This window comes from Melopsittacus undulatus, chromosome 4 (assembly GCF_012275295.1).
Source record: "Melopsittacus undulatus isolate bMelUnd1 chromosome 4, bMelUnd1.mat.Z, whole genome shotgun sequence".
NCBI classification, from domain to species: Eukaryota; Metazoa; Chordata; class Aves; order Psittaciformes; family Psittaculidae; genus Melopsittacus; species Melopsittacus undulatus.
This window is the reverse complement of record NC_047530.1, coordinates 101,532,603-101,655,550: the sequence shown is the minus strand read 5'-3', so window position 1 is coordinate 101,655,550 and position 122,948 is coordinate 101,532,603. Positions and strand designations below refer to the sequence as shown.

At 42.1% G+C, this 122,948-nt stretch overlaps 1 protein-coding gene across 1 annotated transcript; it reads right to left on the bottom strand.

The window, feature by feature from the left end:
* Nucleotides 1-4,155: 4,155 nt before the first annotated feature.
* On the bottom strand, nt 4,156-105,814 carry RBM20 (RNA binding motif protein 20). The gene is made up of 14 exons (XM_034062359.1): nt 105,672-105,814; nt 27,695-28,871; nt 26,026-26,087; nt 25,778-25,869; nt 25,339-25,436; nt 20,835-20,978; nt 19,327-19,458; nt 17,456-17,535; nt 15,981-16,668; nt 14,016-14,114; nt 11,454-12,120; nt 8,975-9,094; nt 8,084-8,205; nt 4,156-4,266 (listed from the first exon to the last, which is right to left on the bottom strand). The coding sequence occupies exons 1-14, from the start codon at nt 105,812-105,814 to the stop codon at nt 4,156-4,158; spliced, it is 3,735 nt and encodes a 1,244-aa protein (XP_033918250.1).
* Nucleotides 105,815-122,948: the final 17,134 nt, after the last annotated feature.

Sequence of the window (122,948 nt, the reverse complement as noted above, 5' to 3'; positions counted from 1 at the left end):
TGAACCGCTGAGATGTGTTCAGCATCAGCACCAGGTGATGGCAACCGCTTGCAGTCTGTACAGGAGGAGCTACTTGGTCAGAATCACAACTTCTACAAGTCACATTTAAAAGCAAACATTCTGTCTTCCTCCCTCCTTTTTACCCTTCATCTTTCATTAATTTTGGTTTTTAATAGGTCTGCTGGGATGCTGGAAGCATATTGCTGCTGGGATGACTGCCCACCAATGAATATGCTTTATAATTCTCTTTATTAAAATCTTTCTTTTTAAGAAACACAAATTGAAACACTTTGCAATCAGTTACACAGATCAGTTAATATTGGTGACAGTTCCTACATCATTAAACAAGTACTAACAAATTCCAACTGTTTACAAGCCAAAACTTAAATTAACAAGATTATATAAGCTCAATAAATAGTACATCTGGTCCAGTTCAAGTATAATTCGACAAATCACAGCCTTAATCCTTAGAGAATAGAAAAACCCTGAATGCAACCAGCCCAACACTAATTTAGTGTTAAAGCCAATATAAAACTTTGTCTAATCTTATGGGGCAAATGTTTAATTCTTTCATTTTTTACTTCAAAGAAAGTAAGTTGCAGATTGACATTAAAGACTCTTTGAGATCAATACAGGTTTCACAACGATGAAAAACATAGTACCTATTAAAAAAGTGCAATCTTTGGTTGAGATGTGTTGAAATGGTTTGTGTATATTAAGGAAGCTCCTTGTTAAATGTCAGTATCTTTTTGGCTAGACCTGAGCCTGCTTTGTGCTATATATATATATATATGTATTAATAAACAGCGTGGATTATAGTGATGATGAATTATGCCAACTAGAAAAAAAAGTCAATATTTTAAATATAATAAACCAAAAGAAACAACACATTTTTACACAAGCTGAGAAAGGTAACTGCTGCCTACAGTGGCCTTCCTCAGCAGAACAGGTAGTAGAGAAGTTGAGGAGCTGAGTGCCTGTCAGCATTGCATGATGGGCCTGTCGGAGAGGGAAGGAGATTACTCTGAGTCCTCAAAGTGCATCAGGCTGAAAACCAGAGGGGTCATTAGGACCTGGCTGAGACTTGGTATTGCTTTTAACTGCTTTTAAAGGTTGAGTTTTAGGGGGAGAAAGGAACTTTTCAGAAGGGAAACTGCCTGTTTGGCCATACCCAGGATTTTGCAGATTGCTGTTGTGTCAGGACAGAGCCCAAAGAATGGGGTGTCCAAACCACCTCTACCAACATCTGGGTCTGATCACGTCTGTGGGGCAGGGCACTGCACCTGCATCACTCACCTGAGTCATCTACCTACAGAAGAGGAAACTATATAGGGCAGAGATGCCATCTGGAGCCTCCTCCTTCCTTAGTGGCAAGCAAGGGCCTGTACCCATGACCCAAACAAGGTATCTGGAGCCAGGACAGCTCCTGCTTCAGCTTTTGGAGCCCTGGATGAAGACCAAAACTTAAGCAATTGGAGACTGAGGGATACCAAAGCCCTCTCTCTCAGGAAGGGATTTTGTGTGTCTAATGCAACTGATTGGGCAAAAAAAACACAAACCAAGGAGGTTAAACGTGCAAGCTGTGAATAATGGGAGCAAACCCTGTTCAGAACCAGAAGAGGGGGAAAGGAGCTTGAATCATCTCCTGCACATCCAAAAATAAGCCCCTGGGTAAACACTCATATTAATTATTCTTCTGCTGCCAGTCAAGATCTCATGGTTACCTACTGCTTTCCCTGCATGCCTGTATCCACCTGTTGTCTGTTTTCAGAAAGTCTGATTTAAAGCTCTCTGGCCTGGGAAAGTCTTTATTGTGGATTTGTGCCATGCCTATAATAAAGGCAGTGGACCTGTAGCTTCTCCTGCAATACAAATAAAGAATAATAACAGTGATACTTTTCTCATTTGAGGTTACCTGGGGATAAAGTTGCTGGAGGCATATGACTTTGATATACAGTCAGCTATGTCTCACATCCAATTAAGCTTAACCACATGGTCTAACAAGCTCCCATTAGGCCGGTGAGAGCCCCAGTTTGATAGCAGGGTTAGCTTCAAAGATGTAATGCTTGCATTTGTAGTGATTTCCTCCCCTTGTGCTCAGTTTGTGCTGAAGGGCATGAAGGGAACTCCATATTCAGGCGATACATGACCAGCTTGAGAGCTGTGCTTTAGAGGACAGTTGCACAATCTTTACTGCCATTTTCGTAATCTTACAGCTTGCAATACAAGCTCCTGCCCTAACAGCCCTGTGCTCAAATTTCACTGCAATGTGAAAAACAAACAGTCAAGGAAAACCCAACCCATGAAGTCAGAAATACCTGGTTTGCAATATTACTATTTTTTCTTCCCCTCAGAGAAAAACACATACAAAATAAGGCTGTTTTAAATGACAGATGGACCCAAGTCTTGACATACTTCAAGTCTGGACAAAGGAGGATTTAGGCTGTAATGTTTTTCATTTCCCCTTGTCTTTTGGATAGGCCATATCTGAATCTGGGATGCAAAGAATCCCTGAACTTGCAAGAAGCAGGAATTCCAAATATGAAATCTGAACCCACCCCTGGCAAAAAGGAGTGGAAGGCACAGGCCATGAAATGGAACAGGGCTTCAGGCAACACCACCAGGCACCTCTGAGACACACTACAGGGTACTTCAGAGAACGAGCATGGCTGCTGGCACAAGACATAATGGAAGGAATACTTTGGTGGAAGCAGTTTTGGCACTTTAGCCACTCTGCAGTATTTTGCAACATCCATGTCATGCTTAGGGATGGCTTCCCCTTCTGGGAAACTAGCTCCTCTGCACAGCATCTACACAGGACATCCAGCACCAGCAGTTTTTACAGAACATACTGTGATAGATACCAGGGTCAGGCAAAGAGTGGAAATACGTCTGCAAATCCCCATCTGTCTAGCTTGTGTGGGGCACTTTATAAAAGCATAACTCCAGGATTAATTCTGGCAGTGGTTTGCATACGTATTCACTTTACTACACAAAGCCCTATTGAAATGAACCAGAAACTTGTACTGTGCATTTCAAAGGGACTCTGCAAAATACTAAGCAACAACTGTGCAGAAACAATAGCTTATAATAATGCCAGAGCTGCTGGTGCATCCTGTGTTCTCAGTGCAGCACTCTGTGAGCCATCAGTTGTTGTATTCACCTTAAAAAATTCAGGGAAATAAAGTACAAAAACAATACTAAAAATCTGGCATTTTTCCATGAAAACCAGGAAAATTCAGCGCTGCCAAGCCGAGGAATAGCAAGCTTGAAAGAAAACAAAAAGACCCCAAAAGCAAGGATCTTGAGTAAAATGTCTAAAAGAGACATGGTCCGAACATTTAAAAAGCCTCTCGTGAGAGTTTCAAGTCTGTAAGACTCAAAGTTGGCACCCTTTAGAGTTATCAAAAAGAAGCGTTTCAAACACAGCGATACCTGGAGAACATCCTGATCGCACCATGGACAATGCTGAAGGGCAGAGCAGGTCAGCTGTCAGCACATTCAAATTGCTCTCACCGTGCTGGGCTCAGGCTATGAGGTCCCTGGGACAGACTGTGGCTCCCTTGGTATTCACACAACACAGTGCTTAACAACACAAACATTTCATCAATTCACCAAGCTCTAAGACACATGGAGGTGGATGCTGATGGGGTTTATGTTATGCCATCTACTGACTAGTATTAGCACAATGGCTTTAGATGTCCTATGCAAATCCTACTTCTCACAGGGGCAATGAGTGAAATGGCTGAAGATATTTTCAGCAACATTAAAGCCTATTTATAGTCACATCTCCTTTCCTTCCAGCGTCCACTGGAGGATGCTGAGTGCTTCTAAATACTCTGCCTGACCTGATGTGTCACATCAGAATTAAAACTTCAAGAATCCCTGAGAATTCTGATTTAATCTAGGAAACCACTCCCAGCACGCAGAGTGTGAGAAAGAATTGCTCCACTTCTTACAGATATGCCAGCATTGCTTCACTGTGGGAAACAGTTTCAGGCATTTTGGTTTTTAATGGCACTCTGGGCATAGATGCATGTTCCGTGCTCTTTATTTCCCCTCCTTTGTACAGTGCAAATTGACAGTTATATCTTAGAAATAAAAAAAATAAAGTATCAGCATTCACTCATTTATGGCTCTTCCAGTTCATCCACATCACAGTTTTTTCTTTGCAAAGTGAGGAACAATTCCAGTGTCATCCTGAGGCAGAGGGCTGCCTTCTTCCTTCATTTTCAGGCTCTCTTCTGCAAGCTGGGAGAGATACTTCTGCAATCACATCAAAAACAAAGCATCATTAGCAAAACTTTACACGTTGAATGCATCTCACATTCTCCCAGCATCTCAAAGAGGAAGAAAGCACATAGAAGCCACATTTTTGGTGAAAGTTCAAGCCAGGAAATATACCTGTGTCAGGCAAACAACCTGAATACATGGAGAGTCTGAGAAGTTCAATGATTTACTCTGTGCCACGAAGGGAACTGGTGACAGAACAAGGAGTACAGTGACTCCCATCAATCTGTGTAACTAGACCTCATCTTTTCTCCTTACAAACTCTCTACTCCCGTGTGCAATAGAGCAGGAACTAACTCCACTGAGTCAACTGAATTATGCTAGTATAAGACCAGTGTGCTAGAAAACAGATGCAGTTCCTGAATCATAATTTAAAGCACATATATTACCTTTTCAGAATGTCCAGTTCAGAGATATACCTTTTGTTCCAGAACATTTCTTTTAAGGGAATAATCAAATTCAGTAATAATCAACACGATTTAGCAGCACACAAAGAGTATTGACATTTATTGTGTTTCTCTAAGATAAAGCCTTTCAGAACATTAAGTACCCAATGTGATTTAAAAACACAGACATGGCCAGTGAGGCTTTCAGCCTTTTGGCAGTGCTCTTAGTTGGCAGAGCTGCACAGAAAACGGGCGATAAACTGGTGTGGGTCTGAAAATGGTGCTCAAAATATTTATTCAGGGTCAGCAAACCTAGAATTGGATGGAAAGAAGCTTCTTCAGCAGCAGCTAGTGTAGAGACTCACATGGGAAATTCCCACATAATAATGGGGAGATGTTCTTATTCATGACTTATACCACATGCAAGAATAATTGATGTGCACATTATTAGGATCATTAATCTCTCTTTTCTAACTGAGTATTTGTTCTGATTTGTTTTGAAAAGGCCATCTCACACCACTGCAAAAATCTACCTACTTGCAGGATTCCCCCCGAGTACAGTTTGCTCTTTGGCATCCATAGGGAAGAGGGGAGATGAGAAATGGATGTAGAAAAACTAAGGGCTGTCTTAGGACTGCCAGGTTGTCTCATGCAAATACAAGTTTCGAATGTAAAAGGTACACCTGAAAGGGACTCAGTAATGCTAATGAATGGGCATACCTGTGACAAAATGATGACTGAATATAGAGTATATAGAATATACTCTGAATATAGAGATTTGGCTGTGGAAATTACACAAGTCTCACATGTCTTTATCCCCAGGTATGAAACTCCATGTGGCAGAAAGCCAGAGTAAATGCTACAGTAGTATACAGAGATACAGGGTCCATGGAGGCTGGGAAAAGTGGTCTGTACACCATGAACTGTAATGAGTCACTAATGCTTGTCATTGGATCAGATAAGCCATGTATTTTCGGTTTTTAATGATTACCCATCAAAACAAGACTGAGGTTTATCCACCACCTTTAGCTGACCTTTATCATGAGTACCACAAACACCAGTCTTGAAGTTCACAGGCCAGACATTCAGATTCATTTATAGAAAAATTACAATCAAGGAAAACTATTTTTTTCATTTAAACACAGGTTTTGATGACTAGTGCATAAAGCCAGTGGAAAACCCAATAAAGTGCTGCACTGAGCTGCCAAGGTGGCTTATGCCAGATGACTCTGACTGCTTTTTGTGGTAGTGGTGGGAGAGATGGCCAAATGATGGATTCTTTGGACATGGAGAATGCAGTGGATCTGTAAATACAAACAGCACCTGGGGAATTCATCCACTGAGCTGAAGAGAAGGGAAAATTAAAGAAGTCTGCAAGGCTGACAAAGAAACAGTTGAGGCTTTTCCAGTGACTGCTGGAAGGGGCACCAGACCTGGATGAAGTTAACTGACTTCGAAGACAAAATCACCATCATCTAAGCAAGGCTTTTGGAAGAAAACTAGTAAAATACTGTTTGGTTTTGCATTCAAACCCAGGCATTGAACATATATTTTGGATGTGGCTCCAAGAGGATCACATGAAAAGAGCAAATGATGACAAATAGCAAATCAACTGTAAAAGACTCCTGGCCATGACAGTGTCTGGGACAATGTCACTGTCACTGGACATTGGCATTTGTCATGTAGGCAAGACAACAGAGAGTCTGCAGCAGCACTGCCATAGCTTCACATATAGCAAGAGTCCACAGTTCTTATATTGGTGGATATGCCATTAAATCATCATATAAGACTGATATTTCTTGCAGAGTGCATAAATAAGCATTATTACAAATAAAAAGAGTTCTAGTAATACAGAACAATTACTTAAAATTTGCTGAGTTTCCACATGAGTGGGCAAAAATTGGACAAGACACTTCCTCCATTTAGTAAGGTAAGAGGGACAGTTCAACAGAACAGTCTGTTTTCATTGCCATACTTGACAGATTTAATTTTAACAGCTTTTGTGGTCTTTTTTCTTCCATCTCAAGTTAGTGTTATAGATCTATCACAGCAATTATGGGGCATGTCTTAATGGGGAGAAAAAGAGAGGGCTTTTCACAATGATTCAGTTTTAGTTAGACCTTTATTTCTATGACTTTAAAAAATCCCTCTTCTTCCCATGGAACCAGTTGCCAGTGGCAGGGGCTGGAGCTGCATTAGCACAAGTTTCTTTGGAACAGACTTGCATGAGATATGCAGCCTGTGCTGAGTGGTGCCACCTCTGATAGATCCCTCTGGATTTTAATGTGTGAAGCCAAAAAGGCATGCAAACTGGGCACCTGTTTTTCAAGCTTACACTTGGAGGATCCATTACGAGCAAGCACGGCAGCTCTGCAGGCACAGTCTTTGAAAGCCTTTGTGTGATCACAGTTACGTACCTTCAGGAAAGCCACCAAGAAAATTCTCCCAGAGAAATTATTTGACTCTGAGTGTCACTGGAAAAGCCAGTGCCTACCAGCTAGTGAGGAACATAGCTATTCCTTGACAAGAAGCAGAGTTTCAGCATTTACTGTGGTCAGAGGTAAGGATCAGAGAAAGAAGGAGAGCTTTGCTTTTCTCTCCCATGGCTTTTGCTAAGAGTATGCAATGCCAGCAAAAGTGTCTTCTGCAGTGTACACACCCTGCACTCCAGGATATGGAGGCAAGGCTACGTCCTCTGAGGAGAACTCAGCACAGGGCAGTTAATGTTCATGCTATCGTGACTGATATTATCAACTGAAAAGCGATAAAGGTGGGGTCTTTTGATTGCATCCGTGATCTCTGTGTGCTCTTATCAAGTGCTGATATGCTTACAGTGTATTCTTATGGAATCCATACAAGTAATGACATGTTTCTGCATATTCTTATAGAAATTATTCAGCAGCAGTGTTTTGTGTGCTGCTGTGCAGCAGAGGGAGGTGATTTCAATGGGTCACAGGAAATACTTGGGAGAGCTTGTGCGTCATAAATTTCTGCATGCTGAAACATGCTGCACAAATCCCTGCTGATGCAAAAATAAGCCTGCTAACATTATTCAGCAAGGGGCATGTTTAATGCTCCCAAAATTAAGAAATAAGAAAGGCTGCTGGTGGCCTCACTCCCAGTGATAGAAACATCTGGGACCATCAAGAGCAGAGAATTAAAGATCTGAGTTGCATGCTGTGCTAGTGACAAGGTGAGAAGATCAAATTATCACCTGGCCCCATTTTATTTATGATCCAGAAGTTGATTTCAAGGATATAAGAGTGAGAAATTGGTGCGCGAATGTTGGAACTACTGAAAAGTTTGGCTTACCTGAATTCCGCTTCATCTGAATTCTACCCACAGAATTAAACCCAATTTTTGTAGCATTATCTATCTTATGCACAATCCACAAGTGTGCTTTTTACCTGAAGATTTTTGTAGTGAACAGTACTTCTGCAGTGACTCGTCTTGGCTGTCTCTTCATTTGTGTAGAAGAGTCCACAGAGCTTGCAGTAAAACCCAGTTCTAGGCACCACAAATTCCACACCTATTGAGAAATTCTGAATTACATTAAAATGTCAGTTGAAACCCTTCCCCTCCACAAGAAACTTGCTTTCAAAGAAAAAAGTCATTGTTTAGTTAAATAACATAGATATGAAGGCTGAATCTTGGATTCACTGCTCTGATTTCCCTAGTTTCGCAATACTGAGCTGCAGTTTAACTGTGCATTGCAAATACACCTTCCACTTCTCTCTTACATATTACACATATTTAAAAATGTACCATCTTAAGAATAAAATTGACTGGAAACTTCACTGTGTAGCCTCAAGGGCTAGAATAGCGATAGTACTTAGGAGTAAATTCACGCTTAAGTTACACAGATTGCTCTTTAGGATGTTGTTGTGGTTTAACACTTCTTATGGGTGTTGACTCATGATCAGTGCTTACATAGTAAAACTAATACTTTCGCGTATACTGAAAGTATAAGCAACAGTTCTACAATAAAGACTTTTAAATTATCAAGTATTTTTCATATGGAATTCATCTATAGTCCAAGGAACTTACTTCATTTCATCAGCAACGTTAACAGCTATCATCTGCCATTCATCTGGAATGAAATTAGTAATGACCTATAATCAAAAGCCTGTTTCTTTCAACAGCTAACCCTCTGTCGTAAACCCTGTTCCTTCACTCTCCTCACATCTGTTCTGAAAAATAACTATAGCAAGTAGCCTTAAAGTGACATCTTGTTGAAGCTGTAGGTATTGCAGTGGGCAGCACTGCAGGCTGAGTGTGGCCTGAGCATCCAAACGTACCCAGTGGAATGCTGAGTTCGGTGAAGACATCCTCTTGTTCCCAGCCTGGTGGAGGGTGCCTTCTTTTAGACTCTGCCTCCGGGTATTCCAGAGATCTCATTTCCAGGTACCTAGAATTTGCTTAACAAATGAATAAACGTATTGAATGAAAACAGTTTATTAGCTTAAAGAGGCATTTGTAAACTTCTTGGAAATGCTGGGTGGATCTATCAATGCCATCAAATCTGGAAAAAAAATGCTTTTCCGTACAAAGCCTTGCTCAGTGCAACTTCAACAGCTGTACTACACTGGGCAGCCCGCCCTGTTTCTCCTAGCAAACCATTCTTCTAGTTTCACATTTGTTATGTTCTTTCTTTTCACATTTTAATCTCTACACAGATCTATAACATTATACTGGCCCAAGCATGGTCTGAACACAGCTCCATAACCACATATAGTACTGCATGACCAGTGATGGAGCTCGCTACCATGGAGAAAGGAGGGCCACCAGGACCTGCTGAGAGCTAATTCCCAGACTGCCTAAGGAGCTGTGTGGGCAGAGCAAACCTTCCTCTTGTAGGAACCCTGCAGCATCATTACTGTCTGATCCCCAGAGCCACTCTTCTCCCATCCTCAGCTCTCCAAGGGGTAGTTTCTGCTTTATGACTCCTGGACACTTGGAATGGGCTGGTTGGTCCCTGCCTACTGACATTAATAGACATAGGCAGGAGATTCAAGTTGTGGAAAACAGTGGTTTCCTTTGGTGAGGTAAATAAAGCCAGTCAAAAGAACAGGTATTCTCCCTTACCAACATGTGAATTGCTTTTATTTTTTAAAAAAGAGGATTTTGTTATCACAGAACAACAGGATTACAGATAACCTGGTTTGTTTCTTATTCTTCAGTTCTTACATCAAAGAACAGGTTCCCTTACCCTGACAAGATTTCTATTGCATTGCAAAGTTCACCTAGAAAAGGGATGTATTTTCTCATAAAACAAATACATTTTTGCCCAAACCAAATCCTTCCTGCCTTTCAAGTCTGTAGTTCAAAGATCTGCAATTTCTGGCTACGAGAATTATTTTTTCTTCATTGTTTTAAATCCATCTATTGCATGATTTAAAAGAAAATAATCCCAACTCCTGGCTGATTATCTTTCGAGTTCATTTTAAGCCCATTCCAGGTTCCCAAATCTGCAGCAGAAATCTTGGGAAAACCCACAGGCTTCAGCTGGCTATCTTGAGACACCCAGGGCCTTTGTGGCAACTTAAGTCCCACTGAAGTTGATTTCTGGGCTTCTAAGCTGACAGCTACATTTGCAGAGAGCCTAAAGCCTTGCACTGCAGATCCCAAATATTAAGTCCATGATAGAAACCTGGAAAACACAAGCTGCCCTGGGGTTTTCAGGCTCTCTGCTGGCAAGCTGGAAGGTGAGATCCTGAAAACATAGAAGTAACTGTGTTCTTGGAATACCCAGCTCTTTCATCATCTGGCTGCCCAGGGGAGCCAACCTTGCCATCCCCAGTCCCAGGGGGTTTGCACAGCAGTGTTATCTCCAAATATACAAAGCCTGGTGTGTTCAGGACAAACAGGTAAGTATTGAAAACTGAAGACGTTTCAAATCTGTCCTGAGGGAAGAAGTTAGTTCAAAATCAGACATTCACACTAAATGTTGCAGCATTTTCCTCTCAGAAATCTTCCAGCAGCTTCTGTTCACAACCCCTTCTCCATCACATGGGCTCTGGTAGCAACAAGAAAGAGCATTCCTGGCCAACATGGTCTATGCTGTTTTCTACTTCACCTCATTTTACAAAGCCCATTCTCTCAAGTTTCATTTGCAAGTGTGATGAGGAACTGAACTCACTTTCAGACATTCAGGATCCTTTTTTTCTCTGACAGCTAACATATTAATAGGCAGCTATGATTACATTTATTGGCATTATCTCACAGCATGTCCTAGCAGTTATATTAAAGGCAGCATGCGGTAGATAACAGATGATCAGGCAATTCCTACCAAAAGGCATGTATTTGCGTGAACAGTGACTAAGAAGTAACAATCTATGGATGATTTCCATGTTAGTAATGCTTCAGTACAGTGTGTAAGAATACCCACCTTGCCCAGGAGCCAGCCAGACATTACAGATACTTTTCTGTTGACCTTCAGAGACTGTCACTCATTTCATTGACAATTCAAAGTAAATTTAGCAGGGCACTGAAAGAGTCCAGCTAAACTCATGTGAACCTTGACATGACAATTATAGCAGCTTATGCCTTTCAGAAAGCTTGCAAGCTGCTTATCATATTTCCTTTACACTATTCAGCTAAAAGGCTCTAATGGCTTAGCTTGGCAAAAGGCACTGGGGTTCTTTTACTGAGCTGCTCCAAGGACAAGTCTTGATACTATTAGCAACATTTATTCTTGTTAGCAATAAATTTCAGTCTACTGTCAAGAGAAAACATGCAAGGCTCTCTGTGAGCTAAAGAGAAAGAAACAGTATTTACCCTTGGCCTCTGGACACTCTTGGCTTCCATGTCTTGTTTCTTCACTAGCGTTTTTAACAAGCATTTCCATAACTTCTCTGCTCTCAGCTCCTTGTGATCCCATCTGTTTGTAATCATCTATAAATGTATCAGGGAGCTGGAGAGTCTCTTCTTTCAGATGAACAGAAGGTATATGGTGATCTTCGGGCTCTAAATGAGTGTCAGAGCTCTTATCAATTTTTCCTCCCTTCTGCTGGGGATCAGACTCCTTAGCAGATTGGTCTTCCTGCAATTCCTCTGGCTTCTGCTCAGGGTCCAGATTTAGGCTTGATGCTTCTGTTACAGCATCATCATTCTCATCCTCATCATCATCCTGGCAGCCGCTAGAAGCCACACTGCCCTTTGCCGATCTAAAGTTTGCTTCTAAAGCTTTGTGGGCAAATTTGTCTACACTCCTGGTTAGGTGGCTGTGATCATTTTTCAGTTCTAACACGGTTGACATACAGGGACACATCTCTGAAGCAGTTTTATTTTTCTGATCAACCGGCACTATTTCTTCAAGCTCAGTTATATCAGGCTCCGTAATGAAATCATCTTCTCCCACTTCATCCACTGTCACTAATTCCTCCATGTTAGTGGGATACCAGGTCTCACCTTCTATCTCACTTTCACTCTCCCAATCTCGGTCCTGTCACAAAGACATAAAACAGTTAAGAGATCAGTGATTTAGGCATCATCACTATCAAACTGTGAACATCAGTAGCCAGGAAGAACTTGGATCTGGCCATGCCTACCCCCTCTTATATTTTAGTTTCAAAGATCGATATGTCTTGGTGTTGTGGTTTTAAGCCTTATGCACAAGGACAAGCAATCTCTTTTAAAGTATCCCATAAACCTCACTTTGTGGAGATTCTGTACCTGCCTTGGGGATTACAGCCTCTCCAGCCTCCTGCTTCTCACTTTTGTGTAAACAGTGGTGAACTACCACTTTCACTACCTCCAAGGGTGGCAAGAAATAGGCAGCACAATGAGAATATACTGAACCCCAATTTAGACACTGTGTCTTTCACTTTTTACTTTAAATTCCTGTTGTGACTCAGGATACATGGCTACCTTCTGCAGTTACTTCCTTCCACCAGCAAGAGCACTCTGCCAAAGCCTGTATTCATAGAAATTGGCCTAGACTCACAGAATCCCAAGGGTTGGAAGGGATCTTGAAAGATCATCTAGTCCAACCCCCCTGCAAGAGCAGGGTAAACTAGAGTATATCACACAGGAACTTGTCCAGGCGGGCCTTGAATATCTCCAATGTAGGAGACTCCACAACCCCCCTGGGCAACCTGTTCCAGTGCTCTGTCACTCTTACAGTAAAGAAGTTCTTCCTGATGTTCACATGGAACCTCCTATGCTCCAGTTTACACCCATTGCCCCTTGTCCTACCACTGGATATCACTGAAAAAAGCCTAACTCCATCATCCTGACACCCACCCTTTACATATTTGTAAACACTGATGAGGTCACCCCTCAGTCTCCTCCAAGCTAAAGAGACCCAGCTCCCTCAGCCTCTCCTCATAAGGGAGGTGTTCCACTCCTTTAATCATCTTTGTGGCTCTGCGCTGGACTCTTTCAAGCAATTCCCTGTCCTTCTTGAACTGAGGGGCCCAGAACTGGATGCAATATTCCAGATGCGGCCTCACCAAGGCAGAGTAGAGGGGGAGGAGAACTTCCCTTGCCCTACTAACCATGTTACACTCCAAGGTACATAATCTGAAATACCTCATACATGCAGTTACAGGACTCAGGCACTGATATTTGGCCTCAGAAGTATTAGAATTAGATTGTAAATGTTACTTTTAAGACACATTTGTAGCTTAGATTTCAACTCCCGGACTCATTGTGCACACGTAACCTATTAATAATCTGTCTTCTCCTCCTATTTGGCCATTCCCACACTTCCCCTCCTAGAATCCTAAAACAGCATGAAAACTCCAGGAGTTGACACTGTTCTTGCCAGGAGATCAGTTTTCTACAGCAAGAGATATCAATAGCTTCCATATCTGACTATCAACCCATGACCCTACAGATATGAAGCTGGAGGAATTCCAAGGACATTGCTGTCCCTGACTGCGATGCTGCAGCAGGGGTGCTGTAAAGACATTTTTAATTAAAACCAGAAACAATCAGAAGAAGCTGCTCTCTATAGTTCATCTAAGGCCAAAGTTGTCACCATTCATCCCCTCCTTCTCCACTAACTGACCACATCTCCTACTCTGGGGCATGTGTCACAAAATTCCACACTTCACTTGGGCATACTTTACCTACAGTTGCCAGTGCCAAGGGCAATGCATGTGAAGCAATGTACATGGGCAAAGAGCAACTAAAAAAAGAGTTCTGGAGACTTCAGGAAAAGCTATCCCTTAAAGCAGAGGTCAAGATAAGGCAAGTTAATTTAGACAACCCCCTTCTACATCCCTTTTACATGCCTTTCATGGAAGTTTAATATTTCAATGGGGAGAATGTTCTACCAAACCTGAGTTTTCACTAATTTTGTCGTGGGAGCTGCACCAGCAACCTGTCACCAACCTTCTCTTGTCTTGTGTTTTCCAGGATTTCTCCAGATCCTTTTCCTTGTTTATTAGCTGAAGGTGAGCTCTTCTCTGGAACTTGCTCCTCTTTTCCAAGCTAAAATAAATACAACATATACACGTATAACAACACGCAGTGGTACTCTAGTGTGTTTCTATTCTGGGTTTAGGGAAGCAAAGTCACTCTCAAGGTCACATTCTTTATTTCTAAAGTTTATGCAAGTCAACTGAGTTGTGGGAAAAGACCCAGCAATTGGATTCCATTTGCAAAGCTGCACAGAATGAGAATGAAGAAAAAGACATTTAAACAAAATTAGATGTAATTTATATCATAGAATTGGCTGGAGGACAGGTGGGGGAGAATGTGAATTAGTTAAAATCTCCAGCCTCCGCTCCTCTGTTCTCTACCCACATCTGTTGTGTTGGCTCAGACCTGGTAAGGAGAGCAGCATTAAAACCCTGCAGAAGATCTCAACTATTTTGTCTGTTGAGGTAAGATCAGTCGAGAATGCAACTGCTTGCACTGTTTGTACCTTGGAAGAACAAAACCACAGAAGTACCTGGCATTTGGTAAAAGAGAGGTGAAACTGAAGTGTGACTTCAAGAGATTCAAACATATTTCTTCCTTTTAAAATAGATTATTAGCAGCAGTCCCTGGAGAAGTATGCCTTTAGCAAAGCCATTTTTAACTTGAAAAACATGCAGGGGAGTGTGCAGCACTGGTGATTTAGGATGCTGTCTGACATTTCTCCCTGACGTCTCCCCCCAAGAAACCATCCATCACAGCGAAATACCAGCCAAAGGAGAAAGATGACAAAAGGTGGTACAGACACACATATCTATGGCACGAGGTAGTGCTGCTGCCTGCTACAGAGACCAGCTGAGTTACAAGACTAGAGATTTCCACCAACCTGGCTCCCACATGAGAAGAGCAACACAAGGTCAATTAAAAACAACTAAAGATGGCCCTGGTGGCACACAGCCACAAGCTAGAGATGGACCCCTGGTCAGCAAAGCAGCTCTGCAGCCTCCTGTGCCAGCATCCCCCGGGGTGGATGGCAGCAGTCTATCACTGGGGGTGCCGGGGGAGGAAAGGTGGCCAAGAGCCAGTAATAAGATCCCCATGGGGTGGGGATATGAGCATGGGCTCTACTGAGACTGAGCAAATGAGGCATCTTGATCTGTTCCCATGCATTTTTCCCACTGGAGAATCAAGCCCACAAACACTGCTGCTTTACCAACTGGGATTATTTCTCCTGAGATCCCATAATTTTACAGGTGAGTTGACTCAGTGGTTCTGCCATGGGAAGAGACTCCTGCCAGCACACTGAAAGGAATGATGTGAATTATGCCTGCCACTGCTGAGGGTAGGGACATATGATCAACAGAAACTAATTGTTCTGTTGCGTTGACCAAAACTAAAAGCTCATTCCGCATTTTAGCAGTATATCCACCAGTTCCCTGTAATGTCCTGGGAATTACTGTCCTTCAAGTATTGTGCAACCCTGTAAAATACCACTTAATTCCCAGCTAACTCAACCCACCTCAGGCAGTGGAAGGAGGTGATGGATACAAAGAGAGCAGCTATGGGGTACTCTGCACGACACGGTGAGAGAGCAGTAGGACAATTGCCCCTGCACACACAACTTGCATGCAGACAGCAGGTTGTCACTTGCTTTTGTTTCCAGTTGTCTGTCCCTTTCCCCTTATTGGGTACCAAGGGGTTCTGTGCTTGCACAGAAAGACAACGTCCATGTACAGTGCAAGAGTGTCATAGATCTGCGAATGAGGTGGACAAGATTAACTCCTAAGATTTCTTCTAGGCCTATGTTCCCTGATTTTATCATGGCAAAACGTTGCAAGTCACCAGCACCACAACCACAAGAACTGATCTAAAATAGTGCAAAAATATATATTACTTCAGCAGCTGCCTTCTTAAATACAGCTTGAGATCTTTATTTACCTCATTCTCAGGAGCTTTGGTTTCCCTCACATCACTGCTTTCAGCAGCAGCGTCTTCCTCTTGGTCTTTTTCAGCTTTCTTCACCTTATTCTTATCACTTTGTTTTTGCCTGGAGCCCTCAGATGGTTTGCTGTGCTTCTGTTCAGCAGCCTCCTCCCTGGCAGTGTCCTCGCTGTAAGAATGCCTGCGTTCCCTTAACTTTGTCTCTTCCTTTCTCTTGGATCTCCCAGGTAAATCCTGCAGCTGCCTCTGAAACTTGTCAGACTTTGACTTGGAGGTTTTTCGGTAATAGTCATCTTCTCTGCTTTTGTACCCTGATAAAGGGTGAAGGGAGCCAGGGGAACCACTCCTTAAGTATTTTTCTCTGTGCCCTCTGCCTCCTTCAATCCGTTCATCCAAATCAAATTTGTCCAGCTGCCGGGAATAATGTTTCCTCTCATGTACCCACATGTCAGTCCTGTCCCTCTTCTCATCCCCATTCTCTCGCCATTCTCTGCTGTCTCTTTCCTCTTCCCGTCGAGAATACGGTGACTGATCCCACGACTCTCTCCCATTTCCCCAGTCGGTCCTGCCCGTCCCCATCGGGCTGTGGGGTGAACTGCAGGAAGTAAAGCTGGGAGTGTGGGATCGGGGTGACAGGGAGCGGCTTATGGGGCTGCGAGAGCGGGGCCTCTCCATGCCATACCTGCTGTAGAGGGAAAAGCAGCTGTAACTAATGCAGCTCATCCACTGCTGTCTACCAAGACCTTGTACATTGGAAACTCATGAGGAGTACCCTGGGGACTGTGAACCTGAGACCCCAGGCCTGTCACAGACATGCACTGCATAGCTGCAGACACAGTGAGCTAGAGAAAAGGCAGTGCCATATCCACAGAGCTCAACTAATCCCCACAGATCTGTCAAGGATAGACATTCATTTTTAAAAGCGTCACATAGGAGTTTAGCATTAAAAGCTTAGAATATGTTAATATCTTTACAATGACCATGATGACTGTACCCTTAATACTCAGTCATCTAGGGCATCTCTGAGACAAAACTGACAAAGGTCACCTGTTTAAAAGTGAAGTTTTATGACTGTGATTCCTCTTCACTTTTGCTGGAAGGCCCAGAAGTCAGATAAATGGGAAATATACCCAAATACATTTAATCTGAACTGACTCCTCCTGGATAGGTCTTGCAGCATCCCTGCCTTCGTGCTTTTCACTTAAGGGAGAGTGTGTCCTTCACATGTCAGGTGCATTTTTTTGAGTCATCATCAGTAGGAAAGAGCTTATTTGTTTTCACAGCCTGCACAGTTTCAATCTGGTCTTATTATACATGCCCTGTACCTACTATTGTATCCACTTATATTTGAAGTGAAATCCAGATTAAGAAAGCAAATGAGACAGGAGAGGGAAGCACACAGAATATGTTTTTCTACCTGCAGGTTTACACAATTATCCAGGTCCCAATTCTTGACTATGGAGAAACTTTACCTGTCCACTTCACGCAGAAGGTCCCTCTCCCTCTGTGAGTGGATGTCCTGGATGATAGCAGCAACATTCTTACCTGGTTTCTAAATAAGACAAAGACATGGTTTAGCATGCTGCACTACTCTCCAAGCTAACACAGGTGATTTGTCCTTCAAGAAACAGCACCCATGCATCATTCCATTATACTACTGCTGAGAATACAAGTTTTCAGTGTTGTGGTTACCCTCTTTTCCACAGCTGGTATCTCAACAGCACGATCCAAGCAGTAAAATGATACAAATGGAAAGTTTGCTCCATTACGTTTTAGCCTCCTCATACTTGGCTGCTGTAATAGGCTTTGAAAACTGGCTTGCTCTGTTATATATTCACTATTTCTAGGAACTGGATGTAAGAGGAAACAACCCAGACAATCTCTCTAATACCTGAGTTCAATCCCTATAGCAGCCTATCTCTGATCCTCTAGGATTTGCCTTCTTTTCATCTCAGAGTTTAGCTCATTCTGGAGTATAGCTCTAACAGACTATGCTTAGAAGAGAGCTTCAGAAAAGCTAAGTGCAAGAAAGATGTGTATTGGAAATGCTGATTACTTGAGATTCAAGATCGTTTACAAAAGATGCACTACTCCAGGCTGGAGTGCACACAGTTTGCCAAACACATGGTGCATGCACCAAGCTGAGCAACTTAATCATGCAGGAACCCAGCAGTTTGTTGTGGTGAGCAGCTCACGCATGTTCCCCCTTCCATGCTGTACTTTTGGTTTTACGTTTGTTTTTAACAAAGGAAAAGGGCTGTTTCTCCTGCAGAGAAACAATATTCCATGAATCAAAAAACTGCTAGTGGAAAGGCTGAACATCTGCCTGAAATGTAGGCAACCGGCCACACTCTCCATTCCACCTCTGTGTTAAGATGCACAGTCTCTGCCACTTTACATCTGAACCCCTCACTGTACCACACTGAGGAACACTGCCTGGTTTATGAACTTTAGGCAACTCTTTCTCCCCTGTATGTGTGTAATAGTTAAAGAAGACTTAAAAGAGACTTTTCTAAAGGTCAAACTAAGCCATCTGAATTACTTGTTTTTAACTCAAGGCTCATAAAAGGCCCCTTAACCTATTAACTTGGAACATTACAGTTATTTTATAAAGTAACTTTGTGATGTGTTAGATAATACACTATGAAGCTTTTCAGCTCTTTATTGCCAGTTCCAGTCCAAGTTTCCATGAAGAAAATAATACTCTCTTAGCACTACACATGGCAGTACACAAGCTTCCATATTTATCCTCATAAGAGCATGTATTTTTGGACATCACTCAAGTGTCCACATCAGAAGTGTGGTAAAAAAAAATATAATTAAAACAAAATTTGCTCTTTAATTTAGGTCATTTCCAGGAAGGAAAAAGAAATCAGTGTGATGTTCAGCCCTGCCATCACTGTTTGATATAGAGATTGTACTATTGGCTCAAGCATGCCAAGCAGTGAAAAGCATTGCTTCAGGCTTAATGCCTGACTAAAAGGATAGGTTGATCTTATTTTTGTTGACATGTTGCATCTTGTACATAGCTGTGTTTTAGACCTTTGTTAGATCAAGAAATGGGGGGAGCCCACTGAGAAAGAAGCTTGGAAGGGATTTTTGAAGTAATGGTATAAGAGAATCAGAGAAAATGGGATCTCTTCCAAGGATTAAAATTTAAAGCAAGAGCAAGCAGCTAAGTATAAAGGGTTGTTATTGGATTATTGGATTGTTATTCATCAATTTACCTTTCTTTTTCCATAATACTAATGCATTAATTGGAAATCAATAATCAGAAAGAATCTTTATATGCATTCTCCAGATCATGCCATAGAAATTCAGGAAATCTGATCAGGAATCTTACCTTCAGCTGCAATTCCTTGTATCTTTTAGACATCCTAATAAGTAACTTGTCATCATTTATCATAGCAGGCTTTTCTTTGTAGTACTGTACCATGGCTTGGGCTGCTTCACTGTAAGCCATTTCCAGAAAGGCCTAGCAAAAACGGGGAGAGCTTTAAAATCTACTACATAATTAGAGATATAGAGAGAAAAGGCAGCACAATCATTTTGGTTTGAATACTTCTTATGCAAAATGTCTTGACAGTACAGAACTAGGTGGCTTTCCAGCCCTGGAGCTGAAACAGTAACACTCAGTCCATTTCTCAGTCTCCTTTTAACTGCAAATAATGGTTTCAATCCAGCTGTCAAAGACAATAGGCAACTTTAGAAGCCAGTTTAGTTGAAAAATTAAATGCCTGGAATCTAATTTTTCTCAATATATGAAATCATCATCTTTCCCTCACTTCCTTACTGGTGCTTCTACACCAAGGTCAGCCACTGACAGGATGCAGAACTCTAATGCTGCAGCATGCACTGCTCCCGATACTGTCAGCTGTGTCTTGCATAACTGCAAGGGATCCAGATAAAAGCAGATCATCAGATCATGAACAGCCAGAACAAAGCCAAAAAAGAGTTAAAAAATCCTGAATGATGTTAACTAGCACTTTTATTTACACCAAAATAGCATTTGATGTGATTGTAGCTTAACCGGTCTAGGAACATATTCACAACTGGGTAAGGACTGCATTTTGAAACATCACACTACCCACTGGTGTGTATTCTACATCCATCTATGCTGTCAGCTGCAGGTATGTGAGAGAAGATTTTCTACTCTACCTAGCCTAGCACTACTGGTAGACTCAAGCTACTTATGGTAGACTTAAACTACATTGAAGAAAGAGCTCTACTACTATCCAGTGCAGATTAAAGTGGAGTGAGGGAGGTGTCAGTGTCCCCTGTAAGGGCACAGCCTTCCTTTAGTATGTGTGCACCAAATCACCCAGTGCAGCCATGGCCTGGGGGCTCTGCCACCAGCCTGTAACTGTAATCACACCACTGAGGGATTTGACTCTGCTGTAACAACTGTTCAGCAGTGTCAGACAGCTGACTCAGACTAGAGTGCAAGTCATTCTTCAATGCCCAGTTCGGCTTTATTAGTATGGGTAAGAAAGCAATAAAACCCTCCCAAACACAATGACAGGAGTCTGAAAGTGAGCCTAACAAATGGCTGAGAGAAGGCCCAGTTATTCACTTTTAAAAAATATTATTATTATTTATTAAAGTACAATTTTACAATACTTCTTCATTGAGATGTCTGGGGGTTTTTAACACGAATTCTGAGGCAGTGGTCCTGTTTAGGCCATCATCTCATCCTACGAACACCAACTGTCTCTCCTACTTTAAGAGCAGGCTTCATATACTGAAGTTTCTATTACAAAACAAAAGATTTTCCCCCAAAGATTCTGTCTTCATATCAATGTATCTTTATACCAGTAGACGTCAATACCAGAGACCCCAAATGTACAGTACCTGGTTAGTGGATTTCATGAGGATGTAGTTGGTGACCTTCCCAAATGGGAGCCCCAAGTTAATGACATCATTCTCTGTGCAGCTTCCCTCAGGGAGGTTGCAGATGTGAACAACTCGACCCAGTGTAGATTTCCTCTGGGGAAACTGGGGGGAAAAAAACAACTCAAAACCATGTTTTTATCTTAGATATTCCATCCACTAAATCAGACCTGCAGTTCTGTAAAAAATTAAATGTTCTGCTCTATTATTAAAGGACAAATACTCTTCTTTAAAACCTTGTATTTTAACATCATTGTTTAGAAATACAAATGGGAAGGGAAATGTTTAACTGCAGTGCAGTATGCAATAGAATCTCCATCCCTGGAAATGACAAAGTCCAGAGAAGTTTTCTAGAAGAGATGCTCTTGCTCAAACAGGATTAATGATACTACTGCAAAAGCTAAGTTGCCACCTCAAATCTGATGGACTTCATAAGTCATAGGGGCTTCAACTCTCTTGCATGTCACAGCAGAGGGCTGGGCTGCCACGGGCACAGACCACTGTGCTCAGGATCAGCGAGAGTTTGGATGCCCCTCGGTGTTTGGAGGTGAAGGGTGCCCTTGTCGCTGGGAGGTCTCAGCCCCTCCTGACTAGGTCTCTGCATGGCCAGTACCCATCTGGTACCCCAGCACAACCCCTACGGCTTCTCTGCCAAATCAGACAGCCTTCCTGAGCCTGTCTGCATCTATTGGTCCCACTGGGGGTCTGTGCCTTCCCTGCACATGAAGGCACTGTGCAATACTGCTGAGTGCCCTCAGCACACAGTTTGCAAGGAATGCATGAAAAATTAATATTTTCAAGTATTCCATGAAACATCCATTTACGTGGTGCTTATGGCTCCTGGAAATTAAACCAGATGCTCACTGCAGTCCCCATGTATAAATTCATATAGATGTCAGAAATCAGTTTAGGGATTATAGAGGTGTTCAGGATAGCAGAGGCTGAACTTCAATCCTCCTTTTGTGCTGCTGAAATAGAGTGGGCCTGGTGTAAAAGTGACTTCATTTATCTTGTAAGAAGACACACACTATACCTCAGGTTGGAAAACCTACTGCTTTCCCCTCTCATTATAACAACACACAGTAGGAGGGGCTTCTCCCCTGGGGACATAGTGATCACTGGACAGGCACACAGGCTGAGCTACCAAACTGAGCTGGCACAGGCACAGGGTGGAGGTGCAGTAATCACTTCCCAAGGGTGTTAGTCTATTTTGGAGTGCTGGTGCAGTTCCCAAAGAGCCGCCCATCTGCCTGACATGGAAAGCAGGCTCTACACTCCCTGTGCAAACAGGCACCAGGGTATACTCAGAGAGGAACATAATTTACCCCAGCTAATGACACGCAAAACATGGCTCACACAGGATTAAGTCTTCCCAGACCACTTCCCTGTCTATGACCTCTGCTGTTAGGATTTTATTGAAGAAGTAACTCTACCTTCAGTTAAAACTGTGTCATTCAAGGGGAGATGCAAATCATGTAATCTTGTAGGATCAAGTTCACCAGAGCCATCACAAATGTTTGGCTTGTCAGCAAGTTCACAAGTTACAGAGCTAATGTTATCTTATTTACACCTTTATCCCGTTACCCTCCCTCCAGGCTTCACCATTTAACCATTTGTGTGGTTTTGCTGCAGCAAGACAATATATTATGCAGTAGTCTGCCATTTAGTTTACATCTCACAGAGCTGGTCCAAGTGCAGAAGGTAAGTCAAAAAAATGCAGAAATCCAGAAGTATGATATTTTCTGTGGCAGAATAATAACAAATGCCTAATCCTGAAAAGATGAAGCAACTCAACTCCACTTGAACATGAATGAATAGAAAAGGAAGTGATGGCTGCCTGCATCTGGCAAGGAAGCATGTAGTGTGTAACAGAAGAATACAGCTACAGCTAGCAGAGGAAAAGGGAACTTTTCTGACAACAAATGCAGCTCCCAGTGTAGGAACACCCCTCTGTTTCTTTTGTCAGATTAGCTAAGGGTGGTATGTTAGGAGTCTACGTGACTATAAAGACTTAGCTGCTCCCTATGGGGGCTGCAGAGTCCATGTTCTGACACCTGCACAGCAGTACATTAAATCAAAATGACTGTAAGATGTTACCACCTCCTCACAACTGGCAATGGCTTAAATCTAAAATCTATGCCATAAATCTGCTGTAATTCATGATTAAGCAGTGGTCATGTACTCATACCAGAACTCAATGGGCTGTACCAAGCAATAATCTTGTCAGCTGATTGAAGTTAAATTGGGTCCATTCATTAAACAGAGCTGTAAATCACAGCCAGAAAAGGAATAAACACCTTCCATATTCACCGACAGGAAGTCAGAGCAGTTGTTGTGTGTAAAGTGTTTTCGATGCGACTCTAAGTTAATTTTCTTTGCAACTGTTGTCTACAGGGGTTTACCAATACAGTTGCACAACTACTACAAAATAATCTGATGCACAGCAGTGATATGCATTCCCTACCATGTGCCATACTATTTCCCAAAAACATTTTTTCTATTACAGCTTTTTCCATTCTTCTGTTTCTTGCTTTTCAAATTCTTTATCCCTTCCTTGAGCTTTGCCTGATTTTTTTCTAAAGAAGAAGCTGTCAGTCCCATCCCTCCAGTGCTAATGGCTCTCCATGCCCGAATGAACACTTGTAGCGTTGCATCTGCCTTTTAAAGAGGGGTAGAGTTATTTGCAGATGGATAGCAGAGAGCAAGCTCTTCCAGAAATCTGAACACTTTGTTTATGATTACATGCAGGGTCAAGTATAATCTTCCATTGCTCAGTTAAATGGCACCAGCTTAGATGAAAGTGAATACTACCATGCAAAGGTGTAATAAATTATAAGCCACCTGGTTGCAGGGTGAATGACAGATGGCAAACTCCATCTTAACACCTCTACTATAGCTCCCTGCCCACACAATGAAGATTCTCTGAAGAAGAGAATTTACAGGCTCTGGGAAAATAAAATTACTCAATTAATAATTCATTAACTTCATCATTTCATTACTGTCATGCATTATTATAATTAATGAAATAATTATTCAAATTATTATTAAATCAAAATCAATCATTGTTTCTTTCATCTTTCATAGTACTGCAGGGCACTGAGAAGCAGGACTCCTGCCTGCAGCTTAAATGATAAATAGTGACAGATTCTAAGGAGAAATGATCCTGGTATTAGCACTAATTTCATTTGTTGCGAGGTTGACAGACATGATGAAAAGGAACATTCCTCTACACCCGCTGCTACTCCACCTCTGACCTTGGAGGCAGCTGTCATAAGCAGCTCTGCTCTCTGCTCCCTTGCACACACAGTGTCTGTGACAGGCAGAAGATAAAACCCCTCCAAATAACCTCTTGCCCAGCAAAACCACACGTAGAAAATGGGCTGGATTAAACAAATCTGGGTGATGTTTCTGTAAGCAATGCCTGATGTGAACTGGAGTAGCACATGGACATAACTCAGCCTGGCTTTCCAGAGTGTCTGAAGACACATCAGGATATATACACAAAAGCTAGAAGGGTGAAAGCTTGAATCCCTGTAATACCACTGCCATTCCATGAATGCCCTAACACTAGCCCTTGATGTCTCCAGCTGTAGTCATAGCTTTTCAATACATGTTGAGCTGCATTTTAACCCTAACAACTTTGTACTTCCATCATGTAGATGATTTGCATTTAGTTGCATTTTTTCTCTCCTCTTTTTTTTTTCCTTTTAAAATCTTACTGCTTCATCAATGTAAGAACCACTTTTAATGTTATCCTTTTTTTTTGGCATTTTTTCATTATTTGGCTATGAATTAATGCATGCATTAGAGCAGTAACTGGGGACCTGTGTTGAATGCAGAGGAGGGGCTAATACACCTAAGCCATGGAAGGATGCACACCAAACCAAGCTTGCTCAAAGGCTACTGGGAGCAGTAGATGATATGAACAGTACACTAAAATAAACTAAGAAAAAGTCCAGTACAATGAATTGATCTGAGACCTCTAGGTGAGTAATAGTGGAACTGCAGCCACTACTTTTGCCACTACTGCCACCTGGGAGAAGCATCCTGGGAAGAGCAGAGAACAACTGCTACCAATAAATAACCAGAGAGATGGAAGTATGTTTGCTTGGATCAATGACTCAAAGTAAGTAAAAACTAATCCAAATCTTCATTTCAAGCTGCAGCTGACCTTTCTGAGTTGAAGAGACTCAGAAAGTGGGGAAAAAAAGTCAATGAGATGAACACAAAACCACTTGCCCCCCATCCCAAATCTAACAAGCAAACAACTGTAGGGAAAAAAACCCTACAATCAAGTTCTGGTTTGGCCAAAATCAAAAGCATAAAAGATCTGCAGGGAAGTTGAACTAACAGACTGAATATTCAGATTATTGACTAAAAGGAAGCCTTCATGGTTTCAATTCCAATAACAGAAGTGGCATCTACAAGATTCCCGACATGGAGATCAATTTGCTTAGGTACTCACGCTTACCCCTGATGGAGGAGAAGGAAATTTAGGACCTGGCTGGCCGAAGGATCTTGCTGACGTGGTGATAAAAGATGAGCCGACATTTGGCGGATAATCTGAATAATGGATTACACACATTGCATGAAAATCTCGACTCACATTAAGTGCATTAGTGTGCTCAGTAAGCAATGCCCCATTTACATAATAACTAATTTCATAGTGTCTGCACCAAATTATACACTGTTTGGTTGTACCATGAAAACAAGTCATTGCTCAAAAGGAAAATGAATTCATACTTTGAAAGGCACATTTTTGGCTTTTAGCTTTTCTGTGCATAGCCTCTAGAATGTTTTCCTTGGAAACTTGTATCCCATTTCATTTTAAATGTCCACTTTCCCCAGAGACTAACCTCCCTTTAAAACAAGTGGTTTTAACTATTGCACATACAAGCATTCACCTTCGATACTAGATGGATTGAAAACTGCTGCATTATTTGGGGATAAATGCAATGTTCCATCTGCTGAGCTTAACACACACCGGATACCAGTGCTGGAAAAGAAAAGAAATGAACTTTAGGAGCATGCATAATGTGCCATAAATATTAAAGCATAATAATTAGACAGTAAATTCCTGGTGTAAAGCCACTGAATAAGGGATGTTCTGTTAGAAACTCAGTTGGAAGAGTGTCAGCAAAACAATACTTACTTATCTGAAAAAGCCATACATTTTTGGATGTGAAGACTTCCCTTAACGTGCTGATCCCAATCCTATGTTGAAACAAAGAAATGATGAGCATAGGAAAAATCCTGAAACAAATTTACCAGAGATTGCTTCTCCATTCAATCTGAAACCAATACTGAGATGCTGAAGATTAAACTGTGTGATGCAGAGCCAAGTGCACCTTCATCCAATGCATTTACCAATTTGTTATTTGTAGGTTAAATTATCAGTTGCTTTACAAATGGAGAGCTTCTCTGCATTAGTTTTTAAATCCGGTATATTTCTGTTAATTCAGTTACTTCACCCTAGCTCAAGAGCTCTTCAGCGAGAGTGCTGAGCACCCTCAGCTCCTGCAATGCCCACAGGAAGGTGCTCAGCAGGCAGGGCAGCTATGGCAGTGCTTATTCATTGCAATAGATCAGGCAAACTCTGTCAAAGTCCATTTAGCTATTTACACTTCTGTGATCCAAATGAGGCAGTGTGTTAAACACTGACAAACAGATCAAATGAAACTCACCATGATGACATTTCCCTGCCCTTTTTAAAAGTATAATGAATAAAAAGAAATGCCCAGCATGGCCCAGGTGGGGGCTGCTTCAGACCAGCCCCATAGCTGCAATAAGCACAACAAACCCTTTTCCAAGCAGGTGCTCAGAGATTAAAAGGGAAACATGAATGAGTAAATAAATTCAGATATTCCAAAGCCCCACTGTGTGTAAGCACCAGGTACTACTTCATTTGCTGGCCACCTTCCTTCCTGTATACATGTTCTGACGTTATCAGGCCACCATCAGCATGAGCACATGCCTTTGCTGTTAGGTGCTGGTCCTGTGATGTGGTGCAAAAGGCCATGAGGAGCTGTTGTGCAGAGCTTACCAGGGGGTCAGCACAAAGCCAGCAGAGCCCAGGAATGGCTGTGGGGCTCAGAGGGCCACAGAAGTGGCCTTCTCCAGACCTGACCTATATAACGTGACCTAGGACACGGGCTTTCTGTGCCACCAGGAAGCTGCTTCCCGAGGGTGAATTTGGAGCTCCCTTGGCAGTAGGAAGGGGGAAGTGGGAGTGTGGTCTGCACTGCACATGCTGACCAGCTTCTTGCCTCCAGACCAAAGTCCCTGGGAACCCTGAGTCTTAAGTTTTCCTTATTGACACTAGGAGGAGGAGGAGATCCCAATAAAGGGTTATTAAATATAATGATTATTAAAATAAATCTATCAAAATGCACTGTTTTGTTTATGCAAGCTGCTTCCACAGGCTGTTAGGGGGAAGCCCTTGGGATCAGAACCACAAAAAGAAAGGAACAGGCAGATAAAACTGCAGATGTGTGGCTGCAACACCAGCTTGAGAAGCAGAGGATGGGCTTGGAGCTCCTCCTCCCCTCGCTTTGGGCCCATGAGATGATCTGCCACTTCAGCCTGGACTCGCGTTTCTCACGCCAGCACTGTAATCTCACTGTCTTTCACAGCGGAACAAACCCAGATCTTGAAACCCCCGTAAATCACCACGGAACAGATGTACGACACCCTACACAGAACTATGGCCCTTTGTTTCCACTCCTCTCAGTGCACCTCCATGGGGCAGTGGCCGTATCAACCACCAGCCAGCCTCTTTAAGGGTCCAACCCATGCACTGGGGGTGCCTTAAACCCACTCACCTTCAGATCGAAGACCTTCTTGTCGCACAGGGAGCAGACGTGTGGGAAGTGGAGGGGGGCTGCCCCACGGAGGTCACCCAGCTGGTGCTGCGGCAGCGGGCGTGCGGGCAGGTCAGGAGCGCCGCTGCCCCGCTCCTCCTTCTGCCTCATGCGCGGGCTGCCGAAGCTCTGCTTGCTGTGGTTGAGGCGGCCGAAGGCGGGGGGGGTGGCGGTGCTGAACTTCGTGTCAGGTGTTGGCTCTTCGGGGTTGTAGAGCTCGTTTCTTATTTCATACTGCTGCTGACTCGCTGTCGGCCACAGGCTGCTGTCGCCAGGCGCCAGGTCAGGCTTGTTTTGGCCGGGGAAATTAGGGATGTTTTCCCACTGGTTGCTTGTACCGCTGCCATGCAACACAGCGCCGGGATCTCCTTTCGGATGGGAGCCCGCATGCGGGTCGATGGGGAAGGCCCGTGCCGTGCCGTGCTGTGCTGCTGCTCCATAGGCTTCCTTGGGAAAGGCTCCCACTGCTGCCTCGTGCTGCAGCTGACCGGGAGCCCCAAAGTGACCCTCGTAGCGTGGCCCTGCCGGCGAGGAGGCTGCATGGGTCCCACCGCTCAGGAAGCCATGCTGGTCCCCCTCCGGGCCGTACGCCTGAGGGGCGGCAGCGGTGGTGTTCTGCTTGTTGTACTCATAAAACCCCCCCGCAGCCGCAGAGCTGGAGGTCCCTGCCTTATTGAGACCCACCACCATGGGTTGCTGGCCCGAGGTCGGAGCCATGACACCTCCAAAGGGACTCATGACGATGGCGTTGGGGCCCTGCGCCTGGACAGGCCCCAGCCCGCCCCCCGGCGTGGCTAACGCTGGGCTCTGTGAGGGGAAGGCAATGCCTCCGGATGGGAACCTCGTGCCAGCCATGCCGGGCCCCTGCGGCGGCCCCGCGGCGTGGCCCTGCGGGGCATTCATCACCGAGGGGTGCCGCAGCTGGTTGAAGAGCGGCTGGGACATGGCCACTTTGGAGAGCACCTGGTTGAGGACGGTGGCAGCAGCCGGGTTGTTGGTGACAGCGGTCTGAGCCAACTTCAGCCGGTGGAGCGTGAGCTGCGCCTGGAGCTGCGCCAGCTGCAGGCTGGCAGGCGAGGGGAGCAGCGGGTTCGGGGTGCCCACGTTGAATGGACTCTTCTCCAGGAGCTTGGCAGCACTGCAAAGGACCAGGAGCTGGGTTAGCTGAATTCATACATCTACCTGCACTCACTTCCCCAGGATGGGATGCATAGCTGCTTCTGGAGATCTAGCTTATCTAAACACAGGAAAAACAAGGTGATGACTGAGAATGCAGCCATACTGAGAACATAGCCTGAACACGACATTCTCCCTTCCACATTTGCTGCTGTGATCCTCTCAATCAAAATGCTACCAGGGAGACAACTGTTCTAAAGATCTCACATTAAAATGCACACTATGTCCTTTATCAGCCTCTGGATCAGGCCTTCCAATCATTTTAAGTACCCATAGAATTCACACCTCTAATGCAGACCAAGAACAAAGACCTCATAGCAGTCTCCCAGTATCTGAAGGGGGCCTTCAGGGATGCTGGTGAGGGACTATTCATTAGGGACTGTAGTGATAGGACAAGGGGTAACAGGTTCAAACTTAAACAGCAGAGGTTTAGATTGGATATAAGGAAGAAATTCTTTACTGCTAGGGTGGTGAGGCACTGGAATGGGTTGCTCAGGGAGGCTGTGAATGCTCCATCCCTGGCAGTGTTCAAGGCCAGGTTGGACAAAGCCTTGGGTGATATGGTTTAGTGTGAGGTGTCCCTGCCCATGGCAGGGGGGTTGGAACTGGATGATCTTAAGGTCCTTTCCAACCCTAACTATTCTATGATTCTTTGAACACAAGTCCTCCAACACTGTCCATGAATCTACAATCTTTCCTCTTTTATGCATTTGATACAACCTCCATCCTCCCTGCTGAGCCGTCACTGCTCCTCCTGATTTTGTGACATTACCTTTTCTCCCTTTCCCCACAGAGCACGGGGATGTGAAGAAAAGGACATCTAATGGTACTGTAAAGCCAGCCCCGTAGGTACGTCACACCCAGCACATCTGGCTGCATAAAGCAAGATGAAATACACCACATGTATTTACTTTAATTGTTTACAGTTCTCATTTAATTAATCTGCATGGCAGCCTGTTCTGTAACCAAGTATATTGTTTCCCTGTTGTGCAGATGCAAATATAGTGGGAACAAAAGGGAATGACGTGCCAGAAGCTGGAGCAACTACAAATCATCCTGAAGAGTTTTCCCAGTTCAGTTGGAATGTGATGCAAAATTTCTGCAGTACCAGCTGGTGAAAATCAAGGTCTTTATACTTCCTAGAAATTAGAGGTGCATTGAGTATTCTCCTTCAAATCTTATACATGGAATGAATAAATGATTACTAAATTGTCTGTGTGAATTCCAGAGCTAGGAAAATAGGAGATGATATTTTCAGGCATTGGGAAGCACCTTTGGGATATCTCACCAGTTCACAGCACCACCACCACCCCTTCATCCCCACATCTGCAACCATAAACCAGGAAAAAATAAATCAAAATGGGCAAAGTATAGAAAAGTCATAAGCAAGCAAAATGTTATAATGGAAAGTATTAGGCAGCACAAGCTTCCAAGCAGCTGCACTTACTCTGCTGCCCCCCTTGCACCATTTCAGGATGCCTCCAGCATCATCTGTGGCAGAGCCAGGCTGGTCCATGTGTACATACACTGTCCCATGGCCACTATGTATGCTATGCTGTCTACACTTGGGTACCATCATCATACCCCTACTAGAAACGTTAGCCATCACTGTTTCCATCACCAGGAGCCTGTGCTCACAGACTGCAAAGCTACTCAGCACATTACAAATGGCTGATCGTTCTGAAAATGAGAGTAGACAGCACTCAAATAACAGGGATGTGGTCCAAAGTTCAATTAATTTATATTGAAAAAATGTATTGAGTTTCAATTTAGGCCTTTCAAAGCAGCAGGAGCTATGCATCAACTGCCACGCAACCCTCACTGTTAATAATTGGCCAATTTGCTGAACTGCATGGATGAAGCTGTAGTTAATGATAAATGTCTTGTCAGCATGCTACATTTGAAAACCACGAATTAGGAAAACATCTGCTTAAATCCAAAGTATGACTAAGAGAAAATGAATGGGTTTCATATTTAACGTTTAACTTCCACTAGCAACTGCGAGGCACATCTGTCTCCCAAAATCCAAAACGCCGTTTGGATAAGTGCATCATTATGTAATGACAAGACTCCCTGCCAGCACAAGCTGACACCACTGTGCTTCAGAGTTGAGGTGCCCTTTGTTTTCCACTGTGATTTCCATCTCTTACTCTCTGACTTGCACTTACAGTGCAGTTTGCTGTAAATTTGATTATGGATGAGAGTCAGGGCCCAAGTACAGCCGAAACAACATGGAAGCTCTCAGAAACCCCATCCTGTGAGATCCTGAGAACCCATAAAAGCTAAAGGGGTACAAGAGACTCAGCAAGCAGAAGGTCCCGTGCTGTCACACACACTCTTATCACTGTTGCTGGATGTGGCACAACCCTGTGCCTAGGCTACATCATGCCACCAGCATCTGGAGTGTCCTGGCTTGTGATGTGGCACGTGGTAGTTGCCACAGTCCAGCCAATTATTTAGTTTTATAGCTGGTTATACCTTTTGTACGCTAAATAGGCTGTAAAACTCCTTTACAAGTTTTATAGAGCATGCAAATAAGAGCTGCCTGGTGGCCTTAAAATAAAAAGAAAAGCCAGCAGCCAGCATATGATGTTTTCAGGCTCACGAGCTACAGATGACTCCTATTCCCAGCAATCTAATTCCACCGTGCTGCAAGCCTACGCAGCAGCATGCATATCCTGACAGCTGCAGCCTTTTCCCAACTGTGGCGGCTACCTGCTGGATGTGGGCACAGGACCCCACTCTCTAGTGAAACCATCGAACTCAATGCAAGCCCTGAAGCTCCCTCAGCTCCTCATATTTTGACCAGTTTTGGAGCACTGTCTCTAAGAACCCCCAGCACATGAGTAGTGCCCTGCCAGAGCACCCGCTGTCTGGGCATGCCATGACACTTGCTGTTCATCAGCTCCACAATCACTTCTGGGGTCTGCAGATGGGCATGGGAAACGCTTGCACAACTGGATGGTGGACACCCAGGTTTGAGGATTTCTGTTCCGCTATGAAATACAGGATCTAAGAGATGCAGGAGACCAGTGTGCACAGCTTTGGAAATTTCTTTCCCTCTTTCTGTTCTGCAATTATAATATTTATGTATTTGATAACATCATTTTGTAAACAATCTTGCTGCAGACTTACTAAGCTATTGGAAACTGCAAACACAAAGTGGAGAGAGCAGTCAGCTAAGGCATTTAATGGAGGCCATTCACACTCATATACACACACTTCCCACCCCAGCTCGTCCTCAGGTTACCAAAACGCAGCCCCCATATGCTCGTGGGGGGTCTCTGCTGTGAGAACTTTCAAAGCAGCTGAATGAACCTTTCATGCTCTATTGAGCACCCAGGGAATTAGCCCAAGTTAGCTCTATCCCATGCAAAACATTCCCGATTATAAGGTCAGAGATGTAAAAAATAAACAGAAGTTGTCCTCTTTGTTTATTTACTTAACATCAGTTGTACAGCTGCAGTCTTTGCACAACTAGGAAAGTCAGAAATGGTCTTTCTTTACTAAAATAATGACAGGCAAGAGCACTGCCCTACCGTTCCAGGAAGAAATCCATAAACCAGGCAAGTTTTCACATGGCTCTGAGAGATAAGAGTTGAAGATGTGCATCAATTATTGCAATACTCACAGTGAGATTGCAAACACTGGTCAGGCAATATTGCTATAAATCAATTCAGCCCATCTGCTACCCCTGTAATCCTTATTATGCTTCTAGCATCCAAGAACAGCAAGCAACACACATTGCCAGAGGTAAAGTTTCTAGATAGCTGGATTATTTGAGTAATCCTGTCTACAAGAGTGATGAAAAGGCTGAACACAAAAACATGTCTATCAGAACAGACTGACAACCTGGAGCTTGATTTTCAAACTGCAAAATTAAGAAGTCTGAAATGCTCTCCAACACCTTTCAAAATGGAGACATACAATTAAGAGTCTGAAGTAATGAAGTGATGACCTTGGCTGCAACTATTTATTTAAGAATTATTTATTCTCAAATACTTGAAATGCTGCACAGAGTATGAATCTGAATACTTAAAAAAGAAAAAGACTAATTCATAGCAGTGAAAAATTCATTTTCTTGCATTTGCCATGAATCCTGCACATCTTTTAAGATTTTTCCATTCCCTCCCCTATGACACATTTGCCTTTACATAATTACATCTACCTGTCAAAACCTTTGAAAGATAATTTTTAGATGTATTTTGTTCCACAAGATGCACTTTCTTTCCGAGCTGTCTGTATTACTGTGTTAATTTCAGAAGTAAAATGGCCAAGGGTGCTAAGAGACCAAAGTATTCCCAGATGTATGACTCTGCATTAGGACAGTATTAGATTTGAGACCCTGTTTTCAATAGCATGATGGGTTTTCATCCATTAAAGCTGCTTCTGAATCCATTTTTCTAACAGTTATGAAACTTTAAATTTTTAATTCAGGACTCCTGAATGCCTCAAAGAGAACCATTTCCTAATTATCCAAGCACAAAATCAATTATGTTCTGTTATGGAGAAGTGTGAACATCTCTTCCCTGTAATGTCTCATTTATTCTAAACACATGGGGCTCCTTCTCTAAACTCACCCAAAACAACTGCCGCTGTACTAGAAGAGCAAATAAAACCCCCTTAAAAACAAACAATTCAGTTGTTATATAGATTAAAGTAAAAAGATATTAGGGATAAACCTATCCTCTAAATAAAAATGCACCATTCAACAGTAGTTGAGATTATACATTTGTATGCGAGGACAGAATTTGGCCTCTTGAGTTCAAGGGAACTTCAAAAGCTGTATTTCAGACACTGGCAGAAGTAAAGACAAAGTTCAACAATCTCGGCAACATATGTTAAATATGAGATTAATTAATTACTACAACAATATTTTATGTTACGCTATTTTGCAGATCCCATTAAGAATACAGGGTTTATGTTCATTTTGCCTTGTTGAATAAATAACCCCATCGCTTATGTCAATAAAAACTAGAGCACTGGATAAAAAATGGTCACAGGAGCTTTTTCCTATACTCTAGACTGCATCTGGCTGACACTAAATGACTGTTTACTTTCTCTACAGCTCCACAAGGAGTATTTTCTTTGGGGTTTAGTCAAGTTACTTCCTTGGTCATAAAAGCTTGGAAACTCTATTGAAAGGAGAAACCCCTCCACCTTTATAATTTAAGCTCTGAATTCATCTGCTGCCGAGCTTTTATTTTGCTGAGTTTGGGTTAGAAATGATAAAAAAAGAGATCATGTTTCATAGTAAGTTCAGCTAATGATGGGGAGCACTAAAAACCTTAAGCTACTCTAATAGTTTTATAAGCCGCAAGTAAGACCCTTCTTATCCCAAATAACAATTTATAAAGCCCTCCATTATACTATTGAGAGAGTAAATTAAAACATCAGCCAATGTATACATGTGCTTTGCCAAGAGTTTTGCATAGAGTTGACCACTGCCAAACATATTATCTGGACAATCATCTGACTTACCAGTTAGCTGGAAGATGAAATATAAAACACTATCACAGAGCTGCTACACTCAAGGTTCCCAGACTTGATAGGAGTTAAGTGCTGCCTCTGACCAAGAGTCCTTTTTGCTCCTTTGAAGCTTTCAGCCCAAATGTTCTCTGCTTTTGTTTATATGCAGAGCAGTCAAGCAATTTTTAGTAGGAAAGGGACAAGATATAGCGGCAAACATGGTGGCTGTGTCTTGGGTAACAGTTGTGATCACAGAGATAAAATCAGCTCTTAGGAGGATGGTTATACCAGCTCCATAGGTGGGATCACCAACCTGAACTCAACCACCTTTGACATTTAATCTGCTCTTAGGAACCTTCTTTCATGGAGATTTCGTGACCACCAAGGCTCAACTTTCTTTAATCTTAAAAAGCTCCTCTCAAGGCCTACAGTGGCTCTTTGCTGACAGCATAACCTGTCTTCTCACGTATTCTGAAAATGGCTTCTCTTACCTTCCTGCAGCTGCTATCAGATCTTCTCTACAACCTTCCTAGCTCCCTCTCTGCACATTTTGTGTTACATTTGTTTATAATGTCCAGTATGATTGCTTTTCTTCATAATAGCACAGCTCATGGTCCCATTACACCCAGATCCTTTCCTGAAGAGCTACTGCCCAGAGACACTGGTTGGGAGGGATCTCTGGAGCTCAGCTGGTCTGACTTCCCACACCAAAAAGGCTAGCTCAGTCTTTTTGACTGTCCAATGAGTTTACCATATCACCATTTCATATTGTCCTCATTAAGATAATATCCAGGTTACACCAGATCTGGTTTGTCAGGATTACTCTGGACTCCAATGCTGCCTGCAGAGCACTTGTAAATCCTCTCCTCTTGGCACTAGCTGCAGGTTCAACAGATGCTTTGTTCACCCAAGTCATCAATGAAAGTGTCAAATAGACTAAAGACTGTTCTCAAGAAGGGAACTGCGATGGACCGTTCCAATTTCTTTCCAAACACCAGTAATTCAAAGACATCTCAGATACCTCTCAGCTCTGCTTTGTGTGCTGAAGAGACCACTCTTTCCTCTCTGACAGTCAATTTTGCTAAAAACTAAAAAAAGCAAGTGTCTTATTTGCAGTTGCAAGGATAAAATTGTGGATCATCTCTGATGAGACTGATTTCTTGTTACCAAATACTGCTCTATAGCTCTGGAAGAATTGTTTTGGATTGTTACTTAAAATCCACTATATGTTCTGGTTTCTTTACAGCAACATTTGCTTCCTTTTGATTAAGCTGCTTTCAACTGCTGAACCCAAAGCCATAGATAATAGTTCGTATTTACACTGCGACAACAACAAAACCAGGTTATCACCAAAGCCTCCACTGGCCATCGCACATTCCTCCCCGTTATTCAGTATATATTTTACCCTGGAAATATGTTTCCTATATTGTGTGGAACTCCAGATTGTATAGTGGGCTTATTTCTGCTTTCCTTCATGCAACACATCTCCATAACTATTTAGTTAGTCAAAATTCAACTCCTTTCTAGTAAATGTACCATCTAAACCCAAGGTTATAAGCAACAATTTTCAGATGCCAGAACAGTTATCATTTTGTTTCATGACATTTAAATGTTGCTTGGTTTTGACAACATGCCACAGTATGACAGGGATGTGTCTGAGTTTTAGGGTACAATGGTCTACATTTGAAATTTCAACAGGCAGCCATACAAATCCCTTTTACTATACCGCAATCACCTATGTGCAACTGCTTCCCAATGAAATGTCACCCCTTACTTACTAAGAAGATGTATTTTTAAAGCGGTATCTTAAATGTATGCTAAAACCCGTTGGAACTAGCTGTAGCACCAGAGCAGTGCCCTCTGTAACATGTTGCAAAGTTCTAAATTAGCAGAGAAATCGTGTCACAGTTTTAAGGAGCTTTCAGAACAATCTGTGACAGCCTGACGGTGCCATGCTACTTGCGCCTGCCTCCCAGAACCCTTCCTGCAACAGCTCTCATCATCTAGGCTTCCAATACCCTTTATGGTGTGAAGTCCTCAAGCTAGATCATCCCTGCCAACCAGTATTCCAACTGAGATCCTGTAAGAAGAGGTGTTGGGGGTCCCCAATAACCTCATCGCCCTAACAGACAATAGTGCCAGGGTGCAATTCGGTCATGCTTCAAGACCCTGGCAGTGAATAGCACAGCCCTGGGGGCTTGCCTAGAGGCTGAGGGGCACAGAAGGCCTTTTGGGAGAGAAAAGGCAAGATAGAAGGCAGTATGGAGAGTACTGCAAATCCATAGGATGACCAAAGAGGTCAGGACAGCGATTAACATTGGCAGATATAGGTAACCGTGGCAGGAACGGGGTGAGCGGCTCCAGCAAATGCACCCCTGCTTCAGGAGCTGTGGTTACCGCTTTGTTGCATGGCTCTGTGTTGCTTCCAATCTCCCCTCAAAAATGAAAGAAATCTGCAGAGAAATGATCTGGAAAGCTTATACTTTAAGTAAAAAGAGAGAAAATGCAGCCTTTAAAAAGAAAAAAGTAAAAGTCAGAAAACCCTTTAAGGCTTTTTACAAATACGCAAATGCCCAACTGAAAATAATCCTCAGCCTATAGTACTTACTAGAAAGATATTACTGTAATATCTCACTGCACCTTCTGCTAATGTGTTTTCTGCATGGTGTTGTTAACAACTACAAAAATAATAAGTTTGAGTGTATCAGTATCTCACACTGCCTGAAGGCACAGCCATTTTCATTTGTGCACTGAAACTAGGAAGTGTAATGCAGTAGGCAGATAATTCCTCATTTGAATAAGCCATTTCTATTTCACAGCCATATAAGACAATATAAAAGCCCTCTTCGAAAGGTAGTATCTCCAGTTTGTAGACAGGAAAATGACATATAACTGTGGAAAGGGTAAAGCGCTAAGAAAGGGGTTTATTTCTAAGTAGCTTCATTTGTGCTCAAAGAAAGGGTTGCCATTTGTGTGGGGGAAACAAGAAAAACAGCAAAAATACTAAGCTCACCTTTTTTACCTTTTTTACCTTTTTTATTTTTAAATATTTGTCCCAATGATATATTTGCAAAGCTTAATGAAAAAGTGTATCGGTAAATTAAGTTTCTAGGAGAACACAAGTCGGCATTCATAGCGGTAATGGCACAGGGCTGCAGCAATCGCGCTCAAACCTGAGCTCTCCTGTTTGTACCCTTAGGTCAGCTGAAAAGCAACAGCTTGGGACTAAAAGTCACCCAGGAGCATCACAATCATTTCATAATTAATCTAGTATCACCGCCTCCACTAAAAGCTGTTTAAATGCCATGTGTTACTAACCACCATAGCACAAGAGCGCACAAGGAGAGACGCTGGAACAGCGCCTATCTAAAACGGCCAATATGGTTTTCTTTCTCTTTACTGCTAGCATCTAAAAGTAGGCAATTTAGAGTAATATTTTAAATTAAAAAAGAAAAAAAGAAAGCAAAGCGTCACTTATATTTTAAATCAGATTTCTGATTAGAAAACCAGAACCTCTGCGGATTTCTCATGCTATATATTATGTAACTGTATACTTAGGCCTATTTTTCAGTTTTCCTTTTAATGTATATTTTAAAAGCACATCAGTGTTATAAATTCCTATTGTTTACATACCCACATACATTGCTAGTGTACATAAATTATATATGAATCTTATGAAGCCCAGATCTAATTCAGCTGTTACTGAAATGTGCTGCAAAGACTTTCCTGATTTCACTGTAGCAAGAGCAGTGCTCCTGTATCCCTTTTCGGTTATATTTAATTCAAACATAAAACATCAAAGAAGATTGCTCTCTTTTCATGATCTCTTTGAAATCAACTTTTAATACTAGGTCATAATATTCATACTGTTACATGGAAGTAAGTCATAGCACATTTTAGCCTAGAAGCTTTCATTATCTATTTTGTAATGAATGTTGCTTTTTTCTTTAATGCACCCCAAATTCTATGCTAAAGAAATTTTAATGTGAATTTTGAAAGACATATAGGAGGTTTTATTTATTTTTCTTACGTTAAAGGGCAACAGTTGGTATGAATCAGACCTGAGCATGTTCCTTCTGGCAGAAAACAGCCCATGCCAGAACTGCTGGAACTCTCCGCCTTTGAGGAGTTTAATTTATTGTCTTGAATAATAAACTGCCATTCAATCAACCTTGTGAAACAAAACATAAAACAGGCCGGTGCTTAAATCTTGAGCAGGGACCAAAAGAGTTTTCCACAAAGGAAGCAGAATTGGGAGAGGCATTTTATATTAAATAACGTCAATTATTTTGTTCTCCCTTTTTGTCTGCTTTCAGTATTAATTAGGAGTAACTGCCAGTTAATATGCTCCAAGCTCTGCACAGTAAAATTGGTTAGTATACTAAGATGGAAAATACAAATCAGTTTTTGATGAAAAATATCAGGTTTCAGAGCACTGCATGGGGGAGCTGTGAAGAAGCAAAAAGTGTGAAGATATTAACCCATCCACAACACTCAGATGGGCATTTGCCCAGTCCTCCTGACCAAACTGTCAAGGCAGACACCCAGCCACTACTCTTTGGTTAAGCAGTGCATTATTTCCTCTTAGTCTTTACTTGCTGGTTTGTCCGTGTTTACTGTAATGTACACTGCTCAGTAGCTACAATCTGTATATCTAAACAGCTTGTACAACGAAGGAAGAACAGGTTTTAATTCATTCCGCTCGCCTGCATAGTAGATGTTACACCTTATGTTACTGATGTATCTTTTAATCGCAAAGTACCACTCTGGGGCTCAGTTTTCTGTGTGAAAAGATGTCTTAAGAGTTGTGACTGCTATATTTTTTAAATATATCATTATTTTCTTTAAAATGATCTTATTTATTTCCTAGGCTTTACTTCTGATAAAAAAAAAATAAGAAGCTGTCTTGAAGTATAAAATCTCAGTTACTAAAACTAAAAATACAAACAGAATATCCTCATTAATAATGTTGCTCTGATTCTTTCCAATTTATTTTATTCCAAGGAACTCTATTCACACTCTACTGACAACATTTCCAAATTGAACTGCCTTTGAAATATTTTGGTATTTTAACCCATTTCACATTTTCAAATAAGTATCTGCCCACTGCTTATAAATGACATTAATGTAATTCTGCTTTGTATCTGCTCACGCAGACGATGAGGGCTGTTACAGGGTGGTTAACCATGGCAAATCAATGGGATACATTTTGGTGTGGAATGCCTTTTAAAGTAGAAAAGCCCTGGTATTACAAAAAGCTAAGCAGTATAAGGAACTAGAGCACACACCAGATCGTACCGTTGATTTGAGATCCCGGTTAGCAGTTACCGCCGGTGCTGCACACGCCTGCCTTTTCCCTTCGCAATGGAAAGAGCTGTACCTCAAGACTGTGTTCGAAAGATCACTAAGATATTCGGCTTGGCAGATTAGCACCCGTCCTTGCTGGAGACGGGGCAAACAGGCATTTCGGCACGGCGGTGGGTGACATCTTACCTTCTTGCAACGCGTATGGCTGCCGGGAGCAGCGAGTTGGTGCGGAGGAAGTGCAGCTAGGAGCCGATGTCAGCATTGCGCACATACTGCCTGGTAACATCCCACTGACATTCTACCTGCTCTCTGCACCCCAGCTATTCACAAGCTTCCTTCCACAAAGTCACAACTTCAGGAGTGAAAAAACCCCTTCACTCCAGCCCAGCCCAAATGGAGGACTGGAAGGCGGATCACGTGGCCGCCAGGAGCTGGTCTTGTTGCATTACACACAGCAAGTGTGGATGGCAAACAATATCGGTTGATGTTTATGCCACATGTTCTCAGTCTTTTCACGTATCAGCACCAAAATCCTGTTTCTGCACAGTGCAATGCCACAGGATCCTACCACGAGAGGGTTACGGTCTAATAAGGTAAACTGCAGAATATACATGGCACCCTAAGGAAGACCAAGAGGAACCGACATTTACAAAACAAAACCTTGCTCTGGAAAGCAACAAGCATTACCCAGTGAAGTTTTAACAATTTCATAAAATGCACACTCAAATACATCATGTTTTAGTCCCTGAGAAATTTGTCCATGTTCAAATTATGTGCCTCTTAAGGACAGTTGAGATTTTGAGGCAAAACACGGTTGTTATTTGGGCTAATATTATTGCTCAGGTCAGCTATCTGCCTGCTCAAAAACACTCAATAGAAACAAGATTCATAATTCAGCACTGAACCAATGCCCCAAATGTAAACATGCGCTGACCTGTGCCACGGGCTCTGCTGGGACTCCCAATGCAAGGGCAAAAGCAACACAAAACCTCCACATCCTTACTGTAGTTTTTGAGGAGTTATCTCAGCAGGTGTCTTCCTGTTCCTGATCCATCTTTGTTAAACCAAAGCTTTTCAATAGCAAGTTTTGCACCTTCCTGAGGCAAACGTTTGTGTGCTTTACATTTAGACGACAAAATTATTGATCTTTCCCATATTTCACATTATTCAAAAGTGACCACAGACACAAAAATGCTATTTTCTTGTCCCTGCCTCTAACACACAGCACTATGTAAGCCAAATAAGAAATAAATGAGCTGTTCTCCCATATCCAAAGATCAAAATAAGCCAAATATTCCAATTTTTGCCTGTGATACATTAGCTCATTCAGCCCATCAGACCACTCTCCTTACGGCTGTTTAGTTGGCCACGCTACTAACCTCCTGGGACACGCAAGCGCTTGTTAAACTTTCTCCTTGCAATTAACAGCATTAGCCTGGAAACCTTTTACAGTAGCGGTGGCAATTCTATATGTGACATGATCCTTCTATGGAAGATGCCGTTTCCAGAATCACTTTGCAGTAAGGCAAACCACAAGCTAAATCAGCTTATTAACACACACCTCTTACCTTTAAATAAAAACTTATAATCCTGTAATACTTCACACTTGCTCAGAGTGGAGTCCAGAGGGGTCTCCATCCATGTTTTTCTTTCTTTCTTGCCTTCTTTCTTCCTTCCTGTGCCATGTCAGAGAGCTCTCCCCACCTCTCCAAAGGAGAAAATTACTGCTCAAGTTTCTGGCTTTACTCTGAATAAAAAACCCTTTAGGAGATGGCAGAAACTGTGACTGAATGGGGAAAGGCGCCTAACAGGTGGTCCAAGTGTGTTCCTTCACACATGCAACTCTCATCAGGAAACAGCGGAAAAATCAGGGGAAGGAGAAGGAATTAGCAAAACCTATGGGGCTTTTCTGCAGCCTGTCACATCATCCCCCAGCACAGGCAACCTCATGCTCTCCTCTGCATCTGCACTGCATTAAACAGGATGAAGAAACACAAACCAACTTTCACTTGAATATGAACTCCCCACTTCATGTCACCCTCAGGACAATCACGTGAATCACATATGGCGAGCTCAGCCTGGGAACTGCGCTGGGACCTTTCCGGCCAGGAGCAGAGCTAATCCTCACCGCTGCCCGCATATGGCTTGTGACTGAGCGCCGCAGGTTCCTCCCTGCCTGCAGCTGCTGGCCCAATCGGCGGCACGAGCAGGGCCAACTGGATTGTGTCAGCAGATGGACTTGCATTTTTTCCATCGAGTCGGAGCAGGCCAGTAACGAAGGGAAGCAAGGTGAGTAACGGGTGATTTGATTTCAGGACTTACTACCTAGAGCGCAGGCTGCATGATCGCTGATCCCTTTAGAGAGGGAAAAAGATTCACTCTCCCAGCCCCACGGTTCCCCCTAACCTGCATTTGCATTTGTCATCAGATACTCATGTTTCCCTTCACACCCAGGAAACAACTTGCCTCAAAATGACAGCGTTCCAGGCAAGTCTGATCCCTGTGGCATGTCCTTGTCTTATCTGTTTGCAAAGCTAGGATAAAAAAAGAGAAAGAAGAAGAAAAGAAAGAAACCAGCAGCTAGTCCTCTCCCCACCCCCCGAGGAAAGACCTGCCATTCAGAATAGATGAGTTACCATTTGCTATAATGAACCTTCTCAGTCTTTTCTGCTACCTCAATTGAAAGTCATAAATGTAATAAAAAGTAATAACAAATAATTAATAAAGTAACAAAAAGTAAAAAAATAAACATTACTTTTGAAAGTGAATCTACCTCAGAGAGAGAGAAACCTCTCAACTGGTTAGATTTCAGCTGGGAGCCTCTTCATAGTTTTCTGATAGCAACGATGTGGTAGTCTCAATATCCACCTTGTAAGCACATGTAGGTCTCCCAAGTTCCTATGCTCTCTGCTAAGGTAATATGATTCTTACCAGGGGCGTGTGAGACTAGAACAACTCATTGCAGTGCTGGAGTATTAATGGGGGTAAGGACAAAAAATACATTCAGACCACTTTTATCACCAAGAAAAAGACATCCTCAAATATGAAGTAATGTAGCTGAGAACAAATTTTAACTGAGCAGTTGGCACACATGGAGAGAACTAACTCAGTCAATGGCAATAACATGTCTGATGAGCAGCTGTAAGTCCTGTGGTGTGGCTCTTCAGGAAATTTTGCTCTCTAACACTACTTGGGGACTGTTTCTGCATGACTTCCTAATTGACAGGTCAGTGTTTTCTTATCAGTTGCCCATCATAATATCTGGACTCTCATATCTCTTACTGCATTTAAAAAAACTTTCTATATGACAGCAAGCACAGTTTCAGATCCTGCCTCTGTCTCTGGAGTTCCTGGATCATAGTATTACTGTTACAAAACACGTCAGTACGTCATTTGGGAAACATCCTGAAAAGTCAGATGCACCAGTGCAAGCCAAGCAGGGATGTGACGGATCAATTTGAATATTTAAATGGCAGAATTAAAAAGAAAATAAATGGGCATCCATCTCCAGATCTGGGAGCAACCCCACTCAGAGATTACTGAATAAACAACACATCCTGATATCCTATGGAATATGAGCCTGAAAATCCCTTGGCATAAGCTACCATCTACAGGGTGGGGGGTGGAAGAAGCTTATCTTCATGTTCCACAAAAAATTAGCTTCATAGTCAAGCCTTTTATACTACCCTAAGAAATAAGACACTGGCAGGCAGACAGAATTGTGGTTGGATCTGCTGTAAGAATTTCTGTAACAATCCAATAAATTATTTTATAGGAGTTTGCTACACCCATCTCGACTTTTACAGTGATGTATGCAGTAAAACAGAGCAGTGTTTTCTTCCCTCAAGAAAGAAGAAAAAGAAGCTGTCTTCACAGCTCATGCAGAAACCTTCACATGTATTTTTCTGCCTTGACTCACAGTCAGTCTCTCCTCCTGAGCTCTCATCCCGCTGTGGAGAGCCATATTCAAAGACATGGTTTTAAAAAATCCAGCTACAATTCTTTCTGCAGCGGCATTACAGCCGGATTTGCCCAGCACAGGAAACCAGCTTCCTTATTGGGACTGGAATTGGACAACTTCATCAACAGCTTATGACAGACAGGAAAACTGAACATCTGTCTTACATGTCTGTATCTCAAGTAACAAACGAAAGACCAGAAATACTCCACAGGACAGCTATTCCAAAATGTTTGCATTCCTGGGCATCGACAGTCTTGGAGGACCACCAGCAAACCCATTCAAAGTTCTTAAGTACTTTTTAACATGGCATCAAGAAACAGGGACAAACCTTGTCATTGTCTTTTAGGATTATGGATGCTACTGCTGTTAGACATTAAAACAGGCCCATATTAGCATTTCTAACCTTTGTTTTAGTTGATCAAGTGTCCATAGAGACTAAAGCTACAAAGTTCAGCAGCATCAAATCTAACTGCCGATATAAACAATGCAGAATACAGGGCAGTGCTGCTGTCAGGGTCAGGGTCAGGGTCAGGGTCACGTCTGCTCCCCAGCATCAGATCTGCTGGGATGAGCTGTAAAACCTGGTTTTGAGAGGGTCAAACCACCCTCTGAATGTCATTGCATGAAGCATCCATGTTATACTTAAGGTCATTGATCCTTTCTAGTCAAGAGAACCTTTACCAAGCTGAGATAGCAAACATGAACCTTCAAACAACCAGAAGAAAGCATGCAGGATTTGCTCATGTTTATTCCTATTCACGCTTATTCTGCAGTTGGTTCAACTACAGTGCTAATCAAGTACTTTAACACAAATATATTAGCTCCATAGAAAATATGATTTAGCAGAGAATATTAAATTAGATATATTAAGTTAAATATTAAATAGGACCAGTAAATCCCCAGTCACCCATGTGTGCAATGTGGGCTGAAAACCTTTCACTGCAGTGAAGGGGCAGCCTTCTGCACTACTGCTGGCAGGTTCCTATCTACAGCCAGAGAATAGTTATCTGCTTTAATGATGTTATTCCTACTCCTTTGTCATATCTACTGGATTTTGTATTGTATTCCACAGTGAATGCAGTGGTTCATTACAGCACAGGGAAACAATCTGGACTGGGACAAGAGCTGAAGATAGTGTAAATGTTAAGCACCATTTTATAAAGAGAACTTAAGCTGTTTCTGTAAGTGCCTTGTTTTTGAATTACCTACTTGGATTACATAAAAACCTCCACAGCACAACAGATCAGTCTTGAAGAATTTCTCTGTCATCACATTTAGCAAGCCTTCAGTTGGGTCTTCTGTCTGTGTTCTGGTCTGTGGTCTATGTGTCTCTAATACCCTCAGATGCTTTCGCCCCCTGATTTGTCTATTGAAGTCAAATCCTCCTTCATAATTGGAGTTTGAAAGAGAATAATACACACAATAATCTCTGCTGCACACTCCAGCATTAGTATATGGATAAGTCAAAGAGGGCTACCTATATGTTATTGATGAAAATTCAGTAACTAAGCATTTAGTTGGGCTTTTTGTCCCATTTGTCCGTAGATCTGGAAAAGGAGGACATGGCCAGCTAGGCTTCCACCACTACAGCATGGTGTTTACTGCAAGACTTCTTGTCCTGCTCAGCTATTCTCACCTAATGCAACACATGGATTTTTGTGCAAACTGCAAACACTGCAGAGCTGCCATCAATTTGCAGCACAGTAAAGATTCATTAATTTTCTCCTCTAGCAATGAGTGTGGCTCAAATGCATGGGGCCACCAGAGCCCAGCTCTTCAGTAGCTTTGTCAGGAGCGTGCAATATGGTACGCAAAAAATCTCTTTCCCTGTCTTATATGTCAGTCCTGGGGGGTGTGATGAAGACAGCCAGTCCCAGGTGCCCTGTGCCAAGCTACATGTGAGCATCACACTCTGCTGCCCCTTTGCATGCCTGGCTGGATTAGCCCATGTCAACAAGAGAGTTACAACCTTCCCTACATGGACACATTACGGGGCGTACAACTCCCCACACACCACGGGTAGGGACTGGGGGGACGGGACAGACCAAGCACATGCTCAAGGGCCTGGGAAGAAATGCCAATCGATTTCTGACTCTTGAAATGGTATCAGAGCTCCTTGAAACAGAGCCAGCACCTTCCCCTTAGGCGGAGCAGACACACTGAGCAGATTCGGTTCTGAGCAGAAGTCTCCTGATAGCAAGGCACAGGACAGCCCAGCACTTCAGTGCTGCCAGCCTTCTTGGTTCCTCATTGCTCGTCCTCTATGGGGTTTGCACAGCTGGTGTGGTGAGTACAGTGGCACTTGAGCATCCAACAATGATGCTGAGGAGGAAAGGCTCAATGATCTGCCCAGTCTGGAGGATCTCTAGTTTCTGTATGTGGTGTAATCACCACCATGAAAGCAGAAGACAGTAGGAAATAAACTCAGATTGTGTCCAGCACTTCTTCTGTCCATCACACATTAAGTTTGTTACAGAGATAGCTGCAGAGCACAAGCGATGACATGCCAACAGCCCTCTTGGCCTCCAAGGAGGAAAGGAGAGCAAGCAACACCAAGTCTACAAACGGATCATGCAGTGGAGAGAAGTGTTTAAAATCAAGTTAAAGGCAGGCTCAAAGCTGCCCTAAGGTGGTAAGCCTAGGGGAGGAGCAGAACATGAAAATGTCAACAAGAATGCAAGCAGGATGGGCAGTTAAATGGGTGTTCTTCCATCTGATACATACACCTTAAATAAAAAACACAATACTGACGTACTTTCAAATAAAGCAGCTGAATGCAAATGTGAAATGCTGCATGAAAATCACAGGAATAAGCCTGAGATTTAAATATCAACACTGACATATAGGATGAGCCATTTGAATAACATCTCCGTTCTGCTGCTCCCCAGGAAAACATGCTGATACAGCCAGGAAATCTGAGGAGCAGCTCATGTGATGCAGACTTCTGACATTCCCTCAGCCGTGACTAAGCTTAAACAAGTGGCATTATCTGGTGTATTTGAAAGCAAGATGTGACCAACATGATCGTGGGTTTTTTTTTGGTACCACACAAAGCGTTCTGGTTTGGATGGGGTTTGTGAAGTGAGGGGTATTACAAACAAGTTTAAATTTGACTGTGGCTTTAGTCTTGCCAGCCCGAACTGAAAGTGCTGAGGGGTTAATAACATGAACGTAAAGAACAGCAGTTGTGTGAAAATGCCTATAATTGAGCTGACACCAGATACCACAACCAAAATAACTACATTTCCTATTACAGAAAACACAACCTTAGCTAGAAATAGAGCCTGAAGTGGGCAGTCTTACTCAGTGTTAGGAGTTTTACATCATTACAAATACGCTGATACCTAAAGCGTGTTACTTCCCAGTGTAGGATTAAATAGTGGGTCATCACACATACTCTTTTCCAGTTGTGAAGCTGAACACTCACGTGAGCTTTGTGTTAACTGAAAAGTGAATAAAAGGGAGCTGAAAATAAATATATGATGAGAAGCCCAGATGCTGATACCCTGATATGTGTGCACAGCTCAGGAGCACGAAGCTCAAATAGCACCTAAGCCCCCCATGCAAACCCACCCTAAAGGCACAGAGCGTGCTGCCAAGAGCTCCTGCATGGAAGTTTCTCTTATGGCATTAATTTTGTTCTACATTCATAGGGACTTAAAAACAAATAATAATCTTGAGATTATTTTCAAGACTTCTACTTTTGAAGAAATCAGAGCAAAAAGGTTTAACCAGCCTGGTTAAAACCACAAGGTCAGGGCTGATCTCTGGGCACCAGAATAATTCCTTTAACAATAAGAAATGACAGCAGCTGACTTTTTATTGCCCAGTTCTTCAAAAAGCTCACCTGTCTCAGTAACAATTGCAGAAGTAGTAACCACCTCCCTAAATCTGACATAACCCCAGACTGGTTTGGGTTGGAAGGCACCTTAAAGCTCATCCAGTTCCAAGCTCCTGCCGTGGGCAGGGACACCTTCCACTAGAGCAGGTTGCTCCAAGCCCCATTCAATCTGGCCTTGAACACTGCCAGGGATAGGGCAGCCACAGCTTCTCTGGGCACTCTGTGCCAGCGCCTCAGCACTCTTACAGAGAACTTCTTCCTTATATCTAGTCTAAATTTACTCTCTTTCAGTTTAAAGCCATTTCCCCTTGCCCTGTCATTATAGGTAAAAAGCCTTTCTCCAGATTTCTTGTCAGCCCTTTTAGGCACTGGAAGCTGCAATAAGGTCTCCTCAGAGCCTTCTCTTCTTCAGGCTGATCAAGCCCAGCTCTCTTAGCTTATAATCAGTATAATCTCATTTTATAATCAGAATTATTATCTCAATTATCTCAGCTAATAATCACAAAGTTAATTATTTTCTTATTAGTGGTTTATTTGGTTTGTGTTTTTTTGTTTGGTTGCAGTTTTTTCTGGGGGGATCATGTCACTGCATTTAGACCATAAAGTCAGAGGGTGCCCTCTCACTTGTTGATTGAACTTATGCACAGAAGACGCAACTACAAACCTATTGTTATACATTACATCTTTTCATTAGTTTTAATTGTTTTTTTAAAGATTTTCTAAACATACATTGTGTGAAGTTAAACGCAGCCTCTTCGGGTACAAAACAATGCATGTTTTCCATCTATTTCTATTTCCATTTTTCATTTCTCATTTCTAATCTTTCCCAGCTTGACTTTCCCATTTAGCTCAGAACAGAGATGCTCGCTGGCTGATGCTGCCACCCAATGGCTTTTCAGTCACCAGCAGCATAAAATATATAACAAAGCAGATGTAATGTGAACCAGTTCTGCTTCTGCTATAGCAACAGAAAGTGCCTGCGTAGGACACTTCCACTAAAGAGATCTTATGAAAAATGACCCTATAAAATACACGTTAAAAATACTCATTTGACGAAGGTGCAGAGGAAGAAAGTCCTTGGAATTTCAGCTGAGTGTTCCTACCATCATCTCCAGCAATAAACATGGGTGAGCAATTCAGCTCGCATGGACACCATGTCCTGCACCAAGTACTTAGCCAGGCCCTTCTGAAGATGTTCCCCCACTGCAGAAGAAGGGATAAACACCCTCTTCCTCCTTCCCCTTGCACATTAGCTGCTCATCAGTAACAGGAGCTGCCTCTGGGCAGTTTTCTTCCCAGACATCTAAGATCCAACCCAGATTTTCAAAGGGAGAAACTGAGCATTCAGTTTACACAGCAACAAAATACTTATTCCCAGGTGCTGTGACTGGCACTGAGTATAGGACAGGGGAAGTTGTGTGGATGGATAGCACCCCCCAAAAGCCTGGCTACACTTTAGCCCTACCTAACACAAAGCAAATGGCCCTCAGGAGTTTTTAATTCAGGGGAGGGAGAAGGATCCAAGAAGTTACCTTGTGATATCTGAAGAGAAAGCAAAAGGGCTTTTAAGAAGAGAAGCAAAAGGAAATAAAAGGCCAAGACTGAGAAGAAATAGAAAACTCAGGCTTCATTCCTGCAGTCAAGTCCACAAGGGATTGCTTTGCCCATGGAGAACCCCACAGTGGAGAAAGCACTACAAAGCTTCCTGCAAGGAAGGAACCGAGGGATGTCCCTGCCAACCTGGTGTATGCCTTGAGCTTGCCTCTGCGTAATGGGGTGTCCTTTAAGTTCCTTCTCCAATCCCAAGCAGTCCTAAAAATGTCTCCCCACTGGACAGCCTGACCACGTTTGTGAGCACCATTTCCTTGCAGCCAGGGAGGACCATACTGGAGCTGTATGGCCCTTACCAGACAAACACCAGCCTCAAACTGCTCCTGACCAACAGCCAAACACCAACACCCATCAACAACATGGGGCAAACCCCACTGAGATACAGTGAAACTTGCAGGGAGAAGGACTCCAACAAGAAGAACAAGTGATTGTTTTTCTCTGAAAGGCCACATGCAGCAGAAATATGATTGTGCATTATTATACATGCAACAAGATCCCAAAAGATTCTACTTTAATGCACAATAATGCACAATTTAATGCACATATTGACTAATAACCAATTCCTTCTGTCATTTTGTTGTTAACAAACAAACCTGATCCTGCTTTATTTTCTCACTCTACATATGGTTATTAACAAGCATTTTCATGTGTATTTGCTGTGTCAGAAGTAATAATGCAATAATAAAAGTAAAATAGTTCCCTTCAATATAACAGCAAATTATTTTCCACACGCAAATTATCAGCAGTAGAAAATTCTTCCTCTTATACAAAGATGTTTAAGTACTTTATTCTGTACTCGCAGCAGTTTAAGACATCCACAGGAAAACACTGAGATAACAGGGGGGCTACAACTGGTCTTAATGTTGTGCACTTGTGCAAGGCATCCTTCTCCTCAGACTGGTACTTGAAGAGTGAAAGCGGAACAACCACTAGATGGGGATGTCTGGCTTCAGGATATAATAAATGCAAGAGGAGCCTCAGACACTCCGAGATAAAGCTTTTTCAGAGTATTGGGAGAAAGAGACGGGGGAAAGAAAGAGACGGGGAAGGAAAGTCCATGCAATTGTCTTCTCCTTGTCTTTCTCTGATTAAGTGAAAGACGAACGAATTGATTGATCTCGTGCAAGGGATAGACAAACAGTACGAGAAAAAACAGGCAGAAACAGTATCAGGTCAATGTGCATATTCCCAAACTGACCTGATGTTAGTGCACCTCCTCTGACCCCCTCGCAGGTTCTCACACTTCTGACCATCTCTTTTTTCTGACAAGGTCCCTTTTGTGGGTTCATCTGCTCTTGGTCCTCCTCTTATCTTGCCAGCCCAAGAGCAGTGTCCTCTTTTCCACCCTTCTAACCTTATGGGCCTCTCCCTCAAGCATTTGGTGGTCAAATTTTGCTGCTTCTCAATCCGTGTCTTTTTCCTTTCAGGTTACAGCTAAAAGTTCAACATGCATCTCTCCTGTCTCAGTTAACAGTTAACATCCTCTCCTAACACCTGCATGCCTCATGGCAGAGCTCCTGAACGTATGGTTCCCCCTCTTCAAACAGTTCCACAGGTCCCAGGGCATGAAGGCTGTAGTACCAGTCCTCACCTCCAAACTCTTCACAGCACTGGCAATGCTCTTCTCCTTCCCACTTCACCAGCTTTGAGGCCCATTTGCTCACTTGTCCCTCTTCATCCTTATGAGTGAAATGCCCTCTGTATTGAAATCTAAAGCCCCTTTTCCCTCTATCTTTAAACCTCCTCTTCTAATATTTCCCTTCTCTGCAGTGCCTAAAAGCAAGTGGCCAAATAATCCCAGACAAGAGAAGCACTGAGGAACTGCTCAGAGATACTTCAAATATTTCATATATCCTTTAAAAGTTCTAATATACATCAAGAGAAGGATGGACATGAGACTCCTTCTGTGTGCTCACCTTTTGTTTGTTGGTCTTAGCTTGACATTGCAAGAGAATCTGATTACACCTTCCCATAGATGCAGACAATCCTATGCAGGAACAATACATATTGTTTTGTTTCAAAATGCTTTGAAAGAGCATGTGAGAAGTTCACACTAGCTTTTCATACACATAAGATCAAAGCCACAGAAAATACATGGGGAACCCTATTAGGATACAGACAGATCTGGGGGTATTTCAAGCAAACTGGATCTTCCTTTTTTGCCTCAGCTGACAACTATTTACTCACACAAAAGCCTTCTAACCCATATTTGTAAACACTAAAATAGACATCATTTAAACCTTTCAGTGATTGTTTTTCTTTGTCCCAAGTTAAAAGATTATAAACAAGACACTACTGTTTATCGCTTTGAAAGTAGTTGGGCATCTCCTTTCAAACACCATTGTGTAAGAGTGAAAAGTGATAAAAATGTATGAGAAATGGTTGTAAAAAAGTTTCCTTCAACTTAATGTGCCAAATCTTTGATTTATATCTAAAGTTGCGTTTCAGAGGTGACCCAGGTCCGGTTTTCAAACTTTGAGAAAACAAAAGAGAAACAATTCATGTTCAATGTGTTTTGTCATGTCTTTCAACTTATGGGAAAGCAAAGATAAATACAGAAGGCACTGCAGGCTGTGTTCTTGATCTACCATTCGTCTTGGCCAAAGATAAAATATTTACTGATCTCAGCATTACTGACACAGCCTCTGCTGGGAAGTTGCTGTAACATATTTGAGATCTGAGAAGACGCTGGTAACGTTCACATGGGAGCCTCAGAGCATTTACAATACAAGATCAGTTCAAAATTTGCACATCAACGTGTCATACCACAGTGATAGAATAAAGCTTCTCGATATAATTAAAAATAGATTCACATGAAGACCACATTTAAATCTGCTTTTCAAACACCTATTCAAAATTAACTGCAAGACAAGGTGACTGTAAACTGATCAAGACCCAGCTGGGGTGTCTTCAAGTGTTCCCCTACCTTGTTTTCAACTACAAGCACTGTCTACAATTGAAAACTTACACACACAGAATCATAGAACAGTTAGGGTTTGAAAGGACCTTAAGATCATCTGGTTCCAACATCTGTACTGATGAATGTTCAGACAGGATCATTACAGACTCACACACTCTGCAGCATCTGCCTATGAAGGGGCCCTTCACCATTTGCAAGGCACAGCACTGCCCTGTGTTCTGATCCTGCTCAGTGCTCTCTGTAGCCAGTTAGGCTGTGGAATTCCCTCCCATCAAGCATGAAGAATATAATTCAGCGCATTATGCTTGAGCATACCAGTATCTGGGTGGGCACTCCGATTTATTAAAAGAATAACTATATGTGATCATCAGAAAAGACTTTAGCTACAGCTCCATGAAAGATCCAGTGCAGAGATCTCTTGAGGAGCTGTGGACAATACTCCCAAAAGGAAACCCGAGACAATCCTCGGAATTATAACATCATCCACTACAGCAAGGAAGCATAAAACAGCTCATTAGCAGCCCTATCGAGTGACAGACCTAAAGCCAGCTCCAAAGTTGCCCACACCTGTCTGCATATAGTGCCTGCCAAAAAGCCAAACTCCACTGGGGAAAGAATCCTTGTCCCTGTTCTACATCTGGATCTTGCAACCCCGATATGCCCCGGGGAACTGCAGGTTTCCATCAGCAGGGTGCACAGCTAGGGAGAGAAGATGAGCAGATGCTATAAGATCCCTCTCCCCAGAATGAGTGAATTCCACAGTACTGTGTTTCAAATGTGAAAACCCAAGATGCCATTGAAGATATCCATCATTTTAAGTAGTCCAGCAAAGATTACACAGTGCTATTGAATACATCTTGTTTGTCTATAACCTGAAAATGCACAAGCCCTACTATTATCTTAGGAACTCATTTACAGTTGGCACCCTGAGATGTTCCTTTGACAAATGAGGAGCAAGCTGTATTCATAACATAGTAGTTACTTTATAGTTTCACACTGAACTCCAACACCACAGTGAAAAAACTCAAGTATGATAAAACTAAGCAGAACTCTCAAAAGCAAGCCAGAAAATCTATCTTTCCACACCATCATTTGTGACGATGTGAATATTTCATTAATCCCCAAGGATCTGTATTCTAGAAACAGTGGGATTTTTAACATGCTTTATGTACAGACCTCAGGAACAACCTATCAAGAAATGTGATAGGAGAAATTAAACAACTGCCATTCACACACAAGTACCCATAAGAGCTGCAGTGAGTGATTCTATCCAGACTCCAACCAGCATACCCACATCATACTACACTCTACAGGAGACGGGAACAGTTCCCATGGGTTAGAATCCAGACATTGTATCCTTGTGGAAATCTTCTCTAATTGTAGTGAACTGTTAGACAAATTATTTTAAATAGATGATTACACAACATCCAATTCTGTTCAATTTAATGAGAAATTTCACCTGTCTGCAGTGGTGTCTTGCAAATGTGAAAAAGAAATCCTCTCTAATGCCAGCACTTGTTTGTTTTCCTTCCTGATATAATTATCATCATTACTATCAGAATTTACTGCAGCTCTACAGTAGAAGACACAAAACTAGCTGCAATAGCCCTGTAGTAATACATAGCTGTAGTAAGACCAGTACGACAGATCCTACACAACAGAAAGATATTAGACAACATTAGACTGTCAAAACCCTGCAAAGCACCAAATCAAGTCATTTGTAAGCCTGCATATTAGAAGTTTTCAGAAGAAATTACACTCTTGTAAGAAGTAAAAGGTAGAAGAAGCCTTCTTGACTCTTCCCTGAATGATTCCCTTTTACTGCAAGAATATAAACCAATGGGGTTTTGTTTTTTCCCAAATAATATTTGCACCCAAATAGGTGAAGATATATAAAGAAGACCAGGACACAAAAGGATTTCACAACAGCCTGAGTTGCTTGATCATTTCACTGCAACTTCGCTATTGCCTAAAGCCAATTCTCACAAGAACTGCCTAGCTGTAATGTAGTGAAAAGATGCATTAATACTGGAGGACTATTTCACCGTGGTCTACTGGAAGGCATCCTTGCCCATGGCAAGGGGGTTGTTACTAGATCATGATTAGGTCCTTTCCAACCCAAACCATTCTGTGATTCTCTCTCTTAGATTACAAAGACCTGTCTAGCAAAAGCCTGAAGCACAACACAGATCCCAAAAGGAAAGTCTGAATGGCCAGCAAGCCGGCCACTGCAGCAACCTGGTATGGAGTCAGCACTTGCACAGGCACCTGAACCTGCTGCTGCACCTTCCAGATTTAGGAACAAGCCTGCACTGACAGGAGGCACAGATGAGCCTGAAGCAGGTTTAAGGAACGAGGCAGCTGGCCTGGGAATGACACAGGAACTCAGTAATCCAAAGGACTGTGCTCCTGGCCTGTGTGAAGGCACCTGCAACCCCAGTTGGAGGATGCAAGTGCTCAGAAGCCTGTTCAGTTATGTACTAAATAGAACCTGTTAATGCAGTAACAAGTCATATCCTGGGAAGTGCATGTGAGAGAAGTTCAAAAGGCTCCCCATTACATGTAGGAGGGCAGTAGCTAACAGGAATCTACTCTCTAGGTTTCCCCTCCCTACCATGGCATTGTGACACTTTTTAACTACTTCCCACTCAGTGCTTTGCCTTTTACCTTAACAAGGAGAAATTTCAAGGAATCCCTTGGGAAGAAGGGGTTTTTAAGATTAGTTGCCTACCTTATGAAGATCATTAAAGTCAGATCCATTACAAACAGCTGCAGGTTCTTCTAGCACTGGAAGCATGACATCTTTAAAGAAACCCCTGGTATCTATAGATGTAACCACTGTGGAAGAGCCCAGGGTTGGACCCAGATGCTTGGTCACACACTTGGTCCAAAAGCTAATGCATCGGTCTCTGCCCTGCCACTGCTGAAGCAGAACTTCAAACCCCACTGCCTGTTTGGGATAATAACTTAAAACCTAACCCCTATCAAAACAACATACACTGACCCAATGTAATGTGTTGTGCATAATCAGTGTCCAGCTGCACAGTAGGTGGCAGTAAATCTTCACTTGTCCCATTCCAGACCCTCCAGAATTGAAGGAATTTGTGAATACATTTATGACATTTTCCAGCATAATGTAGGAGTAAATTCCTGCTCAGCTACACTCATCTTCAGTCTTTCTCATCAGCCTTTTCCCTAGGTGTGCATATACATGATTCTATCTTTTCACACATGGCTCATTCTCAGAGTTCCGTTATTATGGGAAAGTAATGGGATGTGCCCAAAGTTTGGCACTGTTGGATGAAGATTGGCTTATTTCAGTGTAATGTAATCCAAAAACGTATGAAACATAAAACAGAGGATTCTTAATCACAGCTGTAAATGTGTTGACATATACAGAGTGAGGAAGGGAAAAAATATACTTGGTGTTGTTGACAGTATGTCAAATAGCATTACCAGAGAGAGAAGCAAGCTGCAGCATGGGATTTGGATGACACTTTGGGACACAGAATTATATCTGGTTATAGATTTTCTGCCACAGAAAAGCAATCTCTTCCTGCCAAGCCTTCATAAAGCTCTGAATCTCACTCAAGTTCTCAAATGCTCATCATTTAACCTCTTCTACCAAAGATGCCATTTCAAACTCTAAAATGCTCCATGTCCCACTTTTCTAAAGGCACATTTTCTGAATCATTTTCCATCTATGGATGTCAGCTCCTAGTAATTTACGGGACACATGTAATTTACACGAAACCAGAAAAACTGAGCTGAGAAAATGGCTTTCACAGAGGGTTTGACCCAGCACACCAATTACTAAAAGCATTTCCAATTCCCTGTCTGATCCTTGGATCAGGCCAGAAATGAACAAAGGTTTGCCAGATCAGCTTTTTGATTAAGTTTACCATCAGCTAAGTGCCCATAATTCCAGTGAAACTGCACCATTCACTGCAGTGAGGAAGGCAGCCTTTAAATGTGCTTTTTCTTCACAGACTATCTCCAGCATACAAATGAAGCTCATCTCCAAACATACTGGTATGGTTTGTTGTGTTTCAGAGACTTGCATAAAAAGCACTGAGAAACCACAAAACAATCTCTCTTCGGATGATACTAATTAAACCAGATTAATATGGCACTAACTTGCAAGAGCACAGAAATCTGCTTCATATCACATCTTTCTGACAGGCTGCATTCCAAAATAATTTCGGTGCCAGCTCTCACATTCCCAAAAGTGCCTTAAAAGCCACCTTGCAACCATCTGCAGAAGCCTCGTAACTTGCATCCAGCACTTGAGCACTGGCTCCATGGGAATTCTGGGCCAGCATTCAAGATCAGTACCCTGGCATCTGCACAGGGAGGTGCGGAAGCGTGAAATCACCGGGACTCAAAACCCCACCAGAAACGTCTTCTGACTGTGCTTCATTTATAGGAAACACAATCAAACCACTTCTGCAGTTTCGTTTCCTATGAGTAGCAGTTGAAATGCTTACAAAAAGTAATTTGCCTGCATTGTGATTGCCTCTGCATTGCTCCAGGGTGTTGGGGCTTCAAGGACAGAGATTTATGCCAGGACTCATGAACAATACTGCCCTTGTGCTTTTTCTTTCCAGTGTGGGACTTGCATGCAGTGAGTGGAAGCGCTTATGAACAATACAACTTCTTTTCAACTGGGTAATGTTGTGGATTCGTTTCTTTTGTGATTTTGAAGTACTCTGTACACATATTTGACCTTTTCTACTTCTTTAAAAGACCCAATAGGGAGGCCTAGCAGCCATTTACTGCAGAAACAGAAGGGAAAGAAAAAGCTGTCTTTTAACACTAGAATATTAGGTGCAGATGAGCTGGATGTAATGTAGTATCTGGTCAAGTTTCATTTGCCTGAACACAAGACAAAAGTTAAAAGGAAATTATAAAGTTACAGGATAAAATTGTGCATTCTGACAACCCACCTGGTGCTTCAGTTGTCATAACATGAGCAGTGAAAGACCTGAGCCCAATCAAAGTTGTACTAGCAGTAGGCATGCAGATAAAGCAAACTCTGTAAATGATCTATATAGACAAAGTTTTAAATACTGGAAGTTATTTGAAGAGGGCTTTCGTTTCTTCCTTTACATGTCCAAAGAAGAAAGAGAAGAGCTGACCTGAAGCCTACAAGTTAAGTCCTTATTAAGAAGCAGGGTGTGCAAAAGATCTCAGTGTTTTCGAGAAGCCTAACAAGAACATGGAGGTTGTACCTGTGAAAGGTCTTAGAGCTCTGAATTATAACTTAACTGTTTGGTCTACCAATAGCAAATGCTTCACCTCCCAGCCCCTGCACAAAGCCCACTGGTTTCACAGTATCTACATCCTCAGCAAAAGCACAAGGTTCCTTTACACCACTGGAGCTATTTCAGCCCTAGACTTCCATTCAGCTCAATGTAACTTTAGGTGAAGTACAGAGGAAACCTGATAATTGTGAACTGATCTTTCACAGCTTACAAACACGTAACTCCCTTCCCAAATGCTGAACTGAACTCCCTAGTACAGAATCATAGAATCATAGAATAGTTAGGGTTTGAAAGGACTTTAAGATCATCCAGTTCCAACCCCCCTGCATTGGCAGGGACACTTCACACTAAACCATATCACCCAAGGCTTCATCCAACCTGGCCTTGAACACTGCCAGGGATGGAGCATTCACAACCTCCCTGGACCACAAACTTAAGATTTCATTGTCAAATGCTCATAAAATCCCTGCACAAAACATTCCACTATCTTTGAAGCAGCATTACCACCCATGGAAAGAGCTGAAAACTTGCCAGAGAAAAAGCCATAATACACTTTAAGTATAAGCAGTAGTGAAATTCTTTGATGGATTTAGGCCTTGGTCACTGTAAGTCAACAAAGCTCTGCAGTATGGTTTTATATTTACATACTTACTCCAGAGCAGCATTTGCTCCACCCCTACTGTAGGATAAAGTGCTCAGGAAAAGAAAGCAAACATACTAGCAGTGACATGTACACACTCTTACTTTAGAGGAGAGAATCACAGAATCATAGAATGGTTAGGGCTTGAAAGGACCTTAAGATCATTAATTTCAACCCCAGAGAGCTCCTCTCTGGTGTCCTTGTAATCTTTCAGTATGAGCAAAATGAACTAGGCAAGCATCTCTTCACACTTCATTGAGTTATGAGCCTCATCCATATCAAAGACAGCATACAACAGCTGAATTATTGTACACAGTATTTATGTGATGGCCACTTGTTCTATGCAAATGCTCTTACAACACTTAAAGAACTTTGTCTCAGAGGAAACCACAGACAAGTCTCTGACACTGCGACAGTGAACACACAAGATCCAGACAGACTCACAGACCTGTGACCTTTATAATTACATCCCATCGCAGGCAGCACATTAGTGTGGACAGCCCTATTTATGGCAACAACAAATCACTGCAATTTAGTCCCTGTGTGAGAGCCTGGAGACCAGCATACCTGAACTGTCAAATATCTCAGCATTCCTCACGCACTGCTTGCTTTGCTCGAACGAGACAGACAGACTGGGGTCATCCCCAAACCATCCTGACTTTAGTTATCACACAGGTATGAGCAACACAACAGGGTTTGATGCCACAGCACGAGGAGCCAGTACGCAGTGCTGGCAACTGGTGATGGAGCTGTTCCCATGACTCTAAAAGGAACAGAAACAGCATCTTAGCAAAAATCATTGCTCATGAGCCAGAAATCAAAGTAGAGGAGGGAGCAAAGCAGTTGGGGTGATGAGAGATTTATACCTTTTTACCACTTCTCCCTTTCTAATCCTTTCACTGCCTCTGCTGAATAAACACAATTCAAGTTTCCTGTCTCTAACTGGAAACTGCTTGCTTAAGCTTTTCTTCCTTTTGCAAGCTCCAGTCCTGACCATCTCCCTCATCTGCTTTGTCCACTCATCCTTTTATAATGCTGCATAAAATCAGTTTTGTAATGTTTAAACCTGGTCAGGCCACTAAGTCATCCTGCGCTACTTCGTGTGACACAGCCCAGGATGCTTCACCCAGCTATTCCTATAACATGCATTTGCCTGAAAGCAAGACTTCCTGCAAAACACCAGTATTGATATAAATGAGTTGAGAGAGGAAGAATTGATTGGGATTATCTCCTTTTGATATGTTGCAGTGGCTAATTACTCTTACTATTAAGATGTAACTTTTATTCCAATTTAAATAGCTGGGTTTGAACTTGCCACTTTGGATTTGGCATTAAAAGGTGTTAGGTTAACAAGGACCCAGCCTGCTACATACACTGAGCCCTATTGTTCTTTAAAACTGCAGTAACCTTTATGCCTTTACTGAACAGCATCTAGGTTTACTCCAAACTGTTGGTGAAAACACTGAGTAAGACTGTTCCCAAGGCTCTTTGGTATGACACTCCCTATGTGAAGGAAACTATTAACAGAAGCAGTTGACTGACATAATTATACTTCTATCCTCTAAGCTTTTGTTGGTTTAGTCCTCATCAATTGTATTCACCTTAAAAATTCCTGTAATATTGCCCCTTACTTGTATCAGACTAACCCCACTACAGCTACACCAACCACCCCAGTCATCATTTTTCAATGGTTACCCCTTCTTCATCAGTCTGGATTTATTCCCATGATCCCCAATCTTTTAAACACTAAGGCCAAAAGTCACAGGGAACTCCCAGATCCCACTCTTTGGATTCTTCAGTGCAGCTAACCAAATGGGTTGATTTTTAGTGCAGTTCTACTAGGATAAACATTACCATATCTCCATTAAATACTGACGCCAGAGTACTGTATCAGCCTCATTTGGTATACATTGGTTATCCTGCTCATTTCCAAATAGATAATGAAGTATTTGTTAGAAAGTGAGATATTTATTGATACCACAGCATCAATTCTAGCCCCTTTAGAGTCGTTATCTGGTATTGGGCTTCCCTGCTTTCTAGCATCATTTTCCTAAAACATCTAAATTCTTCCATCAGCCATGGATTTTACTCCTTTATTTTTAACTTCCCAGAGTTAAATGTCCCTGTTGGTTTTTGGTTCTTGAGTGGGAGGAGTGCAGCAGAGATTTTGCAAACGCTTCTTAACAAAATCTAATTTGTTCTTCTCAAGCAACTTTGCTCTAAGATTTTTCCCCAGAGTGATGAAATTCAACCTTTCCCAGACACCAAATGAACATGTTACTGTACAAACCAGCAAATACCTCTTCAGTGGGAAGTAGGTCATGTGCACTAGTCCCTAGGCAACCACCAAATCTCACTCCCTTGATCAATTCATCTGCATCCCTGTTCATGATGTCTGTAATGGATTCAGTTGGCATTGTACGCTGTGGTTTTTGTATGAGGAAATTATTATCTGGTTTTAGCATTGCCAAGTGTGCTACTATTGCCTGCATCCAATCTCTGCTCCATTGAATGGCCCATTTTAAAATACTCCAGATCTCTTCTCCTTCTCCTCCCACATGCTGCCGTGCAACTGACTGGTTCCCACCAGTCTCTGGTTTTATTTAATGGATTCATTTCCAGAACTTGTTATCAAATTAATCCTTATGCAGTCAAAACTCAGTGGATATGAGTTACTCATCAGTTCTTTAATACTGTAGCAGTATCATTTCTTTTTTTATGCTTGTCCTTTCTAAGACTATGGATTACCACACGAGTAGAACATACCCCACAGTATACTGCATTGCACCAGGCACACATAAACAAGCAGTGCATTTAAAAGCATGAGATACGAATGGACACCATATAGCAAGGCAAGGAGCAGAAAGCATGATGACAGAGCACTCACTTAGGCAGATGACAATTTGCTTCCCTTGGGGCCGGGTGAGCTTCCTTGCAAGAGCTGCATCTAGTGCTCAAAGCCATTGTTCAGTGGAGATAACCTTACTTGGGCCTGGTTCAACCACTGAAGTCTTCCATGGGCTTTATGACCCTAGTCACGCAAATAGCTCCCCACGATTTCAGCAAGACACATTTCTGAAAATCACTAAGAAGATCGGTTCCCTGCTGCTGCTCCTTCCCAGCCCATCACTGCTATGTGAGCAATTTCTCTCTCTTATTTTCTAATAGGGGATCAATTTGCTTGCAGCAAGCTGAGCTTGGTTTGTGCATTTGGCTTAGCGATAGAACTCAGTCTTGTAAATTAAATGTTAAATTAATGCCTTCACATTGGTTTCTTCTAATGTCCAGACAGGCTTTGCCTTCCAGTTTTTCAGATACAGTTTATAAGCTGCTGCATGTTTTTCTTCCTTTCTCTTTTGGTTACAGAGGAGAACCAAGAACAATGGGATTTTTTTCTTAGCTACACATAGAGACATCTTGTGCAGATAAGAGTAGACAGCTAAGAAGGTCAAATCTGCAAACCTAGAATTAGATGATGATAGAGGCACTAAAGCCAGCTTCCAGAACTAAGGGATGGAAGTTAATATGTAAAGGTAAATAATTGTATTACAGTGTCACATACTTACAGTGATTGCATCTCTAAGCTAAAAAGGAGGCAAATATAAAGAAATTAAACATCCGTTTTCCTATTCACCTGATTCATATTTTGGTTTAAAATTGGTGGAGAGGAAAAATCCAATAAAATATGTGAAATGCAAAGGAAAATAAGCATAATGTCCTTTAAAAAAAAAAAAAAAAAAACAAAAACGTTCTTGCAGATGAGAGATGGGTATGAAACAAAACCTTTCATGTTCTTGGCTGGGGAAAAAAGTGTCACTTCTGGTTATCTGCCTTAAAAGACACTGAGGAATAAGGGAAACTTGCTTTGTATTGACTAAACCTGGTATTCAGGTCCCAGTGCCCCAGGAGAGATAACCCTGATACATCACCACACACAACAACTAACCCCAGCCACTGCCTGCCCTGGCTCACAGGAGGAGGCAACAATCATTCCAGACAAGCCATATCAAGTGACAGCATTTTTCCTGACATGTACTCAGCAAATGCATCAACAACAGAAGTGAAGTAGATGTAGGTTAGATCTTCACTGGGGAAAGAAGGAGAAATACATCCAGGCTTCACTCCTCACCTCAATGAAGTTGCTGCACTAAATGAGCTCTGTCTTAATATAAGCATCATACATTAGCTTTCTAGAGCAGCAAGCCTAATAATAAAAGGCATCAAGGGAAAGCTGTTTTCACTCTTCCATATCCCACCAGTTCCAGGGACCAGAGGTTTGGGGCCTTGACTTTGCTGTGTGACTGGTGTTCACATAGCTGCAGCCTTAAAACCTGCTAGGCATGACCGCCTGCAGACACAGCAGATTTCCATCTGTCTTCATCATCAAGCTGTGGCTGTCAATCCCACTGGCTTCACGGGAAACCCTGGTGTTACCAATCAGCTCAGCCTACTGTGCACACGCCATGCAGCAATGAACCATAAAATCATTGTTTTTACAAGGGCAGTGGATTTAAAATTGCCTGACCCCGCCAATTCAAGAAACACAAGGCTATCGGACTGAGAGAAATATGTATGTAAACAGATAAAACTGTGAGCGCCAGCATCTTGGGATGTACCCGACCCCTGAGCCTACAACATATAGAAAAGCACAGAAGAGAAAAGGCATTTTGTATGCGTCAGAGAGTGATATATACAAGAACTGCCCTTGGAGGAGCTGTTCACCATGTGATCCCTATAGCCAGCAACGGCAGCAGCATCGTCTGTGGGTACAGAGAGACAACAGGTGGGAGAAGCAGACGAGACAAGTTTTCTTTTAGGTGTATGAAGTTTGTATTTCATTCATGCTATTTGTGAAATGGAATAACATCAGCAAGTAGTCATGAGGCCGCAAGTTAGGAAATTACATCATATATTTGGCAATAACTGCGGGATATAAATAACCTGGAACATCAAACCTTTCACAGAAATAGACGCAAAAAGGGATTCACTTGCCCGTGGGCAATTTGCAGCGTGTAACATTTAGGCGCTGATGGGCAAGCTGTTTTTAGCTTCCCAGGAGTCGAGACAGACCTAGCAGAACTGGATTGCACATTCCCACAAGAAGGGCAGCAGGTGATTGTTACAAGCTGCAGAGCATAGCAAAGGAGTTGATTCGGTACACTGAAATAGAATAAATCCAAGAAAATGTAAGGAACTTGTTTCTTTCTCTCCAGTTTCCCATTCAAAGTAACTATAGGATGATAAATAATTCTGAGTGCTATAACTTGGGATGAGTAAATTTCATCACAAATTGTCTGTGGCCAACCTTACCATAGAAACAGTATATCTCTTCATTTTGGGTTATTTTAAACCTATTTGTGAGTAGCTCAACACCTAAATCTCAATCCTGCAGAGGTAAAAGCATGGGAACAGTTTTATCCCCACAAACTGCCTTACATGCCCTTGATGGAGCAGATGTGGAATCATGCTTTTCACTGCTTCACAGTGGAGCATGTGTGACCCAAATTAAATTAAATTAATTCTATACAAACAAACATCTATTGTGTCTTCTGCTTTTATAACATAATGTCTTAGCTCTGTGGATAAAGACAGGCACGGGTTACCAAGATCCGCAGGGCTTTGGACCATACTCTTGTCAACAACTACTGGCAATCTCTACCATTTGTTAAAAGGGACAGCATGGATGCCCTTCTCCTGGGCACTGTAATGAACACAGCATCGATCTAGCAACTACAGAGTCTTCAGAATAAGGATGTGCAAGTAGACCAACCTGTCTGTTAAGCCAAACACTTTGGTGAATCTTAATTCATAATAGAGAATGCAAATGAAACAAAATCACTGTTTGGAAATACTCCCAGCACTTCCCCACACTAAGTTTTAGAATCTTTCCTTCTCCCTTCCCACTCCCACAAGGGGATATGCATCAGCCTCAGTGTGTTTCTGAAGAAAGATGAGACTGAATCTCACTTCACCCCTTCTGCAAACATCCTTGCTTGCAGGGAGATAGGAGTTTCCAGTGAAATAATAAATACATCCTGCCTTAGTGCCCACCAGCTATGACAAAGCACAGAGGTTTTGGTCAGTACTACACAGAACTATTACTGCTCCACTCTGCAGAGTAGAGGGGCAGGATCACCTCCTTCGACCTGCTGGTCACGCTTCTTTTGATGCAGCCCAGAATACGGTTGGCTTTCTGGGCTGCAAGCTCACACTGCAGCCGGCTCATGTTCATTTTCTCATTGACCAACACCCCCAAGTCCTTCTCCACAAGACTGCCATGAATTTCCTTTTTGCCCAACCTGTAGCTGTGCCTGGGATTGCTCCCACCCAGATGTAGGACCTTGCACTTGGCATGGTTAAACTTCATGAGGTTGACATCAGCCCACCTCACAAGTGTGTTAAGATCCCTCTGGATGGCATTCCTTCCCTCCAGCGTATCAACAGAACCACACAGCTTGGTGTCATCGGCAAACTTGCTGAGGGTGCACTCAATCCCATTGTCCATGTCAGCGACAAAGATGTTGAACAAGACCGGTCCCAACACCGATCCCTAAGGGACACCACTTGTTACTGGTCTCCAACTGGACGCTGAGCCTCTGACAACTGTTAATGTGTGCCCATCCAGCCACTTCTTTATCCACCTTCCACCAGTTCAATAAATAGCGCTCAGAAGAAAAGGTTTTTGTTGTTCATTTAAGCTTATCTAGATACTGACTGAAACAATGCTGAAGGCAAAAAACTGCAACTTCCAGAAACCATATACGTAAGTTCTAAGATTTCTGAAAGTTAATTGGAATCATGATCACATAAAAATAACTGTCCTGCAGCATAAAAATAATCTAAACACTGAGAAGCAACTGACAGCAAACAGCAATCTTGCTGATTGAGATAGTACAGATATTGCAGAGAAATTGCTTCCTTGCTTCTAGCATTGCCATCATTCTAGAATACAAACATAAACAAATCTTTAGTGGTACCCATCAGCCTTCACATGCGGCTGCTGTAATCACTCCTCTCTCAGACTTTTCTTATTTCCCATCATGACTTTACCTATTTTGATCTTCCCCTCTTATTCTCTCTTGCAGTTCAAAAAGTAAAACACAAATGCTATTTAAGTACAGAAATCCTTAAAGTAGATTTCACTGGGGTTAGGGGCTATTTTTAGCCCAGAGATGCACTGAAGTGTTTACTAGCTTGAACATAGGTCATAAAGTCTGCATTTGTCATTACCAAAGACCACCTGCAGCTTAGATAATTTATTATCAGCAGCAACTGTTTATTATTGTCCAACAGGCAAATAAATTTAACCCTTCCCTATCAGTCATAAAGGTCCTGAGCAAACACCACAGCAGTGACCTTTGTGGTGCCTCTCAGGAATGTCTTTTAATCCTTGCACCAACAGAAACATACAGGGGAATTGCTGACCCCAGAGTTACAAGCTTTCCATGCTGCTCAGGTCTTGCAGTGGGAAGTGCGAATTAGACATGCAGAGCCAACCACCCCTCCCCCCCCAGGAAACCTCCCAGGGACAGCAGATAATGTATCTGGAAAATCAAACAAGTCTATCTGCAGAAGATGGTGGAAGGAAGCCAAGAGCCCAGACCTGAGAACTGGATATGTTACTGAATATCCACCACTGCACGTTTATCAATTTCACTATTACTTCACCTCAAATTAACCCTGCAAATAATTGTGAGCCCTGTGGAATATTCAGATAGGAAATGCAAAGCCATTTATTTTGCCCAGCATTTTCAAGTATCTCTTCTACTGCTTTTATTACCTATTCTGTTTGAATCAGTTTCCTGTTGTCTGTCATCATCTCTATACTGCAAACTCATGAAGAACTTCTACCGAAGTCTCCTGGCCCACCTCTCCCTTGCTGACTGTTTCAGGTAGTAAGCTGTAAAGGACAACAAGATCTCAATTCAATAGGCTTGGGCAACCACAAGAATTTGATCATAGGTAGTGATTTACAGGATCAGGACTCAATTGTTCTATGATGGTTCTTTCCTTCTCTGTTAAACAGTGACTGCATTTCAGCCCACAAAAGCTGCCCTGCAGCTCAGTCTAATAATCATAGAAAGGATGGAGGAAGGAATTTCATGTTCTCTCTGCAGAGAGCTCCTCCTCCCGCAGCCTCCTGAGCTATATAGGGCCAAAGCAATTCAAAGAGCTCAGCTGCAAAGCAGCGATGGATGCAGAGGCAGTGCCTCTCTCAAGCAGAGAGCTCCTGTCTGCATCATTTAGAGAGGAAAGATGACCAGTCAGAAACATCGTATCTTAAATGCCTGCAAGAAAAAGCCCATTAGCTCAGATCACACAACCCTGACTGTGCTTTTTCATAGAGTCACACTGCTTTGAATAGCATCTGACACATTCTGCACTGTTTTTTTCTTCTAAATTATTTAATTTCTGTGCCAAAACCAGCAGTTTATAATAATCTTGTCCTGCAATGGAACACACAAGAAAACATTTGTTACATATATTCACATACCTATGTCCCTCTCAAAATAATCTCGATGTTTACACATATTAGCTTGGACAATAAATACATTACCAGCTCACTGTCTGCCTCTTCTATGAAGATGCCAGTTGTCTACTCCTTGGCAAGCACTTTGGATTGTGCAACAACATCATAATGCACCATTCTCACATACTTTTGTGCTGTGGACGTCTTATGCCAGGTGTCAAGTTCGTTTAAAACACCCCATCTTTTAAGTGAAGTTTTAGACTGTTGCATTCAATTGCTTATTGACACAGTTAGGTATCTACAAAATCCATGTTCTTCTTGAACTGAAGAAGACTTTGAAGACTAAGATTTGTTCACAATTCCAGAATTAACTTGTATTCTTGAGCCACATGGATCCCAAACTTCAGCCTGGTTGCACAAGTGATTTAGAAAAATACATGTAACTGAAATGAAGGATGCCAGATTTACTGCTGGGATATGCTGCTGCATTTCCACTGATCTCCATAGCATTAGTTAAGAGCGAAGGTCATTTTGCATTCCAGCATGCTTGAACAATTGGCTGAAGAGCAATGCCATGAGCTCTGGAGAGCTTCTGAATACTGAGAGAGCACAGGAGGGGTGAACAAGGGCAAGATGTCACTGACACCTGGAGGTATATCTTCACCAAAGAGCAGGATAACTCATAGGAAAGACTGAGAGGTAACAGGCTCTCAGAGATCTGATTCATCAAGAGAAAAAATAGGGCATTTGAAGCTAATTTTGTTAGAACTTACTGATAGCTGCAACCATTATCTAATCAGCATAATTAATTTCATTCATTACAATGAATATTCACTTCCTGATGAACAAACCTTCTGTCGTATTTGTGAACAATGACCAGTTCTTCAGAGGAAGGCTAAAAGCCTCACAGCCCTCTAATCAACATGGTAAAACACATCAAGACAACCAGTAGTAAAGAACTGAAACTGGCTGGTTAATAAAGATGTTCAACTGGCTGCTATTCGTCTCTTTGGACTACCCAGCTCTCAGGATGTCTGGGAGACTAAAACCCCCTTTGGCAGTAAGATCTTTGTATGTTTAGGGTAATTTCTGTCTCCTGCCCATCAGATTCCTCTCTCTGGTGTCCACTAAACTCATTTTCATGCTTTCAGTTTTGCTCTGCTAAAGGTGAAGGGGGTCCCACACTATACAGGTGAACACATAGAGCTCCTGCTGCTTTTGGGATATGATGAGAACAGTACTGTTAGACCTACAAGTTCATACAAATAACCCAAATCAACAGTAAAATGTGCTGAAAGAAAAGTTTCCATAGCAGAGGGATGCTGTATTTTGTGTACAACACAATGTGCTGCAACATGACAGCAGAAGATCTTCAAACTCAGAAGGTTTATTCTGTAGTGCAATGAGGCCCCAAATTTTGGGGCCGCACAAGAAAAACTAATGAGTCCTCAGAAAACTGAACACCCAGCAAAGTGGAGTTCTCCAGCTCATGTGCAGCAGGGCTCTGGCATAATATATAGGGATTATACAGTGGGCTTACAATACTCCTTCTGAAGATTAGTATAAGATTTCCTTCTTAGATAATGTAATAATGCCATGAGTCCCGTTTCATCTAGTCATCAATATCTTTCTGCACTGCCATTAATATATACCTAATTTTCTGGGAAGACAGCCCATTAGGTTTTGGTGTAACCCCTTTTTCCCACACAGGCTTGTTGCAGAGCTTCCCGGCTAATGTATCCACCAGGGAATGAAACACAGACTTTATCTGACATTCCTACGGTGCTGCCCCAGAGCAGATGCTCCAGCACAGATTTGTCAAGAGGGGGTAAGAGGAATGTCACAGCTTCTGCTGGTCTATGTAGGGACATTTATCAAAGAGACAGCTGGTGTAAGGTATCTGTGTTCTCGTCCCTTGATGCAACAAAAGGGGCTTCAACAATGTTTTTAAGTAATTAAGTTGAAGCTTATGTTCCAAAATACAACAGAATGAGGATTTCATTCCCCCAGCTGACGAAGCTGTTGATGAAACAGCATCAGAGACAGCATTGTCCTTCATCTCAGTCTCCACATGTGCCAGCAGGTATTTCCATTAGATACAGTGCTCACCAAGCACCCAGACAAGACACCGGAATCATGGTTTACTGCCCCAATAAAATGTTCGGCTGTATCCTTCAGGAAACAGGAGGCTGTATTCTTGTGGTTGAGGAAGCTTCTCCCCGACACTGTCAGGGCTGAAACATCTGGGGTACCTCTCTTTAACAAGCAACAGAACAATTAAACACTTAAAAAGTAACCCATCAGCTTGCAGAGTACAAGAGAATCACATTTTTCACCTCAAAATACAATGGGGGGGGGAGAAAGTTGCACAAACATGAATGAAACTTCAGATTGCAGCCCCTCAGTTGTGAACAAGAAACCGCACCTTTTATCCAGCAATAAACAACTGCAACTCACGCAAGGAAAGGAATAAAACCTACATGAGAAAATAAGCAGCAGAGGAAGTTAGTCTGTAAAGGCTTCATTCCTAAGATACTTATGTATCTGGAACGGGTCAAGCACCAGAAATGACGCATGAAGGCTAAGGGCTGTGATGGGCATCCATGCCGCCACAGCTCTGGAATGCTGCAGTGTATGTTTAAAGCAAACCCCTCTGAGAATTGTAGCTTCCACATGGCGTGGTGCACACATGGTGCACAGTGCAGCATTATCTGAGGAGTGGATCTGAACATGGAAAACATCTGCATCTCCTCCTGTTTACACGGCTACAATTTCTCCTTCACAAGGGAATTAGGTGCCCCATCCGCATTACAGCACACACTTTTCCTCTGGAAGGACAAAAGCTGCTTTGAGAGCTGAACTTGAAGCTATTCTGTTTGCAGTGTACTTCAGTGACATTAAAATGAAAAGAAAAATCAGCTCTGCTGCAGTTTTTCTGAGTGTTAGTTTACTAATTCAATATTTGCCCTTTTTCCGTGAGTTTTCCATGTTGGAAAGCCACCAGAAGGTGAACAAACCTGATCATACATATATGCATGACAGACCTGACAAAAATAACACTGAACCAACACACAGGCGCCCGCAGGACATATGCACGTGGGTTTACCCAGTTTGCCGTGCATGACTTGGCTGTGTAATACATATTTTATATCAGCTTCTGCCCTGATTTTGTTCACATCAAACCCTTGTAAGAAGATCAACGAGCTCTTAGGAGGATATGAAATTACTGACACAACTGAACCCACATAAGCCATGGCTTAATTCAGCCAAGTGTCCTTAGCTGGCCACCTTCCTAGAGCCTTTCCAGCTTCCACAAGATTTCTGGAAAGCAAGAGACCAATATTTAAGAGTCAGCAACAGTTTTGCTACAGTTTCACACTATTTACTTCTATTTATCTTTTTTTCCCCTGTAAGGTTTCCATGTGACAGAAGAATCATTTGCAACTGATCCTGAAATACATGTCTTTGCATACACTACCCACTACAGTGCAGCATAGAGGTATTTCAAGCTAGCTTAAAATAAACTGGCTTGAGCACAAGAAATGGGTCTGGATGTAACAACACAGAGCTCTGCCATAGCTTCATCTGTCCCAGCAAGGACCAAAAGCAGTTACACAGCTTGCTGATATGTTAGGCTGGGATCAGTGCCCACCTCTGAGCTCAGATTTGTGTGCAGGCTCTTTGAGCATCATCCTGTATTTGAGCAGGAGTTTTATTCTATTTTAACAGTATTCCACAGAGGAAGCTTAGACTCCTGCTACCCGTATCCTCACTGCACAGCCTCTTGTCACCAGCCCTTGCAGCAACACCCACATCAACATCAAACAGGCAAATGAGCTGTGCCACATACCGCAACAGCAGCTGGGGCATCTGCAGAGAGCACGAGCTTAAATCCCTCCCTTGTAACCCCATGGAGACCCAGCAGGCATCCTGCATTGCTGCCACATTGAGCAGGGGGCACAGGACCTTTAAAAGTAAGGAATAAAGTTTACAAGCACCTAAAAGGTGATTTACAACTAAGGGAGAAAGTGAAATGGAAGACAAAAAACACATGCTTTTTCTCCACATCCATGTGGCACAGGAAAATGCCTTCTTAGGATGCCTGGTCCTGCTAGATAGAAAAGTTTTAACAACTGGAAAAACAACCAAAGGATGGCCTATGGAACAATGAAAATCGGGCATCTGAGAAACAAAAGGATTTACAAATTATTCTAATAACTTTAAATTATAATAAATAAATAAATAAAAGTTTGTAAAATATCCAATACCCTCTCCTTTTGGGCCATTGGCACCAAATGTTCTTAAAACTGCAAAAATCAAAGAAAGAGGATCACACATGCTTATGGAGGAAGAAAGTATTTAAAACCCTTAGAGTTAGAAGACACAATGTTTAATACACTTCCAAAGACCAAACCTGTATTCAATCATTCACCAAGTTTAGCTCTTCCCAGATTCAGGGATCCATTTCCTTGTGGCTTTAAAGCCCTTCCTAAACATCCCCTCTACACCATCCCCTAAACAAATGAAGCACTTGTACACATAATGCACATCTTATAACCTGCTAGACCAGAATTTCCTGGTGTGTGCTCATGAAGAGACCGGATGGAAGAGGATTTCTTTCCACATGCAGGACCTAATTCAATTTTCAGTTGCTTCTGTATTTTTGTATTTTTTATGCTTCACTCCCATTGCTATTCCCTCCCTCCCGCACCCAAGAAAGGAATTTAGAAATACAAAGGATAAGTCCAGAAAAAACTTGCAATTTATTACAGCGGCTTACTTGAAAGCACAAACAGCCGCAATGGATTCATGGATTTCCTTTCCCACAGCTTGTTCACTTAAACCATAACCGTGCGTATTTACTGCAACTCTTCCATCTGCCAGGACCATTGTGCTGCCACATCCAGCGCACAGGCTGCAGGGAGTGACAGTGAGCAGACAGGTCCCACCACTGCTCTCAAACTTGGTGATTAATACAGCGTGAAGCCTAGTCACTGCTGTGAACAGTGACCCAAATCCTTGTTATTCCAGCTGTTTATCCCGACTGTGAGTCAAGTCTTTCAAAACAGAAAATGCTTACAAATAAACTCCAAACCGATTGTTGTTACAAGCTTACGGCAAAGGCTATTATCAGATTTGCTCTTTTTCTTACAAGAAGCCCTGCATAGCCTGTGTAGTGGAAGAAGAAATGGCTACTGTAGGTGTTTGTGTTTTCTTTATGAAAAGCAGCACAACCAAGGAGGAAGCACTTACCTTTTTACAAGGTCAAATTGAGTGCACATCACTGTCAGAGTTTATCCTTTGAACCTGATCCTTTCAACAGGAATATATATAGACACACACACATTTGACTATATGGGAAGTGTTACTGATAGGTAAGTTATGTAAATGATACAACATAAAATGATACAAGCTTTAAACTTATTCTTGGAGTCCAGTGGTTTCTGGAAGAGATCAACCAGCCACATTGTCACTCCAGTGCCCCAAAGTGACAAGCCCACTGACTAGAGTGATGGCAGAGTAATTCTACCAACAGCTTGGTGACCTCTCTGCAAACCTCTCTCCAGCCTAACACCAGCCTCAATAAACCTGGTGCCTCCCAAAACTGAAATAGGTATGTAAAAGCCTATAAGTTGGTTCCACATATCCACATACTGAACTTCTAAAAAATGAGATGTTTCTCTTCCTGTTTGGGATAGCAGGTCAGGTTTTGGGTGGGTTATTTCTCAAATGACACTCTTCATTACTCATAAGCAAATTGACTCAATTCTAACACTGACTTCAGAAGTCTGGTTGTTTCAGCAGGGGGTTCATCCCTCTTTCATATTTCCTGTCTTTCTAACACTTTTGCATGAGTTATGGAGAACTCCCAATTGCAACTGGACAAGATGGGCAACATCAAAAGAAAACATTGCTATTTCAGCATCTTGAGAAGGCCACTGAAACCCACATGTAAATCCTGGTTGTCTAGAAAGCTGAAGAAAAGAGGTCCTCTGACTACTGGGAAACACAAGCAGCCTGGCCACCAGGTTTTGAATGAGGTATCAAACAGCAGCAACACAGCCAGGAATGGATAAAGTAAACCCAAGTAGCTCCCACACAACAGAGAACATTGACTCCTTCAAGAGGTTAAAGTAACGCAGTCTCCCTTTGCCAAGATCAATAACCAGGTGTTGTGATACAGATGTTTACTAACTGGGTATCCAAATCAGACCTCTCAGTTTCCTGTGCAGAAGTCACCAAAAACACCCAAACTTAGTGACTTCCAATCAGGGTTTACACTTAATACCACAGCCTGAACAGACAGCCTTTCCCTATCCCCATGAAGGAGCCAGGCAGGTGCCTCTTCCTTATAGCTGACTACTACCATTAATGATCTAGATCAATACTCTTCATGCTCATTTAAGAAACCCATAGTGCAAGCCTTCTTAACTCTCTGCTATAAAACTCATTCATTTACATGTTAGCACAAAGAAGATTCCAATGTGCAGCACACTAGTCTCATCTGTCATCAAGCTGTGAAAGAGTCTACTGGCCTTAACAGGCTAGGAGGTAATAAACTGACTTTTTGTCAAGAGTGTCAGATAACATGGCAATCTCATCAAGGAATCTCATAAGAAATATCACCCATTGCTGTTCATAAACACAAGCCTGGTTTGGCTATATTCAATTACAAGCAAAGAAGGGTAATTAAGCAGTTCATGATATGGAATGGCTAAAGCATGTGCAATCTTATTTATGTTCTCTGCACCTGTGTTTTCTATGGTTGAAATGATAATACTGATCTTTTAAACTGCACCCAGGGAGTATCCTGGTTCATCTACATAAGAGGGAGTAACATGTCCTATTTTTAATCAATATGTAAATGAAAAAGGATGTAAGACATTGTAAAGCCTTACCAGTAGCTAAATATATATCAGCAAATTACTCTTACATTGTTTATTATTATCAAGGCAACCCAAGTATTGCCAGAACTAGTCTGTGTTCCCAGTTCACTTGTTGGTGTTATTCTTCTTGTTCACTCTCTCCAAGTTTATTCTCTTCTCTTTTGTGCTTCAACTCCCATTATTTAATTCACAGTATTATGGGAACCTCTTGTAGCTCATCTTTCAAACCAGACTGTAAGCGTAATCCACCACTGCATTTTCCAACGCTCGGAGCAACGAAACCACACAATCCTTGCTAAAGCCCTCTAATCCTTAACAAAGTCTCTGAGGTAGAGGCGACCACTCCTGCTAGATCTGCACAGTGCCTATGGGAACAACACAGGGATCTCTCATCTCCAGCACAATCCAAGCCGTAGCGATACCAAGGGCAAGAACTCCGAGGCTGTTGGCGCAGCCACCACAGAGTCCTCACGCATGAAGAAGCCTATGGCCAGGTGGGTAATTCAACAGGTTTAGTGCAATTGCCCACTCCTTTCCTAGCACTAACTGCTTCTGCTGTTCCGACTGTTCGGGCTGTTCCTGCCCGAAACACCGTGGGAAAGTCAACATCCTCATGCTTTTACTTAGCTATTACATTTTTAATTAGTTATTGCAGTAGAATGGTAGATTATTGCATTGTCTGTAATTTCATCCTCTCTATATTCCAGTCTTTACTCTTCAACAGATCTTACAGGACTTACCAGATATTTCCCAGGTATTTTTGCTTTGAAAATCCCATAAAAGGACTTGAAAACAAAGCACTAATAATCAGTTTGGATATAAAAATCAAAACTAATACAAACTCCATCTTTAAAAAAAAGCCAGCTAGGTTCAAGCTTCCTAAATTCATCTCCAAAACCAGCAACCAAAAAATCACCACATAGAGAAGAAAGAAGAGATTATATGAGTTGTATGTGTCTAAACAGTGAACTCCTGAGATATGCGACGGCTCTGTATTTCCATTCTATTTTAAAGGGTACAAGTAACACACTGCAGTGGTTTTGTGTGGCACTTTTCCCTAAGCTAGAAGGACAAAACTGGCTCCACAAGGGGTAAGTACAGCTGTACAGCTGAAGAAAAATTAAACTCCTTTCAAGATATTTAAACGCATGCAAAAGAAAATGTTTCTATCCCTTACAGTTTTAAAATGTAACATTAAAAACACTGTAGTAGTTAAAGGGAATCGTTAATTGGCTTCTGAATTATAACACGTGGATTAATGGTAATTAATATTTACGTAATATATTTTTCACAGAACCCCCCCAAAATCTAATGCAAAACACACCAAAGAACTGTCTGACTGACATGAAATGCTCATATTGTTCAACCGTTGCAGTCCTGACATTTAATTATAACATCAAAATGCCTTTGCATTCATTCCCTGGACAGCACAGAACACTGCAGAGCTCAGTGGCAATTACAAGAAAATTTACTTCATTGCCAGCATTAATCTGAATATATTAACTTCAAAGGAACATAAATGATTTAACATTTCAACTGCTCGCACATACTGACTAAATGCCTTGTTCAAGAGATTGTCAGTTCCTTACCACCATTCAGTGGTCCCTCATCTTTGCTGTACTTTCGTTAGACTGTGCCTCTTAGAAACACACAGAAATACACTTTAAAATGATTTTGAAAATATTTGACTGAAAAGGATTTTAAAAGCATCAATTTAAGCCAGGTGTTAGTATTTTTAAAAAGTTATTTACTTTTAGAGCATTCACACAGAATGAGAAGGCTTTGAAATAAGATGGTTTTACTGTAACAACCAACGTGGAGGGGATTTTCACTGTCCTTTTCTTCCTACAAGCCAGAAGTGCTACAGCAACTCAAACCTCTCAGAACACCAATACAGAAATACCAATACTATTGTTGAAGAGATTGTCAGCAGTGTCAGGAATGTAGTACTGTTCTAAAAGTTAGAGCAACTAGGAGACTTTCTCCCAGATACTTAGAAAAACCTCTGTTACAGACAGGGTCTTTCAGTTATAACTGTTACTTTCTCTTTCTTCTTTCCTATTTTCCTTGCTAGCTGATATTTTATTTCACAGAACAAGAAGCACATTCCCAGTTTTAGGTTATGGGGGGGATTACACAGCACTAAGACTGTCAGAAGTAAGAGCGAAGGCAAACTGTGAGCCAGATTAACACAAATGCTCTCTTGCCAGAATGTTCCTCCCAGTTTCATAGTTTTTCCTCATTTAAAATATCCTGTATTCCTTAAATTTAAGAGTAATCTTTCAAACAATCTTATCATTGCCTTTATTTGAACTTATGAAGTAGATATGTCCAGGGCTATAATTTCAGTATTCCTCAGACTTCTCTGCTAAGAAGCATATAACCAACTCAGCTGACACTTTAGTGTAGTTTGTGGTAATTTAAAGATTTTCCTTTAAGACTATATATATATGTATAAGAAATTAAATTAAACATTCATCCTTAGTAACTGAAGATGACTTCCAAAACAATCAGATTTTAAAACTCAGAACACATCCTTCGGTCTTGTACTTGAGAAACACAGCAAAACCTCAGTGACGGAAAAAGCCATAAGCATCGTTAACATTGGGGATTTACCATAACAACGAAACAACACGCTCAGTTTCCTCTCCATCTGTACTGCATATCCTCAATGCGCAGGGTTTTTTCCAGTATTAAAAACATTAAACGCAGGTTGATGAAGTGTTAAGATTATCTGCTATCACCAGCAATGAGGGGTGAATGCAAAACGCAGTCATCTACTCACCTAACTAGTTTCAAGAACACATTACTACAAATACAGCTGGCAAACTTTCCACATTCCAGAGTTTTCCTGCAAACTTTGAAATACCAGAAATAAAGATGACTGTAACAATATCTTTTTATTATAACTGCTTTCTAAATGATATTGGAACATCCATTCTGAAGCAGGCTCTTTATTTTTATATTCATTCTGCACTCATTAACATGCAGCTAATTAGGCCACTGATTTAAACAAACCATCTTTGAAATAGAAAGCAAAACTTTTATTAGTTGCCCAGACAAGATTGTTATTGTTATCCCTGAAATCCAGATGTGTTACGAGCCAGCCGGGACATGGTAACCTGCTATTGCTTCCTTACTGCAGCTGAAACAAACAGTAGAAACCCAACAAATCTTTTCGACATGCTACAGAAACCTAAGACAGCTTTAATCAACTTAAACTCACTACTCATTTGAAGTTGTCAACAACATTCACCAACAGCATCTTTAACTGAAAATGAAGACAAATAATATGAAGAAATACAGAAAGAATTTTCCCTTCATAAACTGTCCACCCATATATTTCCTTTTATTAGCTAGCCAATTGTCCAAGTAACTGCTGAATTCCATTCTGTTAAAAGCTGACTGATGACACGATGTACTATGGCTGTTTTTACTGCATATTGATCAGCAGAAAAGTGTTCAGGCTCTACTAAAAATGCACAAGTATCTTTTTAAGACTCTTTTGAGCACAGAAAGCATTTCCCTTAACAAACCTGGCTGTGTGCTTGTTGGATATTCACCCAAGTGAAATGAAGTTAAACAAAAAGCAATTAACAAAAATAAAGGCATAAATTTGATTCATTTGCTTACAGAATCCTGGGTGGATGGTGAAATACACTAAAAACTACTCAAATAGAGGGTTTTTTGATATTTGTTGTTTGTGAAACAAACCGAGTATCAGCCAGAATTTATTTGTTGAAATGTGCATTTTCCCAAAGGAGGACTGGGTTCAGATATTAGGGTCCAGATCCTCCAGTGGAAAATCTGCCCCAGCACTAAGCTCCCACACAACACAAGGACTCAGTCCCTAAAGGCGTTTAGTCTATCAGAAATCAGCTCAAGCGATCAGCTTCCAATGCCGGGTATAGTCATTCCAGGTGTTCTCAAAGTCATGCTAGCTTCACAGATGGAGAGGATTTCTACCCTTCCCTACATCCTGTTTCAAAAAGCAGATGCGGGGGCTTGCTGGGACCCTGACAGACAACTCTTTGTTCCCACTCGACTGGAGGGCGTCCAAGCATTCTCGCTATAGAAAATGGGGTTTCTGTGTCCCAGTTGTGCTACGAAGGAAAAAAACCCTAATTCCACGGGCTTTTTAGGAGGCACTTTTCAATGACAGTGGCCAAGATTATCAGCACCTGCACAGGTTCATCTGTTGGTTCATTTTAAGGTTATTTTTGTTTTGCTTTTTCTCTCCAGCCCCAAAATATACATGAACAAACATCCATGAATGTAACAGCTCTAAGATTTAACACTCATCAATGAGAATTAATCAGGCTTGGGCTTCAAATTGTCCCGCATCAGTTATTAATAACACAGGACTTGAAATCACTAACTGAGCACAAGAAGATTATTTTCCTGCTCAGCAAAGCCAAGATTCCTATTCTTTTGTCATTTTATTGAGAAATAAAGTATTTATACATTCTTTGGGCTGTTTAACAAAGGTTAACACCAGACTTTAAGATCTATTTTGCTTCGACACGAGAAAGCATGTGGAGGAGTCCCTGGCACGTTTCCTTAAGGAAAGGCTAAGAGAAAGAGCTATTTCTAAAAAAGAAGCTTTCAAGCTCCAGCAGGATCAACGAATAACAAACAGAAAACCCCAAACCAATGCCTTTGGCAACTTTGCATGCAAGCGCAATTCAAAGAGCGTCAAACAGGAGTCTCTAAAATATTAATTTTTGGTGCAAACTCACTGTGATAGATGATGGAGATACAGAAAGGAATAGAAAATGTATTCTTATATTCCTGGAAGAGCTCATGCTCACTGCTGCCCTTTGGGCATATTAAAATGAAATATATTTATCTGTATAAAAGGATTTCTAAAAACAACAGATTAGATTTATGCCTATAATGTATAGGCACTGAGTAAAAACATACATGTAAAGAACTGTTCCAGAGCTAATTATTCCAAAGGAAAATAATTCCTTCCTGATATATTGTGCAAATGAGTAATCTGCAGCTTTAGCTCGTTCACAGGTTTGCTTTCAGTGCTGTATGCACCAGGTCGCTGCCAGCACTGAAGAGTTCAGCTCGTGATTTAGCAACCCTAATCTTTGGACATACAGTACGGCATCAGCAATGAGATTATTAGATTTTCTTTGCTGCTCCATTTACTGGGAAACGTTATACTCAAACCATACTGAAGATCAGCGGCAAAATCCGCTGAAAAGCAATTTCCATAGCTCTCAATTCAGCTAAAACAAAAGTAGAAAAATACGTGTCGCTGGTTTGGAAAACTCCAGTTGTATTTTGGTGTCCTTTCACTTGAAGGAATCTGTAACGTTCAGCATTGACCTGTATTACCTGTTTGACACAATGACCTACATTACCTGTTTGATATGTGAAGAGCCTGCAAGCTGGGTTTGGGGAAATGTAAAAAGTCCCCACGACAAATATTAACATAGGAAATACCAACACGTTGCGGATGTGAAGCCATTTCTACTACCAGACAGAACATTTTGGCTTTTTAAATCCTTGAACATTAGTGGCTTAAAGAAGAAATCCCAACTCTAACTGGAGAGACTGAGTGGATCTGGTTGGGACCAAAGCAGCTCATCCTGCACTGTAGTTCTTTTTCCTTCTTTTTTTCCTCTCCAAGCTTTTTCCCTTTCTTTTTTTTGTGACAGTTTCAAGACAGGTGAATGACACTAAAAAGGACAAACGCTTCCATACGGCAGCTCTACAGACCTCTAACCAGAAACCACATACAATTAACTGTAAAACAGATTGTACACTTTTTAACATGTAAACATTTCCGTATCTACCCCTCTAGTCCTAGGAGTAACTGGGGATTAATCTACACTTAAAATCCATAGGATCCTCTGCAGAGCAGCTAAATTTATAATTTTTATAGAAGAATTCAACGTGTCTGTGCAACTGGAATTACAAACTCGTAGGACAAAGAGTGGCTTTGGGTTTTTAGTTAACACAACAGCTATGAGCACATGTATTTAACACAGGAGTGACACTCGTGGGAATGACTGCAACAGAAGGAATGGATCAAATTAGTAATAAGTACGATACACTGTCAATATTTTCTGACAGAATATGAAGATCTTTGTCACTACAGGAAAAAACTGGCATAATTAAACTATGGTTTCTTCTGTGGTGTAAGTTAATTCCTTCACCCGAGACTGTAACTGAGAAATTACTCTGATAGAAATAAGAAGTACAATACCAAGGAATATCTGTTCAGCTCTTCTCCTTTTTAATCTTACTCAATACCAACCTGTAGCACTTCTTTCTATTCATTACAGAAATATTCCGAGTCAGATTATCGTTAGTCAGATTTCATACAACTCTTTAAAATCATTTTAAATCAGTTCACACAAAACCCCACAAGACTAATATAGCAGCTAACAAACATTCAGACATACAGCAGTTATCACAGTGAAGATGTCCAGGGAAGACCTTACAAAGGAGTCACTGGAGTGTGTGAACTGTTACTGCGATGACCACGCTTTCTCTGATAAAGAATTTATATTGGAAGATGAAAGAATTTCAGTTTTCCTTTGTTCAAAGCAGTACATCCTCCTCATACAGAGATCTGCATCCATTGCCTAATAATATTATATAGGTGCAGGTGTTAAATACTAGTTTTCGACAGGCTTCTCTAACATAAATTCAAATACATATTATTTGTGACCTGGATGTTGTTTTGAGGTATAATTCACCACCATTGCCAATTACACAATGATTGGTCGTGTCAGTAGGCATGCAAACAAACGGCACAAAAAACTCTCAGTAACTGCTGTGAAGAGAGAAAATTCCATATTTTCCCTAAGGAAAATATTTTCCTGCAATATATTTTTCATGGTCTGGTTAAGTTGAAGAGACAGAGGCAACTAAATGGGTGTTAATAAACACATTTTTATACAACCTGATTAAAAGAAAGAGCATTCATTTTTCTTAGCACACAAATTCATGCATTTTCACTTCCTCCTTCAAATTCCTGCTTAAATTTTACACATATGTTTTCAGACAGGGAACCATATACCACTTAAATGCCTATCCTGAGTAAATTGTTCCTTCTCTTTCTCTTTGCCCTGTCCCCTTCAGTTGAGTTATGATATGAGAGACTGAAAACAGAGAAGAAGCTATCATTTTGCCAAAACCACCAGTATTTATCCATAATGATACTGTAATAATGGTAAGTTATGCACAACATCTTACGAGATTTTTTCTTTTGAGTAGATAATTCATCATTTCTTCCATAAAACTGTGCATCATTTATAACTTCAGATTTCTTAAATGTTCACAGTTACAGTTCGGTTATGTTATTTTGTAATAGTTTTAAATCCCAGCATAAATAAAGCCAATGAATACAGCTACTTTCTTAGTTACGTAATTCTTCATTATTAACCCACCAACAGAGACAGAACAGTAACTTTGCAGCTACTAAAAAGCAGTCTAAACTGCTCTGCTTTTCGACACTGCAGGGTCCAAGAATTTGGGGCAGGGGAGCGATGTCAAGCCAAGATACTAAATGGTTAAACAAAACAAAACCCCATTTAGCATAATGTGAGTCGATCTGGCTACTACCAGACTCCAACATGGACCAAGCTCTCTGTGTGTTCTACTAGTTTGCACAGAATTTAATGGTCCTTCTATCTGCTATTGTGAAGATTCCTTTAATTCATTACCTTTATGAAGGTATATAATTGAGTTTATCTAACTTAATATGTTTATTGAATTGTAAATCTTTTAGAAAGCATAAAAACAGCTTTTCCTTAACACTATGTACTTGCTGTGGTCCTCTTTAAAAACAAACAAGCAAAATAGTTAAGATTCCCCAAATGCATCAGAAAATGCACTTTTCCTGAAAGTGCACCTATTAAACAAAAACAATTGAATAACTGAAGTGTATAATAATATATTTAATACTTCCAAATTGGTTTTGCTTATGTAACACTAGTTTATGCTTTTAACACAGCTCTGTTTAACAAAGCATTGTTAAAGGCAACATACTTTTCTATGGCCCCTGGGCTCAGTAGCATTCTCCCCCAGCCTCATTCTGCACCCCTGCAGCTCACAGAGCCTTGCTAGAAACTGTAATGAGTATCCTTAAAAATAGAACAGGTTCATGACTTCCCCTATCTAGGTAATTCAAATACCAGCACTATCAAGCAGTCACCTCAGCGCCCTGGAAGGATAAGGATATGTTGTCAAAGTAGGAAAAAAAGAGATAAGGTTTTTGATGCCCACCCCCTGACCTGACAAAATCCAGGGCTTGATATAGGTCTCCAGGTCAAAAATAGAGTACGTCTGAAAGCAGCAGGGAACATTTCCACAGTTATCTCATTGTTAGTTGTTTTGCAAACCACATTAAGCACTTCATATATAATGGCAGCCGTATCTGCTGTAACTCATTTGGGAACAGCTCTGAATCGTGATTGAGGAAAAGCGTGTTTGTCAATGGCAACAGGATCAATAAAGGAAAACAACAGCTACCCTTGAAGACCCTCCTCTTGTGTCTGTGCATTATGCTTTCAATAGAAATAGTTTTCTTCATAAATGCCACCACCACCCCATTCACAATAAGATTTAAAACACAGACCTTCATCTGCCTTTGCTACTCAACACAATACTACACACTGGAGGAACAAATGCTTCTAACAAAAAGATCGCATAGCCACACAAAGCAGTAGGAGTCCCTAGGTTGTCTTCCTTTTCACAGACCTAGGAAAAAAATATCATTAACTATTAAATGTTACTCTAAGTCATTATAGCAAACGGGTATCATCAAATTAAATGGATACACTACCTTTTCTGATTCATTATCTTTGCTTTTGAGCTCTTCCTCTTACTGATAAAAATTCAGTAATTCCCCATGCTCTTGCTTAGCACATAAGCAAGCAAGGCTCAACTGCACACGTTGCCCACTGAAACCTCAGGAGCAGGGAAGCCACTCAGATAAGCACTGGTCTATGGAAGGTTTATCTTTTGAAAGGGAACAGGGTGCTTGAAACAGAACTTAAGGCCACGACAGTCTGTTAAGTTAATGTTACGTTACAGTACGTAGATTAATGATCACTTAAACGCATGGACGGGGTCATCTGCCAGGTTCCACTAGATGTTATTAATCAACTCATTTGATCTATTTTAAACGGGCAGGTATTGGATCCACACTTTCTTCACTGCACAGTTTTATAACTTCATGACAACATTAAATAAACCAGTTTCTGAGATATTAGAAATTAATAAAAACGGGTGCATGTTTTAGCAGAGATACACAGGTTCCTTTGCAAATCAGAACAAAGCTTTTTTTTTCTTTCAAGGAAAATCTGCTTCTATTTAAAACCAGGATATTCTTTCAAAACTATGAAATAACATAAATTTCTGTGTTTTCAAAATTCAAAATCAGAAACCAAGTTTTAAAAACACCTCTCAAAGTTGCAATAGCTTAGGAATTCTGCATCATGACTGAGTCACGTTGTTGCATGAAGATATTTTCACTATAAGAAGTAGTGAGGAATGATTTTTAAAGTTGTACAAGAAAATAATCTTCCATTTGCATTTTACTCAGTATTTTTACTAAGAGAAAATTTTACAATAGCCTTGATATTCAAAAGAAAGCTTTAGAAGAGAATTAGTATTTGACTTTCAAGACCTTCAGGTATAGTGGGATTTGAACAGTTGCAGGGAGGACAGAAATTTCAGTCAAGGGGTGGGAATCATCTGTATATAGTAAGTGAAAGGACAGGTATTATTGGGTAGTCCTTAGTACTTAACTGGTCACAGCTAATAAAGTATCAGTGTAGAGAACAAGACAAATATCCCTACTAAACCAAATGAAATTAGCATTAGTCCCTGAAATTTGTTCCTGACTGTGCACTGCTTCTTATTTAAAAGGTTTGCAGTCACATAATTAAACAAAGTTATTTCCAAGTGTGATTAAGAAAATATACAAAAATTATTGTATGTTAAAAAAAAAATTCAAGGTTTTTCCTATATGTGCTCTGAAAATAGCGCCATGGAGATTCCGACATCTCTAAATAGCTTTCACTTTATATATGTTTTGTTTAGAAGCAATGAAGAATTTGATCTGCCCGTCCAATCTGGGATTCTAGCCCCAAACAGACTTCCTGTGCCAGAAAAATTAACTCCTGCTTTTGGAAGACAGTTTTCTCCATTATAAAATCTTCTTAATAGAATACAGACAAAACCATGTATTTTCCTTCTGCACAACATATATACACAAAAATGTGAAAGAATTTAAAGTAAGACTTAGTATCTCTCAGAAAGTAATAGCTTCTTGAGCTAATGATTTATGTTTCTGTGCTCAAATTATCTAGAGAATAAGCACAAAAATGGGACATTTTTGCAATCACCTTTGAGAGCAGAACTGCACTGGTAACAGTGAGCAAGAATGAGCTCTAGTATAAACAAATGTGAGACAACTTTTGTTTAATGTATCTAACCAGGAAATATTTATTCACAGTAAAATTGTCTGATGTGACACAGAACGTTATCGTTGACTTGTTGAATCCCTGCAGTGATTATTCATTCACTCCATGCTGGGGTGTTCCATCACAACCCCCTAGTTTACTCCAAAGAGTCTCTGCACAGAACAAGATGCCTGCATGGTTATCAGCTTATCTGTTTTCACTGGGGTGAAATTAGCAATACAGTTTGATAGCCTGGTTCTACAATTCCTGCCAAAATTGTTCTTTTTTCTCTAAGTGGAACAAAAGACTGACCAGACTGTGCCATGCGGCTGCTTCATAAAACCTCCACCTTCAAACAGAAAAAGGGTAATCTAATACGTACAATCTGACATATAAAGACTAAAAGAAGTGATTTATGCAGAAGTGGTTTATGGCTTTCCTACAGACGTTAAAATCTGACATTGCTGGCTCAGATAAACACAGCTCCTAGGAAACAACAACAAAACATGGTATCGCACTACTCATGAACAAAAATCACCTAATTGGGACTAATCAGAAATCGGGGGCCGGGGTAGGAAGAAACAAGTTAATCACAGCCGACTGGCAGACTGACAGCAGAAAAAGTTTAAAATTAAGATTTTTGAAGGAGTACTTGCAAAAAAAATCTCACATCTGAATCATTTTCTTATTACTGCTAAAATGATCTTGTGCCACTGCAACTGGAAAGTGACACGGAAGTATTTCAGCCATCAAATGCATGCAGAATGCACTTCTAGGCAGGCAGCTTTTACACTTACAGATAACTTCTTTCTCTTCAAATTAGAAGGTGACTGTGCATTCACAAAAAGCACCGGAGGAGGAAAATCTTTCCAGACACTGTGTTTCAATGAGCTGACTTTCCCACTGGCAGCACCGCTTTAAACAGGGATGGAATTTTAAAAGCTGCCCCAACGTATCAAAACCAAACTCAAAATATCTTCACGAATTTCTCAAGTTTCTATGACTTACAGCATACCACAGAGTTGATTGTTATGGGCTAAATGCAACCCTGATCTTTCGCGCTTACGGCTACGAGAGCTACGCTCTGTGTGCTGAGCCAACACAAAACCTATGCTTACAGCAGCACTCTGCCCACCAAAATGCTTCGAGGTAGGATCCAGACTTGGTTTACAGTCTCTTTAAAATACAGGAAAGGGCTCCCTACTCCTCCCCAGGAAGTTAATGTCTTTTATGGTTGCTGTCTCCATCCACAAAGTCAAATGTTTTTGGAGTACAGACCCTATAGTGCCAGAAAGACGCTGTTAATGAAGCACTTCCTGGCCTTTGATAAATGTTACATTTCCAGAACATAAAGTTTTCTATTTCTATCACCTCTGAAAATCTCCAGTCTCTCTCACACAAACGAACGGTGAAATTCCATTCCCACCATCTTAAACCAGGTCACTGGGCTAGATTCCTGAACAAAAACCTTTCCAGGTGTCAAGTCTGCAGTGATTCTGCGTGGCATTTCTTACCAACAGGAAATTTCTTCTTTGTGCTTTATACACAAGGTTTAGCTGTTGAGGAAGAAGCAGCCAATTCTTACACAAAAGAAGTTAAAACTAATGAACGTTTTGTGGAGGAGAAACAAGGGATCTGGCAGATCAGGACATGGCAGGGGGTTGGAACTAGATGATCTTAAGGTCCTTTCCAACCCTAACTATTCTATGATTCGGCATCAGGATGACTGGAAAGGTTTTGTGTAGCACAAAATCTGAAGGAAAAGCTGCTAAGGAGTATGGGAAGATAGGGAGAACAGCTGTAGAGGAAGGGCATGAAAACACTATCCTGTCAGGACTTTTAGCTCTCCTCTGTCCTCTCTCCCAGCCCTTATTTCACTGGTGATCCCATTTTCCACCTACCCTTTGCAAAAGACACAGAGAAGAGGCAAAGAGGCCATGTAAAACTGAGCATCACAGCCCTGCCCTGGGCTTGGATGAGTATTTAATGAAAACATAATTAGGTCTCTGCTACTCCTCAATTTCCAAAAGCCACTGTCATTAATTTTGTTTCACAGGACAAGCTGTAGAAATCAGAACAGCAAAACCCATTCATCACCAGCAACACTGCAGTGAGCACAGGCAGCTTGAGTCAATAAACAAGCCAGGACTGAGTGACTATGAACAACAAATGCTCCCTACAAGCAGCCCAACTGAAGATCATCAGGAAACTGTAAAATGAGACATGTGCATCATGTAAACCTCTCCTCTTCCTCCCTCCCCTACCAGGGGATGTTTTGACACTGAACTGTGGAATTCCCCACACATGATAATGGGAAAACAAAACCAGCTACCAGCCAGGCAATGCCATGCCTGATAGAAACCAGATGAGGAAGTCACTGGGTGAAACAGCAACACAAACATGGTACAACTGTCAAAACGACAACTGTGTTGGAAACTGCTCTTCTTCACAGTGTTTCCCAGCTCCTGTTCCAACCTTCCTTGTCCAAATACCCACAGACAGGGCAGGAAGTGCCAAGCCAGATCAGATCAACCAGCCCAGTAATCTGGGTCCTACCACTGGCAACCTAGGGGCAGCTGCTCCATAAATGATGAGACAATCACAAGATACTAAACCCACTTCAAGACATTTTCTCCTCCTTTCCAGAGGCTAGTTAATACTGTGTATTTATGTCTCTCTTGTTATTCTTCTCTCCAGCCCATTATTCTGGGCTTAACGAATGGGTAGGTTAACCCAAAGAAGTGCCTACTCTACAGGATAATTGCCAGTAGATTGAAACCTTCTTACCCAAGCCCTAATCTTCCTTGCAGCCTTCTTGGATGTGGGCTCAAGTGAGAAACCGTACATGGCTGGATGTCAGGATGCACAGGGAGCTTTCATTCCCCATGTACTCCTCAAATCCTGCCTCTGCACAGCAAGACTGCACCTGTCCCAGCACAGTACCTCTGGCGCCTTCAATTAATGCTGAGAAAATCCTGAGCTAAGTGCCTACTTAAATTTGACGGGTTTGCCTATCAAATGATGGTCTGTCAGCCTAATAAAAGCTCCAGTTAGTAAACAACATTATTGCACGAACCCTGGCAGAATTAGGAGCAACTGCAAGCTGCAGTTAATGTGACCTTAGCCACTTTGCCCACACAAACAGTGATGCTAGCGCTGCAGTTTTATTTCACAACAACACAAGCAACAACAAACAAACATTCCCATCACTTCTCCATAGAAAAGCAATCAGCGTTGCCCACTGCTGCTGGAGAAACTTATAACTGAGCAGATGGAAACTACATCATAGCCCTGAGTAAAGTGGCATTTATCTCAAACTACATTTGGGTGAATAAGCTAATCTGAGTTGCAGATCTAGTTCTCGCACAGCTCTGAGTACCAACCAATCTCCCTGCATTCACCAAGTGATTTTTAATCTGCAGTCTTCATAACATAATGAAAGACCGTGTGGATTAACCAGCTATTGTCGTAACAGCCTGATGAGCTTCTTGAAGTCTCTTGGTTAGTCACTGAGTATGACAGAGCATAGAGTGCAGTGAAACAAACTGGGCAGTATGCAATACATCACATTCTGCCATCTGGAAAACATTACAAGGTAATCACTAATACTGTGAAGCCTCCCGCATCCGTTCTTCATTTATAACATAACCATTCAAGCTGCAGAAAGAGCATCTGAACAGTGATTTGTAAAGTATGTTACTGAAACCCTAAATAGGGTATTGTGTTTAATAAAAAACATACCTAAGTGCAAATCTGAAGCTCAACTTATATTCTTAACTGATTTACACACCAATGCAAAGCACCACTGGTAAACTGTCTTGTGGTGAATTAGTTAGCTCAGAGAAACCACACTAGGACACAGTTCTCCAGAACCAGCAAGGTGATTTGAAGATTTCCCAGTGATTAGTGAGCAATTTCTGCTAGGTATGCAGTGAGATTCAGGAGTGTGATTTGGCGTTTGACAGCAGCAACACAGAAATTTAAGGTCACTGCCCCAAAGAGCTCAGTGAATGGGGTGGAATAGGCCGGCAGCAGGCAGAGCCACTGCAGTCATGGGGCTATATGTTATCCCTGTGCAGGCAGGGGCAGAAAATACTGCTCATGGTCAGCTGCTGAAGAGAAATGCTGCCCAAAGAATGCACCAAGAACAACTCAGTAGCCAAATACTGTGTTTTGTATAGTCACAGTTGCCTTTAGTATCACCCACTTTTCCCATGAGGATCCTGTCTTATTTCTGGCCCATGATACATGTGCTTCAGGGCTTGCTTTTGCTGCAGGGGAAGCTGGACATGCTCCTTGCCAGCAAGGGACTAGCACCACTTCTGACGCGCAAAGCAAAGTTTATACAACAGGACTTAGATCTGTTTGTGTGAAACTTGGTCCATGGCTGAAAGCCAACAGGGTCAACAACACACAGCCATTTAGTTTCACTGTAGATCCCCTTTACAAATAGCCCTGGGCTGACATATCCCACCGTGTTCCTTGTGTTATTTTTGACAGGGCAACCTGCAGAGAGCTCAGCAAATGAAACCTCCAGACTGGCTTTCCCAGGCAGCCATCCCCATCTTACTTCCAAATATTCAGTATCCCTGAGGAGATATGCAACTGGGTTATTATCCACAGCTCAAGAAAACATATGTACAACAGGGAAGTTGGAACTGGATGATCTTAAGGTCCTTTCCAACCCTAACTATTCTATGATTCCATGTGTATATAGATACTAATACATTCACATACATACACACTCATTCTCTATACAAAGCCATGCTCATACAACATTCTCAGCTCCCACAGTCCTCAACCCTCAAAAGAAATCATGTCAGGCTAACCTCATCACAAATCTATTGCCAGTGTGGTAAAGCCTGTAGAAGGAATATCTTATAGAAGCTTCTGTAAAAGTTAGGTCATGCCACAGGCCATGAAATAATCTGAAATCTCAGCTGACAGAAAAGCCAAAGCATTGGGTTGGATTTCAAACACTTCAGGTCTGTTTGGTTTTAAAATCATGCCCTGGAAATAGAAAGACAGTTTCCACCATATCAATGCCTTGATCCAGACAGCCCCAGAAATGTGGTAAGGAATCAACAGACCTTTAGAACAAAATAGTTTGTCACGTACATCACTGTCCTAGCACCATCTTTACACAATTCCCTGCTAAAAGGAGAATGGATCTTTCTGGGTGAACACAACAGCTGTCTGGGAGACGACAATGGAGCATTTATATGCTGGGAAATGTTGGCAATATTAATAGCTAAAATTGTGAATGATCTCTAAATTAAGTAAAACTATGTATAAGTGTGAATGATCTCCTTAAATAAGTAAAACTGTATGTAAGTGTGTAAATACAGACATACCAAAAATCCCATGCACACATGAAAACACTGATACATTACATGCATCTTTATTACTAATATTGAGATAGATGTTTTCTATTCCACCTGAGTGTTATGCTACACAAGACAGTTATTTCCTCTGGTTTTGACATCAGATCACATGACAGGAATCTTTGTATTCCTTTTATGTTTCAGTGAACAGCACTTTATGACCTGTCTTTTTAGTTTTATTCCCCACTTAAATAAATACATTTCATGAAGGGAGCCTACAATGGTGGTGAGGGACTCTTCATTAGGGACTGTAGTGATAGGACAAGGTGTAATAGGTTCAAACTTAAACAGGGGAGGTTTAGATTGGATATAAGGAAGAAATTCTTTACTGTGAGGGTGCTGAGGCACTGGAATGGGTTGCCCAAGGACATTTTGAATGCTCCATCCCTGGCAGTGTTCAAGGCCAGGTTGAACAAAGCCTTGGGTGATATGGTTTGGTGTGAGGTGTCCCTGCCCATGGCAGGGGGGTTGGAACTGGATGATCTTAAGGTCCTTTCCAACCCTAACTATTCTGTGATTCTATGTACCGGTTTGGAAATAAAAATGAGGATGCTTCAAATTCTTCAGATAAAGTCTACTATTAAAACTATTCAAAGCCACAATATGAAGAAAACATAAGAATTTTTATAGTCTAGCTTTAAATCCATATGTTTATCTCAGCAAATAAATCTGTTCATGTAAACTCTGCAGCATTCAAACTGAAGTATGAATGCTCAAGCTGCTAAAACCCAGATGCAGTTTCTAGTTCTCCCATTATTTAATCCAATCTACAGAAAAGGACATTAGAGAAGCTAAAGTGTCTGCTTTACAATGAGACAAAGCTGGCAAGATAGTTTTAAACAAGCATAGTAATTATAAAACAGTTCCTTTGGCCACATTGAGAAAGGCACTGATAGGATTACACAGAAGTACAAATAGCAATTCTGCTAGATTTGCACCATGCCCATAAAATTCTCTTTTCCCTTTCAGTACTCTTCAATCAATGTTAAAGGTAACTGCTGTGCTGATCTCCAGCTTACATTGAACAGATGAGTGCTAGTAAATCAAGAGCTGTCCAAATCTCCTGCCATGGATTAACATATGCAGAATGGCTGCTTGCCCATGACTGGAAATCCTTCTGATAGCTTAATGCTGTCAGGTGCTCCATTTCCACCGGCCAAAACATAATGTAAGATTCCAGAGGACAAATCCTTCAGGCTCCATTTCAAGCACACAAGTATGTGAGCAAGGTTAAAACCCACTGATTTTGTCAAGATGCTTTTGTCAAACATGTTTCACTGGTGCACAATATCTATGTTCGTGTACAAATACAAACTTATAAAACCAGTCAGATTTGAGAGCTAAACAGCAGCAGAAGTTCTGTGGGTACTGTTAGTAGGGCATTTCTAATATCAGAGTGCAGTCTCTGGTTGAAGACAAGAAAATCTATGAACATAATTAGCCATACAGAAAACCCCATTACCTAGATGAGCATCCTGTCCATATTTAGAGTCTTAAAATGCAACTTTTCATCTCTGAAAGAAGAAGGTGTCTGTGTATTTCTTTACAAGACATAAAAACCTCTGTGCTGACACGTTTTCAATCTGAAGTCAAAAACGGGGAATGGGACAGGACAGCATCCACAAAGGGCAGTGGCCAACCAAGGCAGAAGGGTTCACAGAGGAGATGGTTTGCCACAGGCTTTCTGGAGGGGACAAGAAGGGGGTGGAAGCTTGGAACAAGTTAATGAGCAAACTGTTCCAAGCACTAAGATTGGCATGGGAAGATGCATCCAAGAGACTGCGGCTCCAGGTTTGTTACTTAACATCACTGTCTAGCTATCTAACTATACTGCCACTAAACACCATGAATAGCAACATGTTTCTCACCAGCAATATGAATGTGTTGTCATCTAACACCCAAACCTATGAGACCTCCGGTATTCCTGGTAAGGAGGGGAGGGATGTATGTGATGTATAACAGTCAGATCAAGAGCACGTGGGATCTGCCTGGGGAGATAAAACCACACTCACTGCCATCCCCAGGTACCAGCCACCCTAAAGATAGTTGGTTTACCCACCCAGCTGTCAAAGCTAGGATTGCATACAGAATTCCATGTGCACACTCCAAGAGCACTTGAAGGGTCTCAAAGCTTTCCACCTCACCCAGCTTCAGGTACCTGGCAAAACACAACCCAGCACAGTGGAGCCTGATCACTGCTTAACCAGACATGGGAAACTGCAGGGAAGACTCTCCCAAGATCTCCGATATTACAGCTGCTCCCACTGACAACAGCAAAGGAACCAGGAAAACACTGAGAAGGAAAAGAACACTTTATAGTACATTTAGGATCCATAGCCAGTCCCAAAAGAGGAGGCAGAGAAATGCTGTGTTGTCTCAAGAGTGTCCTTTTCACTGTGAAAGGGATCAACGGGGAAGAAGTCCCACAGCCTGTGTTTCAGCTGACAGTCAGAGGAATCAATGGACATATGTCACAGAGGGACAGACACCTTTTTCCTTTCCTACCTCTGGATGCAGCGCTGAGCTCTCAGTGCATGGTGATCAGACAGAGTGATGGGCACTGCACTGGGAGATGAGGGTTTGAAGGAGGAAAGCACACCCTCTGCAGGCTAAGAAACTAAGAGACTGGAAAACATTATTTGTCTATGTAAGCACAGAGGACTCAATGTAATTTCAAAGGTGGTTGACAGGGATTTTTCATAGATTCACTGAAATGCAGGAAGAAGAATTCAGTATGTGCAAATCAGTAGAATAAAGGGACAAATCTATGGCTTATAAGCAGTTCCACTGCACCTCCTGTGCTGCGCCCACGTCACCCCTTCCACCCAAACAGAAGAAAAGGCACAGAAACAAAATAGGAATAATCCTGCGCAGAACAAAATACTTCAATAAATGAAAGTGTAACAAAACATTTTCTGTTGTTACATCATTTTCTATTATTAAGGGCAAGTAAAAATTATTCCGTTTAATTCTTTTTACTGATTTGGTTTTGGTTTGGTTTTTGTTGCGCTTTTTTCAAGTGGGATTCCTTGTGACATTTTCCATAAGAAGAGCACAGAGCAGACAGACAAGAACATCATCTACTTGCTAATTCTTTAACAGATCAAAATAGATTTTAAACACTTACCACGAGGCTTCCATCACTGTAAATAACTACAGAACTGCAAATTAAGCACACAACCAATTAAACAACCACCGAGTAACTACAGTGCATCCACAGAGAAGATGAATACAGAGTTCAGCAATCTGAGACGAGAATGTTTTAAATAAGTAGGTAATTAAGTTAAGAGAGGCCTAAAGAAAGATTTCACACTCACATTCAGATGCTGAAGCAGTTTAAAAATAGAGAGCAAGAACTGCCTGACTTCACCTTTTAATTTTAGCTGGGTGATAAGCTGGTCCCAAAGACATAAAGGCACAGCAGGATTTTTCCTCAGCAAAGTGCCCTTCGTATTTTTATGCAAAGGAAATGCAGTATGTTCTATTAATATCCTGCTGTAGCCCTGGATAAGTCTAGGCACCCTTTCAATCAGGAAAATATCCCAGTTTGCTGCTTCAAATCACTTGTACTCCCAAAGACACATACAGAACCTCCCAACCACTGCACAGGTAAATAACATCCACACAGGCAAAGGCACTTACTGAGCTTTCCCATCATTCACCTCTTGCAATTACTAAAGCTGTAAACAAACCACTTTCCCCTCTCATGAGGGGTGAAAAGCAAATGACTGAGTCTGCACCTTGAGATAAGCTGAACCTCATTCTCATTTTTATTGATAGCTGGAAAAGAAAACATTGATGCCAGCTAGACCAAGACTACATGGAGAAAGCATGGAAAAATACCCAGACAAGATGTTCAACTTCACACCAGCACGATGCCCAGGCTGTCCCAGAGAAGCTGGGGAGAAGTACGTTGGCTTTTCCCCACATAAAGATTGATTATTCTTCTGGGAATGGCTCCCTCACACACATCACCTTATCTCTGATTAACCTAACCCAAGCACAGGTTTTCCCAATAACAGCTACCAGGCCCATTCAACAGGGTTTCAGTCTGTCAAATTCTCAGGGCGGAGCAGGGCTAAAGCCCTTCCTGCTCAACAGCACCACATGGGGAACATTTGTGTCCTTCAGGGAATGGTGGAAAAGGAGGATAACCGCATGCAGGTTATTTTTCCAACATATTTTTCCCAAACCGTCACCTATCCAAGTGAAGGTCAGCTTCTCCCCAGAATCCTCACCTGTCTCAAAAGCACCTTTTTACCTAATTTTGCTTGATGGATGGCAGTGGTTATAACCTTGGCAGGAGCCCCAGTTAACCCTGCAGTGAAATCAAGCCTGCTAAACTCCCCCTTGGCTTCCACAGTTGCATTCATTTGCTTGTATTTTAGAGCAACAATCAGCAATAAAGCTCTAGATTAACCCACCTCCTCTTATGTTTAGCCTTTAGTTATGGATCCACCTTAGGCTCCAGCTGGAAACTTCTCACATGCATAAATACTGGTCACTGATTCACTCCAGCAGCTCCAGCAAATAACCATTTGCATTTTTATTTGCCAAGGATGCCAAATGTGAGTTAGTGGAAGTTTGCATTAGCAGCCTGCTGGTCAGCAGTTACTAGGCGAGGATGCCATGCCATTCTTATCTATAGCCCACTACCATGGTGAACTGTTTGCCCAAGAGCATAGGAGGTCCATGCTGTCCTCTGGGTGACCTGCTTCTCATCCATTCACTTCTTGAGGACATAAAGCAAAGCACAACACTCACTCAGATGAACCTAGGAAGATATGTGTAGTTTGCTTACACCCACATAACTGACACCTTTTGTTTCCTAAGTTTTGCATGTTTAATCGCTGTATTTTTTTCCACACTCCTACCCCAATCCCAATTCATGTTAAAAGTTCCATACTGTTCCGAAAACTTTTCTCCATTATGATAAGCAGATGACAGGGATCGCCTCTTCTTCCAGCTGAAGCATGCTCTGCATTTCTTTTGCACACATGTAATTAGCTCATTTACTCTTATCACCCCTCGCATTTCTACTTCTGAGCGTCAGCTACCAAAACTGGCCTGGGCATCAACAGTACTCTATTCCCACCACAGTAATTACACCTTCCACTTGACTTCTTGCATCAAACGAAGTTAAAGCACTTGAAACGAAGGATTGAAGAGATGACCAATTCTGTTTCTTTTACTGAAGAACCCTCTATTTTAATCAGAGATGCCTCCTTGCAAGATGGTTGTCAGCTGATATTTTTACTTTCTCCTGCTTAAGTTCAACACAAAGTTTGTAGGGTGAGATCATCACTCACTGTATCACTATTTATAGTTGCTTACTATATCCTTATCCTAAGAAGACCCTAATCAACACAGCTTCTGATCCTCCTAAATTAAAATCTTAACATGAAGGACTTTTTATTTGAAGGAGCTTTTAATATGAATGAAACTTCTGCTTTTCTTGCTCTTAAAAGAAAAAAGAAAATTCAATTAAAAGGCCACCAATTCTTCATCATTTCCTTTTCATGACAGCTCAGACAATGCTTCTCTATCACACTCTGTGTAAGGAAATCATTCACGGGTTATAAGTATGAGGGGCTGGTTTTATTTGCAAAGGATAAGGATATTCAATTTATCTTTCCCTCTTCTAGAAAGGGAAAAAAAAATACCCATTCAGAACAGTTTACCATGCAGATACACCCTTTCTTCCTACACAGTCCCCTGCTCCTTTCAACAAGGTAATACACCAGGCTCCACCAAGTGGTAATACATCATTGGCAAAGCAGTTCAGATTTAAGAAGGAAACATACAAAATACTCCTTAATTGCTCAAACAAGCAGCCAAGTCTGAGTTTACATCCCGCAGGATCCAAATCTAGAGGACAATAGGAACATCTCCTCTGGCTTTATTAGATTGTCTGGTAGGTTCCTAGTGTATAAGAAGTGTTCTCCAGGGCTTATCAAAGATGCAATATAGTCACTATAGCAACTGGTTTTACTGCATGTGTATAGAGCAGTGAGCCTAAAGGGGATGTGATTTTGCAGCCAGGCTTCCAGGGGCTCCAGCAACAACATTACCAACACATCCTGATACCAGAAAGGAAAGCCTGCTGTTCTCACCACTGCCATCCATGCAGTTCTGTTCTTAGGGCAGCGGTCACTCCTAAAAGCTGGTCACTCCGCCAGCTTCCCTCCAGATAAATACGTACAATTACCTCAGGGAATTTAAACTGAGAGCTGCCTCTGTCTCACACAGTTACATACAACTCTGCCTTGTTGCAGCTTGAAGAAGCATTTTCTTTCTGGCTCCCTTGACGATTCTCTAATTTCTTAAGAGCAAAGGCTGGAGGCAGGGGGCAAGAAATGATGCACTGCTCCAGGTCTGCTCGAGTTACTGAAATATCTAACCCTAGAGCTGGGGTCCATTGGTCACAAATCACACCCTTGGACACCCTCAGCCTTGTCCACTAGGACTCAAAGAGCAAGCCTTCCTGCCATCCCGAGCTACTCATACTGACTGCCAGCGTGGAGGAAAAAGTAGATAGAGAGCTGGTTTGCTGCGAGCGAGGTCCCCCGGCATCCAGCTAAGAGGTGAGAAAACTAAATATAACAAACTTAAAACTACAATTATTGTAGGGGAGCTTGCCAGAGCTGCTCTGAAGCTCCTAATGGTCTGTCGGGGATTTATGGATCAGCTGTGAAAATTTACTCACAGCTAAAACTTGCCAATCAAGTTCTCAGCTTTGGAACGCCGCTACCAACTTTCATATAATACAGCTTGAAACTGTAGAAGCACCAAAGCAGAACAGTAGGGTTTAATGCTTCAAAGGAGGACACGCAGAAGAGAAAATCTATCAGGCTGAATAGATCAATAAGAAACGCGTGGGGAGTTTCTCTTCTGCATGTTTCTCTTTGTGGAAAAGGGTCTGATTTCCAGAAAGTGAGAAATTACAAAGTACTGCAAGTACTACTAAAATGCAGAGGAAGAGGCAGAGTGTGGGACAGAAGAGGCTATAAACGACTGTCTTGCAGTTTAGAGCAGATTCCCCCTGGAAATTATGCCAGCAATCCAAAGAGTCAGTTGCTGGTATTTTATATCCTTGCTATATGGATTAGGATAAAATGTGAACTTTGTAAGATTTATAAAAGCTGCTTAGAATACAAAGGGAAACGCTACAAAATTCTGTTATTTTCATGTTATTCCATTGAAAAACCCACAGCAAATGTAAAAAACCAACCCAACAAACAAAAACCCTGGGAATTTACACAGAAAACAAAGCAAGGGGCCAACTTAGAGAGAGGTTAAGACTGTGTCTTTTTCCTCCCAAACAGTCAGTATACACTGGAAGACATCTGCGACAGTCATCTGCAAGCACAGTGCTGTGCAGAGGAGCTGATGGGCTCTTTGTAAACCCCTCTCCACCTCCGACTCTGCAAATCCCTGTAGCTAGTGAGGCTTAAATACTCCAGAGTACTGGCTTTAAAACATGTCAGACGATTAATATGCCATTAAGAGGCACAAAGGAGCATGGATCCCTACTCCTCCCTGCACAACTCCATGCTCTCTTTTAAAAGAGTAGTTTCAATGCTGAAACACAAGGCAACTTTCTATTGTTTCCTTTGGCTTTAACTGTACCAGGTCTCTCTAGTCAATAGTTACTGATCTTAACATTTCCCTGCAGGATTCCCAGTGACCTGGCAAAAAACAACAAACAAACCCAAGCAGCGAATAGTCATGAAACCTTGCACATTTAGATGATAAGGCTTTAGGGGATCAAGTCCCACATAAATAATCCTCACGTGCATGAATAAGGCTTTGCAAGATCAGTGTCATAGTATATACATTATATCCTAAGGGGAATTTAAGTCTTACTTACCACTGACAAGCAAAGTGGCTTGGCCCCCTAACTTATACATGTAATATGTAAAATGTGTTGCTTTACACAAATGTACTTTAACCATCTAAACAAAATTATTAGGTCACTTCTAGCCCTTGCAGATTTCCATTTTACCCTTTTTTCTGGGAGGAAATTCAGTCCTTTAATACTTTGCAATGCAGAAAACTTACAAAACCTAGGCTGAACAGCAATGAGCCTTCATCTTTCAGAAGTCTGATCTACTAAAGATGTGCTGATATGTGACTAACTTAAATATTATTGTCAAATTTGAAGCAGTTAGTTAGCACTTTTTACTTCTCCGGAGCTGGAAGAAGGAAGGCACACTCAAATAATATCCAAAACAGTGCAGAGAACACAAGAGTTGACTCGGATTCTGTACCACAGAACTGATACTGTTTTGTTTACATCACTTTACCCATGACCTGTTTGCCCATGCTGCCAACAGAGGTATCCATGAACACCATCCCAGGCAACCACTATTGTTCTGTACTACTTATAAACATGTTCACCTCTAGACACATCAAGGGTACTTTCCTAAGTGTAATGCATGTTGGAGTAACCCAAGGCAAACCTCTTGGGCCATCCAAAAGAGAGTCAACAGAAAGATGCCAGCAAAAGGGTAAGCCCTGCCTGTACCAGCAGGAGAAGGTATTGCTGCAGGCTAGAATAGCAACCTTGAATAAAGCAGTGAATAAAGAAAAGAGCCCAATGTTTGGTTGCCTGTTGGCAGGACAGTGGAAAGCTGTAGGTGACCTTACAAGAATGTGCCATGAGTGGGGCACAAATGGATGGCGCAGAGCACATGGATAGCAAGAGTGTGAATGTTAAGATGTGTTAATGGAAGAGTTTGAATGATAGGAAGAGACTAGGGCTGCAAAAAATCTCACCCTAGTTTGCTAATATTCCGGTCTATGGCTCCAGGAAACATCTTTTCTCTCTATCCCAACCTCAACCTGAATTGTGCATAACCTCTGCAAAGAATTTTATGTGGGGGAGCAAAAGAAATCTCTGCCAATCATTGGAGTGGCATCCAGACCTCAAACCCCTCAAACACACATAGCTATGCACAGCTCTGCAGGGTCTCCAGCAAACTTCTCTGTAGGAGAAGTTAATCTGCTTTCACTCCAGTCCCAGGCAGAGCAGAAAGCAGGGTGACATTATTAACACATAATATGGCATTTTGTTGTCAGTAAATACAACTGCAAACAATTTTATTTTATGGCTTTTTTTAAAAACCGAGGTCAAAAAGAGAACAATAAAAGTTGGTCATTGAAATGACCTGTATGTATCAGAAGCCTAATGAAATTACTTAGCACATCTTCCACTAAGAGGAGAACGCATGAATCAGCACAGACAGAAATAATGTTTCCTACTGCAGAAACAGACTGTGGTTAATTTACTGCTGCCTTTCAACTGTACAATATGCAAAAGAGTATTTGTTACCTCAGTAAAGGAAACCATTGAGCCACTTTTTGCAGAGGTACTTCAAGTCTATTTCTCAAAACAAAGATTCAACTATAAGTAAAGATGCAAGAGCAACTCATGCACATGTCTAAAGATGTGGCCGTGGCTCACAGACAGCATCAACTCGCACATTTCCCCTCCTCCAGGAAAAAGAAACCACAATACATAGAACTGTAGCTTTTGACACTCCCAAATTCAAGACATTTTACATTGCCTGAATTCTAGCATTGTGCAGCCTACTGTACAGAAAATCAAGAGATCTGTGGAAAGTTGAGGAAAGCTAATACAAGATAACATCAAATGTTCTTGGTATCTCAAAGCCAGTAAGCCAAGGAAGGGATCAGGTGATCAGAAATCAAGCTAGGGAGCTCGCTCATAGTACCTTTTTCTCTGTCCATCCTAGTCAGCAGAAGACATTACTCAAGGAAACAGGAGTTAAACACTTCCTTATCCTGTCCTTGTCTTTTCCTAGTGAGAAATATATCCAGGAGTGATGAAACAGAGTATTCTTCCATTCCTTTTAAAGCAGTCACCATCAGTAAGACCTCATATAACAAAGACATCAGAGTTAAAAACATGCAGGAAACAGACTACACAACCAGTATAGCTACAGATTTATATCATCCCTAGAGTCAGGCAGGACTCAGGGAAACTTTGGAGCATTCTGCAAAGGCTGGTGAGAGACCTGAACATCTTTAAACAACAAAGATGATGGAGGACAGCTCTGAACAGCATCATTTACTGCAACAGCCACACAGAGCACATCCCCCCTCCGGTCCTGCTCTCAGCTCAGCTCCCAACACAGACACACAGAAAATTAACATCAAATCCATCTTCCTTGTAGCTCCTCAGAGGCACAAGATAAATACGCAGCTTCTGGTACAATTAATATCAGTTAAATGCGCATTTCACAAGTTCAGACGCACGCACAAAAATGCTGTAAGTCTGCAACAAAACAATTGCCTGTGCACTCAGAAATACTGATCCTTTGAGAAAACAAGCCTTTGCCCCCTTCCTGCAACAGAATACCCTGGGCTTTTATTTGGCATGTTTTCTAAAGAGGCAAGAAGCATTTGTAAAACTGGCTAGGCTTCAGCTGTCAGAACAGGACAGATATTAAACGTTTCTAAACCCCGAAGGGGCAAGTTTTCTGGTTTCACCCCGTGTGTCAAGTGACAGCTTCACTGTGACGGGTCATTAGCGTGACAAAGAGAAAGCAGCTGGACATGGAGGGGCAGAGGGCAACAGAGCGATTACATCCTTAAATCAACTATAAAATGTTACAAAGGATGAAGAGGAGGAAAAAAGGAGCGGGTATATTCCAGGGAATAAAGTCAGTCTGATAAAGTCTGGCTGCAAATCAGATCAAAGGAGTTCGTTTAAATAATCAAAAAGAATAATCAAGACAGCTTATTCTTCAGAAAGAGCAGCTTCTATTTGAAGGAGTATTTCAAAGTGACTAAAATTGTTACTTCATGCAAACAATCCATGTTTTACCCTCTTAAATAATTTCTGCAGTCATCTATGAGGTATAAATATATCCATGAAGATCTTGTTCCTCTCATTCTGACAGTCCCCCAAAAGATCAGAACTAAAACTGATCGAGGTTTTTACCCATCGTTGTTTTCCTTTCCTCCAAAAGGAGTCAGAAAGGTGTTTGCGTCATCACCACATCATAGCAGTAGCTCAGCAGGTCACATGTAACTGCTCACTGTTAAGTGCGCGCAGCTTTGAATGGGCAAGGGCTGAATTAAGAGGAAAACCAAAAAACCACATTTCCCAGTCTTCCCATTGATGGGAACAGGAGTATTAAATTTCCAATAAACGAGGAACATCCAGGCAACATAGTTTCTGTAAAGACGACTCCACTGCCATGTGTTCATGCTCCAAAACCTACTTAGTACCTTGTTTGTTACCAAGAATGTATTACTTGTCTTTTTACTAAAGCCGATATCACTGCTGTTACCTCTCTCTCCACTAAAATATAGGAAGGAATTCTGACATTTCTGGGCAGCTCAGAATGGATTGATATCTGATAACATAAGCCAAATTACATGTCGATGGTTGCATGCAAGTCATTCCTCCTAAATTCTTTTTTCTGACCCCTTTCCACTTTGTATCTCTGTGCTCTCTCAATAAGCTGTTGGGTCTTAAATAAGAATAAAGACCAAACAAACATAAAAACAAACACAAAAGATTTCAAGCCAAAGGAACCCACATTTTCAGTAATTTTTGTTTAAAACAGAGAACATGCATACAATTAATTCATCTTCAGGCTTTGAGTCACACCTGAGATACAGGAGGGGTCAGTTGCCTCCATAAAAAAAGTTTTGGTTTTGTTTTGTTGTTTTTAAGTATTTTAAATGAGGAATGTGAAGAGAAGAAATGTTAAAAGAGAAACCTTTGTTACCTGACTTGAAGGTAATGATCACTGCTGATCATTTTTGAAAGCAACTGAACTAGGCAGAAAGTGAAGCACTCCACAGGCATCCCTGTACCTACCCCTCCATGCACATTCACATGTGGCACACACACTGCAAGTCCTGATTTTGATGCTAGGTGAGGTCTAAGAAGAGTCTCAATAATTACACAACAAGGAGTTGGACAATTCTAATGAAACTGGGGTTCCCTCGCTCTGTGTTTCAAAAGATACAGGGATGATGAATGGGAAACAGAAGAAGGAGTTTACTAACACGGGTTTAGTTCCCACATTCTGTGCTGAGTCCCATACCATGCAGTCTGCTTTTTCAGCTCCTGGCTCTTGTTTGGTTAAAGCTTCTCAGCTCAGACAGCTACAGCGCTTTCTGTTTTGATTTCATCTCCATTCAGAGATCTTATACAGCTGGTACAACACAAACTCCGTGAGTTTTGAGGGCTCTGCTGGGCAGGGAAGCAACTCGGATTTTGGAGATGTACTTTAAAAGGCAAATAAACATGGAAAGCCCAGATCAGTAACAGTAAGAAGAGGAACAGTAAAACCAGTGTTTCTCCTAACATCCCCTTGTTAAGTATCAGTTTAGCCTTTGCCATATACGCCAAACTATTTGCCATGACTAATGTATATAATGGGAGCACATTTCATATTTGATCTCTCCTGAGAGACCTTGAGTTGTGAAAAGAAAATAAAAAGAATAAGATACTCCCACACTTTGCGCAAAATAAACACACAAGGAAGCAAATTAAAACAAAACTCTTAATGTGATGGGTTTAAGATAACAATTAAGAAGCTGGAGGCTATTTTTCCCAACAAGATTCCTCCTCGCTGTGATAGGAAATAAAAGGCTCAAAGCATTCAGCACCAGCCTGCTTACTCCTGTCTGCCCCCAGAACTGGCACCAACTGATGACGACTCGGGCGCAGATGTTGGAAATTCCATCTTCTTTCCAGAGGAGCTCAAAATCTCCAGAGCACAACCCCTTAGGAAAAGAAAAAACATCAACTTTGGTTTTCCCCCCATTGTTTTAAGAAGTCTTTATTTGATTTGTAAAACAAATGTTTACTCCTGTATCGACAGAGGGAGTTAAAAACTGCTCCATTTCCCCTGGACAGATGTTATTACCCATGACAAATCGTAAGAACCGAAAGCATGGAACCAGCCATTAAAACATACAACGAGACTGCACTTCGATACAGTCAGGTCTCCTGTAATTATGGAGCTCACTTGTGGCATGTTTTAAGCAAGAACTCTCACAGAAGGCACTATTCATGCAACACCTTTACAATCAGCCCACAGCCATCACTCGGTCCTTCCTATTGGTTATTTCCAGCTAGTTGCTCCATCAGACCGCAATGAATCACACCTGGAATTATTAATAGTAGTCTGTACTCACTCATGGTGCTTCGGCACTCCAGTCAACCTAACAGCAGGTGCCAAAATGTGTCACACACTAAGCTGTCAGCTAAAAGTCAGGTTTTGCAATGTAATCACAAATTATAAATGAACCCTCTACATTACAAATAAAAACTTCCTTATAAAAGCAGACTTACCAAAAGGGGAAGGAGGGGAGAATAAAAGAAACCAGAAGTTCCAAACCCACGTTAATTTTCTATGCAGAACAGGTATTTGAGGTCTTCTTAGTGATTTCCCATACATATTTCACTTGCTGGTACTATAGACCTTACCCTGCGTTTCCACTCCTTCCACACCACCACGGTACAAACCAGTTGCAAACACTACCGAACACCATTACGACCATCCTGCTTCTCAGTCTTTCACTTTATTTCATATGCGAGTGTAGGTTTTCATAAGTCCTCCTCTGTAGTGTGTAAATTCATGTTTCCCTTCCCCCCTGCTTTTCATTCTCAGCTCTGCAACTTAAGGGCTTTGACTGCCACAAGACTTCTGCTCTGGGAAAATAATAAGTACTTTGCCATTGAACATCACAGTAACCTGAATAGATGGAAAGCTTTAAGTGCTCTGTAAATCTTACAATTGGACTTTCATTATCAACCAAAATGATGTTGGTACTCGGGGGGGAAAATACAACACATAGAGAACATATTTCAATTTATGTCTTACTGTATTTGGGTAATATCAGCATGGAATGTCAAACTAAGCATTCAGTTATTTTTTAATATTAAAGTTATAATTATTAAAGCCAAGAGGCATTTAACACATTTGGTACGTGCTACCCGTGTCACGCAAGTTCAGCCGTTGTGGCTGCCACCAGAAACACTTCAGATCTTCAGTTTCACTACATTCAAATTCTTGTTCAGCACTCAGTGTTCACAGTGGAAGTTTACCAGCCACCCGCATAGGAATTATATTGGTCTTCAGCTAATATCTGTACAAATTCCTAACAAAAGCACTGTGGGGGGAGAAACAAGGAATCCGAAGAGCTTGCTAAGTTTAAACAGCATAATAAAAAATAGGAGTGTTGAAACCGGGAGATCCAGCAAAGCACCACGCAATATTCAGACCTACAGGCTCCGAATTAGCATTCTCAACTGCACGCTTGTTTACTGCAGCTCCCAAAGCAAAAAGATGGCAGCTGTGAAAAAGGGAGTCAAGAAAATCAAAACGCTCAGGAAAAGAGGTCAGTGCTTTCTTTCCTGGTAATGAAAATGCAACTTCATTTTGTAGGGCGATCACTGCTTTACTTTCCATCCTGTTTTGCCAGTCATAACACCTGTTCTAGCCTATTAGAAATAAAGTCAGAAGAGCAACTGAAGATATTCCTTAACATCTCCCTTCCTAACAGTCACTGAATATCCAATTCAGGTTATATAAACCACCAAGTGGTTATCAGTAAAGCAAAACAGAATTTGCCTACGTTTCCAATTAAACGCAGGGTGGAAATTTATTAACCATCAGGTAAACACATAGGCCCACATCAAATTATGCTGTGCTGTTGCAAAAGTACACGATCAAGTTGCAGGACCGTAGATGGAGCTGTTTGACATCTGCCATTCTGCGTCACATCACCATGACAAAGAAGAACATGGCACCTCTCTCTCTCAAATGTTTCCACTAAAGGCTCAAAGGGAAACCACTTCAAGGTTTCCTACCTATGTAGTTCCCTAGCAGGCATAACCTGCAAAGAAGCACTGCCTTTTCATATAACGTGCGCCGCACTGGGAATACAATCATGAAGCAGTCTTGACAGCTTCATTTGCAATTCGGGTCGATGTAAGGTCTTTATAAACATGAACAAATAAGGGCCATCTTTAGAGAGTTTAGAATTTAAGACTGAGCCTGAATAAGTGCAAATTACCTTTTGGTTGCACAATAATTCACACGTAGCACTGCAGCTGCCCAGTGGATTTAGGAAGCGACCATTAACGTTTCAGTTTCAATGCAGAGTCCCAAGTCTGCATTTCCGATTAGGAAACATGGGTAACAAGAACCATTAATGTTTTCATGACTAAGTTGCAAACCATGATTTAAAAGCAAACAGACAAAAAGAAAACCAAGCCTTAAGAAATTTATGGGCCACACTTCATAGCAACTTTAAAAGTCCAGTTTCATATGTATTTATAACAGATAACACTATTCCCGACTTAAAACAACGTTCATACTCTGAGCTTGCTGCAACTTTAAAGCGTACACACACATAAGTATTTATATACGTGCACATATGTGTTTTGCAAATATAAGTGGGAGAACTGAAAGTGTTTCCTCCGTTAGCTGCGCTGTTGGGTTTTGTTGACAAACTGATACAGGCGATGCCTAAGCTGGTGCCTTCCATAAAGGGGTGTTGCAGGAGAGCAGCGCAAGCCCAGCAGCGAGGCCGCCGCAGCTCGACCGTGCTTTGTCCTACTCGCGCTCTGCTTGGCGGCCAAACACGGGCCCCGTCCAGTTCGTGGCCAATGTCAAAAGCGATTCTCAACCTACCCAGCGTTCCGCTCGTCGTCTCAAGCAGCGGATCTTAAAGTAATAGAGAGCAATTCTAACAGCTCCGTAACTGGGCATTTGTTGGTCAGTTTATTGCTCCGTTATAAGCCCCTATCTCTTTTAACACATTACAACTCGAGAAATATCACATACAATGCATGCAACCATCTTGAATCGGCACGGACCAACTTCTGTATTACTCATACTCCACATACTGACTACAGAGCATTACAGTTTCTCTTCAACTTCTCATTTAGCCAGAAAAGTATTACCCGCACCACTGCATCTATGTACCAAAACACGTTTTTCCCCTCTCTTTTCAGCTAGGAAACCGAACAGCAAAATGCCCTTCGCACCGCTGCCCTCATTAATCAGCCTTCCACGCATGCACAGGTTACTTTTTCTGGGACAGTTCTGCAGCGATGCGATTGCTTCTGGCACAGGACGAGCCCCGAACCCCAGGCCGGAGGAGAAGCTGCCCCAGCCCTCCAGCCAAGGCGAGGCAGCGGGGCCAAGGCGGCCGTGCGGCACCGACAGCGGAAAGGCGAGGAAACCTCTCCGGGCAGAGCGGACCCCGGCCGGAGGAGAGGCGGTGCCGGGGAGAGCCCTCGGGACGCCGACACGAGCGGCTCTTCGGGCTGGAAACTTCTGCGGGCAGCGGGACCGGCGCTGGTCCTTAGGGTGATCGTGCCCCGCAGCAGCACCGGAGGCTCGGTTCAGCCCCGCGGGGCACCGCTCGGCCGGGGCCGGCCCCGCCGGCTGTCAGTCTGCCCGGGGGAAGGGGAGGGGGGCACCGCCGCCGGGGAGGGAGAGCGACCCGCACCCGCCCTCCTTCCTTCCCTCCCTCCCTCCCTCCCGGCCCGGCGGACCGCGGGGCGGCTCTTACTTGTGGAGGAGCTGGGGTAGGCTGGGCGGCTGCGGCATCCCTCGGCCGGTGCCCCGGTTCGGGGCCCCGCTGCGGGCATCGCTCTCGGCCGGGTCAGTGCCGCGGGGGGCCGGGGCCTGGCTCATGGCAGCGGCGAGGACCATGCGGGGAGGCCCCTGCGGCGGCAGGCGCGCACGGCCGCGCAGCCCTGCACCGCTGCGGGCGGCAGGGAGGGACGGAGGGAGGGAGGGAAAGAAGGAGGGGGCAGAGCACCGGGCCGGGAGGCAACCACGCTCCCCCCGCAGCCCCCCCCCTCCTCGCCGGGCTGGCGACAACGGGACAGGCAGCCCCCTGAGCCCGCCCTGCGGGAGGGCAGCCGCTGGCTGGGCTGGAGGGGCGGGCGGCCGGGGTCAGCACCGGTCCGGCACGGCCCCAGTAAGCACTGAGCTCGCTGCCTCCTCCGCTGCCTCCGCAGGTACCGCTGTCAGCGGCTGTGCGCGGTGTGCCGACCTGGCGCACCTGGACCTGCCGGTGCGGTAAAGAACAAGCGGCACCTGTCTGTAGGGGTTTACAAACAACGGATCTTTCCCGTTCCCGAGGGCGGGGGAAAAAGTGTGCATATTGGTTTAATCCCTCATCAGTAACACCTCTGCTGAAATGTTATTAGTCATTTATCAGACACAGGCTCTGTCAGCTGGTACAAAACGGAGAGGAGGGTGTGCCACAGCCAGCACTATAAACCTTCTCATGTAACCGAGTCATCCCTAAGGCAAATCCCCACTCTGGGCCCACCCAGAGAACCTGCTTTTAATAAGGGATGTCACTCTTAGGCTGCTATCTTCCAAATACATGCATGAGCAGCATTGAGCCCTACCTGGCAAAGCTTTACCTACTGCCATAGTAACACAGGGTTAAGGACTAGAGTTGCAGCACGATGATAGGGTGTGACAAAAAGATTTTACCTGCATGTATTTTGGGAGGACATTTCAGATGCCTGATGGAGCAGAAGTTGTGCTGCTTGTAACAACACGAAAACGTTCCTTCCAGGTCTTACTGCATCCTTTGTAGCCTGCTCTATTAAAGAGGGCTGAGTCAAAGGCCATTTCAGTACTTGCTCCTGCGCTGCCTCTGTATGCTGTGCACCCACCCCCCAACACATGCACTCATGCACGCACCAAGGAAAGCAGCAACATCCTGGCATCTTTGAAAAATTAATCCTGATTTAGGGGAAAGATTAATTTTGGAGGAGGTCAGGTTCTCGTCCCCTCTGCACCTGGTGTAATCATTTACAAGTATGTAGCCTTGTAAATGGGTACAAAATACTAGCACCAGGGACCAGAAAATGTTAAGCTATTTGCATTTATCACGTCCTTTGCTGTTTGCAGATGGAGAGCACTAACCAGGTGCAGGGCAGTGGAGAATTGGGCTGTATGGGTTTCTGGTTCAGGCAAGGGCTGGTCAGTGCTGTGCAGTGAATAGATGGCTGAACTTCCAGCCAACGGAAGGTAAAACCTGGCAGACAGGTGAGGCAATGAATGGTGACAAGCAGTTCAGTCTGCAGTGCTGTCTTTGCCTTGAGTTTACAGTGAGTCTCAGGTGTCCACTATCATCCACTGAACAAGTAGCTTTGTGTGAATTTCCTCCCTGTTACAGCAGCATATAAAGCCCTTGAGACCAAGCAACAGCCACTTTCTGCTTCCCCTAATTATTTGAGGAAGTGAGAGATGGTGACTCATGGCTCCGAGGGCAGCTAGAGCACAGCTATGACACTAATGCATGTCCCTGGATTAGAAGGTGGATAGTCACAAGAACGTGTTAGTTCACACAGACAGTTATATTACATCACTTGTAAAAATGGATCGTGTTTTACTAGGCACTATTTCTGCATTTAATGCATACAGTGTACAACTCAGCATTCAGCCTCAGCGGGGGCTCTAAAAGCTCTGCAAAGACCTTTGCCATTTACTCCCTTTAAAGCCACAGTCCTCATCTCCAAGTCTCCTTTTCCATAGAATCACAGAATGGTTCAAGTTGAAAGGGATCTTAAAGCTCATCCAGTTCCAATGCCCTGGGGACACCTTCCACTAGAGCAGGTTGCTCCAAGCCCCATCCAACCTGGCCTTGAACACTTGAACTCAGCAGCACAAGTCTCTTTCAGATGCCAAGGTATTTCACTGGTTGTCCTACACGGGCATAAATGGGCAGCTGTATAACTGCTTGTAAACAAGCACAGATTAAAGGTTAATGGGCTCTCTTCTTCAAGAAATCAGCATAAATGGTTTCTGTCCAAGCCTTACAGTATTTCTGGAGCAATGCCCCAAGAGAGAACAAACAGTACCTAGGCCAAACAACATAGTTTTAGGGTCTGGGTTTTGCAGTAGAACTGAACAAGTGCAAACTGCTGTACGAGTTCCTGTTCTCTTAAGATGGGACCTGGTTACTTCTGCACATGAAGAAATAGTAGCTGTAGTGTTTTTTCCTCAGCTAGAGTGGCATACTATTAGTGTAACAGACAGCTAATGGTGATTTGGGCACTGAACTTGGCAAAACGCTGACTTCCCTGTTGCTGATGTCCAATGTATTAATTGTCTACAATTTTAGATTAAAACTGTTGATTTTTTCAAGGTATCTATATCATGGGTGTTAGCGAGCACTCATGCAACAAACACTCCTAGCTAATAGCTTCAGCTGAGCTGAATATGCATACTGCATCTCCCAGTGTGATTAAAAACAACCCTCACCTTTTACAATGCCTTTTTTGGTTCACCAGTTGTAGGAGTCTGCATGCTAAAACTGAGCTCCTGATCTAAGTGCTGGTGTAACTTGCATGGGTATAAATCAGCAGCAGCTCTCTGGTAAACATGGACACACATTCAGAATATTAATTTTTAGGAGGGCAGATTAACAAAGGCACAGGCAGAACTGAGGGAAAAAAGAAAGGGACCATAAAGCAGAAAAGGCCTGCACAGGATACTGTGTTCCCAAATAGTTCAGCATCAGGTAACAAAAATAGCTGTAACTTCACTGCTTTAAGACCTCACTTAACCATACAGTTATACAGTATCAAGGAAACACACCTACAAACAAAGAACTACATGAAGTCAATGTGCCTGGTAGTCTAAGACCTTCCTTAGGTTGGTGCCTGAACCTGTTTCTCTACGACCCCAAATTTAACCTCTTGTGAATTCAATACCCTAAACGTAACCCTCTGTGAAATTAATGTATAATCAACCCTCCATTATCAGGGGGAAAAGGGGGCTGGAAAAACTGAAAGACAGAAAACCAGGATAATACCAGTACTTCGGGACCAGGGTTGGCCTGTTCCTAAGTGTTGTGCCCCTTCATAATTGTCCTGCTCAGTTAAGCTGCAAAGTGCAGAACCAGCTCAGGTACCACTGCATGTGTAATATGCCTTATTCCCAAAATGGATAAGGTCCCCAGAAATAATGGAGAACAAACTGTGGGTTTTATTGTTCCTACAGTGCACAGGAATTTTAATTCAGGTTTATGAAGCGCGATCTCAATGACGATGTAGATAGTGTTGTGAGGGCTCTGCAAGAAGCAATAGCCATTAAAATACAGAAATGATTTCATAAAGAATAAGATGTCAGCTCTTAAATAGGATTGAAGTAACCTAAGTATCCAGTTGCAGGAATAAAAGACTTCATCTAGGAAGAATGGCAACATCGTACTCCTTAGCACACTGTGGAGGGAGGCAGGAAACCACTCTCTTACTTGACTCTAAAACTAATGAAGGAAAACAGCTATAAATTACAGGAAAAAGGATGAAAAAACACTTCAGGCCTGGCAGATTGTGGGTATTAACACATTAGCTTTTCCCAGGTTATGCTGAGCCCTCTTTCTGGAGCTTGCTGTGCATGTTCGCTTGTTCTCTCCGATCACTGTTTGGATAGAGAAGCTGGAGACTGAAGCAGAAATTTCCAGTGCCTGGGTATACGGAATCTGCCTCCTGGGTAAGTCTCTGTTTGCTTTTATGAGCTTTTGGTAGCAGCTACTCCTGAGAAGTGTTTCACTCAGCACCCCTTCTCACTTGTTAGTTTTGGTGATTTTCTTTCCTCTGGGTGTGAGTGGAAACACTTGGCCACAACTGCTAAGTTCTCTCACACTTACTCTTGCTTTGCTTTTTGCTGCAGCTGTGTGAGCACCACTGCTCATGCCAGTTGGAATGGTGGTGCTCAGAAATACTCAGGGTATGTTCACAAAGGACCAGGTAAAATTTAGCATAGGCAAACAGGTTGATTTATAAACAAACAACAATATGACCTGACATTTGGAAGTACCAGAAAGTTTCTTAATGGTTGGAAAGAAAATACAGGGAAGACCTTGTGCTTTTAAAGGTATTTGTCTATAGAGCTGATGTTTTTATAGGGGAAGAGCATCACCTGAAGAGTTTGACTGAATTTAGGTTGGAAGCAGAATAACCACCCCGTGAACAATCAGAAAATGAAGCTTATGAAAGATGGGCCAGCCTTGTCCCAGATCTGTGAAGGGAGAAAGACAAAACTCAGGAGCTGGACTGACCGCTGCAGTGACGATCATAGACCTTCTTGATTCTAGCAGATCGAGATGCAAAAGGAGACAAGCTATCAGCCATGGATAGCTGAGACTTTCAAATACGTGGCGGCAGCCAGCTAATGAAAGACAAATACTGCAAGATTTTAGTCCTGATGCAGAACAACGTGGAATAAATTAATGTTGTCCTTTCGCATTTACTGTGAAGAGCTCAGCACCTCAGGCCGGTGACAGTATAATCCTCAATTCACATATTGTAAATTTAGAAAACATTGGAATGTGCAACTGATCATACCTAGGATGTTTACACATGCTGTTTGATCCCAAAATACTGCCTTATGTCATTAATGGCTTGTGTCATGCTCCTTTCTAGCTTCAGAAACGGCAAATGTTTACCATTTTAACTACATTAGCCAGCTGCTTAAAGAAAAGCAAAAAGGAATCAAAGAAAGCGTAATGGGCACAGCAAAAAAAGAATGTTAAATTACTCCAAAGAACAACTGTGCTTTAAAAAAAATCCTTGATGTTACTTTTGGCTCTTGAGATAACCAAACTGTGCATGTTAATAGCCCAACTTATCTTTCCATGCCTTCACTGTTGCATACTTCAAGTTCATATCATGGCATAAGTGGTCTGTTTCCAGTCATCCTCACTTCTGGTTCTCATCCTTCATGACCCCAGAAGCACAAGAGAATTTACAATAATAACTTATTTAGGTTTTTTAACCCCCCCCCACACACACACTTTCTAATGCATGTGTGCTTATACTGGTGACTTCTTCTCATCCCCAAAGCTGTGGGTAATAACTACTCCCCCTTTACTAATAGTGAATATAACCATAATTACTACATTTAGTACAGGTTTTATTTCAGTCATTTTTAAGCATATTAGATTAGAAATAATATGCAGCCCTTAGAAAACTTAATTTATCAAGCCTTTAAATACTAATTCTTCATGTGCATGCAAGTTCTATGGATATATGCATAGCTAGAGGCAAAGTCTAAACCCTAATAGTTTCTTTCCCCAGGGAAAAATGCTGATTTATTGCAAAATTGCTAAGTACCAGTTGATAGAGATGAATGCTACCAATGCTCAAGGACAAACTGAACGTAATTTACAATGCAAAGTAGGGCCATTTAGATTTTATATAAAGACAACTGATCTCTAAAAGGATGCCAAAGGAGCACAGAACCAAACACTGCGCAATCTTATGTGCCTACAACTGATGTTTGGCCATTGCAATTTTATCCTCTTGTAGAGTATACTAATTTCATTGTAAAAGTCCCACATGGATTTTGCTGCAAGTCATTTTGGTATCAAATCAAACCCCTCTTTGCTTGGAGACAAACTTAGTTATTGATAGGTCTTGTACACTGCTACTGCTGCTGAACAGTACTGGGGACTAATTTAAAGTCCATTTAAATTATAACCCTATTAAATGTCCATTTGAATTATTAATCTATTTAAATGACCATTTAAAGCATCTGGGGTTTGAAACAAGAAAGAAGAGTGGGTAGCTCTCAAGAAAAGCTTGTATTTCCTTCAGAAGTACAGTCCACAGGGGTTTTGTGCTTGCTGTGCTGCCTCCAACACAAAATCAGGGTTTTCCAATGATTATTTTTATGAGGAAAATTTTCTCAGATCCACATATTTGAAACATCTGGTAATCGATGGAATTATCGTACCTAAATTCTGCTTTGGTGTCCTGAGAGCCTAGCATGTGATGGGCAATAGGAAAAGATAACCACCACCAAAAGCAGCCAGGGATGAGAGACCTATCCGTGTCAGGAAGGCTGGTCTGGACTAATATGACCGACACATGCTGATCTGCTCTGTGGCAAACAGATCTATTCCTGGGACCTCTCACTTGTGAAGGATGTTCTGCAGGGCTGAGTTTCTGACAGGCCACTTGTTCGAGGCCTGTCTGCTGGCGTGACCTGCCTTAGGTGCTCTGACTGGGGGAAGGTGCAAAGCCTGCTCAGCACCAATGCCAGAGCTGCACTGCCTCCTGATGGAGCGAAGGAGAGCTCCTTCCCCCTTGTCTGCTGACAAATTGCACAGCTGTGGTGTTACATGTCAGCACTTGCATTACGGATCTCCAGAGACAAACCAGGAATGTTCTGCATGCCAGACAGTGGCACTGAGCCATTACATTGAGACAACCTTCTTGAGGGAACCGTGGGCCCTGGGTGAAGCAGAAGAGTGGGGAATCCACTGACGTGCTGTCCCGCAGCTGTGTAATGCAAGGCAGCGTACAGCAGCAAGGCCAGCTCTGCAGTTGAAAGAGATGTCTTACAAAAGTGTGCTAAATCCATGCAGCATTTGCTGTGCAGATGCTACACTGATTTCAAACAACTCGTGTGGCATTTAGACAAGGTAGGTGAGACTGTACGCCCCTCAAGTCTGAGGTATGCTTTCAACGTTTGTGGTGAGCCTGAAGTTATTTGGTGATGTTTACCATCATCTGGAATGCTTCCAGTGGAAAACATGATCTTGCTGACCTGGAATCTAAGTTGGCTCCTGCAATCTATACATTTGGAGTAAGACTCAACAAGACAGATTCACATTGACACTTAATGCAGAGAAGCAGAGGACTCTGAAGTTACCTGAAAGGATCTGCTCACCTGTTGAGGTCACCTTCTAACATTAGCCTTTTGACTCAGAACCTCCAGTTTTGTTTGACTGAGCTATCACAGCTGCCCATCTTTCACCAGGTCCTTCCCCTTCAGAATAGCTAAAAGGGCTTTTAAACATTCCATTCATATTCCTACTGGGAATCAGAAGACTATCCACTGGATTGTAGAAATAGATTTTGTAAATAAGTATCATAAGGACTGAAGAATAACAAAGCAGTTTTGAGAGAAAGGCAATTATGGGGGGAAAGAAACCCAAAACCCTTATTTTATGGAGGAAAAAAAGTAACCATTATTATCTGTGTTAGCAGATTCATTTGTTGAAACCTCTGACATCTTGGATAGGGAAATAATCAGAATTTAAAGACATCTGACTTGAACTCTGGAGGGATTCTCCTTTGTTACTTCCCCGTTTAATAGCAAGCTTACCTTTTCCTTATCAGCATATAAAGGGCATAGAAAAGGAACAGCAAGGACAAATAAAACCAAACATGATTTGAAGAGCAATAACTTATGGTCACAGATAACACAGCAAAAGCTTTACCATCTCAGATAACATTCATAAAAGGAAACCAGTGACACGCTGTAAATGAGGCTACAAGAAGATGGATGCGCAGCTTCTTGGAAGACTTCACTCCCAGCTGGTATGAGTAGTTTGCTGTCAAACTAGAAAGGCGTATCATTTGGGAATCTGTAAGAGTTAAGTCCTTTTCCTATGTTGTTATTTGACAGCCTGGGTAATGGAACAGATCACACATCTGAAATCTGCATGTGGGGTAAAGTTTTGTATGAAAACTGGAGCAGAGAAAGAGTTTTCAGGATGATTTGGATGATCAGAGGAACAGTGAGCAAAACACAGGATTCAGCTGAGTGAGAACAGGTGCTAAGTCCTGTACTTAGGAAGGGAAAATATTGTCTGGGAAAGTACAGGATGTGGAATGACTAGACGCATACCAGTTGTTCTGAATAGGATGTGGGGAATATTACAGGGGATCAGAGCTGAACAGCAATCAAAAGCCTACAAAAGAAGAGCCACAAAACCAAAATCAGGATGATGGAAAGGGTATTGTTTAGTCTAGAAAAGAGAAGACTGAAGGCAAAAACATAACCTTTAAAGAACAATGGAATATTTTTTGGATACCCAGTGTGAAGAAGATGGAAGAAAGAAGACTTAAATCACAGCAACAGAAGTTCACATTAAGCCTCCTCATGGCAAATGAGAGTGTGCCAGATTTTGAAGGCTCTGACACCATCAGTTGTAAAAATAGGTTGCATGAAGTATCTGTCAAGCATGATTTAATCACTCCACCTTTCAGGCAGGAGGGGAGATTAGATCGTTCCAAAATGTCCCATTTCCTATGATTACAGGAGCAAACAGACTCCGAGGTGGCAATGAAATACACAAGATCCCTTGGAAAGTGAGAAGTGCAAAAGTTTATATAACTTCTGTAGTTTGCAGGCTCCAGCAATTCTTCACAGTCCTTACAAGTCCATGGTCCAGGAGGTGGCCAAAAGTTTATGTTAATAAATGGCACAAGCATATATCTAAAGAGAGTCTTGATAATGAGTGAGAGTGGGAGAGAGTCAGAAACAAAGATCATACAAACATGTAGAATATTTGGATTTGTACCTAGTAAGAAGGTAAATCATGGGGTGTCTAAGAAATGCATCCCTCTCCCAGACACAGGAGCTATCACAGGCACAGGCCTTTTACAGACAGCAAGATTTCACACATGGAATGTGCCTTAAATTCAGCTCTATCCAGGGCCTAGCGAAAGCTTAGTTTACCTGATGCTTAAGTGTGAATTAGTACATATTTTAGCTTATAGGCTGTATCTGTTCAAGCAAGAGCCCTGAAGAAGCCACAGCTCCCCATACAAAGTACTGTCATGACAGGGTACTCTGCACTTAAAAAAGAATCCTGTCTGAACAGTGTCAGATGCTTTAATCCACTCATAAACCCATCCCCTTCCCCTCCACTGTTAAAAAAAGATGTGATGAGAATGTGGCTCATAATCCTGGGGTGAAAGAAGCAACTTAAACACACCCATCAGTCACAGTTCACAAAGCTTTTACTTGGACTGCCCTTGGCTGTGATAACACATCATTACAATCTTCCAAACATTACACACGTTTAATCCATAATGCAACAACACCATGCGGTCCGTAAACAGATTGAAGCAAAGCCACTGGATTAGTTCAGTCTCAGGATTCAAGGAGAACAAAACCACCCTTCAGTCAGGGAAAGTCCTTACCTGAAATTACATATGACATTAATTCTGATTTCCAGAAATGTTCAGTTATAAAACTGGAAAAACACACAGTGTTCTCCTTGAACCAAGAAATACACAATCCATTTCAGGCACTGAGAGCTCCATTACTGTAACAGCTTACAAGGAAATTAATTAGGTTGTAGTTACAAAAGATAGACTTTTCCATTATTTTTTCTTTAACTGGGCACCTGCAGGATGAAGATCTATAACAAAGACAAAGCAGCTTTTATAACCATACCTTTCCTCTTCTTTGTTTTCCCCTTTCCACTTGTCTTTTTGTAGAGAACTTGACATTTCCCACTTTTTCCCAGTTAGCAGATCAATTGCTGAAGAAATGCAGCCTCAGGCAAACTTGTCAATCAGCGCCTGTTGAACTCTGCCCATGAGGAAGGTAACACTCCTGAAAGAACTGACAGAATGACACCATTCGCCTTCACAATCGTGTCCTTACCCTCTCAGTTTCAAAAGTGACACTAAAACCGTGAGCAGCGGCACAGGCGTTACAGGCAATGTCACATGAGAGAAGCAAGGAAAGTTCTCGGGACCCCTGTGATATAAACAAAAGCCAGTGATAAGGACAGGCAGAGGGAAGGTGAGACAGGCACTGATGGAAAAAATAATCCTGGATAGTTCCAGCTTGATAAGATTATAAATAATTAAAAATAGGTTCTCACTCAAGAGAAATGTCAGGAAAATTCAAACTCCTCTGCATTTTCTGAGCATGAATTTGAACTGCAGGTCTCCATCTCTCCAGAGATACCCTAATTACCACTCATCTTCTGAGTTTCTGGGACTAGTCTTTTTGGTTTTGTATTGAAGCTACTTTAGCTAAATAAACACACAAAAGACAAAGCAATGGGAATTTAATTCATATACCTGTCACTTCTCCCTTGGTCTGCCGTCTGTTGGAGCTTACACAAGATCAGAGATTGTTTTAGTTTGGAATGAACATATAAGTGTGTCGTGGTTTAAACCCAACCACACAGTCTCTCTCTCACCTCTCCCCCCCTTTTCTTACCCCCCCTGCTCTCAGAGGGATGGGGAGGAGAACCAGAAGAATGTAACTCCCACAGGTTGAGATAAGGGCAGTCCAGTAACTAAGGTATAACACAAACCACTGCTGCTACCACCAATAGTAATAATGATAAGAGAAATAACAAGGGAAGAGAATATGATACCACCTGCCAAAACAAGCTCAACCCAGAAGAGAGCGAGCCCTTCCAGGTAACTCCCAGTTACCTCCCTGGGCATGAGGTGCTGTGGTATGGAATACCTCTTTGGCTAGCTTGGGTCAGGTGTCCTGTTTCTGCTTCCTCCTGGCCTCCCCTCCTCCCTGGGAGAGCATGAGACTCACAGAGTCTTTGATCAGACTAAACATTACTGAACAACAACTAAAAACATCACTGTTATCAGCACTGTTCCCAGGCTGAAAATCAAAACCACAGCACTGCACCAGCTACTAAGGAGAAAAATTGACTGCTACTGCTGAACCCAGGACATAGCGTAAACCAAATCCTTCAGTTCTCAAAATGTTCTCATAGAAGTTGGTTTTTGGGTCAAGCTGAATGAAAACTGAGTTTGGCCCATGACCAGAAGCAGTTCTTTGGCTGTAGTATTTGCTCCCAGCTGATCTTTTTGAAGGTTTCCACCTAAAATGCCTGTCCTTTCCTAGTACATCATTACAGGACAATGTATTATTTGGTTCACACTGTGAAGAACAACTTCCCAGGCTTTGTGTCAAGAAATTCAGCAGCTCCACACTGTGGAGAAGACACATGAAGAAAACAGGAGATAAAATTGCTCTTCTTTTGTTTGCTTTTCCAGGGCATATTATGGAGTAGGAGAAGCAATGTTGGAGGGGAAAATAGGTTTGTCAGTACTGAATAGGCATGCAGCCCTCTGAAGTACAAATGGGTGAGTTTGCTCAGCATGGCTTATCTGATACACCCTATCTGCCTCAGCATCAACAGCAAGCACACAAGTCAGTCGCGACCCTTCCTAGAATGCCGTAAGTGCAAAAGGCATATGGGATTTGTAGGCAGTGGGAACTGCGGCTGCTCATCTTGCACTGGCTACAGCACACCAAGCTGTAGGCACCTGGTATCCCATCCCAGGGAGCTGGAATGAAGTAAGGAGATACAATCACTCTTAGTCTTTTTCCTACCTGAGGTTCAGTGGAGTCATCACTAGAGGTACATCAGTATTAGGCAATGAGCTCCCCAGAAATCCTGTTTTGCGGCACAGATCCTGATGCTCAAACTATTAAACATTGCAGTCTGATAGCATATATTTATCCTTCCTCCTCGACTGTATTTTCAAGAAATCTTTTCTGCTGTTATTGATGTAGATAGGAAAAGCCAAAAGCCCCAGTGAACTTCTGATTGATCTTTCATTAACTTAGCTATGTTAGGCTTGCAGCCATTACCACAGCCTGGAAGACAACATTTGTTAGATATGTTAAAGGGAGCTGGCACCAGACTCACTGAGTAGCCTCAGGCAACCCAGGAGAAAGTCAGTAAACTTTTACCTAGCAACAAAACCTCTTTAAAGAGGAGATTAAAAATATTCAGAAATTAGTGGTTCCTTCTCTATCCTCCGTGAACAAAAACTTGGAAACATTGCAAACTCTGTGTTGAATTTCCTTAAATTCCAGCTTTCTTTTCTGGTAATTCTTCTGGTTTAGTTACTAATGCTATGTAACAAAGTTTTTTTCTGAGTCATCTGAATAATCTCCTCCCTTTTTCCCCCATAGGACTTAGCTGAGCCATCAGTGACTCAGCTGGTGGTGATCTATACCCAGCCCGTGCTGAGTGGCTTCAGCAGAGATGCTGATGCTCATCCTGTCTTCCCAAACCAAACTGCTGCTGCTGGTTAAGGCCACACAAAGCCCAAGCACTGTGAGCCCATGTACTGCTGATGGAGCAGCCTCCCTGCTGAGCACTCTGAAGGGCCATTCCAACCAAGGACCTCAGAGCAACGTAAGGATGTGTACATCTGTTTCTTAAACCAGGTCAGACAGATAAAGCTCCATCCCAAAAGACACTCTCCATTCCTGTAGCTTGCAGAGCCTTCTTGGTATCACCAAGATCACTGCTAGAGCTTATGAAAGGTTAGAGCAGCCAGAAGGATCCAGCCCAATGAGTCTGGGGGTGCAGCACTCACCAGGAGCCTCCATCACCTCAGGGAAAAGACCCCAGTTACATGAGTTACAGACAGCTCTGCCATTCCCCAGGCAGTGAGAACCCTTTTCAAGGGAGCATCCACATGGCTGGGTGACAGCACACAGTAAATGATATCGGAAATTGATTAACAGTGACATATTGTTCCAGTGAGGAATCTGCTTCATTATTGCAGTTGGTGATGAGTTTATACTCTGAAACAGGAGGATTAGTGGCCCCTGACATTTTATCCAGCTAATCTGAATACAGATGCTGTCCTTATTATCCTAAATGTCTAATCCTCATTTTCAAAATGTTTTTCAATTGCCTTGACAGCATCCTACAATTGTGCAAGTTAAATAGGAATTACTTGTTCTACATTAGCAGCTCATAATCCACTTCTGAGAAGAGCCTGAAAGAGTGAGGCTTTGTGAAGAACTTTTCATGCTCTCCCCACTTTGAGCAATCTCATTACAATATCTGGCCCCCATTCTGGATATGGCTCAGGGCAAGTTAAGAAACTTGCGCTAAACCCGGGTATTGAAACCAAGGGCTCATCTAGAGCTTATTTAAGTCAACAGAAATCTTTCCAATTGACTTCAATTGACTTCTGAGCAGGTTCCGAGTCTTGGGGCGCTGCCCTTGCTGTGACAGCGTGCTCTTTATACTGCTCATTTTATTCACCTATCAGATTTCTTCCAGCAATTCTTTCCAAATTAAATTGCCTCAGGGTGCAAGGGAACATTTCAGAGACATGAGGGACTGTAACCTGTTCTCATTGAAAACCACCAGGACTTAGATACCCATCTGTAATTGTGCCATTTTAAACTTTCCCCTTAACCAAGCCAGACCTTTGTCTTTCCCCACTTTTCTCTCTTCTGCGGATGACTTCTGCTGTGTTTTCTGATGCATAATGGGAAGATGTCCTAGCACAGTGGACAGCAGACATCATGGTGAGACTGATGCACAAGAAATCTATCCCATAGTGTACAGTCCCAGGAAATGTATTTATTAAAAACAGGTGAAATTGTTCATTAGTCTAGATGAGATGTGCTCCTTCAGTTTCCTTCTCTGATCCCAGTAGTACACAAAAAAAAGCTGGAATGCTGCCATGACAAAATAGGCCTATCATGTTCCAGTGGTTTTAATATGGGTCAAAACTTCTAATCAAGCAATATTAATTCATTTCAGTATTCCCTGGAGAAACCCAGGGTGATTTTACACTGAGCTCCTTCTAGCTGTTTAAACAAAGAAGAAATGGAAGGACGTCCACTGTGATTTATTTTCTCTGCATAGATCAGTGGGGAAATCGGATACGCATGACACACATTCATTTAGTCCTCACTTCCCTTTGATGATTAGGGCTGAATTTTCATTCTGGTGTGTGGGGATTTGTGTGTGTCACTCCAAACAACAAGTGTCATACATCTAAGTCCAAATGTAGCTTTCTAAGAGTGAAGCTTAGAGACACAAAACTCCAGTGCACGTGGCCAAAATAGAATATCATCATTGCATGCAAACAATATTTATGTTCTGAAGTTAAAGCTTGAGTCTCATAAAGACCTCAAATCTGTAAGTAACATCCATTCCCTAGCTTTGGTGAAAAAGCAGATTGGAAAGATGTGCAGGCATCAACTTAATTAAATCTATAGCAATTGATTAGCCATATTAAAACATCTGTTACTAGGTCCTTTGTACACTATTACGAATAACCTCAATAATGAGGTGTGACCAATTGTTTTTATTGTGTGAGCATTGTGGCCTGGCAGAGGAAGGCTGAAGAGGCATAGCTGTTGCTTACACTGTCTGCAGTGACATGATAGGTCTGTGTAACCAAGCGATGGAATTTAATTTGTTTATAAATACAACCTTTTTACAGACCATGAGAGTCAGAAACGGGAGCCACTGTTTTTCACATACAGTCCCTTTACCCTTCAGAACTACCTGGCATTCACTAGAAGAATGATGTTCTCCAAACAAAATCTAATGGAAAGATGGAAAAAAAATGCTTTATAATGGATTATAAAGCTTTGTAATCACTGTTGGCAAACCCAGAGATTACTTGAAAGGCTACTACTATGGCGTAATATTTTCCAGTTTTCATGTAGTCCCAATGTCAAGTGATACAAGCAATAAAGCTCTCCTCCCTTCCCCCGTAAGAGTATTCCATACATCACATTGTGAGCAAGCTTTATTTTTGGACTGTGATGAACACCTCCCAGGATCAGGGAGCAAGGCACCAAGCACGTGGCAATGATACATCACATGGTTTCAAAAACAACTGCCTTCCACCGCTGCAGCACTGGCTGCATGCACTGAAACAGACTCAGAAATACAGCACAATTGTAATGCTGTTTAAAACCCAAAGAAACATATTCTTGACTAAATAATCACACTGCACTCAGATACCAAACATCTGGAGGGTCCATTTTAAAACTAGATGTTGTGGCACCCCTTCAGGTCTCAGCACTAGAGCAGGGATTTGATCCCAAGGAATCAATGCCAGTGCTCACAAACACACACACACATTGTAAGAATGGGAAAGACTGACCTTGAACGTGTAGAGCTGTACCCAGCAAGAGACAGGTGGCAACAGCAAGCAGCTACAGCTCTGCTTCGAGGAGGAAGCAGCTTCTGCTTCATCTGCAGATAACCATCCTTGATCGGACTCAGGAGAGGGTGCCAATACACTCAGTACCTGAACCACCTCAGTCTTCTCTGTACATGTATATAAAGTGTAAATCCGGAGAAGAAATAAAAGCAATAGGATTATGGTTTTGTTGTTGTTTCCAAGGTTCATGTCTGGCCATTTAAGAAAACAAAGCAATTCCACTCAAAACAACACTACAGCTCTGTTTCAGCTGGGAAGCTTATGTTGCTTGAGGAAAAAGAGAGAAGAGCAAAGGTTTTCAGTAGGCATTGTCATGCAGGAGGAGTGAGACAGAGAAAACCTTGTTTGTTATTCCTTCAGCAGAGTTCAGATTTCTTAATTTCAGGCATAGACCTTTGCAGTGGAAGCTCCAGAGGACTCCTGTGCCAGCAGGAGGCCTGGGCTGCAGTACACTGAGAAAACTAAATCCGATAATCCTCACACAAAATTTCCATGCTGGAGCATTTAATATTGCAATTTCCAGCAAACATGGATAAACCCTTGCTGGAAGGATAACACAAAACAACCCCATTCCCACTGGACAGGCTCTTTGAGCTCTGATTCCACATAGCAGATTGCAAAATGCCCTGGGGGAAGCTGTTTTTTCGGCATCTTCACTGAATATTCCAGAAGAATTTGAGAGGAAGCTGTAATACTAACAACATTCTATGCACAAAGGCAAGTGATGGGCAAGCCTTCAAAGTCATGGCAAATGTACTGTCCAGCTGGAAGTCTTCCCACAGGCTGTCCTCAACCTGTGTTTGCTCTCCTACATCCCAGACTGTTTCCCTGCTTCCCTGACAGGCTAGGCATCAGGTGAGTGATCTTTTCCTCTGTCACCATCCAAGCTCCAAGGGGGTGGTGACAGCTCTTATAAGACAGGACTTGCTGCTATAAATGGGACTCCTTTAAATGAATGCTAAAACTCTCTCAAATGATTGTTCACTAGGGCACAGTTCATGGTGCTGTTATAAGGACGTCAATTTTGGTGCACAGAAGGTTAAAACAAACAGAACACCCAAATCCCCAACGCCATCTCAGATATACTCCAATAGGAATCCCACCAACCCACATGATTTATGGACCATGGATATTGTTAAAGACTTACTGCAGAGAACTGCTAACTGCCATGAGTTTTACTTGGCTTTAAAAGTGGTTTTGAGGGAGCTTGTCTTTTAGTTCATATAGCATGGTGTGAAAACTTGGAAACAACTTATCCTTTCAAACCAGTTACTGATACAACCTGCACAGTTTTAGTTCTGATTTCTTACTCACTTTCTCCTCAAATTGTACAGTTAGATGGGTAAGAAGGCACATTTTGTATGGATTGTTACACTCATAGGGGTTGAAAGCACTTGGCCTACAGCCTGTATCTCACTGCATGCCCAAGGCCTCTGATAATCCTGAAATACACTGTGCTTTGAATCTTGTTGCTTCAACTAGAGATGTATTTTCTCAGTCTGCCTTCCAAAAATCCTTCAAGGCATCCAGCAGTTGTGTGGTAACCACTCAAGCTAAGTGGGGAAGGACCAGTAAACCAGACTGGAGTAGACTTCATGGGCAAAACTCAAGCCTGTTTGCTGATTTTTACTGCAACTGGTTTCCCTCTTTGGGGTTCTTTCCCTAAAACCCTATGACGCAGATGAACCTATAGAAATTACAGAAGAGCTGAGCTTCCCATGAAGCGTTTAGACACTCCCACAGGGTTTACTGTGTGCTCCTTCACCTTGCATTGGTTCCTGATTCTGTGAAAGCATTTCTTTTACTTTAAATATTCTTAAAGATCTGCTAAAATATTGCCACACCATTTTTCAGGGGTCCGACCTGCAAAGGATATATAACTTCTATGAGAAATAGAGTAAAAAATCACTATTCAGATCCTCACACCAGTGTTAACTTAAACTGGAAGATTACAACGAAGTACCCTGCAGAATTTAACTCTAAAATGAGTCATAAACTGCTATAAAACATTTCCACTTCTCACAAAAGCCACCTGACTGGAAGATGAGACAATCGGAAGGGTCAGCTCGTGCAGCAGAGCAAACCCATCA

Bases quoted from the DNA above. Each gene is read 5' to 3' on its own strand.
- RBM20 (XM_034062359.1), bottom strand. From the start codon at position 105,814: ATGGTCCTCGCCGCTGCCATGAGCCAGGCCCCGGCCCCCCGCGGCACT. The intron at 14,115-15,980 runs GTAAATAAAGAT...TATTTATTTTAG, and splicing joins CCAAAGCTCCTGAGAATGAG to CTTGGAAAAGAGGAGCAAGT. The intron at 12,121-14,015 runs GTTGGTGACAGG...TCTTTGTGACAG, and splicing joins AAAACACAAGACAAGAGAAG to GACCGAGATTGGGAGAGTGA.